This window comes from Falco peregrinus, chromosome Z (genome assembly GCF_023634155.1).
Source record: "Falco peregrinus isolate bFalPer1 chromosome Z, bFalPer1.pri, whole genome shotgun sequence".
Classification (NCBI taxonomy): Eukaryota; Metazoa; Chordata; class Aves; order Falconiformes; family Falconidae; genus Falco; species Falco peregrinus.
Window position 1 is genome coordinate 27299777 of NC_073739.1, and position 141655 is coordinate 27441431.

The following is a 141655-nucleotide window of genomic DNA, read 5'->3' on the forward strand; positions in this document are numbered from 1 at the left end:
GGAATGTAAAACTCAAGGGTTGATATAAGAACAATTTAACAGGTAAAGCAAAAGCCGTGCACGCAAGCAAAGCAAAACAAGGAATTCATTCACCACTCCCCATGGGCAGGCAGGTGCTCAGCCATCCCCAGCAAAGCAGGGCTCTGTCACACATAACAGTTACTCAGGAAGACAAATGCCATAATGCCAAATGTCCCCCCCTTCCTTCTTCTTCCCCCAGTTTATATACTCAGCATGATGTCATATGGTATGGAATACCTCTTTGGCTAGCTTGGGTCACCTGTCCTGGCTGTGTCCCCTCCCAGTTCCCCATGCCCCTCCAGCCCTCTGGCTGGCAGGGCCCAAGGAACTGAAAAGTCCTTGATTTAGTATAAACATCACCCAGCAACAACTAAAACCATCAGTGTCCTATCAACATTGTTCTGACATCAGAGCCAAAGCACAGCACAGCACTAGCTACTAAGAAGAAAATTAACTCCATTCCAGCTGAAACCAGGACACAGGGTTAGACATCTGTGGTTATTACAACTAGTCATATACATAGTGTTTGACATTATTCTCTAACATCAAAATAATTCCTCCCATTAATAATTCTGGGTATTCAGTTTCCAAGCTTCCCAAAAAACTAATTCAAGTAAAATAACAAAGGTTAGTTCCATTTATTTATTGAAGCCATGGGCTGACTAAATATCTCATCCTACAAAATTTACAATGTAATGTTACAGCAAAGTACAGAAAGGAAAAGGATACGCACCTAATAAAGACAAAAAAAAAAATGGCAGTTTGTAAGATTTTATTATGAAGCCTGTGATACTGGGTCTTCTTGTCGAGGTCCTTAGACCTCAAGATCATTTGAACACACCAGAACCTCAAATACTTGCTTGCTCTTACTATTAGCCTTGAAAATACCAATTGCAATGCCTTAAAAAGCTAAAAAGCAAGTGGCACTCCCCCAACCACTACAAATGTCTTTTTTAGGAGACTGATTCATTAGCTTCAGATGCTTGAAGCAGTAGTATTTTAAAGAAAGCTGTTAAACAGTTCAAATGGTTTGCTACAGTGATTTGAGTGATTTAATTAAAAAATAAAATGGTTAGTTAAACAGTGCAAACAATTTTCCGAAAACAGGCTCCCAATCCCGAATATGCTTTGTATAGATCCGTGTTCTGTGGTAAAATGTGTAACTATATTTGAAAACAAGCAGCCATCACAGTCATGTTCTACATTTACTGCTACTAGTTTGAAACTTCTGTGTTCAGAAATTAAATTCACATTTCTGCTACAATATTGAGAACAAGGAATTAAGTAGATATAAATTACTTCTTTTTCCTACTCTTTTCCATATTGGAGAAAATAACACACATAGGCCAAGTACAAATGATGGTGACTTGAGACTAATAACATCTCCTAAAGAACAGATATCCAATTTAGAGTGACAGTTCAGAGCTAAGAAGTAGACAAATAAGCAACAGGTAAAAAAAAATGCAGAAAAAATGGAAGACGACAATTGTGCTTCTCACTGGGGAGGAAAAAAAGAATAACCAACTAACCAAATAACCAAATACTTACATGACCAGAATGGAGTCCATGAGAGGATCAGTCATCCCAGAGGTCCTAGTGGTTCCTTCCATTGTTACTAGCTTACTCAGCACATTTTTCCCTTTAATAAGTGCCATTTGCAGCCATCTTCAGAGAGAATCACATGTTCACCAAATATCTTGGCTTTATAAACTTTGAAGATGCATATGATAAAGACAAAAAAAAACTGAGAGAAATAAAATATTCAGTAACCTCAACAGCAAAGTGCAAACAGAAACAAGCTGCTCAATGTGAGTAAAGGTTACAGAATAGGGTCTTTTCTCTTGTTTTGCTAGCTTTTGGGAATTAGAGTGGGGTTCCCCATAATTGCAACAATTTCCAAAGTATATTAGTGTTACAGTAGCAATCTGTGCTTTATTCAGCCACAAATATGAAAACTTAAAAATTTACATACTTCCACCTATCTAATGCAAGTCAAAAATGTATCAAAAATGCCTCAAGTGTACACCTGTACAAAATAGAACCAAATCTCATTTCTGTTGTAAAACTATGTATTTACACAACAGACTTCTTGGGGCTCTTTGTTTAACTGGGTAGAGTTTGTTGAAATCCTTCTGTTTGATGGACTTGATGATTTTTCTTTCTGTCCTATGATTTTATACTTCCAAAACCAAATAAAACACTAAGGTGTAGTAAACTTACCATTTCTCAAATGACCATTGAAGAAATATGAAATATGTGAACTCTTAAAAAAAAAATATCAGGCTTTGTAATGATCTAGTTTTTAACCCAGGAAAACTGAGGAGGAGCCAAGGGCAAGCTTGCTAGGCTTCTCTGAGCCGAGGCTGGGTCCTTTCTGTACATTTGAGAAGAGATTAGAGTAGCCTATGGGTTGTCTTCATTGTCCTGAGTAGTAGCTATGGTCCCTGAGGGGGCAGGCTGCCATCCAGTTGTTTTTGTGACACAGTTCATCTCTTCCCATTATTAACAGGATCAAAAGCACTTCGAAAAATATACTGGTTTTTTTCTCTGACTGTATTAACGTGAAAACTGTCAGATGAGGAATTAGCAAAATCTCAGTCCTAGTTACCATAGCTGATTTTACTATTATTTTTAACAGATATTCACACCACTTTCTGGGCAATACTTCTGGTATGAGATATAGTTCATCTAGCTTGGCAGGACAAACGTTAGTCATGGTCATAAAGTCAGTCATGCCTTTCAAAAAGAAAATCAAATTGGGATTGTTAGATCTATATCCTTTCCATTACACAGCCAGGTGGTGTTTGTTATAATGAAACAATAATGCCTCTGTTGTCTCTAGGGAATAGCCATTCCTTTAGTCATGCAATAACGTCTCCTGAAGATAGGAGGGAGATTAACAAAAGGGTACCCAGATTGCTCACTTTACCCTTCACTATCCTGAACAGCTAATCCTTTTATACTCAGGAAATGTCGTTGCCATGCACCAAGTGTAGAGAGAAGTGATGAAGAGGATTTGGGTAAGGCTTTTGCAGAACAAAGTGAAAAAAACTGAATTTCTTGGGCAGGAAAAGGGTAAGCCACTGGATAAGGTGATTTGGTGAAGAAACTGCAGTTGTTCAAGAGAAATTAAAAAACCCCTTTCACTTACCCTAGGGCAAATCTGGCACTATAACACATACCAAATTTACTAGGTGGCAGATGTGGTTAAATGTGGAAGTAATTTCTTTTAACAGGTAGGAGTTTTATCATACGAGTAACCTTACAACATGCACTACTTCTGTACCATGGTTTATGTTTATTTATTTGTGATCTTTAAACAGGAATGTTTAAATAAGGCCAAATGAATAAAAACCCAAAATGTCTCTTTTGACAAGGTAGGGTAAAGTGACAAGCAGAACTGTCACACGTATGCTCTGGCTAGGTACCAGTGCACCACAGCAAAAAGCATATTGGAATGTCAGCATCTTATTGAAGAGCTACTTTTCCTCCAGTTTTCTTAACATAATGAATGCAGTCTGAGGGCTGACGTGAAATCTGCAGAATACTCCAAATCCAATCCCACCAGTCAAATAGATGGTTTCATTCTTCTTTCTGTTAAGTTAAACATAAGATTAGAAATGCCCAGAATCATATCTGCAATAGCAGTTTGCATCTTGTTGATTACATTTGTGATGTTGGGGCATAAAATATGCCTTTCAAGCTAGACTACAGCACACTTAATTAGGAGTTGAAAAAAAAGTAGTCGTGGGTTTAAAATGTGTTAGAATTGAATCTGGGGGTGCAAACTAATGAAACAGTTGTCAATATCATTTCGTCTGTAGTTTATAAAAGATATTTAAAGAAAATTTCATGTTTAGCAATTCTTCAGTGTGAGGGTTCTTGGATTTCTCAGATGTATGACAGTTAACCCATAACATATCTTGCAAATCATCTCTATAGCACTAAAAGCATAAACAGAAGTGCTTGGTTATTTAAATAATAATATAACTGAAACATATCTGGTGATACATAGAGCATCAACAGAAAACACATGAACTTATGAAGTTAAGGAGCACCAATGTTAAGTTTATTAAACAAAAATGTCCAAGGACACACCACTCTTGCATCACAATGTTGTAATTTGTTGGTGATGCATATTATCTCCAGTTGCAGCAATAAACTACAAAAACTGTGGCATCTTAGCTGTTTTTACCCCCAGGTTCTTGTTGCCAACCTCAGTTAAGAAATAAAAATGCTACATTTTATAAGCCAGAAGAATCATGCGATAATTCCTCGTTTTCTCTAATGCAAAGTCAGTTGGCATCATTTAAATGACTGCTGACAGCTTTACCTTTATCTTCACATGAAAAAATGTTAGGAGAACAGTGAGAAACAAGGATCACAAGGAAAACCCTACCTCCATCCTGAGAAATGGAAGTCTTTCTTGGCCTTCCCATGAGACTAAGAAAGGCCACTCTTCGCTTGAAAGAAAATGATATAGTAATACTTTTGCCAGTCTTCCAAGTTATTTCAGTAATGTCAACAGAATGCTATTGTTATACCTACAACACTTCAGATGGGAACTCAGTAAAGTAGGTTCAATATATTTCTGAAAAAACATGGTGAGGAAGCCCCCAGAAATAAGACACAAATAGTATATTTACAAAAAACAAACCAACAAACAAACAAAAAAAAAAACCCCAGAGGTACACATTTTGCAATGAAATGGAACAGAATTTTGCGTTCATCTCCATAGAAATAGTGGTCAGCCACGACATCTCCAAATCCAATTTTCTCCAAAGGCTGAGGGAGTTTAGATTTAAAACTTTATTTGGTGTTCCCCTTTGGAATCTAAGTTGTAGTTGTATTTTAGCTTTTGTTGCTATTCTTTCAAAAGAAAACACGGAAGGCAAAACTGTGGTAAGCTGCTTCATTGCTGTCTCATGTCAGCAAGGGATCAGCACAGCTGTGTAATCACTATGGCTCATTTGTTTGCATTGAAGACTTTATTCCTAAATAACCCGCATTCAAGGTTTTCCTTTCACTGCCAGCGAAAAACATCACTATATTGAAACCAGAACACTCCCATTAGCAGAGCATGATATTCCACTGAGAAGAAATCAGGTCATGTACTTGAAGCATGATTTATTCAGATGAGTTGCTGGACTCCAAATGGAGCTCATTTTCTGCCCTGTTCAGCATAAAAGATGTACAAGGTTCTGCAGAGGAAAAGCCACAGAAGGTCACCAAAGCATTTCCAAAAACACCTGAGTTATTCAGCAGGAAACACTCCGAAGCCACAAAAACATTTTTGTGAAATGCATAATTCCCTTTTGCAGCATGTTTCTTGAAGGATAAAGGTGTTGGGGTTAGATTTTCACTTGCTTTCTCCCAGACCCTGGAATCTCATTTACCAGAAGCTGAAAGTCATCTTAGTGGAAAATATTTCTAAATTTTCCAGAGTTAATCCACCTGTCAAATACAAAAATTAAGACATACACATTAGCTAAAGCCAAAACACTGCAGCACGCTAGGCAGAAATCTGACTACCTAATACCCAGACTTTGCTGACACTTGAACACTTATGCCCATTCCCTGCATTGGCGTTGCCCCTGTTCACGAGAAAGCATGCTAATTTTATCTGAGCAGAGGGGAAGGATTTCAGCAGTGTGTAGAATCTGACATCTCTTATTCAAGATGATCTTCCCAAGGGTGATTTATGACAGCCAAGCCAGACAGATACCTCGTAACAAAAAAAATCTCATGCTGACAAAGCTAGGAAATACTTCAGTTTTTCTGGGGAAAAAATGTTGCTTTCACCTAAAGGTTTCATCATTCAGGAGGTCTCCTGCTAATGAAAATAGACAGGAAAAAAGACCCAAAAATAATTTCTTAATACTCTAGGACAGCTAGAGGTTTTGAAAACTATTTGGTGGGGGTTTAATTTGTACATTAGATTAGAGGATGTCATTGTAGCAATGTATAATAGCATATCTATTTTTATAATTTATAATTTAGTGGTTTTTTAATTTTACATTGCTGAGAACAGCTGCTATCTAGCACCAGGTGAAAAGTCTTGTTTTCATTGCGACAAACAGCAGCCACTGTGATTTAGAAAAAATGTTTGAAAACCTGATTTAAAAGAAGATATATTTCAATTAAAAAAAATTGAAAGCCTTTTTACACTTAAAGATAATTAAATATTTCAAGTATAAATTAATTTCTACATTTCTAAATGAAAATTATCTGAAATGAACATTTGAAAGAAGGATATGCTGCAAGAAACTTTGAACATACTTGCCCTCGTCCCTTCTAGGAATGGAAAACAAAATTTGAAATGTGATTACTGACAAGTAAATTAAGGAGTTTTGAGTAAATACTAAGGGATATACAATCAAGTACTGAGTGGTTGTTGTAATAATAATAATAATAATGATGATCATAATCATAATAATCATAATAAAGTTTAGGCTGGGATTTTGCTCTGAATAATGTCATTGCTCCAAATTCTGAAATAGGAAGGCATGTAACTTTTTCAGCAACACTAGAAGTCTTTAGCTAAATATTCTTTCTTTAAAAGCTAACGTCAAATGATAAAATGCAAATCCTGATAAACTGCTATAGTTCCACAGGCACAGAATAGCTGCTGAACTTGTAGCTGCCCTCAGGACTTCAGCAGATGTACTGTGGAGATTCAACAACTTCAGTTCACTGCTTTGATCTTTGTCACAAATAAAAAGTAAGTTTTCCTGACACAGGACAAGAACAACTGTTCACTGCTCTCCAGCTGCCACAGCAATTGATATTCGAAAATAATATGATGAGAGATAATTGTACTCAGAACGAATAATAACCAGTTAATTTAATACTTGTCAGCTGCCATGGGACCATTCTTACAGTTAAGATGTTTTTCTCCACGGGGGGAAAAATAAGAAAATTAGCTTTTGGGAGGAACGAGTTTCCCAGGGCAGCCATTAAAGACTCCACAGGCAACTACTTTCCCCAGGTTGCATGTCCCTGTCAATGAAGTGTGATTCCCCTTTCTGCATACCTGGACTGCTTTTGCAGAAATCCCAGAGGACGCACTGCTCTGGCATCCTCTTCCTCAGACTCCTCACCAGACTAGAAGGCTAGATGAATCAATACTCCATACAGGGAAAACAGCATGCTCAGCCTGTTCTGGACTTTCAGCTGACATGAAACAAATTAATTCTTTTCAGTGGGAAAAAATTGTAATCACTGAGGCTCTGGCCATTTTGGACTAGGACCCATACCAAGACAGAAACTAGGTCTCTGATGCTTCTATACAACTGCATTTTACCTTGAAAATTTGCCAATGATCAGCAAGCACAACTAACGATTTTCTTGTAAGGAAATTTGGCATCATGCATGTGCTGTCAAATCACACACAGCAAAAAGACCACTTGCTGGTGGCCCAGTGAACTGGGCACTGAAAAAATTATCATAAAACAGGTAAAGCTTAATTAAGCAATGCTCTGAAATTGCCTCTTGAAATCAGCAATTGCCATTACTGCTGCAAATATGTTTTTGAAACACAAATGGAACCATTATTTGGAGATGAAGTAGTATGTTCATGAAGTGAAAAGCATGGATCTGGAAGGGTGTATCTCTTAAGTGCATATGTATAGCACACAAGGGAGCATCAGAGCTAGTAGTAACTCACTAGTGGAGTCAGCAGCACAGGCAGTTCAAGGTCCAGTGTGCCTCTGTACAGCATCATGCGAAAGAGCCAGCACACCAGCTCGTACTTTGTGTTTCTGTGTAGGATAGACATACCACAAGTTGTCGTTCACAAAGAAGTTTGAAAAACAGCATAGCTTTTGCCAGTGAAACAGACTTCACTCTACAGAAATAGCAAGGCAATCTGATGAGGGAATGGATCAAAGCAGTAAGAGCCACCAGAAAACAAGTTTTCAAGCTTTTCAAGCTGAGTCTGCACAAACTCAAGAAGTAGCCCCAGCCAAAACTACATTCATTACAGTCCACTGTCAATGAAACAGCATGAAAGCTGGGATAAAAATATACCCTGGCTGAACACTACAGTGCAAAGGCAGAAGGAAGAAAAAAAAAGGCAGTAATTTAAAAAAAATATTTAGTTTATCTCACTAGATAAAAAGCAGCAGTACACACAGTGACTGTAGATACACAAACATCCAATGAGAAAGGTTATAGCAGGGGTACGAAGATCTGCCCGAGTTTGACTTCAGATGTTACCAGCCACAAGACAAGCTGGCATCTACCTCTACACAGGCTGGAAATCAGAACAAATATGCATAATCCCTGAAAAACTGAATTCCGTCCTGCCACATCTTCATGATTGTAAACACCTCTGCTAGCAAAACAAAAGTTTACATATTTATGCAACTGTCACTCTTTCCTATGCCTTCAGAGTACATTCATTGCTGCTAAGGCTGCTTGTTTGCAGTTACTCTGTCAGATCATTAGGTCATTGCCAATTTTATCTGAATAGCAAGCCAAGTACAGCATAATCCCAACATTATCAGTAAGTAGTAATAACAGAATGGAGAAATACGGCCAGATGCTTTTAAAAATCATTCTAGGGGCCATCTGTGGGAAGACATGTAGGCTGTAAATAGGACAGGAAAGCGAAAGAAAACAGTGTCTTTGAACTGATGGCAATGAGTGGATGTGTAGGAGTTCCACCCACAACAGGGCAGAGCGAGTAAGGTAAACCCACAGAATAAATTCAATGTGACAGAAGAGTAAGAACAGTCACCTCTCTCTGTCAAGCAGAAAAATAATTCAGATCAAGGATTTGATTTGAATCAAGGATCCTCATTGAGTGGACAAACTGGAGTCAGCAAGAGAGTCTTCTGTCCTCCTCACAGAAGCACAAACAAATATGCAGGAGCCTGAGAAGAGTCATTGCATGAAGAACCCGTACAGACAGCTTCACAAGGATGGGGTGTGGCAGGTGCTGGCTGGGCTGGGTGAGCAGCCTGCTCCTAGTAAGAACCTAGTGAAGCACAACTACATGCTGACCCAGCATCCTGGAGCAGAGGAGCCATTATCACATTTGAAAACATATTCTGGCATTCAGGTAACAGCACAGTACAGCTGAGTAGCAGCTGTATATCCTTTCTTACAGGATGCTATGCAACTGTTACAGAAAACTTGCTTTGACATCAAGTTTGGACATGAAATTTTAGCACTTGTTATCAGCTACTGGGATCTGTCAGAACCAGAGCTCCACGTTCAGAGAGTTGAGGTCAGAGGTAAAGTAAAAAATATTGAATTAAAACCATAATGTTTCAATTTTTTTAACCTTTCTCTCTTTTCATTTCTTGTTTTTCGGTTGGTAGAATGAAGTAGCTATTGTATAAGGACTGTTATACCCAACAACATCATTTTCAGGTTCACTTACCAATGAATGACACATTTTTTGATTTTTATCTGCCAGTCTTGAGCTGTAAAGGGGTTTTTAATTATAAAGTAGTATGTGTATCATAATAGTAACCACAATACAATAACTCTTTTCTAGCAGCATAATAGCCTATAAATGCTAGTCAGAGTTGCCTCCACAGAGGTAAACTGGCTGCAATCCATGAAGAATAGCCAGGTAACAGCTTTGAAGAAGCCATGATTTGTCAGCTCAAGTGGTAAAATCCATCTACATCTGCCAAAGGACCTGTAGGTCTGCACCACACAGCACGCTGCCATGCTGGCTCCCAAGGCTACTTAAGACAAGCTAGCTCAGATACCTGGAGCAGCACAGCCAGTGTGGTGCAGCAATGTGGGTGGGCTACACTGTGGGTGACAAGCTCGCTTGAGTATATCTCCATAGCTGTGTGCTGGGCGTGCAGGCTGTGCACCAAGTCTGCTAGTGCAAGGCTGTTGTGCCATAGGCAGACTTGTTACCCGATGAACAGCACCAACTCACACACCGAGTTGAGGTGTTTCTGTTCCTCTGTTCTAGTTTGCATGCAGTAGGGAGCTAGATGCCCAGCTCCCCAACTGTCAAAACTTTACACATCTGTACCGCTTAGCATACAACAGCCTTTGTTAGTTACAAGTTACCTCATTCCTTCATCACTTAGTATTCAGTTCCCTATTTTTCAAACAGTTCTCTGGTTTCTCATGTTACTTAGTCCTCATTCTCAGTTTCAACTTCTTTTTGGGTCTGGGGGATTTCTTGAGCTGGTGGTCCACGAGTTGGCAGTTGCAATCTCCCCCTGCCAGAATTACCTTTCCCCTAGTTTTTGCTGAGCTCATTCCTCACGGTGAACTTCCAGTCAGCTCATCTGTCTTGTGGGGGTGCTTCCTTTTGAGGTTACACTTTTGGACAAAGGATTTATTGGCACTCAATAAAGCACTTAGCAAGATATACAAAATATTTATATCTGGAATTAACCATTAACAACTCACTTGTTTCAATTGTCTTAAAATCAAACTTCTAACAAAACATTTGATTTTATTAATCATTCCCTTAATCATTTGATGAGCCTTAAAGGTCTGGGACTTCCAAGCCCTTGTTGATATGAAATGAAAGTTTGCAAAATATGGTTTCCCTGTGCAATGGATTATAGCCCACTATAAACAGACACAAAATATGTTTCCTGTTAACAGAAAGAAAGGTGGTCTCCATGAAAACAGGTTTGAGATGCTGCATTGAGAAATTTAAAAATTAGATTCTTTCATAAGAAAAATTTGACACAGCACAGTTAGTAAACCTATTATGGAGCATTGCAGTGACAACTGAGAGACAAAAAAAAGAAAACTTGTTAGTAAAAACAAATTGTTCAGTAGTCAAGGCACATTAGCATAAAGCCAGTGGGAAAACACAAGAGGAACGGTTGCTTGAGCTGTAGATGTTAATGCACTATAGGCAAAACTCTCCATTATTCAGTTCACAGGAGGAAGGAGAGATGAACAACAACAGGAATTAAGTGCAGGTAAATGTTGATTTTAATCCTGGATACATAAAGCTATGTCATCACATTCATTATGACAACATTATGGAACATCTACATACAAGGAAAGAACAGGTGAAAAGAGTAAATGGTATAAAATCTTGGAAGGACTGATAAAGACATACCCTGACATCTTTGTAACCAGATTTGTTTACAAGTGCAGCTAAAAGTAAACTGCTATCAAAAACATCCTTTATTTCACAGTGTCTTGTAAGTTGTTTTGCTTGAGGTTGGACCAAGGCTATTTAAAATATTCATAGTCAACATTATATATGCACATGTGCACAGACAGTCTGGAAGGATCCTGCTGCTGTCAGTGCCTTTAGTTTTAACATTCAGGTCACCCTAGACCCTGTGGGACTGTGCCATTGTTTACTGTCTAGTACTCGGACATGATTTTCTCTGGAGATAGCTGCCCAGAAAGAGCCTTTTGACAGAACAGAAACTTTCTACCAAGAAACGAGCTAAGAAACAGCTTGAAGACTTCTGTGCTAGCTGCTGAGAGGATGAAAATGTGTAATAAAAGAACACAAGACCTCTCCTAATTGAAAGCATGAATTTGTTTGGTTTCAGTTTATTTGCTCATTTCTTTGGGTGCCAAACTGGCATTCTTACAAAAGCAGTGAACCCAGAAATTCCAGCTCAGAGATGTGCAGCTTGATAAACAGAATTGCAAGGGGAGAGCTTTTCTTCTCCTGCCCCTTTGCAGCTTCAGCCTAATTGCTGTATCGATGGAAGAACAAAGACTCACCAGAAATATTCATGCATATCCATAGTCTGCAGCTGCTTGCTCTTAACATTTTGTAAATGGCACTGCAATGAAAAATAAAGCTCTTGCATTGCAGGAGGTAAGATTGCAGTGTAAAATAAGGAGGGTATTGCGGCTGGTCACCGAAGGAGAGTATTCAGCAGTGACAAGTGATGTAGTGTAATTAGCGAACGTCAGAGGAAAAGCCATTTTAAAGCATTTCACATCAGGAAGGGCCTGTTGGAGATGCTGTAACTTTTTATACATGCTAGTGCTCACCTCCACAAATCATAAAAGGTGTCTTAAAACACTAAAGGGGCTCTCAAACTTACAGGCTGACAGGAGGAGTAATTTCTTTCCTAAACTGATTTATTGTTGTTATTCACGGCCAACGGAATTTATACCAATTTAAGCATTTAAGATTCGAAAGCTTTCAAAAATCTTTCCTGCTAAGCAGATTTAGAGTGGGAGAACACAGTGTGATTTTTACTTACCAGCTGTGAAACAATCTTACTAAAGGTCCATGACTCCAGGGTTGTTTTTTTTTCAGGGACTTTATTCACAATAGTGTTCATACAGTACCTATTCCCATGATATTCACCAAAGTCGTACTTTTTGTCTGCACTAGCAGCTGGGATACTTTTTTTTTGTTTTAACTGTGCAAAGAGACCCACTACTTTTGCTGGTTCTTTTCCCTCCACATGAGTTTCCTTCCTATTACTTACTTTTTCTCAAGCAAGGGAAAATTAGAAAGCATTAAGCACTAAATCACACTTTAAAATCATTTATTCCTATACAAATAAAAGCACTCATGAACTTCTCCACAGGATTTTTTTCCCAGAGGTTTTAACCAGCAGCAATGTAATATTTTTCTCTCAAGCATACAACGATTCACCTCAGAGGTGAAAAGGCTTTCAAGTCAAATGTGGGGCATGTACAATGAATGCCAGAGAGCATGTGGTTCATGAAAATTCTTATGCATTAGTAATGTAAATGCATTCAGACTGTAGGACAGGAACAAATAACTTCATACAGCAAAAGCAGCTAAACTGAGCTATACACTAAAAACAAAAAGCATGATGGTTTCCACAAACTGGACAGTTCTAGGGTGCCAAGGGGATTATATACTGTCTGAACACATATTGTGTACTGAGAACAGAACCTCACCCACAGCTTTGAGAGTGAAATCTAAAGACAGGCTTTATCACAATGAAGGCAAATAACAATAGCTTCAAGGAGTACAAAGGATTTGCTAGGGGGTATGCAAAGAAGCAAAGGTATCTTGCAGATGTAGTAAGAAGTCTTTCAACCAGTCCACTTCAAGTTTTCAGCCTTCTGGTCCCAGCAGCACCTCCACCACCTCTTCCCTTTGGTGTCTATGGGAACAACAAACTGCTCTGGCCCTGTGCACTGAAAAAGCAAGCAAGAAAGTGTGAGAAGGAAGCAATTGCTAGTGGACTTTATGTAACCATTTCATTAGAGCCAGGCTTAGGACCAATACATTCCTCCCTGATCTCTTTTTAATCAAATAGCCACTGGTGACAGTGAAAGGAGTGCTGTACATACATGTGCGGCAGCTGCTGTGCAGGCCAACTGACTGAACTGTCAGAATTAAATGCATGAAGTATTGACAGGAGCAATAATAGCTTTGCATCCTTGATGGATCAAGAGCAGAAAAGGCACCATGACACTGCTACAGCCTTCAGTAACATGCGTATGATTCACAAACCCAGATTAATGTGTTTTGTGCCACATGTTGCCTCAGCATACAACAAATATCTAGAGGACAGACACCCAAGCAAACCAAGTAAACAAGACTACAGGTGAGGCCAATAAACCATAACAGCTCCTTTGAGGAAATTAATTTTAAAGGGTTTTGGTGATTGTTATATATGTTGGCGATAATAACTGGTCAGGGCCAGAGCCAATTGAGCCAAATTAGTTTATTAAAGCAAGCGGCAACAAGCAAAACAGCGCTGGGCAGCCGGGGAGTCTCCTGCTCCACCAACGGCGCACACCCAGTTCCCGAGAGTCACTGGTTTTATACCCTTCGTCTTCCTGTATACGTGTCTCCTTTAGCGGTGTACTCTGCGTCTGCGCCGCTCCTTGCTAGGTTGCTAGGGGGTCGTTCATTGTCTTCTTCAGCCTCCTGGTGGTCGTGGGGATGAAGGCTCCTTGTCTTCCTCACGTCACAAATTCCTCGCCTCGTACTTCTGTACTCCCTTTTTCCTTGCTTCCTTGACCCCCACACAATGTTATCTTGCTTTACCACATTTGGTTAGTTGAGCGCTTGCGGTTAATCTTACACAATGTAGCAATATAGTTAGCCTTGCAGTTAGCCTTACATAGTTTATGTGGCAACCTCCTTCTCCATTGTCTTTTAACTGAAATTGATGAACAAACAGTTTACTATCTATCACAGTGATGATTATGACACATGGCAGATACAGGACCTATCCAGGGCAAAGAGTCTCTGTAAAAGGAAGTTCCAGCCAGAGAATACAGGGACACAAAGATGGGCAGAAAAATGTAAGGAATATCAGGAGCAGAAACAGACCAGGGAAAAGAAGCAAAACAAAAGTAAATGGAGAGTTTGTGGGGTAGGAAACACAGTACAAGTGAAACGACACCAGTAAAGACATACAAGAAAGTGGTGGGGTAGGCCAAGGCTCAGAATGTCAGTCCTTCAGCAAAGCTGCTGCTTCACGGTGGACTGAGGAAGCAAGGCTGACAGGAATCCAAAGTGAGCAAATGACTATTGCATTCACAGAGAGGGCATCTTTAAATATTTCAGGCAGTGATGGGGAGGGGAAAATTCTCTTTTGACAAATTCTCCTTGCTTGAGACGCAGCATTGCCTTTGTGTAACAGTGGATACTGCTAAAAACTGAAGAAACTGGTAACCTAGAAAGCCTCTTTAGACCTGCCTCTGTACAGCAGCTCTGGGAAAATAGCCATTAAAACTGTAACCTATTTAACTTAAATAGGTTAGCTCACTTAAATAGTGTCTCACAGGATAAATGTTTGAACTCTTACTTCAGCTTCTAGATGACCTTGAAGTGTCAGTGTGAATACATGAAGATGACAGCCGGCAGGCTACATGCTGCAGTACAAACAGCTTGTTGCAGCAAGCCATTGTCAGTAAGCCTGGTAAAAGCATATGATCCGCTCTACAGAGCAGCGCTACTGCCAGTCATTCGTATCTTTCAGTCACGGCTGTGTACACCGTTTGCCTTCATTGCCAGCAGTGATCATCAGGAGACACTTTTAACTGTGATTCCTCAAATCTACAGATTATCTCTGGTGCTACTTCATTCCCTTGAAGTTTCTTTCAAACCAAAGAGTTTGTGTTGAGTGACCTTCTCCTTGAGGGTGAAACACAAGATTAATCCCTTTTAAACAAGCAAACAGAAAGGGGTGTAAAATGTTAAAGGGCTTCTACGTCTATCATGTCACCGGAAAGCTTTTCTTGTCCCCTGTAGAATTTTCTACTGAATGCATTTCAACTAAGAGCCAATGCAGTTGCAGTACCTATTGCTATATCTGCATACCTATATAGGTATCTACCTACACAGATACCTATTCTTAAAGGCAGGAGGAAACAGTAGATCTGAGCTTCACCTTGTAGCCAAAACCAAGCTAGCGAAATTCAACAAGAAAGCCATGCTGTGCGCTCTAGTGATTGGCAACATTTCACTTCCCATCTTGTAACATGAAAAACTGGACTGCAATGAGGGAACGCTCCTTAGTCAAACTTCATCAGAAGAAATCTGCTCTAAAATCCCAAATGTCAAAGCACAGAGAACTTTGATGGTGGCTTGCAGGGGTAACATCAGAGGCAGAAGGTGAAACTAAAACTAGGCCAAACCCACCTATTCTTCATGTACAATTCAGCATGCAGACAGCATTCCCTAGCTGCTGAACGTTTCTTGAGCTTCACGATTCACATGGCTGGCCTCATACTACAGGGCTGCGCTGTTCCTGTGTGCTTTCCAGCAGAAAGCCTGAGTGCAGATTTCATGTGCCAGTCTGGCAGTCAGAAAAAAGAATTATGGGAACCATTGGAAAAAAATCTCTGTAATTGCAGCCCAAACATGCACGGCAATGAGCCTCTTCCACAGTGCATTGAAATTATTCCTGTTTTCCATGCCCTTTTGAAAGGTCACCCTCCTTCCCTGCAAATTTAACGAGTTATAACTAGCATATCTGAAGTGTCTCACCTTAGATTTGGATTTATAGCCATTAGCAGAGATATGACAGACTAAAGATTTTCCCCTGTCAGTATTCTTCTAAAAGGAAATCCAAAATTTCATTTCCACTGAAAGAAGGGATAACATAATCTAGTGTAAGGCAGTATGCTTTGTATATGTGACCCAGAAATATGTCATAGATTTTAATGGTCTTCAAATCAGACATAATATATACTGACTTTGATACAATTTTGATACATTCTGATTAAAAGTTTCAGACAGTATTTCCCTTCCAATTTTGCTTTCCTTTCCATGCACACACCATTTAAGTAAGTTTATCTTAATTATGTTTGTTGTTTGGGGTTTTTTTATACAGTTAAGGCAAGCAGCCTGGAAGGAAACAAAATTAAGACTGGGAGAAACTAAACTACTCTTGTTTCAAAAAAGATCTTCAATTTACATAGCTCCTTAGCACACCAAAATCCATTTGTGCAAAAGCATCATCAGTGATAACAGCAGAGGTCTGGAAGGAGTAGTGTTTGTTCATTAACAGCTCCTGCAGAATTATAGGACAATACATAACAGAATGTTTTCTTCGGGGATCTATGAGCTGATGGCCAATACTTTGCTCATATTCATGTTCTTGCCAAACAAGCAATGGCTATTTTAAAGATATCTGTGGAAGCCACTCAAAGCCAGGTTTTCAGGAGTGCTGAATATCCACCCCAGAAGTAATCAACAAGACCTGCAGGCACTTGGCCTATAAAAAACAGAGCTATAAATTTCAGTAGATTTTCTCACTATGCTGTTAAAACAAAGTAAAATAGATCCCAATTTCTACCTACATTGTCAGTGACTTTTTACTGTTACGTGTTATTTTCAGTCTTAGCATAACATATCTGTTTTCCAAAAAGCTAAATTTACTGCTGTTAACATAGAGTATATATATGCATATAGTATGTTTATGTATCTATTGGACATATACAAAAAATCATGAAAAAGAATCATAAATGTTAGCAGCCCTCACTGGAGTACAGATACAATTCAAGAAAAGCTTAATCGTCACGTATGCAAAGCTTTATTTATTCTCAGAGAATATAGGAAACTGATAATGAACTAAACATAGATCCTGACCAAAGCTAAACTGGCTGTTTTCAAATTACAGCAGTTCTTCCTGCGGGTATGAATCCTGAATAGTGACTGAGATATGCTACTGACTGTCAGTATAGCCTGTTTGTCAGAGCACCTGCAGCTGTGAGATGTTGTTCTGTATGAAGAGATATCAGTTAAAATGTCATGAACAGCTTCATTCAAATGCTGCCTCATTCATGACTGAGGGATCAGAGATATTAAAATGCAATGCAAGTTCCTCACAAACATTGCCAAGCCTTAGTGCACTAGATGGGTATCAGCTGTCTGTGTAGACCATAAGCAGCAGAACTGAAGCCAAGGCTTCGAAGGTGGAACAAGATGTTAAATTCAGTGGTAAATCTTCCTTATGTTTTCAACCAACAAGAAAAGACCTCAGTTAGAAAGACAACAATTCTGCACCTAGTAGCACCTGACACTTACCTACCTGTCATGTACTTTGAGACCAAATTTATGCATTGCAGATCAGATAAAGCCTTCCATTCCTCTCTGCAGAACTTCTATTTTGTCCTTTGTTTTCTGCTTATTGTTATGATTAAAGCAGGAAAAATCCTGGTACATGCAAGAGCATATGTTTGTGTGAAATCTATCTAATTAATAGCTTGAATAGCTGTAGGCAGAGTTGATGAGCACTAGCAGAATAAATAGGAATTAAATCTGGGGATGAAGGAATCCTGTTCTGGGGAAATGTTTAACCCCAGCCAGCAACTCAGCACCACACAGCCGCTCGCTGACTCCCCCATCACCCAGAAGGATGGAGAGGAGAATCGGAAAGGAATGTAAAACTCAAGGGTTCAGATAAGAATAATTTAATTATTGAAATAATATAAAACCACAATAACAACAACAACAACAATAATAATAACAACAACAGCTATAATGAAAAGGAGGGAGAAGGGGTGAGGAATTAAATCCAAAAGGAAGAGAAAATACAAAACAAGTGATGCACAGTACAATTGCGCACCACTGGCTGACCAATGCAGAGCCAGTCTCTGCGCAGTGACCCACAGGCCCCGGCCACCTTCCCCCAGTTTGTATACTCGGTGTGATGTTCTACGGTATGGAATATCCCTTTGGGCAGCCTGGGCCAGCTGTCCCGGCTGTGTCCCCTCCCAGCTCCCCGTGCCCCCCCAGCCCTCTCGCTGGCCGGGCCTGAGACACTGAGAAGTCCCTGACTGAGGATAGACACCACCCGGGCACAGCCAAACCCACCCGTGTGCTGTCAGCATTGCTCGCACAGCACAGCCACAGCACAGCTGCACCTGCTATGCTATGGAGAAGAAGGTTAACTCTGTCCCAGCTGGAACCAGGACAGGAAATCAGTGTTTTCTACAGATACACCTTTAGGCTTTGTAGCTATTAATTGTGGAATGTATTTAAAATAGATCATTCACAATGTGCTCACACTTAATTCTTATAAACTTCATGAAAACATTGAATTCAGGAGACTGGACAGGTTATAAGTATCCTTTCTGTGCAGGCTACTGTTGTGTATTAGACACAGATAGACAGTAAGCTTTGCCAAATCATTCACCATTACCAGCTCTACTAAGATCAAAGTGAAGTGAAATCAGTTTTTCATGAATGTTGTTCTTTTCCTTCATGGCTGCTGTTGATAGTGCTCATGGAAAGATGCATGAAGAGACAGGCTGAAAAATTCTAGCCCCAAAGGACTAACTTCTCTAGAATAAGCTGTTTTGAAATGCACTGTGACTTTTCTTGAAGACAGGTGGAAAAGAAAGAGATTATCATAGCATGTTGCTAGCCCATCCCAGCAACAAACTAAACTAGTTACTGCTCAGCTGTACTGGTCAACATGCAAGGAATGGAGCCAGAGTCTTTATGTTGTCAAACCATTGACTGTAGAGGTCACGGTATGCCTGGCAACCTACAAAGACAAATTAAGACAACTTCTCTACCCCATTACTTTGGCAACATAGAGCATACTTACACAAAGACTGTGTAACAAAATAGGAGTTTCACCCAGAGAATGTGACTTTTTCCTGATGAACAGTATTTTTTTTCTAATTCCTTTATCTCACTGGTCTGAACGCAGTCTGTTATAGGCAAATTAAGAAAAATCCTTTGTGATTTTAATTTCCATCTTTTAGAAACGTACTTTTCAGAACACAAAATATTTTCCAAGTCCAAATTCTTGTGTCTTATGTCTTTCTCTGTTGATTTATAGATTTCCCATTACAATTGGCCGCCAAGCATCTCATGTTGCATTCTGAGATAGGGGAAGAATACTGTACAAGTATTTTAGGAAACACTCTGTATTGAGTAACAGATTTTTAGGTATTATGGAGAATATATTAAAATAAAAATCACAACTGCAGTACTCAGTTCTCTAGGAGAAGTCACATCTGCAAATAAGTTCTCAGCCACAGAAACAAAAAATTCTTTACAAATGCCAGTAGTTAACTCTATGTTATTTACAACTAGATTTAGGTTAAATTCTGCAGTGAAACGATGTATAAAACTGCTAAAGCTAAATGGACAATAATTTATTATTTAATGGCAAATCTCCCCACACTAACATCAAGAGTAGCAGTCAAATAAAAAACTCTAAAATGTCAAGGAACATAATAGAAAAGGAAAACTTCCAGTGAAAGAGAAGAAAACAACTCCCAGGGTAAGGAAACCTCTTTCTTCATTTGACCTTTAATTCTAAGGGTTCAATACTGAAGAACGTTAGTTTAATCGATAATCCTCATTCCTCTTAATCATAAAACAAAGAAACCAACCCAAAATCAAGACATTGGATAGAGATGTAACAAGAAGAAAAGAGAAGACTTCTTAAAGAAAAAAACTGCCTGGACTGTTGAGAACTAAATGAGAGCCCTGTAGGCTAGCTTAATCAACTGAGCAACTGAGGATGACTTTTGTCTTAAATTATAACTACATTTCAGTTCTGTAAATAAAGAATTTAACCTTTCTTGCTTTTTATCAGAAGAAACTTGTTGACATCTTAAGCTAGTATTTAGAGTAGATTTAAGGGACTCTAAGAGGCACCAACACAATTTTTAAATTATAAGAACTGCTGTTACAGAAAAACATTGTGAGGAAAAGGGGACAACTCCCATTAATGATCATCATGGGCAGCACCTTACTGAAGGTTAAATACAATTTCTTGTCATCATACATTTGGAGGTTTTTGGACACATCTTCAAAACTATGAAAAAAGGAACTTACCCAAATGGAAAGAACAAATCACTTCATTTCTTCAAAAACATAAAAGAGATCATTTTCTTTTTATATCATTGTTTATAACCTTATTAGAGAATTAAACATCTCCTGATCATATACTTCTTTAAAAGATTAAAGCTGAGCTCTAAGTCTCTAAAAATATAAACCATCAGGATTCTTCAGAGAGTATCTCCAACTTTTGCATGACAGAAATTTCAAATTATATGCTATACCTATGTTGTAAAAGTTAGGGGAGAAAACAAGATACCTCTCTGCTTGTTTTATTTATGCTCTCTTTAGGAAAATGAACACTATAATTTGTCCATCCAACATGAAACCTCAACATTTTAATACACATTGAGAACTTATTAAGTGACAAACCTCCAGAAGCAGTTGCCTCTAGGGAATTGGTATTTCCAACATTGTCAGAATAGGGCCAAAAGCTGTTCAGCAGTTGCATCAGTTACCTGGAAGCAAAAAAATACAAAGGGTGTAGATAGTACAAAGACCGGCAGAGTGATACATGCTGACATACACAAACAACAGAACTTCAAGTAGAGCAAAATCAAGGACAAGCCAGAACAATGACACCAAGATCACAGTTGACAAGAAACTGTGCATATACTCTCAGGTGCAAAACTGATTTCAGGAAAAAAAAGTTGTATATAGACAGAAAAGAACACAAGGGCTTTTCTCTTTTTGTTGTGCTTTGTTGAGAACAACAGCCAAGTAATGCAACCAATCCTTGCTCACTTCTTAAGATGAAATATTACAAATTGAAGAGGCTGCAAAAATTGAGGCAATACTTAGAAAAGTGACATAATAGTAAAAGAGTTCACTTCATAAAAAAAATAGATTATGAACACTTATTGAAGAATTATTTGCTTTCAAATAGCTAGCCTGGAGAATGAAGTGTAGGAGGTCCCCCTTCTGTGCAAGATTTCTCTGTATTCATGTATCTGAATTCTCTGTAGTCAAATGCCATGCTAATGGCAACATAGTCCAGAAGAACTTTGCAAAGGTAAGTGAGGAAAAAGGTGACAGAAGAGTTTCAGCAAAGATAAATTTAAGATTATGCCTATAGAGAAAAATAATCTAGAACTTGCCTTCAAGATGCTGAACTCATATTTGGCAATTACAACTCAGAAACAAGATCCTGGAGTCATCACTGAAAAGTCTCTGAAATCTTTGGCTCTATGTCTAGTGGCAGTTAAGAAACCCATGAACATGTCAGCCATCGTTACAAAAGGCACTGAGCAATGAGACCCATGGCTCTGTCTGTCTTGCTGATATCCAAAACCTTAGCACAGTCACGTCTTGAGTGTGGCCTCTGCAACTTAATAAGGTGTTAGAGGAGGCAAAGGCAAAGTGCCGAGGATGGTGACTAAAGAGATCACAGAAATGAAGCAACTATATCCCCCAGAGTAGTTGCTTTGTCAGGCAAGAAAGTAGAGGAGGAATATGATCAAGACTCACAAAGTATAAAGGCAGCAGACAAGGTGAATGCAGAACTGTTACCAAATCTCACCAACTCCAAATAGGGGACATCAATGGAACTGGGAGATCAGAGGGGTTAATGTTGGTGTTCTCCAGACCTCAGGTACTAGAGTAGGTGACTAAATGGGTGACAATACGTCACCTCAGGGATGACCCAGATCATTAAGCCAGGAAGGCACCAGATCTCCATTTGGCAATAATGCAACAGTAAATTTCACATCCATTGAGGATGAAACAAATGACACTACCTGAAAGGAGGCTGTAGCAAGGTGGGTGTCAGTCTCTTTTCCCAAGTAGCAAGTGATCAGACAAGAAGAAATGGCCTCAAGTTGTGCCAGGGAAGGAAAAATTTCTTCACTGAAAGGGTTATTAAGTATTGGAACAAGCTGCTGAGGGAAGTGGTTGAGTCACCATCCATGGAGATATTTAAAAGATGTGTAGATGTAGCACTTAGGGCCATGGTTTAGTGGTGGGTGTGGCAGTGTTAGGTTTACAGTTGGACTTAATGATCTTAAAGGTCTTTGCCAACCTAAACGATTCTATGATTCCGATTCTAAATCCTGGGCACAAAATAACAGCCCTAGCCCTTAATCACACTGTGTGCGCATAGGATTGATAAAAGGATGGATGCAATCTTCTGTGGGCTCCACACCCTTCCAGGTTCATCATATAGATATATCCCAGCCATATCAACCTGTCCAAAGGGTTTTGAGTACATACCTGCATCAAGAGGAAAACCAAACTTATTTAAGTCCAAAGAAACATATTTAGTTGACTAATTCAGCTTTCCATTTTTTAAATTTATGTTTAGAATATGTAACACAAAGAATACAGGAAACAAAGATAATCTGAACCCAGAAAGATATACGGCATGAAGATCAATTTTCCTACTGTATAGGACTTTTTTCTGTTGACCTGGTTACTTTTTAACCAAATTTCTACTTTCCAAAATATGTAGATTTAACTGTAAAAAAGACTTTTAAAAGTCATGTAGATTTCAGTTATTTTGATTCAAAACTGACATTAAAAAAGAAAAATAGTATTTACATTTTCCATTTTCCATTTTAAAGCTCACTACTCAATTTACAAAACATTTAAATGTTATTTACTTTTTTAAGCAAAATTATCTGATGTTAATGTTTAATTCAATCGAGATTTTTATCTAGTCTGTGAATGGTAAAGAAAAATAAAGAACAGCCCTCTACTTGGATGCTACAGGAAGTGATTTATATCCAGAGTATTCAGTAATCTATGAATCTTACACTCAGCTTTCTGTTTATTACACTCTGAGAATATGCCCTTAAGACTGTATGTCAACTTTTCATGTTGTTAACTTCTTCACTAGACTTTGATTTAAAAAAACCCTCTGTTCTGGATATCCTAATGGAAGTAGGCAATCCCTACCTAAACATTTACAGGCATAAAAGAGTGCCTAGCAAAAAGCTTTGCGTTAGTTTAATACCTTACCCCAAGTCAAAACAAATGTTCAAGATTTTTTGAAACAAACACATAAACTTTCTGAAGATATGATTTCAAGCAGCTCCTGGCTCTCCACCTAAAGCCATTGTGTGTCTCAACCTAGCTATACAAATGGCACTCGTTACTGTTTACCTTGCTGTGGTTCTGCCTGCAGACCCTCACTTGCATGCTCCACTCCTCCACCAGTGATGTGAACAAGGGACTTGAGTGCTCTGTCTGCACTGAAAGCTCAGGTTCACTGCACATCTCCAGGAGGCCTCTGCTTTTCTGTTTTCTTCCTCTCTTCCAGATTCCCTATGAATCCTCCAGACACTTCCTTCTGGCTTTGGAAATCTCCTGCAATTCCCACATAAATAGCTCCCTGCCAGGGTTCAAAGTTGGGGCTCAAAGTGCTCTGTTGTCCCACTTTCAAAACCCACTGTCCCTCACTTGATTCTCACTCCCATGCCATGGCTCTATAGGCTTCCTCTTTCTTTTAAGCATTACTTACTCCTGCCCTGCTTGGTTTTTGTCCTGTTGCCAGGACTGTATTCATCCCTTTCTTTCTGTTTTTATGTGTTGTTCACATACAAGTTCTCTCTATGCTTGCACTATATATTTGGTCCCGTGCCAAAGGTAACATTTTCTCCCGTGCCTCTCCTTTCACTGTTGCCACCAGTTTGGCTCCCACCTGAGCAAGAACTCCTGGGGCACAGGAAAACACACTTCCTTCCCTGTGACAGATTACCCTCTTCCTATTTTATACCTTACCTTTCTACTTGGCTGAAATAAACAAAGCCCTTCGTGGTGCCAATGTTTCAGCATGGCATCAAAATTCTTCTGGGCCACAGAAGACAACTGGAATCAGGAGGAAGTGTGCAGCATGTCCCCCCAGTTCTGTTTTCTGATTCCTGCCAAAATTGACAGAGTCATCCAGTCTGCTGCCTTGTGAGACTCATAAACAGCCAAAAGGCATTAGATTGGCTGCATTGTAGGTTCTCAGCCCTTGACCACAAAGCAGAACATGGCAGCTGATATCATGCATTAGCAGGTATTCTCAGCTAGCAGGGGAACTAATTCAAAGTTAAATAATTGAGTTGAATAATAATAAGGTGCTTTCTTTTTTGACAGTGGCCTGGAGTAAACCATTTTTTCAATGTGACCTTTTCCCTTGTTATCAGGAACAACTACATCCTGGCCAAAATAACCCCAAGTCTCAGGCTCAATCCTGAGGTGTTTATTATCCAGGGAAGATGCAATTATTAAAAATTTAACACGAAACTAAAGTTGCAGAGAATTCTAGTAATTACATCTTTGGAGGCATAATTGGCCTAAAAATAATGGTGGTATTTTAGCTGGAAGAAATGCTAAATTGAAGTAGCCAAATTAGCTTTGGTCTTACAGATGTTGCGAGGGAAGGTGTAAATTCGAGGATACCATTTTATGCAATGTACCCATAAAAGCACTACAACATTGGGAGTGAATAATTACACAGCAGCCTTAAGCAATAACTGGTCAGGGAAACAATCTAAAACTCAGTGTGCTGTGGGAGAGTGACATCTATTACAACATGAAATCATTCCTTCTGGCTATTTTTATTTTAACTCCCTTAATTTTTACCATACCAAGGATTTTAATTCTTTTCATGTATGTATCTTCTGTTCCTCAAAAAAGAAATCAAAAAAGAAGTGCCACAACTGAGATGAGAAATCATTATTAGGAAGCTGTTGAAAACAAAAATTCTCCTTTGTGACATCCAGGCCAAAATACATTAGGCCCTACTGGGGAAACAATTTTTTTTCACATCTGATGGATCAAAATAAGTTTGATCTTACTTGTATGTTTCCTTAATGCTCCTGATTTCTACATTGGACAAGTGGAAGAGAAAGTTGAGCGCTCATCTCCAATATCTGAATGAGAGAGTCAACTTCCTACTGTTCAGCCAGGCCATGGTGTCTGTGTTCCCCATCCCACTGCAGTTTTGAGAACAGAAAAGTGTTTGTATTGGGAGCTCTCCAGCCTTCACTAAATATGCTATACCCAACCCTCTGTTCCCAGGCAAAAAAATTCAGATGGTAACCAGTAGTCCGTTGAACAATCCCTCCACATTTTTTTGTTCCAAGTCCTAACTGAATTTTCACTGCATTTTAGATATTCTCAAGTCACAAGTGATGTGATTTTAAAGTGCCTCTTATTTAAATGATAGAACATTCAAGAAGAGAGAGGAATAACTGCATTCTGTCATGAGTTTCATGCTGGGATAACACAGGCACAACACACTACTGTAACATACCATCAAGTTAAACTGCCTTCAGCTGCATTACCATGCACCTACCAATACTACAGGGCACTGAGCCGTTCAGCTGTGTGCACACACACAGAAATGCAACTAAATCAACACCAGTACAGTTCCAAGCTGTGCAACACCTCCAGAGAGTGTCATTAGACTCTGGAAGTGAAGACATGAAGTGTTGGATTGCAGTATTTGAACTCATTTCACCTGAGAGTGCTTGAAAACTTCTACCATGCAAAAATATATTTCAGCTTCTGGTCCCAAACACAGATAAAAAAAAATATCCAAGGACAGAAATGTTCATCCTTTACCACCTAAACCATCTGTTTATTCCAGTTATTTTTAAAAATGCTTCTTAGCAATCTTGAAATTTATTAGCTATGCATGTGAAAACACAGGCCAGCCACAGAAAGCATGTATTTGATTATTAAAAATCAGTACGTATCCCTGTATCACTTCCTTTCCCCTTGCTTTATTTGTTTTCTCCTCTTACTAATCAGCCCACAATAATACTTAGCATATACTTTATGCTAATGCAGAGATCATATTAAATAACTTATCTGCCTTACAGACTCATTTCCAGTTAACGTCCTTATAAATTAATGGTGTTAATTTTGATGCAGCAAATGATATCTTGTATCAGTTTATTTCATTATATTGAAGTGCCAAAAGAAAGATGTAATACTCATTGCCATTTTATTGGTTTTAGTTGGCATTATAATACCGTGGTTTCCTAAGTCACAGGTTCTTGTACCTTTATGTGGTGTTCTTTAACATTTGTAACAACCTGGTACCAGGTATTTGTTATACATTTTTGTTGATATTATTACCATTGCATTTTGGAGGAGTAGTAATGCATCAGGAATATACTGTTCCTCTCCAGTCATTCCTAAACTAAGCTAAACATACCTTACCTCCATAATCTTTCTTTATAAGTTAACAGTTCAAAAATTCAACACTTTTTTTTTTTTTTTCCCCTTAGAAATCTGTCGTGGTTTAATCAGGCAGGTAGCTAAACACCATACAGCTGCTCAGTCACTCCCTGCGCTCAGTGGGATGGAGGCGAGAACTGGGGGAAAAAAAAAAACCCGTGAAATTCATGGGCTGAGATAAAGACAGCTTACTAGGACAGAAACGGAAGGGGTGTGTGGGGTGTGTGTGCAAATAATAATAACAACAACAGTTAGAATATACAAAACAAAGGATGCACAATGCAATTGCTCACCACCTGCCAATCGATGCCCAGCCAGTTCCTAAACAGCAGCTCCCAGCCAGATTTCCCCCTAGTTTATATACTGAACATGACATTACATGGTAAGGAATATTCGTTTGGTAAGTTGGGGTCAGCTGTCCTGGCTCTGTCCCCTCCCAACTTCTTGTGCCCCTCTAGGCTTCTCGCTGTTGGCATGGGGTGAGAAGCTGAAAAGTCCTTGACTTAGTGTAAACATTGCTTAGCAAGAACTAAAGTATCAGTCTTATCGACATTATTCTCATCCTAAATACAAAACACAGCACTATACCATCTATTAGGAAGGAAACTAACTCTATCCCACCCAAAACCAGGACAAATTCTAGTAATTTTTCATTGTCCTATATATGAAACTTGGATGAATGCTACATCTAAGACAGAGATTGTTTTGGTTTCATGCTTATACCACATTGTTTTAACTAATCTTGATTCAGTTGAGAAATAACTAGATTTTTCTATTAATAGTCATACATTTGAACATATGATTTTGATGTATATCTTCTTTTTCGTTTGAAGCATGAAATTCAAAAATGACCTATGAGGGTCATCCCACATAAAGACCTAACATGGACTCACTACAAGAGATGTTCCTGACTGACCTGTTTTTAAAAATAGATTCCCACCACTGCATTTTATTCTGCCATTTAGATGTTGGCTTTTTAGAGTACAAATGCATAAACTGAAATCCCTTTTATTCAATGAGTGCATATGTGGAATGGTATACCTTACCATACACAATGCCATCTCATTGCTTTTGTAAAGTGCTATCCTGCCTAAATCTGTTTACATTTGACCAGTTAGAAATTCCTAATACTGAAAAAACAGCAAGATTTTATGCTGAAAAAATAAAGTTTACTTTCTAAGGCAAAGGACATTCCATATTAAAGTTCTCCAAATCCTATTAAAAAGGATTGCTACTAGGATTAAACCAATAAAATCTCAGTGTTCTTTTTCCCTTCCCCTGAGCTGGTATCATTCCTTTTAATCTGACTTCACCATTGCACACCTCCTGTCTGTAGTTATTCTGCATTTTATCTTCATAAAAAATCTACTATAGAGTTCAAGAATAAAAAATAATCTTTCCTTATTAGTACTCATAATTTACAAAAGAATGTCATCAAGGTAGAAGACAGCATGCATCTGGAAAAACCTATAACCAGCACTACATTAGAACGGATCCTATGATTTCAGCCAAAGTATAAAGAAAGTAATACAGATTACCTTTTGAGAAAGTGGCCTTGCTGAAACAAGCAAGTTCTGAATAAACTCTCTTGCAGAGGATATATTCTTTTTTTTCCCCTCAACAAAAAGCAAACATTTTATAAGGCCAACTGAGCCTTTTCTAAAGCAAACTAGATTAAGATGTCAAAAGGACTTCCTCCCTTTGAATGATCAAGATTTTTCCTTCTTACAACCCATAGCAATACCATCAGATACCCCAAAACCATATAATTTAAACAATATTAAATAGTTATAAAACAACAATTACAGTCCTTTTTGAGCTGCTTCCAGTTCTCTGCTCTCCAGACAGAAAGCTTATTTTCATCCAAGAAGGCAAAGGAAGAAATTCTTCAATTTTCATTCTGAGTTCAGTTCTGCTAGAAATTCTAAAAAAGAAATTTCCTCAGTCCATGAGGCATGGTTCCCTTTTTCTATGCTAGGCAGATTTCATCTTGTCCTTAGAAGTACCTTCACCATCAAAAATTAGAATCCCATAGTTCTTGCATAGAAAGAATGTGAAAAACCAAATACATAACCCCAGCCCAGGCATAACTTAGAAAAGTTGATTAACTAATTACACCAACTAAGAGGAAAACTACAAAAAACCAAACAAACAAACAAAAAAAAAGCACAAAGGAAATTAAATTAACTAGACTGACTTGTTTGTTTGTTTTTGTTTTACTGCTGTTATTATGATACAATTATAGAATGCTTTGGATTGGAAGGGACCTTAAAGTTCACCTAGTTCCAACCACCCTATCATGGGTAGGGACACCTGTCACTAGACCAGGTTGCTCAAAGCGCCATCCAACCTGGCCTTGGATACTTCCAGGATTTGGGGCATCGACAGCTTCTCTGGGCAGCCTGTGTCAGTGTCTCAACACCTTCACAGTGAAGACTTTTTCCTAATAGCTAATCTAAATCTATCTTCTTTCAGCTTTAAACCAGGACCCCTTGTCCTATCACTACCTGCCCTTGTAAAAAGTCCCTCTCCAGGTTTCTTGTAGGTCCTCTCCTCATGTTGGGTGCCCCAGAGTAGAATGCAGTACTTCAGTAAAAAATAAGAACAGAACAGAGGGGGAGAATCACCTCCTTTGACATGCTAGCCACACCTCTTTTGATGCCACCCTGGGTACGACTGGCTTTTAGGGCTGCAGGTGCACACTGTTGGGCCATGTTGAGCTTCCCATCCACCAGCACTCCCAAGTCCTTTTCCTCTGGGCTGCTTTCAATCCATTCTCTGCCCAGCCTGTATTTGTGCCTGAGATTACTCCATCACAGGTGCAGGACCTTGCACTTGGCCTTGTTGAACTTCATGAAGTTCACATGAGCCCACCTCTCAAGCCTGTCAAGGTCCCTCTGGATGGTGTCCCTTCCCTCCAACGTGTTGACTGCACCACTCAGCTTGGTGCCTTTGGCAAACTTGCTGAGGGTTCATTCAATTCCAGTGTCCATGTCACTGACAAAGATGTTGAACAGTGCCAGCTCAGTATTATCTTTAAGGGTCACAATACCTAGGAACCTCAACAGAAGATACGCTGTACAGACATGTCAAAAGAGACAAGCCCTTTAACCAAAACAGAAGTTATAACTTAAGTGAAGAAGAACAAAAAGCTAAGGAGCAATAAAGCCATGGAGTACACTGGTAGATGACAAGATAAATGCATTGGCTCTGCCCACCCTTGTATGGACTAGATTTCCAATAAACAATTGAAAAAGTGATTTCACTCAAGCCCAGAAAAACAGTCTAGCTGTTACCCAGCTATCTTAGCAGGACTTGTTATTTCAAGCACAGAACTAGAATAGCATTGTTAGGTTGCCCCCACACTTGATGTAGATATCACAGCAATCTCTCCATTACCCTTCTGTTTCACACCTCTCCTGCAAAGAAGTGATATGATTTCTGCAAGACTATACAGGAGACAGGGTCATAGGTAGAAAAGGAACACAACTCTGCAAGTTGCCTCCCAACATCATGGTTACTTAGGTCTAGAAAATCAAACAGTCATATTCACACTCAGATCACATTTTTGGGGAAGTACCAAAAACCCCTTATGGCTACTTTTCTTCATTGTGAACTTCTTTGTCTGTTGTGCTGACACATAATCTCCCTAAGCACTATTTTAAAAATCATCTTGGCTCTTTCTTACTGATTTAGGATACGCATGGAAATATCACCTAGGAGCAACAATTTTATTTTTTTTTTGTGCCTTAGTAAGTCTAACAAAGCTGTTCAATGGTTTGACAAAGCAAAAGGAACTTTCACAACAAGGTATGGTTTGGCCTGTATTATTATAAACAGGGAGGGATGCTATCCCCAAGTGTCATAACATCAAAGCAGGGGAATTATCTAAGAAAACTCCAATTAACAGAAAAAATGCCTGCTTTAGCCTACATTTTTGTAGCTACCTCTAGGCATTACTTGCTCTTAATACCAAATTACAAATTTATTGGAACAACTAAGCACACAGTCTAAAATAGGAAATGTTAACATAACTCTGTCTTCTCATAAATCCTCCTATACAAAAACCCTAAGGTGCATTTTTACATGAATTAATCTTCAGTTCTGCTGGGTACTACATTAAATACAACACTAGTTCTTCAATTTATTTATTTTATAGAATTATCAGTGTGACTTAAATACAGCACTGAGAATCAACTTCCATGGTGAAGAGTTTAAAATTCAGGCTCTGATCCCACGAGATGACTTGTGCATGCAAACCCTGTCACTCTTAAGCAACTTGTTACTGGGTGAAAATGGAGCACTTCCTCCTTCATTTTTGTAAGACATCACTTTCAGAAATGTTTTAATTTAAAACTGTTTGGTAAATTCAGATTGAGCTCTCAAATAGTTTAGAGAATGGCTAAAGGCAATTAGCACTTTGGTTCAGATCCTTCAAGTAATTTTTTCTTGTCTGTAATTTCTCCTCAGAAACATATTCTTTATTTTATAAACATCAACTATGATGTCTAAAAGCAAGAGAAAGAATACCTCTGGTAAGTGGGTCTGGTGTCATCAGTATGGTTCCAAAGCATAAGGAGTTCTCAGGATGGCATCTCTGCTGTGGAAAAAGCAAAGTTTTTCAGCTTAAGTCTGTTTTCAGACATGAATGCCTAAAACCACCTGATCTGCACCCATGATTGTATCTGAACCTGCTGACTTCGGTAGGAGCAGCAGGTATTCATATCTTTTATTCAAATATTACTGACATTCAGGAGTAACGGCTAAATTCATATACTCACATTTAAAATGCTGATACTTAGTTTCAAAGAAAGAGCTTTGTTTTTCATAGGATATAGAAAAAATGAAAGTAAAGCAATTATTTCACTAATTATTTAAAGAAACTGTTGTGACATTTAATTTTCACATTTGTAGAAAAACTGCAACATCCTCTGAAACCAAGTAGGTTGGTTGCTAAGGCTGCAATGAAAATAGTAGGCATTTTCAAGTTCCCCCAAAATTTATTTTTGTAAAAAAAATAAAAAATAAAAAATGCTGGTTTGGCAATAAAATAATGTCAAATAGCACATTTCAACAAGTTTCACAGTAAAAAAGTTTGTAGTTTTTTGTGAAAAATTGTGCTCAGTGAAGAAAATTTTTATGAAAAGGATAAGAAATAGATGTACCATGTTGAAGCAGAAAGATCTTGCAAATGTGCTTTAAAATTAATAGTAACTAGATGTCAAATTGAAGAAAGAAATTGAAAGCAAACTCATTGCATTGATTGTAGTCCTCTCTAATTTTTTTGCTATGAATAGGTGAAATACTGTATTTTTTTCCACATTTGCTAGTGTAAAAATCTATGAAATGGTTATGTTTCATTCTCTTTTTGCAAATGCTATTCTTTTTTCTCTGGATTCCAATGAACTCAGATTGTGAATTATAATAAGAAGCAAGATGACAGAACTCAACATTTTCCAGTTAATTTTATTCTGCTTGAAGCATTTCTGCTGTCAGCAGGGCTAAAATTTACTGCCACAGAAAAGCATGGAAAAGTCAAATATACCATTCTAAAATTCCACATAACTTGCATATAAATGAGGCCACACATGTGAAGGCCTCTCTCTATTTGTTAAAGTAGGGGTCAAACAACCAGCATGCGTTGCCAAAAAAAAAGGGTGGAAATGGAGTGCTGCTTATCATCCCTTTGTTGAGCAAGGAAAAAACAGAGAAGAAAGGAAGAGGGAATGGAAAAAAACTCTGACTTGATAGAGAGAAAATCTTATACTCAGCATTCACAAATAATATTAGTTACCCTAGCAACTGCCACATCACATGGAACTCAGTCTGCCTCCAGGCTTCACAGTGTATTACAGAAACTTACTAGCTTTTGACCTTGGGAAATAGTTTACAATCACACAACACAGACATACATACACACCAGAAGATTAATAACCATGCAAGGAGCATATTTATATTTCTAAGTAATGTTTCATGTACTTTATAATTCTACTGCTCCATTCTGAAACCTGCTTTCAGAGTGTATTGCACAATTTTTAAAGTCTGAATTTCAGATTAAGTTAGCACTGTGTTGATGCAGAGAAAAATAGCACTAATTGAGACCATTAGGGTAATGGGAAAGCAAGAATTACAAATGAACTATAGGGATAACATTTACAGGGCTATTCCAGAGCACAAGTATATGAGCGTGCTACTTTGTCCAAAAGCATTTATCCATAAATCATTTTCCACAGTTAGTTCCATTTAATTACTGTGACTAATAAAGACTTTATGGTATGAAATCTTTTTTCCACTAACTTTTAAAAACCACTCCATTTTATTTACAATTTTGCTGTTATTAAACTTACTGTACAGGATTCTACACTTACATTCCTCCATCCTTGTTCAATGAAGCAAAAATTTTAAGATACCTAATCCCATTAAGCAAGACAACTTTGGAAAATCTGCTTTTACTGATCTTCTTTCATCCATTTCTGCATTTGTCTTAGTTTTTATTTGATACAGATGTACTGAAAGTTCTTTAAAATCATTAACTTACATTAGTTCATGTCCCATAGGTCCATTCAAGAACTTTTTATAGCATATACATTGCTGATAAAAGAGTGTGAAGGATCATCCTCTCCCTTCATCTAGGTATAACCTCATTGCAAAAGCTAATGAAACCAAAAGCAGAGCAACTGAAGAACCTGTAAATGTAATTTACAGTTGGCACTAAACTTGAAACATTTATAAAATCTGCTAAAGGTTTAATGCCGTATATTGCATGTCCAGAATGTATATTGAAATTAAAGGAAATGGTGACAATGGTGAAATCCCCTATAATAAACTCAAAAAACAATGAATACTTAATCTAAATATAGATATGAATAAATACAAAACATATCTCAACTTGATTTGGCTTTTTATTCAGTGCAATTGCATGCTTCAATATTAAAATATTTTCTCCTCTGTGTGTTATGGATAACATAATTATTTCACGGTATGGGAGAAAATCTAGAGCAGATTACATGCACTTGCAGTCCAACACTAACTAACATCCACTAGCATCTTTGCTACAGGCATAACAAGTTTTCCTGACCTTGTCTCATAAGCTGTTTCCAAAGTCTTTCTTCAGTGATTGAACATCAAAGCAAAAGTAGCACTAAACCAGAAGAAAGACCACCTGGTGAAATGTTACTTCATTCTATCATGATTTCTCACTCTAAAAATACATCTCTGTGCATAAACACATGCCTCCATAGAAAGCCCTCTCTTAATACGTTTACTTTTTCACATAATAAATAAACAGGTAATTCCAGCATTTCAACACTGGAGAAAAAAAATCTGAGTGTGCAAACCAAGTAGTGGGGTCACAGCAGCGCTTAGTGGGGGTGGGATGGGGTGAGCCAGGGAAGGAGACCCTTGCTCCCGCAGTGCTGCTAGCTGCTGTCAGAGCCTGGAGTGTGCTGGCTGATGCTCCAAGAGGCATTTGGATGACACAATGAGACACTCGCAGAGTAAGCAGTATAGCATTACATGGCAAAATAAAACAATTTTTGACACCAGGCCAGCTGGATTTCATTCCTCTTTCTCCGATAGTCCCACACAGCAGGGATTAAGTAATGAAAGCAAGATGCATTAAATAAAAAGTTTTTAAGTACATTAAAGCCAAGAATCAAATTGCAAATCAGGCATCAGAACTGCAGCTTGGTCATGCAGCCATCAGATGTAGTATCTGGCCATGTTTTTCGGGAGCTGGGGAACCTGATGGTAACTACTGTTGCAGTGATGTGGACAGCTGGGCTGACCTGACAGCTTGCTGCTGCTGAAAGCCCCCACTTGCCCTTCCCAGCTCCAGTAACCTTTGTCTTTTCACACTAACTCTGGCTCCAGTTGGACTCTAAGGATAGCTAACTTAAGCCACCAAAATAGCAGATGTTCTTTTTTTCCCTGAATCTATTTTGTGACATTCTAACACGATAAAATGCCTCACAAGCGATCAAGCAGTATGACAGCTAAGACAAAGTGAGTAATGGGAACATAATGGAAGGGACAGTGAGTTAAAATATTAATTCATGGACATACTAACCCAAAATAAATAGGAAAACTCTCAATTTTCATGGCTTTGGTAGCACAGAACACAACTTTTGTGTTCTAAGAAACTTGTTTTAAGCAGATCTGTGTTGAAGAAAACTGTTTGAATTATTAGTCAGCAAATCAGATGCTGGCTTTCATTTATAGGTGTTCAGCCCAAATTTAAATTAGTACAGAATACACTATGAAACAATATTTCACACAATAAATGTTCTTTCAAATATAGCTGCCTCCCCACAGTCAGCAGAATGTGAGCCTGGAAGTAATTATTACATGAGAATGCGCCAGAAAAGACTACCTTATATCTCAGACTTCATCCTTAACTCCACATGCTGTAATAGTAGTTCATATAATGGGAACAGGGAGTTTTTGAACTGGTGTGATACGTGGAAGCACGCTTCTAGTCATTTAGTATGCAGACTGCACTACCACATAGCAAACTCTTGGCTATATCCTGCTTTACATAAACATCAGCACAATGATTCAAAGAAAACTATTTAAGTAAACCAGAACATGTGCAGTCCCCTGTTCACTCTGTGGCTGCAGTTTGGGACTTGAAAAAGGGAACTTTTAATGCAGTCCAATATCTTGTTCAGGAAAATCTAAACCCTAATACACTGCACTGCTGTCCAAGGAAGCCCTGGCAAGTCTGGGGTTTAACATTTTTATTATAAAAAGCAAATTCCCGTTTTAATCAACTAAAACAGAGGTTTCAATTGAAAAAAAAGCACTTCAAAATCTAAGCTTTGATATGCCTAGTGACAGTGAAGTGAAATAAAAAGTCATAAGGGCACAATGGATAAAGTTCATGCAGGTCAATCAGAAGTTATGGAACTGATACAAATATTGCTGGATGATTTTTTAAGATCAGACTGGACACTATAGTGGTCTCAGTCTGTGGCGAATGAAGAGACGGGAGGCAACTTGATGCAAGCAAGATGTCAATTTATTGTACACAATCACGAGTTTATATACACTTTCAGAAGCTGCGCGCTTTAAACAGATTGGTTCTTGAAGCTAAGCATTGCATACTAGGCAATCCCCGATTGGTGGTTAACTACCATCAATTAACAGCAAGGTGTTATCTTTCCTTGGCGCTATCTGTGCCTCATTCCTTTATCTCCTCTCGGCATGACTCACCCTGTTGATTGTTATCTATTCACATTCCTTGTCCTCCCAGGGTTTGTGGCCTACAAGCTCGAGCACGTTCCTTTCAGCTAACAGGGTCCTGATTTCCAGGCCCCCTCCTGCATCAGTCTAAAATCTTTCAGCCTGAAAACTGAGAAATGGTAGATATGTTCTTTGGATTGTAGACTTTCTCAGAGCAATGGCACTGGTAATACAAGACTTCAGTCATTTCTCCTATCTTTATAAATGCCTTCTCCTTTTTAGGATCATCTAGCTGATTTCTAGGCTTTTCTTATTCTTTACATATTAGGACAATCCAAAAAAACCCTCAATAGTAACTTTCAAAAACCTAACCATAGAGTTTGCTTTCAATCAGATACGTAAAAAGCCTATGTTTACACTTAGCAGCCAAGTCACATACACCCTTCATGGATAGCTACCAGAAAAAGTATTTGTTTCTAGTAAGTACATGTGAGAATGGACAAATTTAGCTCAAAGTTACCAATCATAATTACTTTTGGACTGGTAACAGAACAAGATGAATTGCAGTACAAGAGAGGAACAATCTAACTGGGAGTAGAGGAAAGAAAAGAATACAGAAATTGATCTTAAAGTTTCAGCAATCCAGGGTTCAAGCCAAGAGAAAAAACATTTTGACTTGCCATCGTATCTTGAAATCCAATCAAGTACATTATAAACTATTATAAACCTTGGACTATAAACTATTAGAAGCTTTGGACTTGTGGAGGGCCGACTTTGGCCTGCTTAAGAGCCTGATTGACAGTCCCTTGGCAGACAGTCCTGGAGGGCCAAAGGGGTGCAGAAAGGCTGGAAATTCTTCAAGAAGGCAGTCTCAAAGGCACAGGAGCAGGCCGTCCCCATGTGCTGAAAGATGAGCCCATGGAGGAGAAGACTGGCCTGGCTGAACAGAGAGCTTTGGCTGGAACTCAGGGGAAAAAGGAGAGTTTCCCACCTTTGGAAGAAGGGGCAGGCAGCTCTGGGGGACCACAAGGATGTTGTCAAAGAGACGAAAGCCCAGCTAGAATTTGGGCTGGCCACTGCCATAAAAGATAATAAAAGTTTTAACAAATACATTAGAAATAAAAGGAGGGCCAAGGATAACCTGCATCCTTTATTGGATGTGGTGGGGAACACTGCCACAAGGGATGAGGAACAGGCTGAGGTACTCAATGCCTTCTTTGCCTCAGTCTTTAATAGCAAGACTGGCTTCCCTCTAGTATTCAGCCCCCTGAGCTGGAAGACAGGGACAAGGAGCAGAATGAAGTCCCCACGGTCCAGGATGAAACAGTTAGTGACCTGCTGCTCCACTTAGATGTACAAAAGTTTATGGGGCTGGATTGGATCCACCTGAGGGTACTGAGGGAGCTGGTGGAGGGGCTCGCCAGACCACCCTCCATTATTTATCAGCTGTCCTGGCTAACTGGAGAGGTCCTAGAAGACTGGGGGTTATCCATTGTGACACCCATCTACAAGAAGGGCGGAAAGGAGGATCTGGGGAACTACAGGCCTGTCAGCCTGACCCTGGTGCCAGGGGAGCTTATGGAGCAGATCATCCTGAGCACCTTCATGCTGCACACACAGGACAACCAGGGAATCAGGCCAGCCAGCATGGAATTATGACAGGCAGGTCCTGCTTGATAAACCCAATCTCCTTCTGTGACAAGATGACCCACCTAGAGGATAGGTGAAAGGCTGTAGATGTTGTCTACCTGGACCTTAGTAAAGCATTTGACACTGTCACCCCCAAGAATTCTCCCAGAGAAATTGGCTGCTCATGGCTTGGACGGGGTGCATTCTTCACTGGGTGTAAAAAACTGACACAGAGGCCAAACCCAAAGAGTGGTAGTGAATGGAGTTAAACCCAGTTGGCAGCCAGCCCAGTGGTGTTCCTCAGGGCTCAGGACTGGGGCCAGTTCTGTTTAATGTCTGCTTATTGACTATCTGGATGAGGGGATCAAGTGCACCCTCAGTGAGTTTGCAGATGACACCAAGTTGCAGGGGGAGTGCTGACCTGCCTGAGGGCAGGAGGCTCTGCAGAGGGACCTGGGCAGGCTGGAGCGATGGGCCCAGGCCAGTTGTATGAGGTTCAGCAGGGCTCAGCGCCGGGTCCTGCCCTTGGGTCACACCAGCCCCACGCAGCGCTACAGGCTGGGGCAGAGCGGCTGGAAAGGGCCTGGTGGGAAAGGGCCTGGGGGTGCTGGGTGACGGCCGGCTGGGCAGGAGCCAGCAGTGTGCCCAGGGGGCCCAGGTGGCCAGCAGCATCCTCGCCTGTGTCAGACACAGTGTGGCCAGCAGGGCTAGAAAAGTGATTGTCCCCCTGTACTTGGCACTGGTGAGGCTGCACCTCAAACAGTGTGTTCTGTTTTGGGCCCCTCCCTACAAGAGGGCTGTAGAGGTGCTGGAGCGTGTTCAGAGATGGGCAAAAAAGCTGGTGAAGGCTCTGGACCACAAGTCTTGTGAGGAGCAGCTGAGGGAACTGGGGTTGTTTAATCTGGAGAGAAGCAGGCTCAAGGGGGGGCCCTTACTGCTCTCTACAACTACCTGAGAGGAAGCTGTAGGCAGGTGGGGGTAGGTCTCTTCTCCCAGGTAACTAGCAAGAGGAAATGGCTTCAAGTTGTACCAGGGGAGGTTTAGGTTGGACATTAGGAAAAATTTCTTCACTGAAGAGGTGGGGAAGCACTGGAACAGTCTGCCCAGGGAGGTAGTGGAATCACCATCCCTAGAGGTTTAAAAAAACATGTAGATGTGGTGCTTAGGGACATGGTTTAGTGGTGGACTTACCAATGTTAGGTTTACATTTGAGCTTGATAATTTTAAAGGTTTTTTCCAACCTAAATGATTCTGTAAGAAATGGCTAAACCAGCCTTCTAAAAACCCCTCTGAAATGCTAAGGTTAACTTTTGTGAAACACTTGACACCTCTGAAAGATGACTGCATCTCACAGAATATACAGATTTGAATAGTTTATATGTAACATCTTGTCCCACCTCTGCTCCCTGGAGTGATGAATAATTTTTTAGCCATGTTTGTAGTTCTACTTCAAAGTTTTAAATTAATAGGACTGTGACCATTTCCACAAAAGTTTGTCTACCATTTTAACTGATACCCCATCAGCATTTCTTCCTCCAATACTGCTTTTTTTTCTATTATCTCTTTACCAAAAGTAACTTTAAAATAGTATCAGCTGAACACTGAAATGCTTTAAAGTATATGGAAAACATTAATATAGACAGGTAGAAATTTTACATGCAGGCAGTTGCTTGCAGCTGTATTTATTCTGGACATCTTTCTAGTTTCCTACATAAAAATTGGAAGATGTTAGCCCCAAATAAAAAAAATCTTAACTCATTGAGCTAAGCAGGAAAAAAGAAATCTTACACTCTCATTAATCTAGCTTAAGATGTTGGTGCTCTGCCACCCGATACTCCAGTGCACTATGACATGTCTCCCTCAGTAGTTTTATCGATTTGCATCTACAGTTCACACTGTGAAGCATAGCTGCAGTATTTCTGGCCTTAAATAGACTTCTAGAAGCATTTCAGTACCTAATGCTTTTCTTCAACATTTCTTAAGTCTCTGAAAAATAGGTTAATGCAAAGCACTACAGCAAAACATGGCCTGCTCCATTTTTCATATGGTTCAAGCTGTTAATGCTGTTCTGAGTTCTTGCATATTTTAGCACTTGTGTCTCTTTCACCTTCACAGGAAGAACAGGTCATCAGGAGCTTCAGCAGGCAAGAGTCTGACAAAACAGCAAAATGAAATAGGGCAATAATCCTACCAGACATAATGATTAGTATTTATACCAAATACATAAAGAAGCTTGAAGCTTTTTTTTTGTAAACTGAAAATAATAATAAAAGGAACATAATAGACAAAAGTTCTTTGTGCACAGGCAGTTTAGACTTTGCTTTGTCAAAGAACTATGAAATTGCACCATCTCCATATTGTCCCTGTGTAGAGCTGCAGAATATCACCAGAACACCACAGGATTTTAATTCAGACCATATTCAAGTGGCAAAAAGTTATTATTTCCTCAGAACTCTGTTCCAAATTTCATCTAAACTTACGAGGAGTATGCAGGTGTACACTCATAGCCTCAAGCTCTTTTCTACCTTCACTGCAGCCCAGCTCCAATCGCATTTTGCTAAACATCTCTCTTCACTTTCATCATCCAGAAATATGGACAATTGGTTTCTAGAGTTTTGAGACTAGCACACCATCTCCTTCCACATCTTTGTTTTGATGCTGAAGCCATACGCTATTCCAGCCTTCCTACTCACACAGCACTGCCCATCTGAGGTTTTCTATTTGTTTCTCCAGCCTTTCACCTGCTATATTCTAAGAGAATTCTTTCTGCCCTCCCACTCTTCACAGAAATAAAAGTATTCTGCAAAACTCTCCTTTGCCCTCCCCCTCGTTTCACTGCAGACCAATTCTTTGATAGGTAAGATGAAGCATATGTGCTTTTAAACAACTGTCTCCTAAAAATGGGTGGAATGTAGTCAGTTACTATCCTTCCCTTCCCTTTTGTTTTCAGTTCAATCAGCTGATTCTGGATTTCCCCACCCCACCCCCCAGACTGACAGTCTTTCCCCAGTGCTTCTAACGTGGCCTAGATAGCTCCTCTGTAGGTTTGCATTGATACCAACCTCTACCACCAAACTACTAAGGCTAACTGTAAGTTAAGGAGGATGTAGGGCAGACTGGGTATCGAAAATGGAGGAGTACGTTCCTCCTCCACCACCACCACTTGAGCCATAGCACAAAAATGCACAAGATTAGATTTAGCACTTAACAGCACTGGAACAGTAGCACTGAATCTGAACTACTGCTATCCAGAAGCAGCCAAATGCAACAACCAAAGGCAGCTTCTGAGGGAGTACCATCATTAAGAACGATCCCTGCACTATAGAGGAGGAAAGTAAAGTAGCTGTTGATTGATGGAATTCACCACTCTGATGCAAGGATAAAAGGCCACAGAATTGCTTGATAATGATTCCTGAGACACAAGAGACATTTTTTAGTGAATCTGTGATACTTTCAGGTCAGTTATCAGCATCTTGTAACAGCCTACACTCTCCCAAGCTGCATCCACAGTTAAGTGTCAGAACACATACAATAGCAGCTCACAGAAAAGATTGTTATGCTTAAGTATCATAACAATACCTAGGTTTTACAAGAAACAAGGACCACAGACAGCTAGGGAACCCCCTTGCTCCTTCCAAAAATGGAAGTTTTCCATATTCTATATAACTGAATACATAAATATCTTCCCTGAGTGCTTTTATGATGGAATAAAGAGGAAAAAAATATTTCACTAGCAAAACCACCACAGTCATCTGAAGGTTCTCACGGACTTGGAATTAACCTCTGGCTAAAAAATGTGGAGTGATACAGACAAAAGAATAATCAATAATCCAAACATTAAGTCTGTTCTTCTGAGGATCCCATTTGCATGTTTTTGCCACTCAGTGTTCAGTGTAATCACACATCATGGAAACTGATGGCCCAATTAACAGATCAAAACACTGAAAACCATTCACGCAAGCAGTAAGGCCCCAGAAAGATCATCAATAAAACTGTATTTGCCAAATCTTCACAGAACATGCAAAGAAATGTGCACTTTTACTGTTGGCTGCCAAGTTTTACCTTGTCTTTGAAGTTATTAGCACTGTAATAAAACCTAATTGTCTTCAGTCTTAAATCTGCATTCTTCCTACAACTTAAAAACTTAGTTACATTTCTGTAATGCAGCCCCACTATAAAATTAGTCTTCCTCAAATATTTTTTTTCTATTTTTTAGGCTTGTATTCTCACTGAAGATAATTTCCCCCATTGTTTCTTTTTAGCATACATTAAGATTAAGTTTATCATTAGTAACTGACTTCAGCCAGGCCACCCCTCCAAACATCCAGAACATCAAAATCTGATTATGTTGGATAATTTCAGTTCCAGATTATTTGGTACCACTGAAAGAGTTAGAAGTAACAGTTATGTTATCCATTAAAAATTCTTTGCTTATTATAAGTAGTATTACCCATATGCTATGACAGCTGGAAATGTGTATGAGTTAAGCAAACATTACCACACGCAAGCATCTTCATAAGCAAATCACCAAACAGATTAAAAAGGTGCGTTAGTACTTTGTTTGAACTTGGCTAGATAGCCATCAACCTATTAGTGTAGCTATAGAATTAAGGCACAGGATGACATTAGAAACCTGCACAAAGTATTAATAATTGAATGGCCCATTTCCTGAAACAAAGTAACAAACCTAAGCATCTATTTTACAGAAGTCCAAGACCCCTGGTTTAACATTGTTCTTAAATGATCCCTGGTCTAAAGCTGTATTTTTCAAATGTCCTCTTTCTCCTACACAGCAAAAGACTCCACAACAATAGACTTTTATACCACCCTTTTTATTTTGCAGCCAGAAATACAGTTTCATAGAGTATTTCAATAAACAGTGGTGTTTATTCCTTAAACAAAATCCCCATCTCTTTGGCATTTGACCATGTTCTGTTTTTCAAACTAAAGACTATATAGGAAGATTTTACTTTCAAGATCATTGTTCAATGCATTAAATTTACACAGGTGTAGTTAACTTTCAGAAAACACATCACTTCGTTGCAGATATTACAATAACTCAAAAAAAAAACACAAAACCAAACCAGCAAAATGCAGGCTACTGGGCTGCCTTCATTTACAACTGTGGAAGCAGTGACAGAATGAGAACTCCTCTTCGTTTTCCACAGTGAATTTCACTATACTAGTGCCTTCTATTAATTCTGAATTATAAACCAACCAACAAACAAAAAATATCTTAATTCTACCAGAAATAGCTGATGAACTAATTTATGTTTCAAAACAATGTGATCTCATTTTTAACTTCTGCAGCAGTCATCAGCAAAACCAAGTTGCACACTGCTCTAGTAAAAGACTGCACCTAAAAAAAGATCTGAAAACTATTTTTCATTTTTAAACATGTTACTATAATGTTTTAAACACATCTAGTAATACAGCTGTCAAAACTGCATTTAATGTCATGTTTGAATAAAAAAAATCTTAACAAAAGTAACCCAATGTATTCAATCTACTCTGTTGTATAATCCAGGATAATCTCTTCAATGCTAATACCGAAATACTTCACCTGCACTCCATCCAAAAAAACCCACCAAACAACTAACTAAAAAAAAAAAATAATCAGCCTTCCAGACCTCAGGTGTTCAGTGCTTCAAATCAAGTGCACTTCCAAATCAATGCTGAAGTTATCTGACACCTTCCATTACTATAAATGATAAAGAAATAATGAATTAGAATTAAAAACATTATTGGCATACCAATGTGGCCATTCCAGTGTATTTACTGGAATCTGCAGTAAATCCTTGTTTGCGTGTCAATACAGTGTAAAAAATAAATCCCACTAACAATGACAAAAAAATTTCAATCCCCAAAAGGTTTGGTTTTAATAAACCAAATACCCTGAACAAGTTTTACAGAACAGAGGAGGTAAAGCAATTACTTCAGTACACAAACTAAAAAATAATTTAACAGGATTCAAGCAGCAGAAGTTTGCTTTATGAGTGAATCTCACCATCACCAGTGACAGCACGGTTTGAAAGTGTTTGAATTGGATTGTTTAACTAGCAAGTGATCCAATTTAGCCAAGCTAATTTTCTTCTCAATTATGTAAAAAAAAAAAATATAGACCAAGCAAAAAACTTCACCTTTTTCTACATTTTCCTGTAGAATACAGGAACATGAACTAAAGCCAAAAACTTCCTAAACTTGAGTACTTATCCAAGAGCGATTTCTAACATCAAGCCAAAATTCGCAACGAGGCAGACATCACCAATTTTTCCAGTGTTAAATTGCTGTAAATACTAGATCTAACTACAAAAAACCCAAACTTCCCAAACCCAAAAATCAAACACTTTTTTTTCTTTATCAAAAGGTGTGTCATGGTTTAACCAAGCCAGCAACTCGGTACCATGCAGCTGCTCGCTCACTCCCCCAGACTCCAAAGGATGGGGAGAGAAATTGAGGGAAAAGGTAAAACTGGAGCGTTGAGGTAAGAACAATTTAATGATTGAAATAAAATAAACTAAACACTAATAATAAAAATAATAATAACAGCTGTAATGAAGAGGAGGGAGAAGGGGAGAGGAATAAAACCCAAAGGGAAAGAGGGGGAAAAAAACTCAAGTAATGCACAGTACAATTGCTCACTACCTGCTGACTGATGCCGAGCCAGTCTCTGCGCAGTGATCCACAGGCCCCAGCCAACTCCCCCCAGTTTATATACTTGGCATGATGTTCTACAGTATGGAATATCCAACTTTGGCTAGTTGTGGTCACTGTCCTGTCTGTGTCCCCTCTCAATTTCCTGTGCCCCTCCAGCTTTCTCACTGGCAGGGCCTGAGAAACTGGAAGTCCTTGATTTAGTAGAGATTACCTAGCAACAGCTAAAAACATTAGTATGTTATCAACATTGTTCTTACACCAAATCAAACCATAGCACTGCATCAGCTAACAAAAAGAAAATTAACTCTATCCCAGTTGAAACCTGGACAAGATGTCCAAAGAAATATTCACCAGCTGCAGTCAAATTTGCATCAGAAGCTGCTTGCTCAGGAAAGATTTCTCTCTCCAAGTAGTTGTAATGCACTGCATTGACAAGATTCTATTAAAATAAGGTTACTTTTTGATAACATTTAGCTGATACAACTGCCTACAGCGTGGACAGTCATGTACACAGTACAACAGTGGATTTTCACAGCAACAGAGAAATAATCAGAAATTGGTTCTAACAGGATGATAGCTCATGTGTTATTTCTTGCAAACATACGGTCCCCTCTAAGCGTAAGGTGTTGGAGCTGGTATTGTAGCACTTCTGTGTCAGCAGGTTCCTTAATACTCATTTTATCTAAATTGAGGTAGTCCAGAGATTTTGAGTGAGTCCTTTTACCTTTTAAAAGGCAAAGAGGCAGGGGACCATGAAGTGCCTTGTAAGGTTCATAAGGCAAAGCCTTAGTGCATTTATCCCCTGAGCTGGGCATCCGTCGTCTCCTCCTTCCATTTACTGCTGGGATCTCATATGGCTGATAGTACCTACTTCTAGTTTTGTACAAACGGGAGGAACGCGTAAGTCCAGAATCAAGCTGTTTGGAATGCCAGTTTGGCCCAGATTCCCCTTTATTCTCTTCACTTCCTGTACACTTCTGGGCTAATTTCAGCAGCTCCTCTCCAGTTGTGAAGCCAACCAGGTAATTAGAATCCATGTGAAGGATCTGATATCCTGCAACTGTCCGCCGCATTGGTGAGCAGGGGGTGCTGGAACAGCGGGGCTTCTCTGCTTCCATTCTGCCCACAGGACTCACCTCAGCAAGAGGCACAGGGAGGGTAGACAGGGTACTTCTGGCCTCTCCATTTACGTCAACTTCCATTTTTATCACAATGCTATCCTCCTAAAAATAAAACACAGCTTGATCAGAAATATGAAGAGGACCGCAGGAAAATTTTCTCTCCCCCAGAAGTCATGACCAGCACTTCCCTGTTCAGCTTCACCTCATGCTTTGCAGGGTATCGCATAACAAAACTATCACTAACATCTACCTTTAAAAATTATATTAAAAAAAATTCCAAGATAAGATACCATAAATATACTCCTGATATTCTTAAACATTAAAAACATTTGAGAAGCATTGTACACAAAAAAGAAGCACCTTTCCAGTCCATTTTTCCATCCTTTCAATCCATGTGACTCTTTATGGTCCCTCACCTCTGAGGCCATCTACATCCACAGCAACCTCTGCCATATTCAGCTGTGTATTTTTTCTATTGCCAATAATCTCAGTAAACAAAGCTTTTAAAAAAAAAAACCAAACTAACAGCTTTTACCTCAGTCAGGTACAACCATGGACTAGGCCTGTCTACCGAGGGTACTACAATGCTTCTGTCTTCCAAATGTGAGGACAGCTTGCTTTAGATTCATAGAATGGCATCCTGGCTGGTCAACAGCTGTCTTTACAGGTCACCAACAATCCCCCACTCCCCCAAAAACCCTATTAACTTATTCACTATCAACCGAACTCACACTATTTTATTCTAATGCATTTCTTACTAGTATATAGTATATATTCCTATACTAGTATAGGAAACTGTATACTAGTGTTTAATGAATATAGCACAAGACTCTTATAAGCATCTTAAGAATAACCAATATCTGAATTCTATGGTAATTTTTTGTTTTTCTATTTCTTTTGGAAACAGATTATTTTGCCTTGACCGTTCCTCCCTCACAACTATTCCAAACACATTGCCTGGTGCCTTTACAGGTATACAACTGCCACAAGCCATTACCATCTCTTAACAGGCAAAGACAAGGTCACTATCACAGCAGGCATACACCAATGGATGCCTGAACACAGAAAAGGCTTAGTTACTTTAATTTCTTTGTTTTCAGCATCATCTGCACCACCTCCATGACACAGCTACTTCACAAAATAGAAAGGTCACATCTGTTTCCAAATCCATGCTTCCTCCACTGTCAGCCTCACCTTTGCTTTGAACAGTAACTAGTGGCTCTCTAGCCAACACAGCTCACAAAAAATTCAGCATAGCTTTGTGTGTGTTTAAGGCAATGACACTCAAAGAAGGGAAGTTAGTATGCAAGTGTCAAGCAGAAACACAATTCAGAATTTAGGTGGCCATAAACCACATTCAAAAGCTCACTAACGCTTCACCAACAAGACTGACTTCAAACATGCCATTATCAGTTTGCAAACTTCTAAAGCTGCTACTTGCTGCCATTCTGAGGCTTAGATGCAACAAACAAAGGAATACTTTATGCAAACTTCTGCAATTAGATACTCCCCCAAATGCCACCACGATCAATCTCTATTCATTTGCCTTAAAATAAGAGGGGAAGCTGTGTGCAAATCTCACTTGCAAATGAAAATAATCCACGCTCATGCAAAATTTAAGCATACTCTGTTTCTGATTAGGGACTGGGAAGGATGCTCCCATCTCTGATTCCCTGCTTAGTCTCAAATAAACCTGCTGCTCCCTATGCTAATAAACTAGGAAAAACAAAATCCCCATAGTTTTGCAGAAGGGGATTTTATTTGCCACTTACAAACTTCTATTATGGAGAAACTATTACTAATGTTCCTTTAGCCTTAAACATCCTTTTTCAGTTCTCACAACTGTGGTCTACTTAGGATTCTTCATCACCAGTCTGTGTACCACTGCTTGTACAGATATACTTCATCCAGTCAGCTTTTAAGCATTTTGAATTCAACAATACAGTAGCACAACAAAACCTAAATAAAGAATCAATCATCAAAATCTTTTTCCACTGAAAAAAACCACCCACATAAAACTCAAGAATGTTGCCCAATATATTTATTTGACTTTGAAATATATACATGGAGTCAGTTAGAACTTTTGGAATAGCAGCAGTTGTTTTTTACTACCTTAGCACAATACCTAGCAGTGAGGCAATAAATATGGTGAGGTTTCAGCCACTGAGTTAGAAATATTCATGACAATTCCTTGAGCAGAAATTACAGTTCCTGCACTGTCAAGAACCATGGTTACTGGAGGCACAGCACAGAAAAATTCTGCATTAAAACTTTCGGCCACCCTGTGGTTTTAGGCAAGAAACCTAAATATTTAGCTGTCCCTGTTCTTTTAATTCCTGATTTTTACCCTGCACTTCAGAAATCTTTCCAGTAATCTCCTAGGAAAACTCAAGCCATTCTGTTAAAAAGCTGAAATGATGCTAGAAAAAGTACAAATAAAAGTCACACAGCAAGGTTAGAAACTGATCATGTTATCTAGTCACATATAAACAGCAACAACAACAAAAAAACCCACCCACAAAACCAACAATCTCTTGCCACAGCTATATCTGCCCTAAAGAAAGGGAGGGGAGAAAGATTTTCTTCATGTGCTTTGAGTTAATAAAGCCTTGTGAACTTGAAAGCAACACAGAGGCTCTTCTCAGAACACAGGGCTTTCTCCGAACACAGCTTATAAAATTAACTCCTGTTTGAAAGATGGGTGTGTGCCCTGGTAACAAAAAGCAATCAACTTTGAAGAGTAACTACAAGCAGGAGGGAAGGAGGCAGGAGTTCACTACCAAACAATTACAACTCGTTGGCCAATAACAGTACAAAAGAAAATTAAGAGGAAAAAAGCCTTCACATCGGCAACCTCGAGCAGGAAACTGCAGAACTTCCATTTCTGTGCTTCAGTGCAAAGAACAGCCCTACAAATAAGTCTGATAGACACTTGAAAGCAACAGTAGCATCAGAAGCTGGTGGCATAAGTATCAGAAGGTCAAGTGAGCAGCACTGCTAGCTGGTGAGAGGAATGACTGGCCAGCTCCACAGGCAAGGGTCCAAAACTCAGAATATACGTTCAACTGTTCTTTCCCCAAGACTTTTAATGGGAGTTACTCAACCTGCCATATGGCTTCAACATGCTTTTAAAAAAAAAAACCACAGAGAAATATTTAGAAGACTTCTATAAAATAAAATAATTCAAGAGATTCACAGTACCTATGAATGTAGATACCATTACCTACAAATACATATTTAATTTTTTTTGATTGCATTTCTAGGACATTTCCATGGTTATAAGGCATTAGATGACTGCTGTGTTCATTGCTGGGTAGTGGTACAAGCCTGTCAGTAATTCTCAGCATCAACTACAACACTAAAAAAAACAGTACTTCAGTTGAAAAAAATTATTTCTTCAGATCATAGCTGTCTTGTCATCCTCCTTCTCAAAAAGAATGACAATGGAGTGACACTAATTCAAGTAAATTTATCATTAAAGATTTACTATGGAATGAAAACAAGGAGAAGATAAAAAGATGGCATATCCTTTTCTTTGCTGCTGCTTTCCGTATTTAAAATGTATAGAAAATAACTGAAAATAAGTTACCAACAGGATTCACTTCACCAGTACACACCAGAAGTGCTTCCAGAATACAATTCACTTCATTAAGAATTTACAATATTTTATCAATTCACTTTATATTATAAAGCAGGCTGTGCACAGAAATTAATCTGACCCAATCCATCTCAATACTGAAAAAATTGTCTAAAACACAGAAGAGGAATAATGAACAGAAGCTTGGTTAGCTAACAGTATGTTAACTACTATAAATCACTGTATTACCCCAAAGAATATATTAATATGATTGGGATATTTCTTTGAGGGTAAAACCATCAAACCCTCCACATTTTGCAAATATAAAGGCTTTCTGATGATTGAATCTTTCACGAAGGTGTCAGATACAACTCAAAAATTAGCATGGGACAACCAAAAAAACAGACCCATGGGGGACACCAATGTCTTAACATGACACCATGCTAAAATACACACTTTAACTCATTTGTTGTTGGAGTCTTTCACTTGTGGTTTTTTCCTGATCATTTTTTATTTTTTCTGTTAAAATATACTACTTAGTGTCTTTCTGAAGAGATGTATGCCTCAAAAAATATCAACTTTAATTACTCAATACTTAAACAGGACAAAGATTTAGAGGGGCTTCCCTTGACACTCCTGTGTTTTGTAGGAAGCCTGCATTATTTTGAAACCACCACAATAAGTTGCTCTCAGCAAAAGAACTGGTACTCTGTAAATCGGTATTTACATTGTTAATTACCTTCTCAACTAGAATCTGAACTGATTTGAGAAGATCCCTTTTTTTTTTGTTTAGGATGAACATTACATTTCTGTCAATCCAACCACCGTTTTTATTTTATCTTTTTGAGAACAGATTCCTTATTGCCAGATGCCAAGCCTGCAGGTAGTACCATTTCTTAAGAACCACAAAGATCTGTCTCATTGATAAAATGCTCATGATTGGAATAAGCAGATGACAGAATGGAAAGATGGCAATGGATTCAGCAATGCCAACTCTGTAGAAGAGTCAAACACACTGGCCAGAGACACCGAGTCAGTTTTGACACTTCCCAGTCTCTGTGCTCCCATTACTTAATACATGCAATGCACTTAAACAACACAGTGTTTGTCTATCAAAGATCAGGCAAGTAATGTCACCCAGACCATACTTTTAATTATTGTTTCTATTTGTGAAGCAGAAGAATAAGGTCTATGTCTTTCCCCTTGCAGTCTGGAAAGGAAAAGTCACATACATACAGTATGTGCTCTTAAAAATCCTACCTTGTTTCTCTGTCACTTAAATATGCTGATGGAAATACGTTCTTGAAGGGCAAAGTTTCCTGGAAATATTTATTTCCAATCTGCAACTAAAACAAGTGAAATGTTTAGTTGAAAGGGAAAAAGCAAGCTAACATTCAGCTACGTAAGAGTACCCACAAAGGTGCCACATTTCTTTTTCTAGACTGGGGCTAGACTTTGAGTTGCACGCAGCTTGTAGGTTCTTCCGGTACAAGCTGGTGATACTGCTGCACATGCTGCCAGAACCAGATGGTTGTTTTTAACCATGCTCTTTACCTTCAGCTGAAGGGACTTTGACTAACGCTGCTTCACCATGCTCTTGAAGGTTCCCAATAGCTGTTTTAGATTGATACCACATTTGTAGAAGGGTGCGTGGCGGGGGGGGGGGGGGGGGGGGGGATGTGTGTAAAAAAAAAACAAAACAAAAAAACCAGAGAACAAGCTCATGAAAGTCATCAATAAACATACACATTCTTCACAACCTTTTGCTGTTCCTTAGGAGAAATTCCAAACTAAGCTAAAAGAAAAAGAGGATGGAGGTAACAATAAATTGTTGCACCACATCAGAGGGCATTCTGATGGAGTAAGAACACAGTATAGCACAAGTTTTTTCACAGAATTACATGCAAGAAAATGAAATTATGCAAAAAGCATGTTATGATCCTGCAGGCCTTAAGAAAACAGATTAATATTACTGAATTAATATAGCAAATGCAATAGCTTCAGGATATGATGCAGACCACAAAAAAGCTAGTAAAGTTACCTACAGATTAGTGGTGGTGGTGGGGTGTTCTTGTCAACAGGTGAAGCCCTTCAGCAATCCAGTATACTGGACAATAAATACCATATGGTATATACAGAGCAAGTAGTTACTAGATGTTTTGCAAAAGAAGGTTAAATCAATTTATAATATGTTCCTACATATTTTATATATTTATATAGTTTCTAGAAGCAAGAACTATTTAACTAGTTTGTTAATTATTCTTATTATTAATGCAGGTTTAAACAGAAAGCAATTATGATCCAGGAAACAACCTTTTAAAAGTGAAGGGGATCCCAAGTGAATTACTGAGGAAGTACAACTGGCAACTCCAGCAACTAGCTCAGGCCAGATCAGCATGACAAGAGCACACAATTTACACAGAAAAAGAGACAGATGGAATTCCAAGAGCCGGCCCAGGCCAATACATTTTGTATGAGCAGACTTAACAAGCAGGGAAAGTAAAAGAAAATGGTGGGAAAGAAGGCCATTTAACTTCTAATATCTCTCTGCCAAGCAACATTACAGGGAAATGTTTAACAGAGGGTAGCTTTTCTGAAATTATGTAGAGTCCTTTAAATGAGCAATATGATTTCCTTACTGGATGGAATCATAGATGAACGCTTCCCTCCAACCTCCTTCAGCACTCTGATGCTCCTGGCCAGCACAAAGTTTACTGTCACTACTCATCAAAAGATGAAACCGTGAGACACATGTAAAGAAGATGATGCATACCATAAACCAAATAATTTTTATTCTTTAGTTGGCTACTAAGATAACAGAATGTTTTCCTTATATTTGCACTTTATTTCTCTGTATTTTTATTTGCATCTTCTCACCAACCAAAATCAAAGTTTCATTTTCAAAGTTCTCTTATCTCCCGTTTTAAGTTAGCTCACTTGGAAAAAAACAACAGAAAGCCACACCACAACCTGACCTGCCAACAAATATTAAACTGCCTTTTAAAAATATAGATGGGGAGGGGGAGCAGATTTTTTAAAAGTATTACAGATTTCACTGAATAAATACTGATTTTATCTTTAAAAACCAAAATGCTAACAGAGTGTCTCCATTATTTTGTCAGACAAGAAATGCATGTTTGGTAGTATCCTATATTGCCATATCTGAAAATACAGCTCTGCAGATATTATTTTTTACATTGTAGTTTCAGAATAACTATTATATTCAGCCTTTGACTAGGAACAGCTATTCAAAGAAAGATAATAGTTAAAAATAAGACCTACTCAAACATATCTGGAAAAATGTTTAATCAATGCAATGCAGGTTTTTTGGCTTTCTTTTTTAACTGAAGCACTTTAAATGATCGGTTCCTTGCCTTAAACTTGATGTAACCTGCAGCAGATATTTAGACGTTTGTTGGAAAGGTGTCTCATTCATTTATATCATCTACTAAATGTGACTAAAGGTCACTTCCTCAAGCTTACTAGAATTACCTATAGAATGGTTTGAAAGTTATCCTTTCCTTCCTCCTCAAATGTTCCTTCCCATACTATCACACTACCTAAAAACAACTGTTTAAGTGTAATGCAAGTATGGAATACAAAAAAATAAAAGCCCAACAGCACATGTAAGTACAGTAAATTTGTATTAAACTTAAAACTAGGGCAAGCAGAGAATACTCAGTTCATCTGACTTTACCATAATATACTGTATTTGCACACGATTATGCATGCCTGGTGGCCAAATCAGCAGCATAAGGCTCATCAAAGAGATTATAAAGAAAGCCATGCTACAATGTTGGCACTGTTACACAAGAACTTAAATTTCAGTGATTGCCCTGCCATTGCCTCACTTCCCTCCATTTCAAAGTCACAGTGAGAGCCACCCTCCTCCATCTTCATTATTCCAACAAGCACTCTTCCTCAAGGGGGGGGCAGAAAAAATGAGTAACAGCAAGTACAGCACTTAAGACAGAATACACCAACAGCAGCAGGGTAGTGGGAGGAGAAGCTTTCAGTAAGGGAGATGATGTGGAAAAAGGAAGGAAGGAGAATCGGTACTGCACAATTCTACTACCCGTCACAGAACAGGGCATTGGTTCTGCAGCCCTCACTACACCCCTCCTGGAAATGCTCCAAGGACTCTTGCTGTATTCAGGACGAGCCGTGTCAGAAGTCTGCCAATCACTGGTACAAGCCGCAAGTCCTTTTCCCTATCACTGACCCTCTCCATCACTCCCACTGAGATCTCTGTAACTGCAGGCTTCTGCCATCCACGATTTCCACATGCAGCTATGCAAGCATGCGTGTATGCCTGTACACTGACGTACTGTCCCACTCCAGAGAGCTCGCTAACAGGCAAAGATATGTTCACAGAAAACATCTACTAATGCATGTAATTTGCTATTTTCTTTGTAATAGGTACATACACACCCACACTGATGCCAGCTAAAACCCCTACGCAAAACAACATATAAATAACTTTTATATGAAGAAATTAAGACTCAATACTATTTTCCTGCATATCTGTAGACCACTCAAAACAGCACCTCAACTGTTCCAGGGACACTCCCTCAATACTTCAACATGCAGAGACAGAATTTGCAAAACACACCTGCCAGTATATCAAAGCAGCTTAGCAAGCTTCCCACTCTGTAAAGTAGTAACACATTAATGCACATCAGATTGCACAAACGCAGTGAGTATCACAGACAGTACAATCAATGTTTAAACAGAGCTTTGAGCCTCTGCCTACTCTTCACCAAGCAAGATTTGTTACAGAGACACACTACGCTACCGACGGAAAGCTGGGCACTACTGCGCTTTGTTAACTGTCACATTCAGGTTGAGCACTTGCCCGAGTGCCGGGAACGGCACGGGTCCTGCGCGCCGTGCGAGGCTGAGACTGGCGAGGCGCCAACAGGTGACCCCGGCCCGGTCACCCCGCGCCCCCGGCGCAGGCGGCGCCCCGGGCCGCCCCCCCGCAGGCCCCGGGCTCTACGCGCCGCCCGCCACGGCCTCCCGCACGCGGGCACCGGCTCCAGCACCCGCGTCCCCCCAGACCCGCCCCGCAGCCCCAGGCGCCCGGCGCGCCTCTCCGCCTGCTCACTTCCACTGCAGCCAGCTGCTGCGGCGGGGCGCCAGGCCGCCGTGGGCTGGGAGCGCGGGGGCCGCCGCTCGGCCAACGGAAGAGGCGGCCGCGGGACGGGCGCCGGGCCCGCCGCGCTGCAGGAGGACAGCCCGCCTTACGCGCCCCCGCCCGCGGCCCCCAGCGGGGCGGGGACCCGCGGCGGCGCTGGGCACCGCGGGGAGGGGGCAGGGGAGGAGCCGAGCGGCTCCCCGCGACGCCCGGCCAGGCCCGCGGGTGACACGGCTACGGCGCCCCGCCGCGGCTCGCTCCCAGCGCCCCCACAACAATCTCGGCCGCCCCACGCCGCGCCTCGGCCCCACCGCACGGCGCCGCTCCCGCCCAAGCTGGCCCTGGCCCTACCGCCCTTCCCGAGCCCACCCGCCGACCCCGGTCCGGTAACCGCTCCGGGAGGCGCAGGCAGGGCCCGAGGCCGCGCCGCCATCCCCGCCTGCTACCTGCAATCCAGGGTGGCAGGGCCTGAAGCGGAAGGCGCAGCGAGGCCGCTGAGTGCGGCGCGACCCGCTTAGCTCGGCTCGGCCCGGCCCGCCCCGCCCCCGCGCCGGGGCGGAGGGCGGAGCCGCAGCGGCGTGCCGGCTGCCAGCTAGTGGCGGGGGCGGCCTCCGGCCTCGGCCAGCTGCGGGCGGCGCGTCCCAGCGGCAGGCGGCAGCCCCGCGCCCTGTGGCGGGGCGGACCTGAGCCGGGCCCGGGTGGCGCCCTGCGGCCGTGTCCCCGTCCTTCCCGCGCGTCCTTCTGTCGGTGAAACCGGGCCCGGTGCTGGTGTCTGTGAGGTGGAGGCCGAGGCCCTGGTGGCGGCTGGGGCGGGAGAGGCCGCGCCGGGCCCCGAGGCGAGCAGCCCCTCGGAGGGCAGCCCTGAGCCGGCCGCGGCGCGCCGGGGCTTCCTGCGGCGGGGGGCCGGGGCTGCGCTGGGGAGACAGTAGGCGCCAAGTCAGCAGGGCCCTGAGAGTTGAAACGTCTTTCTGGATTGCCCTGCAGAGGTGACTCGAGTGCCAGGCAGCGGGTCAGCCTTGTTGGCACAAGCCTTGTCTCTTACCCATTCCACCTATTATGATACTCTCTAGCTTCATAAGCTTCAGTCTTGCATACCTTTTCACTTTGTCCACAGCTATGAGAAGGTACGAAGTAATCACCTCTTAGTGACTCTCTTCACTGAAAGACCACCACCCATCTCTGTAATTTACGTGGTATTTCCACATCTGCTAAGTCTGGGCACTGGTCACTAGGTACAAACCTTTAGTAATCATTTTGCCAACAACCAGTTAGATTATTTCCCAGTTTTATTTTGCTAATCAAAGATTGAGCAAAGCCCCTATTACTGCGCGGAACCTTGCAAACAATGACTTGACTTCCCTCCTGTAAGTAAAAATAAAAAGGAAGGGGAAGAGAAAGTGTAACATCATAGTCCCTCTTTTTACCCTCTGTTTGTTGGGAGCTGAACCACACACCTGGTATTTCTAATTCCCCTGGGGTGCAGCTGAGACAGCTTTTGTTCCTAAAACTGGGTCTTTAAAGACACATTCTTAAATACATAGCTAAATTTATTACCCTCCTTGGGAATGCATACGTGCCCTCTGTAGAAAGGCCATTCTCTGGCCTCTTTCCAGTCTCAATGGTCAAGAAGGCTGCAGCCATCAGGTCTTGAATTGCAGAGAAGGGTGTCAGCATTAGGTATGCACCCAGACTGGCTGGCTACCCACTGTGCACCCAGATGCACTTGGAATGTGCATTTATTGGAAATTCTCAACTAGAACAAACAACAGAGAAACATGGAAGAAGGGTTTTATGTGGAATTATACCTAGCCTCTTTAGCTCCTGCAAGACCTTAAGAGTCATTGGTTTTGCAAGTTCACAGAAGTGTTCTAAGAACTAATTCAGTAGATTTAGTAGAGAACATTGAGAGTATATCTGGTCAAGCAGCAGTGCAAAGGAATCTGGGTTGTAAATCAGTCATGATGCTTTGTGTGGCTTACAGTGCACAAACTCCTTTGGTTCGTGTTGACATCTGCAATACTAGTTTTAGCCGAGTCAGAAGTCTCATGTTCCTGTGTGGTCCTGCAGTATAAATGAGGCTATAAAATCCCGTGAGTCAGTATATCACAACTTTTCCCCAACAATCTTCCCCCCTGCCAACTTCCCCCACTTGCTGTCAACTGAGACAGTCTCTGAGGTGGACCTCCAAGGCTGATGGGGGTTGAGGGTGGGGGGGTTGGCGCAGCAGTGGTGCATGACTTCAGGAGACAACAGATGCTTGGGGGTGATCACAATGTGTTCTAGAGAAGTAACTGTTTAAAATGAAATATGCTTTGCAGATTAGCAGCCCCCATTGTCCCTGTGTCGTGTCTGTTGTCAATGTCACATCCCTGTCGTGTCCCCCCCCCCCCAAGCAGGTATTTTAACATTTAATAAACATAATATTTAATAACATTTATCACATTGACTGAATTGGCATGGTGCAAAATTGTCTTTTAAATTTCTAGGTGCCAAAAGAAATACAGATTCCAAAAACTTCTCCCAAAGATTCTGAACTCCACACCAAATATTTGAAAATAAACATAGATCTTCCTAAAAGTCCAGCATTTTCATAGTTCTGCATTTTCCATGCAAGCAGCAATGTCACTAAGATTTTCCCAAGACTGACTGCCATATTTCACTATTTTTGTAGTGCTCTGAAAGTCGTCGTATGGGATTTTACATGCAGAACAAAGATACTTTGAGGTGCTTGGGGTTGTTTCCCACCCCCCGCTTAATATCTGGTTCACACCTTTTAGCGCTGCTTCAACACAGAGAAGAACACAGACCATTACAGACCATTTTCTCTGCATCACCACCCTGACCAGAACATGTTGGAAACAGCTATGGTGATTTGAACATTAATGAAGCTACTAAATCACAAGGGCTGAAAGCGGAGCAATTTGAAGAATATTTACTCAGTGTGTTTAACTCTGTGTTTTTGTGCACATGGATTTAATAAGCCTAATGAGACAAACATTTTTCATTAAATACTGTTTCTTTTCCCTTATTAAGGATAGTAGCCATCATTCTGAAACCCTAGATTTTTCTGAAAACCCATAACAACATCAGGATAAAATACAAAGTATTTATTTGGGGGTGGGTGGTGGGGGTGGGGTGAGTGACTCTGTGTGTGCGTGTGTGTGTCTGAAATAGTAGAATAACTTTGACACTGGAAAGCATCATTAAAACTGGAATATTTTTATATTAAAAGCCCCAAACCCCCACTATTTTTAACAACAAAATGTCTTAAGTACACCATTTAATAAAGTCCCACCTTTATTTTTTATATAGCAAGTTAAAAAAAAATCAGTGAGTGCAAAAAGTATCCCTTGATGTACTTTTTGGGCCAAATTCACTTTTTGCCTTATTAAACTGATTTCCATAGGAGTTATGGCTACTTAAGCAAGGCTGAATCTGTGTTCGGATGGAGGAGGTAAGCACAGGAAAGAATGTGAAAAAAGTGATGAGTTTAGTGCTTTGTTTTTCAGGTGTTTAGCAAGTACCAAGGCTGATTCAGACCATCTCAAAGCAACAAACAGAGCCAACCAACATGAAAAGGTGCAGTGTCCTACACTATAAGATTTAAAAGTTACTGGGAAAGGGAAGTTTTGGACCAGAAATGATGCATTTAAGTATGCACATATACAGGAAAAGGCAACAGAAAGTACTTGCTAATGTTGCTCTAGGTCTGTTAAGTGAACCTATGTCAGTTTATCAAAATAAAAATGTAAATCTATTAAATAAGCAAGAGAAGTGATGAAGACATGTTCATGATGAGACCAGGTTGCTCACAGAGGTGGTGCAGTCTCCATTCTTCCAGGTTCTCAAGCCTAAACTTGATGAAGTCTTAGGTGACCTGATCTGGTCTCACAGATGACGGTGATCTGAGCAAGAGGTTGAACTAGAGACCTTGTGAGGCCCTTTCCAGCCTGAATTATTCTGTGTTCCTATGATCCTTGGTTAACTTTACTGGTTTTGGATTGAATGCAAAGCATATGTCAAGGTCAAAATGTAGTGTCATTGATAATGGTATACAGTAGGGTAGGGTAGGGTAGGGTAGGCTAGAACAGAACAGAACAGAACAGAACAGAACAGAACAGAATAGAATAGAATAGAATAGAATAGAATAGAATAGAATAGAATAGAATAGAATAGAATAGAATAGAATAGAATAGAATAGAATAGAATAGAATAGAACAGAACAGAACAGAATAGAATAGAACTGAATAGAACAGAACAGAATACTAAATTTCAGTTGGAAGGGACCTACAACAACCATCTAGTCCAACTGCTTGACCAAGTTTGGGCTGACCAAAAGTGAAAGCATGTTACTAAGGGCATTGTTCAAATGCCTTTTAAACACTGACAGGCTTGGGGCATTGACCACACCTCTGGGAAGCCTGTTCCAGTGTTTGACCACCTTCTCAGAGAAGAAATGTTTCCTAATGTCAAGTCTGAACCTCCCCTGGCACAGCTTTGAGCCATTCCCAGGTGACCTGTCACTGGGTCCCAGGGGGAAGAGCTCAGCACCTCCCTCTCCCCAGGCAGCTGTAGAGAGCTCCTCAGCCTCCTCTTCTCTGAACTAGATGAACACTGAGTCCTCAGCTGCTCCTCACAGGACATGCCTTCCAGCCCTTCCACCAGCTCAGCTATTCTCTGGGTGCATCCAAGTACCTTATCATCCTTCTTAAATTGTGGGGCCCAGAACTGGACATGAGATTATATGGTCAAGAACATTGCACAAAAAGTGGATTTATCAAAAACATGTTGGATAAAAGATGCATCCAGGCAAAAATAGCCTAATACACCTCCCTTTCAGGCTAAGCCTGAGATATCCATGTAAAACAGGAGAATCTCTGTTCCTGCAGTTCTCATTTATCACTTCATTGAAGCCAAAGAATTTCTCACTAGAAGCTGTCAACCACATAATCCTGTTTAGATCAGAGTAATTATTACCAATTTAGGCTAACTTTTTGGAAGAGAATACACAACTAGACATCATAATTTCCACATACAAGTTCTCCTTCTCCAGCAAGTTTATGATAGAAAAATATATGCTGATCTTGGTATAGCTTGGAGGAGACAAAAAGTGATTTCTGGTCATGTACACTGTTATTTCAGAACGCTGATCCTTCCCTTAGTAGCAGATCACATGAAATGTTATAATTCTTAGAATCACAGAATGGCAAGATGAAGGGACCTCTGGAGATCATCTAGTCCAACGCCCTGCTAAAGCAGGTTTTTCTACAGCAGGTTGTACCAAGTCACATCCAGGCAGGTTTTGAATGTCTCCAGAGAAGGAGACTCCAAAACCTCTGGGCAGCCTGTTCCAACCCTCAAAGGAGAGTTTTTCCTCATGTTCAGATGGAACTGCCTGTGCTGCAGTTTTTGCCTGTTGCCCCTTGTCCTTTCTCTGGGCATCACCGAAAAGAGCCTGGCCCCATCCTCTTGGCACATGCCTTTAAGATATTTCCATGTTGATAAGATCGCCTCGCAGTCTTCTCTTATCCAGGCCAAACAGCCCCAGCTCTCTCAGCCATTCCTCATCAGGGAGGTGCTCCAGTCCCCTCAACATTTTTGTAGCCCTCCGCTGGGCCCTCTCCAGTAGTTCCCTGTCTCTCCTGAACTGGGGAGCCCAGCACTGGGCACAGCACTCCAGATGTGCCCCACCAGGGCAGAGCAGAGGGGGAGGATCACCTCCCTCGGCCTGCTGGCCACGCTTCTCCTGATGCCCCCCAGGATCCCACCGGCCTTTGTGGCCACCAGGGCACACTGCTGGCCCACGGGCACCTTGCTGCCCACCAGCACTCCCAGGTCCTTCTCCGCAGAGCTGCCTTCCAGCAGGTCACCCCAGCCTGTGCTGGTGCCTGGGGCTGTCCCTCCCCAGGGGCAGGACCCTGCACTTGCCTTTGTTGAGCTCCATGAGGTCCCTCTGCCCCAGCTCTCCTGACCAGGTCTCCCTGAATGGCAGCGCAGCCTCTGGTGCATCAGCCGCTCCTCCCGGTTCTGCACCATCAGCAACGTGCTGAGGGGACACCCTGCCCCTTCACCCAGGTCACTGGTGAACAAGCTGAACAGGACTGGGCCCAGCACTGACCCCTGGGGAGCACCGTGAGCCACAGGCCTCCAGCCAGGCTCTGCAGCGCTGATCACAACCCTCTGAGCTCTGCCACCAGCCAGTTCTCAGTCCACCCCCCATCCACTCACCTGACCCACACTGCCTGAGCTCACCTGTGAGGGAGTTATGGGAGACAGTGTCAACAGCCTTGCTGAGGTCAAGGTAGACACATCCACTGCTCTCCCCTCAGTTACTCCAGCAGTCAGTCCACCATAGAAGGCTATCAGGCTGGTCAGTCATGATTTCCCCTTGATGAATGCATGTTGACTGCTCCTGATAACCTTCTTTTGCTCCACATGCTTAGACATAACATGCAGGATGGGCTATACCATCACCTTTCCAGGGATGGAGGCGAGACTTACTGGCCTATAGTTTCCTGCCTCCTCCTTCTTGCCCTTTTTAGAGACCGGAGTGGCACCAGTTTTCCTCCAGTCCTCAGGCACCTCTCCTGTCCTCCATGACCTTTCAAAGATGAGGCAGAATGGCTTAGCAATAACATCTGCCAGCTCCTTCGGCACTCTGGGGTGCATCCTGTAGGAGCCCATGGACTTGTGTCTATCAAGCTTACTTAAATGATCTCCAACATGATCCTCGTTGACCAAGGAAAGGTCTTCCTTCCTCCAGACCTCCTCTCTTGCCTCCAGGGTCTAGGAGACTGGAGGGCCAGTCTTGGCAGTAAAGATTGAAGCAAAGAAAACATTCAGTAATTCTATCTTCTCTGTGTCCTTTGTCATCAGGGCACCCACCTCATCCAGCAGCAGGTTCACATTTTCCCTAGTCATCCTTTTTCTACTGATACAGTTGAAGAAGCCCTTGTTGTCCTTGACCTCCCTCTCCAGATTTAATTCCCAATGGACCTTAGCTTTCCTCATTGCCTCCCTGAATGTTCTGACAACAATCCTGCATTCCTCCCCAAGCAGCCCATTCCTTTTTCCACATTCCATAAACTTCCTTCTTCTGAGCTTTGCCAGAAGCTCCTTGCTCCATACAGACTTCCTGCCCCCACTGCTTGATTTCTTACTTGTAGGGATGCACCGATCTTGAGCTTGGAGGAAGTGATGCTTGAATATTAGCCAGCTGTCTTGGACCACCCAACCTTCTAGAGTGATAACTCATGGGATTCCTCCAAGTAGGTTCTTGAAGGGGCCATTAGCTCTCCTGAAGTCCAGGGTTGCAGTCCTACTTATTGCCCTGCTTCCTCCTCTGGACTGGAAGTGTATTTCTGTATTTCTGCATACTGCATTCATACATGATGTGCCATGGTGAGAAATGTTTTAATCCATTGTATTTATTTTTTTAAGCAAGTATGTGTTAGAACTGTTTTTGTATCAATGTGAAGACTTTAAGCTTCTTGTAAGGTTTTCTCCACACCAGCTTCTATCTTTTTTATGGTATGTTCTCTATAATTAGTTCATCCTCCTACTCAAAGGCCTACATCTGATGCCACTCACACACACAACTTGCATCTCTCCAAGATTTTTCTACAGTATGAACTGCAAATAGAATTTGTCTCCAAAGTACAGATGATTTGCAGGGCTCTTGCATTGTTTGGTATTTCAGCTTGTTCATTAAAAAAAGGAATCAGACACAGAACTGCACATCCTTTGAAGTCTGAGCCAGACCTCCAACTAGCTATTTTGCAGGGAACTTCAGAGCTGGAATACTGAGTCTTTGCTGATCCTGACGGAACTGTATTTGATTAGACCACAGGACTGTAACATTTAAAAAAGAATAATTAGAAACCTGATGGAGATAATACAGCATATGGTCTAGAGTACGCTGGATTTTATTGCTTTATTTATAGATGTTCGGCTATTTTTTTTCATTCAGAATCTGTTTTCCAAAGTAATACTCTCTCTGGACTGCTTTGTTATTACACCAGTTTTCATACCTCCACAGTCTTGATATGGATTCCTCCAAATCTGAACTGTGAAAGCACATCTGCTTTCTCTTTACAAATTTTACTTGCTCATATAATTATACAGAGAACTCAAATTTATGTCTTTATTATAATAAGGAAACATAAACCAGATAAAACAAGATTTAAAAATAATTTTAGGAGTTTTTACAAAAAGTTTTGGTCTGTTTGGTAATGATGCTTTATTTTTGAAGGAAATGCTAAATGTTTACTTGAAGTATGTTTCAGGGTGGTAGTATTTTGGGAGTTACAGTCATATTCAATTGATTTTCTGTGATTCTCTGACCTCTGTGAAAGCTGGTTGGAGTAGGATGTACAGTTCAAAATGTTTAATGTGAGACAGAGTCCAATTGTGTAAAGAAATTGGACTAAAATTAGGTTCAAATCAGCTCAGTACAGCCCACGTTCTGCCTCATTGCCAGATTAGTAATAGGAAACTGAAAAACACTCACAGTGGTTCTGTATTTAATGTTACCATTCTGCAACAGAAGGAAGCACTGCAGAATGTGTGGCTACCACTTACCTTTTGAGGAGTGATTACAGCATAAAATGATAAAACCTCCTTTCTTTTAAGTCATGTCCTTCACCACCAAGATAAATTTTGGGTTATTTGTATATTCATGGCTTATTTCTAAATTGTTTTCCACTAAGTCTACTGAGTGAACTACCCCATGTACTTCACACACTCTTAAAAGAAAAGAAAATGGATAGAAGTTGCCAGAGACTTTGTTTTTATTTAGGAGCATGTTAAAAAAAAAATTATGCCACAGCTTTGGTTGACTGGAATGATGTGCATACTTAAACAGTATTTTTTTAAAAATAGTAAACAAGTACATTCAATTGTGCGCAAGACCAACAGTGTGAATAACACAATTACACTACAGAAAATGAAATGTTTTAAGTATATAGCTGTGAAACCCTTCATATTTTTGGTATTTAACCAGCATTTTTAGAATTAAGTCTGCTGAAGCCATTTCATGTGTGGTAAACACTGAAAACAGATCCTATGGAGAAATGAATGTAATTATAGTTGCAAGGACTCTGGAGACGAGTAAGAGCCCTACTTAAAAATATTACTTGAAAGTGATGTGTTCTGCAAGTTAAATGTGAAAGGAATTATCCAACTTGTAGTTTGTGAAATCTGTTATTAATAACCAGCCACCTGAACTTACAAAAGGGGACATTATTTTCATTGATTTGGGATAATTATGATTATTCAATAATTTTTCATGCCACAGATAAAAACACAAGAACTGCTGAGACTGGATGATTCTCTGCACAACCCAGTAACTCAGAGTTCCACTGACTTAATAATGCTTTTCACAGCTCTTATAAAAAAACCAACCAAAACCATTAAAGATTTCACATGAGAGTTGTTGCCAACCACCTAGATTGGAAGGAGAGAGGTATGAAAATTCCCAGGCTATGATGAATCCTGAGTATTTTGTAACAGTAAGCACTGAGTTCTGGTAGACCACAGTATCTCTCCACTCTGAAGGGATGATAATAAAGCGTAGATGGAATATTTATTATTTTTAGGATAAACTTACTAGCAGACCAGCTGTAACCATTTCTCTTTTTACAAAACCTGCTTTTTAGTATCACCTTTTTGTAGAAACATATGGCAAGGCAAATAAAACTGTCTTTTTAGTAAACAAAAGAAGGTTATATGTTTTTATCAAAAAGACAGTTTTATCCACTGGATGATATACAGGTACCCGTATACAAGCATGTATACTAAACAACAAAAGAGAAGGTGTATTTGAATGTTACAGGTCTGATGTAAACACAGAATAGAAGTAAGAACAGTCAAAAGTGACAATACATTAACTCACTCCACCATGCCTAATTATTGCAGCATACATGATATAAAATAATTCAAGTGCAGAAAATATCTGCTTATCTTCGAAACCAGGCAAAAGTGATCTCTTTGGAAATGTAGTTAAACTAAAAAAAAAAGCTTCTAGCCAAGATGCATGTTACATTTCAGCCCACGAAAGAAATTCACTGGGAGATTATAAACTCCTGAAAATAGAAGCTTATAATAACAACAGACAATGCCTTTGTTACACTAATATCAACAGACCCACTGTAACACATACCACTGCATTGGTATTTTCTTTTTGTACAGGTTTACAGTAAATATTTGAAGACACTGAAGAGGTTCAGGTGCAGCTTTTCAACTAAAGGTGTGTATTTCAAATTGATATATATATTTCCTGAAATGTTTTAGAAAATAAGATATTTGACCTAAATATGTAGTGTGCACACTAGTTAACCACGTATAAACTTAAGTCTTACATGCACTATGAACTGCAGACATGAATGGCTTTTGAAAGCTCAGTAATTTAGCTGAACACACGCTAATGAACTGTTTAAGAAGTTGCTTCCAGTTTTGTCTTATCAACTTCAATCCTTTTCCGAAAGAGTTTCACCACTAAATTCTACATCTAGTGAGACCTCTTCAAGAGACAGCTTAACATTAGAAACGAAAGACCCAGGGGCAGCTGTAAAGGTAAAGAAAAAAAGTATTAGGTTTTACACTTAAGAATATCCATGCTAAAAAGCATCAAAAGCAAGAAGAATGCAAGTTACCTAGCACAGAAACACACACAAAGTTACACTGCGTCTAATGAAACCAGAAACGCCATGTGATTTTTTTCTAGAGGCCCTCTAAACAGCACAACCATCCAAAAGCAGTGTAGCTGGCCAACAGTTCAGACTGAATATACTGATGATTGACTACATCATCATGTTACTGGCAGCTTTAGACAGAACCTGGTCACAGAACTCTATGGTATATGTTCAGAAAACATCTTGGAAATTCTGCCATTTGAATAAATAAATTTCCTTGGCTTGTCTTATGCGGGACAGAGCTGGAAATACTGTCATACTTCAAAACAAAACCCCATGAATTTTCAGGCCATAGAAATTCTTTCAAACACTTCAGAGCATAAGAGAAAGTAACTAGTAACGCAGTTTTACTGCTAAAACTATTTGTGGAACGCTATTGAGTTCTCGTTGACCCATAAAATGACTTCACTTACATAGACAGGGAACATTAAGAAATAGCTGTGCTAAGAAATTATGTAATATATAAGAAAGGATCCTACTGCTAGAAATAATGTAATCAAGTTAGCCATTCTGCCTCTGACAGAAGTTACTTACATAAGGATGGTTTCTCTATTGCTAGCCTTTCAGGCAAAGTTTCAAGTGGTGTTGGTTGAATTTTTGCAGGGGTATATGTATTTAAAGAAATTTTTCTTCCTGACAGTGGAATCATGTAAGTTGGAGAAGCTGAAATGGGGGTTGGGGGTGGGTGAGAAAAGATACACATCATGAATAACAAAAATACTCTCACCTGAATAAAACGTCAAAAATAGCAGCCAAAGAACTGTGTATCTGTCCAGCAATATGGATGCCACACTCACACAATCTCCAGCTCAGCTGCTGATACTGGACTCTAGTGTCAATACTTCAAAGCGTGAAACACAAATCTAAAAATCTCCCTTTTACCTCAGAAAGTGACACAGTAACTTCATGCTGATTAGGCAGCTGATCCAAATTTCAGTAACAGCTGCCTTGCCAGAAGACCAAAAACATTAGTTCTCATAGGTTATAAAGACTGCACTGGATTAGGCACTTGTCCAAAATGCCTATGGGAAGTGCATGAAATACATTATTCTCTAGATAACTTCCAAACGTAAGAAAGCAGAAGGAGAGTAAAGCACCTATGACCTCAGTTCTATCAGGTCTAATTTCCAACCACTTTTTCGCAGAAAGGCGACAACCAGACCACCACAGAAGTATGAGTTTTTCAGAAGTATTTTTTTGTCTTGTGTACTCTAAATTCTGATTTTGAAAACACATAAACTTCCTACCCAGTGTAACAAATAATTTTAAATAGCTGAGAACTTTAAAATACCTGTAGGCCTCCTTGAGGTTTTTTTCAGTAACATCACTTTTCTTAAATGGTTTATCTTCCTTCTCAGATATAGGAGGCCTATCCTATCAAATTAGCTGCCAATTAAAATCTGAACTGTATAAAACCAAAGTAACAGGGGGAAAAGGGAAAAATCCGATAACAGAAAGAAAAAGGAAAAATCCTAACAGCAAGGTAACCTTTGTATCAGTACTAGAAAGTATAAATTTTCTGATCAAAGCATGATTCTTTAGACATTTCCTCAGAAAGAATGATTTTCAGTCACCTGACACATGAATTATAAGCATCCTACTATGTGGTAAATCTGACCTAACTGAAACCATTTCCAAAGACACAGCAGTAGAATCACAATCTGAAGTCACCTTCCCAGAGACACGCACATGGATAGAATTCAGTTTGCATTTCATTTCAAGATCCCTTAAACATTACACATGCAGCAAAACCTACTAAAAAACTAAGTAACTGCAAGGCATTCCACAGGTTAAAGCCCAAGTAATACTGAAAGAAGCAGGAAATAACCGTTCTAAGATGTAAAAGGCAACACTGCTCTGCTGAGGCTACTGCCAGTACAACAGTATAAAGCTGAAAATACTGCATGCCCACTAAAAAGCATTCCTTGTAATTCAGCTCACAGTGTGGGCAGTATGGATAAATTCTCAATGTGAGGAAATAAACCCATTACGATTTCATTAAAACCTTAATTACTACCCCAGCTGGAGATGTTAATTCCATGAAAGTGTTCACACTGCAAAAGTTAAAATTATGGTTTATATACATCTTTCTTTTTTTTAAAAGCAGTATTCTTAGTTTACGTGTTAGCTGTAAAATACTGGAAAGATTAACGAAACAATATTTAACAATTTAAAGAGAAAATAATTACAAACTAAAATCAGTACATGTCTCCTGTGGATTTTCCCTTGATGGAGCAGCAACAGATGCAAGAAATTCATCCACCTGCTTCAGAGACAAGGAGTTGTGTAGCGTTTCCAAAGGGCAAATAGAAGGCACCATGGAATATAGTTCAAACCCTGAAAGAAAAATAATAAAAGAAAAAAAGATTTCCAAACATAAGACAGGATTTAAGCTATTGTATAGACAAGTATTAAAGCATCATTAGAAGTACTTATTTTAAATCAGCACATGCAGACATAGTACTCTTGAAATCACGGACACCACATATTCCAGGAGTTGGAATAAGATGTGCCAATTTTCAGGGCATACTCAACTAAAGGTACCATGTAACATACCATGGGATACAAATCCCATGTACACATAAAGTGGTCTTCAAACTTTACAGCTGTGCTCTACTACCAAATCAGTTCATGAAAATAACTTTCCTCCAAGACATACTTAGGAAATCACTAAAAAAAACACCCCAAAACAACCAGTCAGGAAATGACAGGATTTCTCCTACTCATTCTGATACCTGCACAGCACTAAATAGGTAACTCATTCATGCAAGTAAAACAGGATAGCTATATTGTCAACTGTTAGCAAACAAGAGCTAAAAATGCTACAAATTCCAAGAAATAAATTGCAGAATCCACATTCTATCATCTTCAGTATTCCGCGAAAACAAACTGTTGCCTTCAATATCAAAAGAAAACCGCTGTTAGCACTTCTGTACCTTAAGGTTACATGTTTTAACTTTGTAAAACAGATTTACACCTACCTTTATGCATTTAAAAACAGTACTTAAAAGACTAGAAATTTAATATATTAGAACAGGTAAGTACAGCAACCCAAAATCTAAAAATTTATTGGACTCTGCTTTTCTGCATTAGTATTGATCATACACCAACCATGCATATCAATTATTACTAACATACTAAAAAGTATTTAAACTTCTTGGAAAAAAATCCCCTGCAGTTCTCTAAGGTGATGCAAGTTTGGTAACTCAATGGAAAGCTCTTCATCCAATTGCATTTCAGTAGAGGAAAGTATATCCATTAGTGTTTTCAACATACAGCTGTAACATTACAACTTTGCAAATCAATATTGTAAATTTACAGTGGCTACAATTTTAAGATTTCTAAATGAAGAAACAATAGTGAATGAAATAATGTTTAGAATTTCAGTTCAAGGTACATTTATTAGAGATAGCATTATGATTGTGAACTGTTCCCTCCCCTAAAATAATAAGCATCAATATTCCTGTGATATCCACTGTTCCCCATTCACTCCCCATTTATTGTTTTGCATAGAGAAGGTAACTGAACAGAATTTCAGCCCTCAAATATCTGTATGTATACTTGGAACCACCTTGGCCATACTCAAATTTGAGGGACAGTTGCTTCAAATATACAGTCAACTGAAGTGTATTTATGTCAGCTTCACTTACATTACGAATAAAATGTTGCATTTCATGGAGACTTGGTCTTTATGTACAAAAGAAACACCACCACATACTTAATTTCTGTTTTCCTATAAAGGCAGTAGCTAAGCTTCAGTGTAAGCACTAAGATGTTTGGCATACATATTAATGTCCTAAATAACTATGCATGCATGCAAAGCGCAAACCCTTTCTTTGCATTACAATAAAATACAAGATTTCTCTTTACTTTAGTAAATAGTAAATAGTGACAGAATAGTCACTATCACTTGAATGAGGATTTATTTTTTTAATTTTGCCAAGAACATAGTGGGACAATGTCAGGTTAACTTTTTTAATAATACTGTTATAGTGCAGTTTTACTGGAGACTAAAAAGGAATTTCAAAATACACCCATACCCTTCAAAAAAAGAAAAGAAAACATTTTTCTTCTTTCAGGAATTTTCCCTCCATAGGCTTTTGTTCAGTTTTGACAATTCTGCCATCAGATAGCCATATCCCAGCATGTTGTTGTAGTATCTTTGCATCTAAGGGGTATGACTAAAAAGATACCCTGGAAATCTATCTGCAGTGTTTTATTTGAATATTTTATGATAAATATTTTATGATGTTATGAGAAATAGATTTGAATATTAATGATGAAGCCTGACAGTATCCCTTTTAAAAAGCTGTTTCTGTAAACTAACAGCCTTTGAGCTTAGGCTATCTTTATTCTTAAAGCACTGTCCTCATCAAAAGGCAAGACAATGAAAGGGTTAACGCAGCACCTCAAAAAGCCACCCTGCTGTCTTACATTTAGAAGCTATAGAGACATACCACTGGAGCCTAGAAATTCCACAGAGGAAATGGACCAGCACCTAAAGAGGTGTGGGTTCTGCAGAGGCCCAGAAAATAAGGTAAAGCACTGTCAGAAGATACTTGTTTCACCATGTTCCTTGAACTAAAGATGGGGGGTAGTCTGAAATGAGTTAAGAGGGTGTGGTAATAACATAAAAACCAAGAAAAAACAGAGTGAGAGGGACAAGGAGAATCAAAATGATAGTCCAGAGGACAGACAAAACAACATCAATGTTCTTATGTTAGTGGAGAACCCTTGGAAACCTGAAATATACTTAGGTTTCATAGGAGCATGCATTAATCTTGTAAAAGATGTGTGGTAAAACTGTATTAAATCAATCAGAACAATCAAGGCATTCATTAAAAGCAATTTAGACTCTTTTTTAAAGAATGCAGTCACAAAAAGGTAGTGCTAAATGGAACATAAAGTAATCATATTAGATGCTGATACTAAAATGCAGCTCTTACTTTCTAACCTTTTATATTTTGGAAATACTTGGTTTGAATCTAAAGATTAAAAAATGGACTCCTAACTTCCCTATTTGGAACAGCACACTAGAATTGGCTGTTTAGATCAAGACTGTGTAGCCTCAATAGTATTAATTCAGCTTTACTATAGCAGTTTCCCTTCAAGAAGCACTGCAGTGCAAAAAGTCACTATGGATTCCAAATTAATGTAATAAAGGACTACTTTGCTTCTCAGCAAAGCCAAACAAAAACTCAGCCCTTTTTTTAACCTTGTTTCTAAGCGAATATATTTCGAATCTAACACAAAAATGCTGATGATTTCCACTGCAGTTTCAGTAATATCACCATCACTGTACTCAGCTAGCAGTCATATACACTTTAAAACTGCAATTAAGGAATCTGGAAAAGCTATGTTAAGATCTGGTGGATACTGAAGACAGTCTACTTTTCATGAACAGGATACATTTTGGGCCTATTTAATCATGTAGAAAGGTATGTACAAAATATTGTGCTAAGGAAGAAAAAGACATACCTCTGCCCTGTGTGTTAAACCAGACTTTTTTGTAACTATGGTAGACAGAAGACAAGTTAACTCTCACTCTTAAAGCTCAAGAGGTCAACGTAACCAACAGGCAGCAATCTTGCTGTGATTTTTAGTGCAATATTTAAGTAATTTGCACATCTGATGAACAGAGAAGTACGATAAGGTAAAATAAATTGTTGTCTGATGATAAATATAGCAATTTAGCAGGAATGGAACCAAAGCTCAGCTTTAGTTTTTTAACTTGGCATCACTTCAAGAAGATAGTCATAAATGCCAGTTGTCAATTCATTGATTTGTTTTAGAATCAGGAGGCTCAGGGAAACTCAGGATTTTAGAACCAGGAGGCTCAGCAGGAGCAAGACAAAGAAGCAGCAGCAGCTATCAAGAAGTGTATGTCCAATAAAGATCAGATTTAATTCTGGTTTTATCTTGTACCATACATTCTGATCATACAAGAAATTGGGGAGAATAATTTATTACAGAGATCACGACTAACAGTAGAACTTCAATTTTTTTAAGGATTTTTCTAAGGAATGAATTTTGATGTTGTATTTATACTAATGAATGGTAAAGAAGGGATTTAGGATATCTAATGATTACAAATATATTTGGAGTTGTGTTTGAAGTTAGGAACGACAGACGGCTGGATGATACTGTACACCCCGTGTTTGAAATAAAAATAAAAGGGATGAAGCAAGGAACCTTCTGTTTTTGTTTTTGTTTTTTAAAATAAAAGCAAAACGTACCATTGGTTGGGTGTCGAGCAAATGAGATAGAAAACCTTTTAACAGCAGAACCGCGTGTGGTGTCTGAGAAAGAGAAAAACAGGTACCTGAAATTTGTAACAGCTACCAAAAGAGGGACATTTTTAAAAAGGAAAGAAAGAACAAAAAAGAAAAGATGAGAAGGTATTAGAACTGAGTGGCATGCAGAGGGGACCAAGGAAAAGGGCTAAAATCTAAATAAGGGTTAAAAAGAAGAAATTTTGGATTGCTGGTAACTACTAGATGTGTAATGAAGTGTATGAAAACAAGCAGAATGAGCTGGTGATTCTGGCATACAAGGTTATATCAGGTTAGAGTAGAACACTGAGTAGTGAACTGGGGGGAAAACAGTATGAATACTGTTTCACCTCAGAGTTATAAAGGTGTGCTTTGGCATCTTTACAGTCTGAAATCGAGTGAGAGAGTTCCTTCTCTACCCTGGATTATCCAAAACTAAAAATCTCCTGCTCCATTGTAATCCAACCCCCACGGAAAAAAGGTCAGGAATCCTAAAATTTTCATTGTCAATACTTAACTTATTAGTTTATAATTTCTTTAATTCCTTGTATATGCTCCAAGTAATTAATTTCATTTCAAGATCAATATGTAATGATAAAACCTGAAGTTTAAAATGAAAAAATAATTTAAAACCTGAAATTTCAGCTTACTTAAAAAAATGCACTTCCTGAAATCTCCTGGCACGCATTACAAGTCTGTGAGCTCTAGTGTTCATTTCAAGACAGAAACACGAATTAACTATGCTATTAAGTTAAATATAAGCAAGCTACGGGCAATAAAGAAGCAACAGAAACTCAATTAATACTAAGGCAAAGGATTGTAGGATTCCATTAAAATCAGTAACCTAGGACTTATCTTTAGAAGTTTAATGTGGCACATGGGTTTGTGCGCGCATGTGCGAGAGTGTGCACATACCATCTATGAAGCCAGAAGAAGTCAGCTTTTTACGATGAGTACGAGCATAATCCTGTAGGTTAGGTGCACTTGAAGAACCCCCGAGCACTGAGGTGCTAAACAGGCCCGCACAGTGAGACCCTGATGGGAGTTAGAGAAAATACATACAACAACCAGGTGTTCGTCCATTCACATTGGGGACGCATGCAGCATGCAAGCACATGGCTCTTACCACACAAAAGGCAGCTTTTGGCAGTGCCTTGGACAGGTTCACAATATGCTTGTAATGTCAGAGTGGTACTTGTAGGCTGAAACTATCATAATTTATTGTGCTTCTACTCATGACACAGCACCCTTTGCTACATGTGCAAAGAGGGGACTGGCTTTAACAAAGTGAGTCCTTATCCTGTTTTCACTTTTGGTAAAGAAAAGTTACCAGTTAGCATCAATGTAAACATAACCAAAACAACAAAATAAAACCAAGATGAAGATGATATGAAAGTTGTGTGTTTTAAAACCAGCGGTTCTGAAACAAATATAAACTGGAAAAATACTGCTCATTGCTTTAATCCAAATCAACTTTTGAAATGTCAGACTGCAATGAAGTACTCATGCATTTCTTGAGCCTTAATATGGAAATCTTCCTCTTCTAACCCCAACAAAATGTTACCCAAATTGGAAATACTATATTCGTATTTCAGCTACCATAATTGACAGTAAGTTGAAAATACCTAAAAGTTCCATCAAATTTAGCTTGACTTCCTTTCCAGAGAAGACTTTTGTATATCTCCATGAAAGTGGGAGTACTTTTGTTACAACTCATACACTCCTGCCACTAGGATGGGAGTTTTAACGAATCACTGAAAGCCACAGACAGAAATATAAACATAATTTTTATAGCCATCTACCACGAATGAAATTTACGTACAACAATGAACAAAATGGAAAAAAATGTTGCATTTTTTTTCCTTTAGTTTTGACTACTAGTTGAAAGGAGAAGTGGTTTTTCACTCAGAACTTATCTTTTACATTTTAGATAAGTAGCAGCAGATTTTTTGTGAAAATCAACTCTCTCTTCAGGGATACTTCCTTTCATCACTTTTAATGACCCAGTGAGGGGAAACATTAGTAGCACATGTGACCAATCACAGGCAAGATAAATTGGTGCCAGGCCTGTGGCAAAAGCCTTTCACGCCAAATGTAATACCTTAACCTACACACAGAAATACAACAACTTCCACAAGCCATATTGTGTCACACATTGGCAAAAGAAAAGTTATTTAACTTTAGCAAGCACACAATATAAACAAGAGCACCTGATGTATGCATTTTACTAAGGGAAAAATATAATAGGGAGAAAAGTATCACAGAAAGATTAGACATACAAAAAATACAATATTTACAAAGAAAGTAAAAGCTACTTCTAAGTCTATGCATGTAGCTTATGCATTTTTTACACTTCATTTTTCCCATGAAAAGACACACTTAAAAGAAAAAAATGCAATGTTGATTTACAGTAGTGCACAATTTCATGTTTTTACATACAAGACATGTATGCCTGTTTCAAAGAAGCAACAGAAAAGCACCACTTGAATTAAAAGAATTTGAAATAATTAATTGAATTATAGCATGATTCATTCCAATGCTGAAAGGAAGAAACTGATTTCAGGAGAGGGAATGTGTACAAAACCCCTGATATTATCAAGAAACTTGAGGTTTGTTCCCCATCCCCCTCCCCCTTGATGAAACAGCTTCAGTTCCATCAACTGCCCACAGTAGGAAAGGTTGATCTTCAAGAAAAGTGTTTTAACAGTTTCCAGTGCAGGCCGTTTCAATTCAAAGACTCTTGCAAAACCCAAAAGCTCAGTCATGAATTACATTATCGTAAAAATATACTTTATGTTAAAAATGATCCTGTGTACCTGTTGCGACCAGTACAGAGTCAGTAGTGTGAACAATGTCAAATAATTTTCTCTATTAAACTTTTGCTGCAGAAAAATTGCCCTGTTCATATGCAGACACTAGGCATATATTACTGGTAACATGTACTACGGGGTCTTGTTAACATAAAAGCTATTCAAAGAACGTACAACTGTACAGAACAACGGGCAGGTGGAAAGCTGCTAACATCAAACAAAGTTTCAATTGTAGGCACATACCTAGACCACTCTGCTTTTGTTCCAGAATAGTTCTCGGCGTTCTTAAGTTACTATTGCTTTCTGATAGGACCTGGATATAAAAAACAGAAAAATAAGGGAAAGTAGAACAGCAGCATGAAACATCCATTTAACTTGATACAGCAGCCTGTTTCAGACATACAAATGTTAATAAGCTGTATGATAAGTGTTAGTAAAAATATGTAAAGGAAACATGAAAGATCATGCAATATCCCCTTCTGAAGGGAGTCCATTTCACATATGAGTTCCTTGCAATGAAGTGGTGCAAAGCAAGCATTCAGAATGAGAAAGGACACAGACGAAGACCAATATGAGAACAGACATTTGAGACATTTTATTTCATTTTACCAAACGCACTCTCCTAAACTGCGCCTGTATTGAAAAAAGGAGGGGAGGGAAGGAAAGACAGACAAGCTATTGAGGACACCATACAATCACTGATCCATGCATGGGCTCAATCAGTGTAATCTTCAGATGCTCACAGCCTTTACTGATATAAACTTTTCCTATGTAAATAGTTTTAGAATTTTCCACAATAAAAAGAAATTATGAAAATTTTCAAAGAAAAAGGATATGGTTAACAGAACACCATCCATTGTTATACATGTAAACAATATTTTGACATACTAAACAATCTTTAGAACTTCACTCGTACTCCAAAAGAAAATTTACTGTTTCTTTTTTTTCCTGCCTTCCCCCCACAACATTTAGGAAAATCTTCAAAATATTGTACAAGTCAATGGATGATGTCCCGTGTTGGGAGTTTCAGATACCTCCAGATACAGAAGGCGAGAATTATTAGTGCTAGAGTTTTTTCCCTGCAATAGTTAATACCAGGCCACTGAAAATATGATATATGCAAAACAAGTTTTGAATAGCAGTATGAAGTACCAAATAATTATTTGAAATGGTATTGGTTGCAATTATTAAAAAAAAAAAAAAAAGTTTTTCAATTTACCTACCACCAAATTAATCAATGCTGTTTTTAAAGTCTTAAAGGACAACTAAACCAAAGCAGAAGTCTGTTTCATTAGGCAGTAGACTAAGTCTTTTTTACTGTGATAACATTTGTAATTCCTATAAAGAAACCAAATTTTTAGGAAAATGTATGGCACATTTAGTGGAAAAACATGCACTTGCTCTTTTTCCCCCCAAACATTCTCGGGAACTGATTTTAACAAGTGGACAATTTCCTTCAAACATAATCCATAACAAGGGATTAGATGTCCTTAAAGACAGTTCGTTGTTGCTTGGAATGCATAATAATGTTTAATGAAGTAAAGTTTAAAAACCTGTTGCCATGAGCCAAAAATACTGGATGTGAAAGCCAATGATTTAGGGGAGACAGGGGAAGAAGTGATTTGTTCCCCTGATCTGCGTCTTCGACGCCCAGTACCCACACCACTGGTGTAATGCAGCCAGGTACCAATACACTCTGGGCTAGACACACTCAGGGGGCTCTCTTCCTGGAAGTGAGAAAGGGGGCAAAAAACAGCAAAGCATGCAAAGTTAGATTCAACAGAGCCAAATGAACAGAAAAGAAAAAAACCCACTCTGCTTGCACCCTTTTATATACTGCTTTTAAAACTATTAAACAGCAAATAGGGAAGATTAATAGTACAATATTAGGAACTTAATAGTTCCACTTCAATCTTTTCATCCAATTATATCTTTTAATATAACACTTTAATCAAATTTCTGGTAGACTAGTTATTAGACATGAGAGATAAGGAATTCTTATCAATAATTGATTTATAATTTTAAGAATTTCTCACATGTTGGAAACAGAACATCTGTTATCCTTGACACACTGTTTAATAGTTTTCCCCCTCTAAGTACATTCAACTTTCCTATTTATTACTTAAAAGTTTTCATTTCTAGCCTATAACCTTATCTGAAAGACTCTTCATTTTTAGAACTGCTTTTCAGACTTTACAGCTGACTCACTGGTAGTAGCACCAACCTGACTGGTAATAGTTTTCCCACCTCAAAAAAGCCCTAAAAATTATCTGATGGTGGACACCTATTAAGACTTCAAGGGAGGACAGTGTCAGGCTAAGAGTCTCCCATTTCCTACATCATTACGTATCATTAGCAATCAAGTTTTTTAGCAATACATAATTTGGTTTTCAACGCCAATGAGCCTTACTTTCACGTTTTACTGTTAGAACTCTGCTTTTTTTTTATTTTCATGACTCAATCAATTGCAATTATTCTGCAAATATTGCTGACTACGCCCCAGATTAAAACTTCCATGTAATCTCACACCTGACAGTGTGCTTTCAAGTAAATGGACACAGGTGAAGAGAGAATTCCCTTATAGGAAAACAAACCAAACCAAAACAAAAAGGTTCAAGGCAGTTGCAGTTTAAGTTGTAATGACTGTCTTTAAACACTTCAAAATACCTTTTGGTTTAAATATTCCAAATACTGGTTTTGCAGATTTCAGTAGGCCAGATGAAACCTCCAATTTTATTTTTTCAAAAACCTTTCATAGTGTATGTTTTCTTTGTATCAGCTATTTTCTTCCAGCAAATAAACAAGCACTGAATGCTAAAACACATCTATCTGAACATAATATAAAGCTATACAGTCAAAATTTAGCTATTCATGTTATTGATACCTTTTGAAAGTAACTTCTATGTAATTTACAACAATGAAAATGATTAAAAGTTTGAAGTAATAGACTATTAAGTTGTGTGTATGTGAACTCATAACTAGGAGGGGAGTTTGCATGATCATAGTGAAAACAGCTTTTAAAAATAAAAAAATACTGATGTTGTGAGCATTTGTTTATGATAAAACTTGGAAATAGAAAATGTAAGACATTGACATTTATTATCTCTGTTAATTTATGGAAGTCATGTGAAGTTATACAGATATCCTTATAGAAGGGAACCATGCATCTTTTTCTCTCCACACTACCAATAACCAAGTTACTTGCAAATCTGTAATACTTTCATTGCACACAAACAGCCCATTCCCAACACAGATATGAAAGGAAAAGCTTTTGGTGTGAATCTTCATTTCTGATGGTTTTAAGCAACTGAAAATGAGGCAATAAGAAGCTGTTAGTCTGCTCCTAGCATTAATATCACAGAAGTGCCACTATGCACCATCTGAAGCTTTGCCACTCAACCACAGAAATGGTATCAGTGATAATGCCGTGCATCCTGCAACCCCCGTGACATTAAAGCTGTGTCTGTGAAGCACACCTACATGTCATGGCCTTCAAGACAGGAGACTAGACTGTTCAAGATGTGATCTAAAGAATTAATGAAGCACAAACCCCACCCACTTTAAAAAAAGCTTCCAGTTTATTCTCTTACCTTCAAATGCTTGACAAGTGGAGTTACTTTCACTCCACGTGAAAGCAAATACAGCAGAAGACATGTCTCTCACCTTCTGTACCTCCCCTACCACCCCCAATCCCAACATTCCCTCTCAGCATGATCACCCTGAAGGTTTAATTCCCAAGAGCAGCTGTCTTGTAAGGGTGAATACAAAATAACGTAAGTTAGTTTGAAGATGTAGGTTTAGATTGAAAAAATCTTCATTTTCAGGTATCAGCTTTTCTAAAATGTCTTAAAAAGAAAAAAGGAAATAAGTCTTATCACAAAATAATAATTCATTTAGGAAAAAAAAATTCCTTCAGACAAAATTACTGCCATGGAGGATTTCCCATAGAATAAGAGCAACCCTTTTGTGAGACATAACATCATACTGGTTCTGTGTAATCAAAAGCAGAATTACATCTGGTTTTGTTTTGTTAAAAGTAAGCAAAAGTCATTTTCTGTGAAAAGACATTATCTGGAACATAAACACTTACTTCAACAGAACCAATCTTCCTGGATCTTGGAAGGGGTGACTTTCTGTGTATGTGAATTGGGTCTGAAACCATTGGCTTGAACATCACTACTGACCGATCTGCTTCATCTCTCTTAGGAGCGTGTGCCTCCTCATCACTATCATTTCTGTGAGAGGTTTTCCTTGAGCCTTCATTCTACAAACAATACATGATTAATTTTTAATTTAGCTGCACACCTTGCAACTTGCAGACAGAAGTGGCTGTTAAATAAATCTTCTGTGAAAACATAAAGCAAGCTGATGTTAAAAATACAAGATGTAAATCAAGTATTACTGAACAAATTGCTCTAGGCTATGTGTATTTGCTCCTAACCAGCCACATTATGATAGTGTGGTTCTAATTAACCACATTGCTCTGGCTGCATAGTAATATAATAAAATGCTGGCCCCACTAGTCAATAGAAGATTTCCAGTCAAGCTCAGCTTTCATTCATTTCTCAAAAAGGAGGTGGTAACTCCACAGACCCCCCCATACCTCTTTGAAAAGTAAGTCTTTCTTCAACAATCAGTGTTCATAAACATGCCAAAATGCCTTACTTTAACTGAGTTGCCAGATATCATTGATGTGATACTGATGTTGGTACCACTTTTCTTACAATGAGTATTTCGTATTTCTAGCAAAAGCTCTGGCAAAGCCATAGGAGGACCAAATTACTTGTGTCCATTACCTCAGTGTCCATTCAAAATGGAACAATGCATCGGGACTGCCCATATTTTACTAAACATTTTTCTACCAAGACAAAAATCACATTTGTATTTTTTACCAAAAAAATTGCCAGTGTTTATTTTAGGTATGTCTGCATCCAGAACTTCTGCTTTAAAGAAAAGGCCTAATTATTACCTCTCTGGAGGCAGGTCTGTATCCATATCCAGCTGGTAAATTTTTATCTTCCTCACAGCCTTTGGCTCCTGGACTAAAGTGCAGCTCTACATGAAAACGTTCTTCTGAAGAAAGTTCCTGAAGGAAAATTATTAAGTAGGTTTATACTTTAATACACAGCTTAGCACGACTTGTTTCTGAAGAGATTTATCCATTTTAAATACCTTGTTTGGATCCTCATAAAGCATGATAACAATCTGTGTCATGTAATTCAGTTCATTGACAACATTTAAATAATCCATAGCTCGTTTCCATTGTTCATCTTTTGATTCCTTATGAAGAGGGGGGGAAGGGGGGAAAAGCAACAAATAAAAACCAGCGATTTTCTTTAAAAAGACTGTTAGTTTCCCTTTTTCCCCATTTACATGGATTTTACATACAGACTAGAAGCACAAAGCTTTTCACAGCTAAGGAAAAAACAGATACAACCAGAAAAAAAAAAGTGACTTATCAAATGAATGAAAAGTTGAGATCAGAACTTTTCATACTTTATTTCAATGTACCTTTCATGTTCTTTCACAAATGATGATATATGTCTTGTAGACAGAGACACTATTTTAAACTCTCCTGATGGCAAATGTTAATCTTGCAATAAACTCAGTTCAGCTAGTATACTGTGGAAAATGTTTCTAGATATTGCTCTGCCAGTCAAACAGAGTAAATGAAAGCTTCTAGTATGTAGATGAAATACAACCATCACATCCCAAACTATTTAAAATGAGTATTCACCTATTTTCATGCTCTAGAAAAAATACTTCAAAGAAAACTTAAAAGTTTATCAGCCTAAACCTAGGAATGTATCTGCTGTAGCATATGTCACAGAGGTCTAGGATTAAAAATGCTTTTTGCCATCAGTGAGTTTAGTCATCTATTACCAGAAGAAAGCACGTCAATACAACCACTTAGAAAGTTAGTATATTAATCCAGCTCTATCTTAGAAGCAGCTGCATAGGCTTTGTAGTGCTGCGTTTAGCCTCTCCAAGAGCTCAGTTACGTCATTTCTGAATCTACAGATCTTGTATTTTTTAGTCCTTTGTTTCAAAGCCAATCAGATGGAGAATAACGCACCTCCTTCAAGGTATTCTATGACAATGTAGGAAAGTAAGAGAACCCACTGAACAGGAGAAACTTCGCATGACATGAGCCTTCTTCAGGTCAGGTAGGCAGGTCTTGACAATATGCCAATGGTCAAAAATAAGCAGCCAGTTCAAAAGTAAATTCAAGAGAACCCCAAATGATAACTTGAAGGAAAGAGAGTTACAAGAATTACAGGTGGCAATGTAAGACAAAAGAATGGGTTATCTGCCCTTTTAAAGCCTCTTTGAGACCATAACATATACAGCTGATAACACCAATGGAAGTCAGCATCACTTCAAAGGGCGTGCTGATTTCCACCAATGTGAACACCAGCAATTTGAAATATGTCTCTGCATATACAATAGGAAATCAATTGTTTAAAAGTGTGATAGTTTTCAAAGTCACTTAAGAAAATTAAGATTCCAATTAATACAGTCTTAGTTAGATTGAGTCCTTTTGGTTCCTTTAAAAATATCACAGCTTTAACGGGAAAAGTGTTCAACTTACATCACATAAGGCACCATAACGAAGGGTGGACAACAGGGAGTGGACATGACTCTCGCTGGTGAAATACAGCCGTGTACGAACATGGCGTTCAGGGGACATAACACCCCTGGAGTAACTTGAAAGAAAAAAAACCCACTTACTATCCCATAAGGAGATGTGTGCCTATTTTAGAGAAAGCTGTCAACAAATAATACTTATAAAATTATTATGAGCTAGTAGGACATTCCAAATATGAAAGCTATGGAATACTTCCATTAAGTATTACAGAAATTAATGTAACCATGTAAAAAAATAAAAGACTTACAGAGGGTGGAGTTTATTTACAGTATCATCATCTTGAGTTCTCTGAAGGTCAGAACGGATTTTTCTAACGAGGGGAGTACAGTAACCTTTGGCAATCTCTAGTTTCTCAGCCTTAGAAATACCATACTCCTGTGTAAGAACAAAGTGACTTTCAAAATTCAGTTAAAAATGAAAATGCCTTCTAATTCAAAGCTTGTATATTGAAGCTGATTAGTCATCTATTAGTTTGCTCTCGTTGCAAACTGTTTCGTTTAATGTTTTTATTACATTTGATTACTGATGTCTCTTCATGTAACAAGTGGTTTGCCTTTTTGCTGTTTGATTTCACACAGAGAAACAGTTTTTAATTCACTAGTCAAACCACAAAAGTGGATCCACCTTCTGGTATGATGAAGCTCTTTTCCTTAAGCAAAACATCTAGGGAACTATTCCTCCTCCCCACCCCACATTTACATATCTATGATGCATTTCATCTCACCTGATTTCATGTAATTATTTTTTTTTTTAAGTCATTAAAGAAACAGACACATTACCTACTTAATATGTCTATCTTAATTTGGGATAAACCACCCCACAGATCTCCTATTCTCCTCAAATAATACTGAAAATGTTCGTTAAATACAACCAGAAAATAATGTATCTGTTACAGTATCTACAGTATTTAAAAATTTGCTCTTCCAGAAGCTTCATGGGTTATGCTGCATGTGATATAAAAGCACTCTCATCATTATGATGGATCTTCTGGTTACCCAAGAAAGCAAAGTGCGCACTTTTCCTTTGCATTATGTAGGCTTATCAAGCTTTCTTTGTTTTTCTTCCTTCACTATATGTTGGAAGTTTCTTCCTTCACTATTTTACCTGCTCTTCTCTAACACTGTAAAAAATTTAAGCTTAACAGGCCCACATAACACTACACATACTTAGTATCATTGCTGGTTTTGCCCTCCTTGCTGTCAGGGACTGTGAGAAATGGGGAGAGAAAGAATTTCCCTCACTGAATACAATATGGAGAACACCTCCCTTACAACAGTGCTCTGTAGCCACAGGGACACCTGGGGAAAGCTTTCATCTGGTTCTGTCCTGTTATCACAAAACAATTTCACGTCCTGCAGCCTGTAACATTTTAGAGCTAACTTGAGTGGTGTATGGAAGTGTAACTTGTACTGTTTTCTGGCCTGAAATTCTACAAAACCTAATGTATACATTTTTATCAGGGAGTGTTAGCAGCCTGAAGCAGGAGAAAGGTCTTTTAAAATTTAAATTGCTTACGACAAGTGAAATTAGATGGGGATTAACAATGTAATTTGCAAAGACCCTGAAAATGAAATTTTTGGAAGCAGAAAGAATGAAATTAAATGCCATTTCAGAATACACAGCTGTGCACAGAGGCACCGCTTAAATCTGTGAAGAATGGCTGAGATGAACCACTTTTAATACGCTGCAGTAAAGGAAGCAGACATGTTACACAGTTCAAGTTGCTACCAAGATTTTCTTTGAACACAGTTTAATGAATCAAATTTTTCATACCAAAAAATGATCAGCTTGCTACTAGAAAATAAGTGACGTTAAAGACTTCTATTACTGCAAAATACAGAAGACTTCAATAGGAAAGACAGAGTACATGTTTTCATTAAATTTGAAAAAGCAGTTATTGTATATAATAACTGAAAATGCTTACCTGAGGGATCACAATGTCAGCTAAAGCCTTTGAAAGCCTGTATAATTCCATTGTGTTTTCTAATTTTAAGGAGCCATTGTGCTGCACATCATATTTTATACAGTCGTAAATATCAGGAATTTTGCTAATATCGTATCTTCCATTTTTTGTTTTAAAGTCTTTTTCCAGCTTGGCCCACCTACGCAGCATCAGTTCAAGGGTTTCACTGTGGTACAGCTGAATATCTGGATAGACACGTATCTCCATAAGTAATCAAGACCATCCAAGTAACAAAAAGGAAATTTTAATTGTATGGTAGTAACAGTTGAATACAGAGGGATAAAAGGGATCAAATAAGTTAACTGCGTTACTTCTTAGAGGGAACAGATGTGCATATGGTAAATTTTACTGCTGAAATCATCACAGCTACATAGCTACATTAAGCTCGTTTAAAGCTTCACTGCAGAAATGCACCACCAGCCCTTTAAACAAAGCTACAGCACCAAGAATAAGGCATCCACAGCACAGATCAAAAAAGCAACAAAAGCAACAACAACAAAAAAAGCTGTAGGAAAATTCTAGGAGGCAGGAAAAGGAGCAGGACATCATCTCTGTTTCAGAACAGACCACACACCTTTCCTGCATGTGTCAACAGCAAGACCCAAGAAACTGGTAGAAAGGATGGATTATCCCCATCCCAGGACATCGGATTAGACTCAATAGACAAAACCCACCAAGACCATGCACAGGTGACACTTGTACTGCTCAATCTTAGGACAGAAGCTGTTTGCATACTATACACTGCAGGCAACACTGAGAGCAAATATTACAGTATTTAGTTAGTATCAAAAAACCACTGTGGTCACTTCATGCTCCAGTCTTCCTGCACCACTGGTTCACCATCATTAATACTGAACATCACTGTATGCATTACTACTGCACATCTTACAGCAAGCAACAGATCTTCACCAAAGATTCTTAAATATAAAGATGTACGTATGTAACTTAGCTTTAGTACCATCTGCTTTTCTTATTACCTTTGTGGACTGCTGAGTTTCAAATAACTAAGACAACAATTTATGCAAACGTTTGAGGACTACCCTGAACTTCGGAACATCAAAAAGCTTTTACCTGTAATACGACCATGAGTTTCTCCTGCTTTTTACTTTAAAATTATGCATGTGGAAACAGACTGTGAAAATCCTTAACTCAATTCAAGTTCTGCTAAAAGCGTATTTAATGAAGTTATGTTACAATTCTCTCTCAGATGTAAACAAGAGGAACTAAATAGAACTACAAAAATGTTTTAAGTACCTGCAGACTTTGGATCTTCCATTCTTTGCCTGATCTGAGAAGTCAAGCTCTGGATCAAGGAATAGACCTTGTCACATGTCTTTACAGGATTTTTAATAACCTGCATTGATTTTATCAATGAGATGCTTCCAGATGGAGTAAGCTGCAATTTGAGATAAACACAACATTATCCAAATAAACTGACTAGATTTGAAAGAACTGGGGAGGTATTGGAGGAAAAACATTCAAGCAGGGTGGTATTAAGTTTTGAAACCACTTCTCAATTATCTACTCTATTTGAGGCATTAAGAAAAGAAAATACATCAAAAGGTAGTAAGATTTACTAGAGGTTCAGAGGTGACAAGAAATTCATAGGGTAACTAATTCTGTACAGTAAAAACGACTAGTATCAGGAGTCCTAAAACTCTCTTTTTGTTCCAAGAAAGGAAAACTGGAAAGACAGTGAAAACTTTGAACATATTTAGCTACTTTCCAGAACTTCCTTTCAAGTAACTACTGTATTCAAAAGCTTACAAAAAATTCTGTAAGAAATGTCATCATTAGGCTACACACATCACAAAAATTTTATTTAGCATAACTGGAAGGAAGAACCAGATTTGCAACAGTAACTGATACCTGAAAAAAAGTTTGTCTCTTCCTGGTTTAGGTTTTTGTTTCTATAGGACTGCAGCACACAAACACAAACAAAAAGAAACCCTTTAAATGCACATATATCAAGAACACACAAGATGTCCTTAAGAGCTGACTTAGAAATTGTAGAAGCTACAAATTGGCACCATCAAGTTGAGTGTCACTAAAACAATACAGTCAATATCCATGTAAGTGAGACTCAGCCTCATTTTTTCAGAGAAGTCTGCACTATCCAAAGGAAGCTCTCCTGCTTTTGGCCAGGATAGACTTAGTTCTCTTTCTAGTAGCTGGTATAGTGCTGTGTTTTGGTTCTGTGCTGAAAACAGTGTTGGTAATACACAGATGTTTTAGTTCTTTTTAAGCAGTGTTTACACTAAGTCAGAGACTTCTCAGCTTCTCACTCTGCCCCACCAGTGAGTAGGCTGGGGGGCACAAGAAACTGGGAGGAGACGCAGCCAGGACAGCTGACCCCAACTGACTAAAGGGATATTCCTTATCACATGACATCATTCTCAGCACATAAACTCTCCTGGAGATGGCTGAATACCTGCCTGACAACAGAAAGCAGTGAATGAACTTGTTTTGCTTTGCTTGCATGCGTGGCTTTTGCTTTACTTATTAAACTGTCTATATCTCAATGCACAAGTTTTCTCACTTTAACTCTTCCAATTCTGTTTCCCATCCCACCCGGGAGAGTGAGTGAGTGGCTGTGTGGTGCTTAGCTGCTGGCTAGGGTTAAAACAACAACATAAGCAAATTACGATATCAAACAACAATTGACATACATTTCACATATCTATTTGCACTTTCCCCAGTTTCCTCAAATGCATAGGATAATTTAGATTTTTTAGCCCAGGGGTCCTCACACTTTTTAACCAGGGGCCGGCGCGGATGCAGTGGCAGGCAGCCATCTGCAGCTGCTTGGTTTCCCCCCCCAACCCCTGGCGGTGGGGGCAGGGGGGGTCTGTAAATACCAGGGGCCAGATTGAGGACCCTGGGGGGCCTATCCAGCCCGCGCGCCGTAGTTTGAGGACCCCTGTTTTAGCCTTTGTCTAAGAGTAAGCAGTTCCTACCTCCCTATTATGACCAAGTAAAGTGATAGGAAAGGTGCTCTGGCACAGAAAAAAACCATACAGATTGTTTTCCCAAGTAGCAAGTAAGTTAAAAAACCCCCGAAAATATCCAAACCAGAAGAGTTATTGTCACTTTACAATCCCAAAGGTTAGTTATTGTCAGTGACTGTCTAGTAAAATGGGGGAAAATGAATAAATCCTTGAGACCTTGTACCGTCTCGCTTTTTCCCCCCAAGTACTGCTGAATCCACTGCTAGCAGTGGTTTGGATGGTACTTTTAATTACTGTTTAAAAAAAAAAATCCACGTGAAGTGGATCATACAGTGTAATAAAATTATTTTTCAATCATTTGCTCTCAATACCTTTTCAAAAATAGCATTTTAGCTTAAACATCATTTGAGGACTTGTATTTAGTTGTTATACCAGACAGAGTAAGTGCAATTGAATGAGAAGTGTCTTAACAGTAACAAACATTACTTACATTTAAAACCAGGAACAATCATGTTATTCTGTACTAAGTCAGCATAAACTATGTTAATGTGTACTAATTTAGCCTGTTAATGAGACATTTTCTTTCACTGATTGGAAACTACTGGTTTTCAGTGTCTTAGCATTCTTAAAATTAAAACAAAAAGCCTTGTAGCAGATTAAACATTAAAACAGCTGCAGTAGGCAGGCAGCACATTTTGTAATACCACCCACTGCCAAAGTAAAGATAACAGAAAGTGTAAACAATACAGTTTCAGTTCATTAATAATTAAATTTTTTTTAATGGAACAGTGAAAAAGACCTACGCATGAGGTCCCTATCCCCTATATACTCCTATTTCGAAGTCTGTAGCTATTCCGAGTACTTAAATTGCAAGATAGTTCAAAATATCTACTATGACATTTAGTGGAGTTTCCTTTGCAGTTCAAACTGTTAGCAAGCACATAAATAGTTTTTCAAAATAGATACATAAAAATCACTGCTCATTACTTCTACACAAGAATGTGTGGGGATATTTATTTCATTTCATAGGAAACCAATCATATGCTAACCTTATCATAGTCATCAGCAGTAAATTCTCTGTCTCGCTGGAGAATTTCATGGAGTCTTGCTTTAACGCGATGCTGACAGCTGCTTAAAGAATCACTGTCACTGTCCAAAAGACCATTCATATTAGCACTTTTCACCATCTGGACAAGAATAGGAGTCAGTTCTCCCTCTAAGGCCAGTAGTCCCTGAAACAAATAATACAATTAATCAGGCAAACAAGGATGAGAATATGAGCATCTTAAAAAACCCCACTCCAAACACTAATTTAAATTCGAGATTTTATCACTTGCCTGTTAGATAAACAGGGACTTGGCAGACAATACAGATATTTACACAGAAATGGCCCCCAAAACATTGACTTGGTGTGCAGCATTGCTACAGTTGCTGCAACAGTGATGGTGACAAGTCATAAAGCATGGTCCCCAGCACCAGCTGAAGTGACCCTAGCATCTCAGTAGTGCCAGCACTGCTCCTTGGAGGCCACAGCTGTTGAGGTCTTGGGTTGCAGGGAGTGCACCATGCCTTCTCCCTGAGGCTGGCAGCAACAGCAGCCTGACTTGTGGGGGACATGCTTTTCTCGGGGCACTGAATCACTAGATAGCAGCTACAGAAAAAATTAGCAAACCAAGGAACATCTGGGAGGACAAATGGGAGATAGACAGGGTCTTTGCAGAGACCCTACTGAGGCAAAAGTCCAAACCCTGTGTAGCACAGAAGGATATTCAAAAGCTACCATTGAACAACAGGTGAACAGACTTCCAAAACAGAGAGGGCCAGAAACTTCTGTGCCTTTCCTGGTAACAGAAGGGCTCTGGGATAAGGAAGGAAAGGGGTGTGTGTGTGTCTCCTTGTTGACCATTATTGCTGAAATAATTCTGCATCAACACATGCAGCATGGAAACAAACACAAGAAATTAAAAGTCTTAACACTTATAGAGCTTTGCATTTATTCAGATTACAGAGATGTGTTGGAATACTTCACATGAACGGAGTTTTCCCATAGCTAGATACAGGGCCTTTTGGAAGCCAGGAAGGCAAGGAGACAGATTTGGGCTCTATATAAAGGAGTAGCTTGAACACTGGGACTTTTGCTTTCAAACCAGTGACAATCAAGTTGAGATCTTATTTTTAAGAATCAGAGGACAAACAAGCACAGGGCAACATCATGGTGGGCCTCTGCTACAGACCACCTGATTTAAAAGAGGAAATAGATGAAGGCTTGTTAACACAACTGGAGAAAGCCTCCTGACTGCAGGCTCTGTTTTTCATAGGTGCCCTTTGCTCTGGGTACCTCATGCATGGGTAACATTGCAGGGGACAAGCAATCCAGATTTCTGGAAAACACCCAGGACAATTCTTTGACACATGTTACTGATGGACAGTTAAGCAGAGGCATTCCTCTGGACCTGTTATTCAGAAGTGTCAGGAATGTGGAGGTCATCGGCAGCCTTGGTAACTGAAACCTGATATTATGACAGATTCTTGGAGCAGTAAACGAGAAATAATTGCATTAGAGCCCTGGACTTCAAATAAGCAGACTTCAGCTTGTTCATGGAATTCTATGGAGGGGTGTCCTGGAGGACAAAGGTGTCTGGGACAGCTGAATGATCTCCAAAGACAACCTCTTCAAAGCACAAGAGCAGTCCACTCTGATGTATGGGAAGTCACACTGAAGGTCAGCATGGATATAAAAGGAATGCACAGAAGGTGGAAGCAGGGATGGGCTACTTCGGAGGAACAGAGAAACAACCTGAAAATGACTGATGGTATTAAAAACCTAGAGAGATTGTGGAATCTCCATTCCTGGAGATACTCAGAACTTGACTTGATGAGGTTCTGAGCAACCTCATCCAAACTGGCCTTGTGATGTGTGGAGTTGGACTGGATGTCATACTGAGTCCCCTTGAAACCTAAACCTCTCTATGATTCTGTATGATTACTGTAACTCATTCACCTAAGAAGTATTTATGGAACACTTGTACTGTGTCCTCTCACACAATTAAAAGATCTGTATCACTGAAATGAGGAAATTAGTTAATTATTAACAAGTGGAAGTACTATGCCTGCAAAGGGCTACTCAGTAGTAGGAGGAGGAGCAAAAGAGGAATCTGCCTAGCATGAAGAGGGGTAAACGAATATTTGGCAAGTTATTATAGGAAGTTCTGAATTCTGTGTTTTATATTAATAGTTGCTATGAATCCACATTTGTAATGAAAAAAATGCATGCTTTTTAAATATCACCACAAAATTTTTGTAATTTCACCTCAAAAAATATGCATAAAAAAATATTTCTATGAAGTGCCAAGATGCAGTACTGCTATCACATCTTACTTATTAGATATTGATTCTGACAGGCCCAAAGTAAAAAGCCTCTTGCAAGAACTTTAAGAAACTACTTCTATGAATTCGAAAAAAAGCATGAACGTATGGTCTGTACAATTTCCCATTAAAATATATGCAAAGCGGTTTATTAATTCCACATTTCTAATAGTGTCAAACCCTCTAATTTCCTCTTTAAAGTTAGAAATTAATGAACCTGGTTTCAGTGATGTGTTGCCTTTTGTACTCAAAATCTTTTGGTCCAAATAAGCAATTTTTGCTCATGTAAAATGATTACATTACCTCAAATCTATTCCAGTATCTGTGCTTTAACCAACACACATACAGAGTCTGCCACAGAAATCTGAAAAAATTTGAGGAGAGTAAGCCCTAAACAAATAAGCAAGGTGCAGAATAAAAACATTGCCAATCTCATCCTGGGCTGCATCAAGTGTGGTCAGCATGTTGAGGGAAGTAATTGTTCCCCTCTTTCCACTCTCATGAGACCCAACCTGGAGCACTGTGTTCAGCTCCAGGGCCCACAGTAAAAGAAAGACATGGACCTTCTCGAGGGGGTCCAGAGGAGAGTCACGAAGATGACCAGGGGCTGGAGCACCTTCCCTATGAGGACAGGCTGAGAATTTGGGGTTTTTAGCCTAGAGAAGACTCTGGACAGACCTTATAGCAGTCTCCCAGTACTTGAAGAGGGCCTACAGGAAAGATAGGGAGGGATACTTTACCAGGGAGTGTAGTGATAGGACAAGGAGTAATGGTTTTAAACTGAAAGAGGGTAGATTTAGATTCATTATTAGGAAGAAATTATTTACTGTGAGGGTGGCAAGACACTGGAACAGGTTGCCCAGAGAAGCTGTGGATGCCCCTTCCCTGAAGTGTTCAAGTCCAGGTTGGATGTGGCTTTGAGCAACCTGGTCCAGTGGAAGGTGTCCTTGCCCATGGCAGTGGGGTTGGAACTAGATGGTCTTTAAGGTCCCTTCCAGCCCAAAGCATTGTACGATTCTGGAGGTTGTTACTGGAAAGGACTAAGGTATATTGCTAGGGCTGGATAATTAAAACCTGTCTGCATCTGCTCAAAGAACTTCAAATACTTGGCATATGAATTGGATACTTTTTGTCACTGAAATAAATACTCTTTGAAAATGCATTTTGGGTAAAACACAGCCTCATTATATAATGGGGACTCTAATAAACCACAAATCTCCCCAGTTTTCAAAAAACAAACTTGAGAACATCAGAATTTTTACAATTGAAAATACAACTTCACATTGTACCTTAGCAAAAGCTGCTGCAGTCATCTGAACTCGTCCTTCATCAGAAGCGTAGATTTTGAGATCGTGTCGGTAAGTGCTATGTAATCTAAGTAAACCACATCCAGGAAATCCAGCATAATCTCCTAGCAAACAAACATTTTGCTCAAACTCTCATTTTATACTTAATTAACTTCAAAAGGGATTTATGCCATTGAACACTTTTTCAATTTTTTTTACCTTGTCCACCTGGATACATACACCTGAAAGCCCTTCCAAGCTCCTCTGCTTGAACCCTGCCTGCAGGAGTCAATTCTCCTCCCCATTTCAGAACCAGAAGCAGGGATGGCTCATTTCTTCTATTATCTAATTGTACACAGAGAAAGGAGTTTAGTAGTGGAGTATATTCTACATTTCTTTTTTTTTTTTGCAAATGAACAAAAATATTTGGATTACGCAGGGCTTCAGTAAAGAATCTCTTCAACATTATGAAACCTTAGTAACATTCTAACATTAAGAAAATACTGAACTGGGGAACTAAACAGATACCTAAACAGAGAAACCTGAAGTAGTTAAACTACAGAGAAAATTTAAGTCAAGAATATGTAGCATGAATTCTGAAGTAAACCGAGACAGAAAAATTAAACCAAATTAGATGCTAAATACCCTACAGTTATTTCAGTTAATAACCAAGGGTCAAAGACCAGAAAAGCTTATGAAAATTCTAAAGACGGCAGTAAATGTTGAGTCCAATTTTCTTATACTGTCCCCAAAACCACTGTTTTTGGTGAATCACTGAAGCTTCTTTTCACCCCACTTTTCTGTTACAAAAAAGCTCTGTTAATACAAATTTACTACATAGCTTTTTACAATTCAGCAGATTAAGAGACTCTGAATATCTGCCAACAATACAAACATTCATTCAAAACAACATATTCCTTCTTCTTAACATCAAGACATGTTATCAAGGCCATGACTATTTAAATACACATATTAAGTGATTAGGTGCAAAAGTAATACAATACCTTCCTCTTCACTGGAAGTCTTTGGGCAACCATGAGGAAGATATGTTAGCTGAACTTTGCGGTTTATGCCTGAAAAATGCCCATACCTGAAGTAAGAACAGGGGAAAGTAAGAGGGGAAGAGGGAGAGGAGTATTTTAAATATTTTCCTCCAAACCTGCTATGCTCCTGTAACAGGATCTAATAAATCTATGCTGGTCACTGATTTGTGTATTTGATCACCATTTATTGAGGCAGTGCTTAGAACAAACCTAATTCAACAAGCACAGAATGTCTATAGAAGTATCAACCATTCTATACTGAAACATTTAGCAATACTGTCTACTACTTTTTTTTACAACATGGAAATAAATCTGGAAAAAACCCACAACATTTGCAGATTGCATGACTAACTTATCTATTCAGTTCCACAACTACAGTGGCTATCAGTATCCAGAATCTGATCTGGCAGTGTAGATGGCTACTATCTGTTACACAACTAAGTTCTCAAGCAGAACTTAGCATTTCAAACAGTTGTCATAAATTTCAGTAAGTGTCTTTGCCCTGATTTTTTTTAAATTAATGTTATCTACTACCATTTAGAGTTCTGAGACCCCAGATGTTTAACAAACCTTAAAGCCATAGGTTTTTCTTTGCTTTTTTTTTTTTGTTATTACATAATTCAGGCTTAATATACAATGCCTTATTTATTTGATATGCTCTAAGTTCACTGTAAGCAGACAGTACACACGGAGAAACTTCTTACTGGCTCTATCAGACTTCATTATGTCACACACTGCAAGGAGCAGACCCTGTACTCAAATACTTCCATTTTAAAAACACACAAAGTATAAAATTTGAGATCAAACCCCCAAGTTTTTCATGTAGAAAGTACACTGAGACACTATATAGTGCAGGAAAAATTCAATTAAAAAGATAAGGAGAAAAAACAGAGAGATGGCCCAGTTCTTTGTATGTCAAAGGTCACATTCTCTGTTGATAACACCTGTGCTTCAATTAATACATCATTACATATTCGACAATCCTTGCAAGCCAAGCAATACCTGGTCAAACAAGTCAAAACAACAGAACAAAACTTCATTGCTATGCAGACTGAAAATTAATCACTTACATTTCTAATACAGTCTTTAGCTGTTCAAGTTTTGCTTTACTTTCTTCAATTTCAGAATCATTGTTTTGCCCAAGTTCTACAAGGAGTTGCCTTGCTATATCAAGCACTTCCTAAAGAAATGAAACATAGGACTTACTTAAATAAATAATCTTCTACTTACAAAATACCACTACAAGAAAATAAAGACAAACTTGCCTGCAACTGTTTTGGTTTTTTCAGTTTTAGTTTTCCAGATTTATATCCATCGCATTTTTCAAAGAGATCAAAAAATCTTTAAGAGAAAGAACATTGATTTAAAAAATGCAGTTAGGAAGTTAAAATATTACTTGCACAAGTGGCTTTTAAGCCTAAAGTGGTCTGAAATTAGCACCCTTACACTATTTGAAAAGCATGTTAAATCTGCACAGCAGGTCAAACCAACCTTTATCCAAATCTCATTTCCTGAGGAAGTCTTCAGCACAGCACATTAGAAAAATAAGAGCACTGAAAAAGTTCTCTTACTGACTTGCTAAGTGTTAGAAAGAAAAAAAGGGAAGATATTCTAATGTCAATTCTTAATCTTCAAGAATAATTCTAAAGAGAAGTAGGGACCAAAAATACCAAATGAGCAGTCCTACACTTTTACACGATGTATCTTTGAATGCAAGAATCCAGTCCCAAAACAAATAATTACTTTTTACTGAAACTGCACCTAATTCCAGGCCAATTATGTAACGCACTTTATGAATGTTAACATAAATATGGTATCTACCTGAAGTTTAGAGTCAACAAACTTTGACAAAAGTAAAAGACAGAAGGGTTCTGCAAGCTGACAGCTCACACGAGAACATTTATGATAAACAGAAAGGCAGAAGTCATGGTCAAATGGTGAACCAGAAATATTCTCTGCTGCATTATTTTGGATAAAGGTGTCTATAGCAATAAATGCATTTTCATTAAGATCAAGCAGGACTATTCACAAGGCATAGCATGTGATGAGAGGAATTCTGCATAAGTAATTTGACAGTCCTGTTAATTAGCTGCAACATCAGTCAGACTTAAGAGAAAACAAAAAAACCCTTGTATGATGCAATTCCTGCTCAATTCATTGCTTGCATATCCCCACGAACTGAACTCTGCTCTAAAGCATATAAACTGATTTTTACCAAGATTTTACTTACCTCTGATGTTTTACTTCCATTTTCATTTTTTGTTTTGGTGTTCGGTCCCCATGGCGTATTACAGCTATAACACATCTAAGCTCCATCCTGAAATTTCAATAGTTATATTTCACAATTCTATGTATGGGGATGTTCTATTTGATATTAAAACCATCACAAATCAAGATAATTGACAAAGTCGTAGTTATCTGACATAACTACAGAAGTGATGGAAGGATATGGAAGAATTTAAGGTTAACTGAAAATGATGTAAGGTTTAAAATACAAATATTGATTTTAAGACTTGAGCAACTACAGAATATCTATTTTAAGTAGTTTTTAAAATGATTTTGAGGTTCATTAAATGAGAGAGCATGTTTATTAGAAGTGCATATTAAGTTGGTGCTGGAACAATAATTAGCAGTGAAGGAAGCTATGCAAAAAAGATGCTACACTTGAAAATCTGCTGTTCTATACTCAGCTTGACTAAGGGTCAGAAACTGATTGCTGGCATAGCAATTGTGATTCCTTCCTTGTTTTCATCACACAAAACAAGCGCTCATAGGCCAAAGTGGGCACACCTTGTGAAGAGAAAAAAAATTCACACAAAAGTTACATTAGAAATTTGCACAGTTCAGGTGTAGCTACTATTTTCTTACATTGTTCCAGAGGTAGTTGGCACAATAGGGATGTCTTCAGCTTCCAGGGGAATCGACCATGGTATCTGAAACTGGGGAGCAAGTTCTCTCATTATGATATTTCTAAAAAGGGGTTAAAAAGAAAAAAACCCACATCATTAAGTTTAAAGCACAGCTTATACAATATATACAAACCCCAAACCAAACAGGTAATAGATACATGCATTTTTATCAATGTGGTTTTAGAGTACTAGTAGTCATGAGATTCTAGATACATATGTTTCTTCTACTTGTATAATAAAACCCGACTTAAGAATTTAAACCTACTACAACTTCTACAGGTACATTATACTAACGGCCCTGGATTTGTAAGAATCCTCAGGTTTTGCACTCCAATTCCTAAAAAAGTTCCTTGAAAATGACTGAGACTTGTTCATACAAATATTTAGACACTGTATTCCATTGCCTAACTGAAAGTCTCTGATAATCAGCAAGCTATTCTCATCAAAGAGTAAAGAGCACTGGAAAGACTCTGGTCATAACTACAAAATGACAACACTGCCTCCCCTACAGAACGTTGTTCACCTTGCTAATGCTCTGTTTACCAGGTATGTCATCAAAACATACTGAACTTCAGATTAATATCTACATAAGAAGCATGTAACATGAAGGAAAAAACCTGTGCATCTTAAAGTAGAATAAGCCAAAATTTAATTTCTGAAAAGCTTGAAAAAAATTTGCTGTTACTTAACACTGCAATATATTACTTTAAGGAATAAAGCATAAGGAAAAAATGGTAACTTTTTTCAGAGAATTCAGCAGCTACAGAAATTTGAAAAAGGAGAAATCAAAACAGATCTGAGAATTGTAACTCTAACTCAAGAAATGGCCGAAAACAACAGGACTACAGTTGTTACCTAGAATTTCAGCTTAGCTCTTCCTCTGTTTAGTAAGATCCCAGACCATTTGATAATGCAGAAAGTCATGTTGTATCTCATCAGTGCAATCTTACTGTAAAGCCAGTTTAACTGGCCAAAATGGGATCAGCCTACTTTGAGGGCAACATTTCATTGGCATAGAGTTCACTATCCAATCCCTTGTTACACTTTTTTTTCCTACCAGCAGTAAAGAAAAGATTATGTGACAGAAAACACCTTGATATTACATCCGTTTGGATTTATCAGTATGAACTCCACAAAATGCACAAGTATACAGCAGCTTCAGATCAAGGACAAGGCACATTAATTTGGGCACATACTAAACAGCAGCAAACATAACCATCCAGTGGCGTTTCTCTACTTGAAAAAAAAATCTCAACTACCTTTAAGAATTTAATCCAGCTTTCAAAATACTTATTCAGTTAGCTTTAAGTGTTCACAAAACACTCAGATTCAGTTGTTTTGCATGATTTCAGGAATAAGTAATTTATTTAGGATGTTTTAAAGTACTTTATTATTTAATTTAATGACTTATTTTATGTGAGACTTCATTTTAAATTCTTACTTTAGGAATAACAAAAATAACTAGTACATAAAATATAGTCACATACAACAGAATGAATAGGCAAAATTCCTGAAAAAGATCAGTGAACCCTTACCCCAGTATCTTAGCACAATCATCATAGTATTTCATGGAATTTTTCACAAAACTGAAGCCATTCACATCACAGACATAGGACTGTCCATTAGCACGCAGCAAATCAAAGCCACAAACTGTTTGCTGTTTTTAAGAATAAAAGTTCAAGTCATTGATCATCTTCCTTAGGACTGCTTGCTCTAAATAAACTTTATATTTTAACATGGTATTCATCTGAAAACATGACAAAAATATGATAGATTTTATATGTAGTGCCTTTGTCAGTTCCATGTTAGGTTCACTCATGCCATGCAAACACCCTCCTATTTTTAATTTTATATCCCCAACTTGATTTTACCCTTCCTACACATCCCTAGCAGTATCAGTATTGAAGGTCAAGTTCACACATGCACGAACTTCACGCTTTACAGCATAAGCAATGGTGGGCCTACAAATTCCCCTTTCTGACAGTGGTTTCCCTCCCTCTACACATAGTTTTTAAACTATGTTGGCAGGCAAGAAATGACAAAATATCGATAAAATAATTTTTGCCTAAATTTAAATTTGACAGTATAGTTTTTGACACTGACGTAACATTGACGTTATTAGTACAGAACACTACATGTTATTTCATCAAATTACTTCTTTAGATCTCAAAAGCCCACTTTGCTGGGTGACATTTCACATCCTACAGGCTCCAGAATGCCATCATAGTTACAGACAGATAATGAGACAGACTGGAAAACAGCCTTTTAAAAAGACAGGTGAAAGGAGGGTAAGAGATCGAATGAAGTTTTGAACATAAGAATCTTAAAACTATAAAACAAATTGAAACTATTGGATACTCCAAATAAGGACCTAGTCAGTACCAAATCAACATTTAATTGGGCCCAACATAGTTATTAGGTAACAAAAGTTACAAACACTTAACTACTGAAATTGTGTTTTGCTAACTCAGAAACCATTAACAAAATGTGGGAACATATGCACAGAACAGATACACTGTGGACTAGCAAAGCACAATAGCATCATGTGAATTCAGGAAACTTACACAACTTAAGCTACCCATTCAGAACTTTTCAATGCACTAAAGGAATAATTCTTCTAGATTAAAAAGATGTGAATATGGAAGTTTAACATTCCACCTTCCTAGGAGTTCTGCAGCACTTATCACTGCTGGCTCTGTGCGTTAAAACCCTACAGAAGTTTCATGTAATAAACAATTATTTAACAGTAAACGTTTGATCAGATAGGAAAGTAATCTGCTTACTTTAAAGGCAAGGCATACTTTCCAAGCAATTAACTTCTCTCTTGCATTCAGGATGACTGGATACCTCACTTCTTTCCCTTCACTGTCTCGTTCTACTTTGCCATCCAATGCTGGAGACTTCCGTGCTTCAGCATGAGCATAGTCTGGACCTACTGTGTACACCTTTATCAAAGAACAGGAACTCTTGATTCAGTGTAATTAAATTACATTCCATATAAGCATACAGTTCGCTAAATTTATCTCAAATGTTATAACAAATTCAAAAGATACTAGCTGCTTTCATCATTGAAAAGATTACTCTGAAGTACCTTCCTCAATGCCATTCTCTGCATTCTCAGAACACTCATCATTTACTGACAACCTAGGATAAAGCAAGACGAGGAATAGCTGGACCACAGGTAAAGAAAAAGAATAATTATAAAACGTGATGAATAAAAATTATGGTGATAAAGAGGTAAAGAATAATGTTTTCCTCTCCAAAACATCTGCAGAACTTGATGAGAAGTTTAATTCAATAATCATTTCAGCTTACCTGATTATGGAAAACTGGCTGCAGGGCTAAGTGGTTCTCTTTACTAAAAAATATTTTCATATTTTAGGCAAGACTAAACAAAGTAAAGATCTGCCCAGTTTTAGCATGACAAGGCCAGGGCTTGAGAGAATGATTGTGCAATCTACTCTGCCACAGTTACTGAAAGGACTGGGGCATATGCTACAGGAGACTTGTCAGCAGCTCACAAAGATGGGCTACTGCCACTTTAATTAAAAAGAAAACTCTTAAGCTGTGATAAAAAGCCATTCAGCTATGCCAATTTAGACAATTCAGGCAATAGGGTGAGTTGGGATAAGCTGCCTAATATAAAGGTCACAATCTTGTTACTTGCAGAAAATCCATTGTTTATTTGAGGTGTTAGAAGTCCACTGCTGCTGCCTGATACGCACTACAAGTAGTCAAAACAGTCCCCACCACGCAAGTAATTTCAATCTCTTCAGTTTGCAAGACACTTCTCTTTTTGCAAACGGGATGTAAAAGTCTTACAGAGACGTCTGTCAACCTATTGCAAAGTATGGCACAGTATAACCATCTGAGGAGTATAGCTCATGAAAACATAGCAACTTAAAGAATGGGGAATTTGTCTAAGAACATAAAATGACCATAGCTCTCACGTATGACCAAGTGGAAGAAACTGATTGCAACTGATAAAAGGGCTCTTTGGCCTAACACTGGATTAGATCTCACATGCTCTAAACCTCTGCTTTTTGTCTAAAAGCAGTGATCCTCAGGCCACTTGTAAAACATTTACTTTACATGTTTTGTGATGGGCTTAAAATAGCCAGAACTAACACAAAGGGAAAGAAAGCAATCTCCATAAGGGGCTGGCTTAATACTTATTTTGTTAATGTTGTTTTAGCATTCTTTTATGACACCTGATCATTACATCTGTTAGGATAATAAATGAACAAGAGTGAAAATAATTACAGATAAAGTCATTGTATTATTTTCTGCAACTTCATATCATTTTAGTAAGTAACTTTTGTATATTAATTAGAATACTAGGATAGTTGGTAAAATCTATTTCAATTACAGATTTCTTTGTAACCTTCAGACAAAGTATCTAGGCAGCATCTGTTTACACAGGAATGTATATGCTGTTCTGGCACTAACACAATACAAAAAGGAAGAAAATGTGTTGAGTAATAATACTTGATTCTAACAACATAAGCAAAGCTGCTCTACAAGTTCTGTATTTCACTAGAATAAGAATTATGTTCTTTACTTATGAACTATATCAAAACTTCATTTGACACAAAGATATACTTTCATCTTTAAAACTGACAAGTTCTTGGAGCACTTGATAGTTCTAAATATAAATAAGCATGTGCTATTGTCATACCTTCACATCAGTGCCATCTGTAGGCATGAATTCCTCATAAATATAGGAGCCTGTTTTTCTCACACTGCTTTCAGGAGAATAAACACTGCTTCTGCTGCCAATCTGAAATGAATATTTTTCTATTAATAAATTCATAGGCTACTGCCTGAGAAACTTTAAAACTCCTTAAAACAATGCACCTACTGAGAAAACACTTCCTGTACAAAATGAAGCAAGCAGGTTTTGATGATTCCCAAAAGTTTAAGATTCTAAAAGTGCTATGATAGTGTATGCTTCTTTTACCTGTAAGAATCTGCAGTGGGCTGACAACCCACTGCAAAGAACAAGGGTCTTCATCCAATCTACATGTTTTCCTGAAATTACTTTCTCTGATCTGCCACTACTCCTACACAAGGAGGACATGACAAAAAAGGTCCCTGCTAACATATGGATAGGACAGAATTGCTCCACAGTTCTGTTAGACATCTACAATTGCTTCAACAGCTTTAGTATGATACCCTCACCTTTCGAAAGAGCCTCTGGCTTCCACCCCCAGCAGATGTTGGATAATAAATGTAAACATTGTGGTCCTCAGCACTAACTGGCTTTTCTACAAAAGGCTTTTGGAAGATTTCTCCATTCACTTCCACATGATCTTCTCCTTCAATCAAGTTGCATTCTGAAGAAACAGTGTGAACAACAGAAATGTAATAATTTATTCATGGAATGAAATTATTAGAAATTTGAGGCAATTTTATAGGATGAAGTAAAAAATTATATCACAGTTTTGGTTCAGTGATTTGTTACTGACTGCCTGAAGAATCGATGGTCATGTGCTAAACATGTCTGCTGTAGCAAGTCTGTATTATGTTAATTTTAATCTTATGTTCCAAGATTTCTGTTGATTCCCTCAGTGTCAGACAGCACACCATCTCCTACAGAAGCATAAACTTGCATGGGTGTATTCTTTTTGAAATGTTTTGAAGATGGGGCTAGAGCTGTTTGACTCACTCTTCAGTGCCATTCATGGAGAGCAAACATGGTGTGGTCTCAGATGCACTAATACTCTGCAACGACAGCAGGCTGAGAACTGTCTCATACTGTGTCATTGATGGACTGGGCACAGGTCCTCTGGAATTTGGAATCTCTTCACAACTGGTTGGCAGCATGCGGCTGCTTTAATTTGACTTTTTTAGCATAAATGAGTCCTTTTCCCCCTACCTATATGGTACTTAGTTGCCAGCTGGGGTTAAATCACACCAGTCATCTAGGGCTGTGGCTTTAGCTGTAGACATACTAATCTAAAATTCCCTACCTCCCTACACCACAGTAATACTTCAGTTTTCTTTCTCTCTTACTCTTGTGTCTTGACCTGTCCTGTGTCATTGCAATCTCCCACTGTTGCTCTAAGTTTCCACTTCAGTAGAAAAAGCTGTTAAGTTTGTTATGAGATATAGGAAAAATTAATTCCAGTTTATATTCAGAGTATATCATCTGCAGATCTGTCCAAACTAGATTTCCCTTACCTGGTTGCTTGTATTTAGAAAGGAAAGTATTCAATAGCCTGACTTGTTTCTGTCAATATTACTTTCCTAAGCAAAATTACTAATCATTGTTGGTAATGTAACATCATCAATGCTGCTCTCCTCAGCGACATATTAGAATCACAGTTTGAGTTTGGAGGCCCTTATACTCTAGTTGGTCTGTGATGGTGGTAAGATAATTGTGACCCCAGGCTTCAGAATCATGCTTTTCAGATGCATACTGTACTGCCAATGGCTGGGATGGAATTAAGTTTTCTTCACAGCAGCTGGTATGCCGTTATGTTTTGAGTTTGTGACCAAACCAGTCTTTATGTTTTAGTTGTTGCTCAGCAGTGCTTACAAGCCTCAACAGTCTTTTCTGTTTCACATACTGTCCCCACAGCCAGTAGGGGTTAACCCACAACAATAATTTAAATACTGGAGGAGAAATCAACCTCTGCAGAAAAGAATTAATTGTCTAGCAAGTGAAAATTAGCTTTCCACTATGTATGTAGTATTCTCCATTGGAGAACAAAGCAATGGTAATGGTTGATATTTTAGTTAACAGTTTTTACCCTGGGGATTGTTTGGATCACGGTTCAGAACTGCATAGCGAGGAAGTAAAATGCCTTCAGCTTTAAGAATGCCATATACTTCTCTCCTAGAAGAAGAGAACAGAAGTTGCACAGTAAGACCGCAAATCCTGCCAATATTTGTATTTTACAGTCCATGAGTAAGGGAGAAGAAAAATACATACAAATGTTGCTCCCCCACCCCCCCAATTACACAGGATAAGACTACACATATAATACTCTATAAATACCGTGCTTTTAAGGTCACTGACACAGCTGTACCTTTACAGTGATCTCATCAAGATCAATAAAAACGTAATTTGCTATGCCACTCCTGTCCTTACCACTCTGGCAGTGCAACAGCAATTTACATAGAACAATACTCTTGTTAAAGGAGATTATTAACATGAAGAGTTGAAAAAGTGAAGGCATCTAAAAGAGCAAGTCTGCTCACTGTTCAGAAGGCTCCAATGCTTATTTTTGCTCATTACTGTTTTTTTAATTTGTTATGCATGATTGCAGCTCCAAAAGAAAATTCACTTTGAATAACCACATGATCTTTGAATACCAATTTCTGTTAAGTATCCACTTGACAGAAAAAAGACCTTTAATAAGTCATATGAATTCACAATTATAGGATGTTGTACAGTTGCTATACATACCTATGCTATACCTCTTTTCAGAGTTCAAACTCTTTTATTTGTTATGCTTTAGACAAATGTATCACCAAATTTCTACCTTGGTAAATGTTCAGATGTATCGATATAAAAGCAGTAAAAGAAAAAAACACACAGGCACATCCCACAAAACTATGCATACATTAATAAAACACAGCATTCACTGCAATTTTATTTATACTACTGTACAATACACTGGAACTATTGATATGCAATAACAACAGATTCTCATGTCACCGACTTGAAAGTAATTTGCTGTTTGCAGGTAATTTGTGTTACTTACCTATCTTGTATGTGATACTGCATATTCAAGTCATTGATTATGAATGGATTCCTGAGTTTTGCATAGGCAACTGCTTTGTCCAGTGGAAATCCTAAAATATTTAAGGCAAGTAAATTAAAACTACAAGACACACCACCAGTAAATAGCCTGGAACCCTCATATTCAAGCTTTAGAGTATAACCGGAGATGTGACTTAAGTGGGAAGATGCTCTGTCAACTATAGACACATAACATCAACTTAAGACCACCATGAAAGTGCAGCCTAATTTCAGTATGGGCTGCCAAAAACAGTGGTCCTGTCTCCAGTTCTCTTCTCCTCACTCCACATGCCCTCCATTTCCGTAGGGCTAGAATTAAGGCTTTTATTGCCTCTGTCCCAAAACACGATTTTTAACTTCAGCCTACTCCTCTTTGGTTCGCTGCCCAACCCCACAAAGAAACCTAGATGTTAGCAGAGATACACGACAGTGGCCAGGGACCCAACACTCCCACTGAGAAAGTAGCATGCCTTCACAGTTATTGGACCAAAAGTGTTAGTCACCATTTTCCCTAGCTCCACAAATATTTACCAATGGAATAGCTATTTTAAACACTATGTCAGACAGGACTTTCTCAGGCAATAAAAACAGTATCATTTAAAAATTTTATTTTAAAAGTTAGTTGTATTATATTAAACAAGACAAATGAACCTCTTCCTAGGAAAATCTAATAAAACTACAAGACAAAAAAATAAAAAGATCCTCGAACTGGTTAAAGTATTCAGATGTCAAAAATACTTATGTTATTATTGGAAGATGTACCTTTAGAATGAAAAGAAATGAGACAGTCACATAAAGGCCAGTTTTCTACTGGCTCATTCAAAATAACATCCTCTTCAAATATTACCACAGTGATGTACTTAAACATGGAGAGGCGTTCAAGAATTTCTTTCATTGGTTTGGACTTAGATTTCTTCGCCATTGAACAAATCCCAACTGCGATTTGTCTTTCTGGTGGCTGAAGAGGGTGAGAAAAAAACAATTATTATTTTTACATTTTCTCAGAACACAACAGGGTTTTAGCAGCCCAATAGTAGAGCAGACTGTTTTCTGGTAAAACTCACATGCTACCTTTAATTTAGTAAATTGCTAGGAGGTAACAAAATGCAGCGTGACAGCACACCACACTGCATCCTGATAAAAATGCCTCAAAAAATTAAACTATTTAATAGCTCTACACTAATTTTTATGAGTATTGCATCAGGAATAATACACAGGATCAAAACCTAAATCAGAAATGTGAAATCTGAATGAAATCATTCTTGCAGCTTACTCTGAAATTAACCAGCAATTAATTTTTAATCTATTTAATTTTCCTACATCTACTCAGTAGTCACAAGGCTTCTCATCTTATTACCTAATATTACAACTGTGTAGAAGAATGGCTGCAGAAGCGTGGCCTTAGAATCTCTGAAGATCTGCACAATCCAGGCCTGGTATTAGAACAGGCCTGTAATCAGAATTGTACTGAAGTTGCTGTGCTGAAGTTAACAAGAAAGGCAGCCTTGAGCTATTCTTGAATCCTGAGACCAAGTAATTACGTTGTGCCAACAGGCCGTGGCTGTAGCAAGCTACAGCTGCTGGGACAGCAGGTGCAGGGCCAAGAAAGATAGGGACTGGTATAGGAAAATAGGGAGTAACAAACTACAAGGCTGAAGCACAGCAACACAATTAGCTACATGGATAGAATGCTTATTTTAGTCATGATAATTAGGGGTGTGAGAACCGTGCGCGTTTAGAGACTACTAACCAATTATATTTCTGCTTTACGAATATGCATGTGTATCGGTTCTATATAAGTAGTGTTAGAAACTAATAAAGTGGAGCAAGATGCATAACTCATATTGAGCATCTTCTTGACTCCGTCGAACCCTTCTTCCAACACAACTGAATTATGAAAAGGCGAACTAATTAACCAGAAAACACTATTCTAGATTTCTGAGTTATTTTGTGCATAGACAGTTTCATTTTTCTTCTGTATACTCTGTATTGCCTTCCATGTTATAAGCCTTTAAAAACTCTTTCCCCCAATGGTATTCCTAAGTGCCACAGCCAACCTCCTACTCCATTTAAAAAGAAACAAACAAAAAAACCCCAGAACAATCCTTTATTTCAACTTGCTGTTCTTTTAAAACTGAGCCAATTACCTTCCTTTGCTAAAACACACTGACTGAATTGAGCTGAGCTGCTGATTTTGCACCACTACTCTGCATTTCCAAGTTGCATTTAATGGTAAAATGCTCTATTAACACTTCCTTGCATTACCATTTTTTAGACATGCTTGCAATCAGTGAATATCTAATTTATTCCCTGAAGTTAAATGTCACAGACTAAGAGAACAGCAAAACACAGCTAAAAAGATAACATGACTAATTATGCATATTAAAATCAAGAGTTTGTCTAAAATTCTAAATTAAATTTTAGTTTTAAAAAAATTAATTTTTTAAAATTTATTTTAAATTTAATTTTTTTAAAAAACCAAAAATGTCTAAAACTAAAAATTTGTTAAGCACAGTGCTAAAATACCATTCAGAACACTCTGCAAGGATAATAAACCAAGGCATAACAGATTAATTTAGCATGCACTGTGTATACACGAAGAGAAGAATGAAAACATGTCAGATCTTAATGAAAGCAACATTAAGATGAAAAAAAGAAATGTTGAGTCTGTTCAAACTGAAAAAGTAAAAGACAACACACAAAAAAGAAAACCTCATTTTTTGGTACTAGTTATCCAAATAAATAAAATTAAGACTTAATGCATCAGGTTCATTCCAGAATCCACGTCAAGTCTGCAAAGCTGGCACATGAATCTCGGCTGCTCTGAAACTCTCTATTAAGGTCTAGCACATCTACTTCAAAGATCTAGGTATACTTACTTTTCAAGTGTGCTGCATTTCCAAACATAACTGACAGATCATTATCTGAATATGACCGACTTCCCAACTCAGAACACCATTTCAGTATTACAGTTGTGTGATTTAATATGATTTTAAAGTAAAACAATGCTACAGAACATACAGAATAGTACACACATGTCCCTACAGTACATACAGAATCATACTCTTCCTCTTCTTCTTCCCCATGGTCATAGAAGTGCTCATAATCTGCTGATCTGGCCGAGTCCAACAACCCTTCTCCATCTTCTCCTCCCACGAAGAATCTAGGAGGATCGTTCTCTGTTGCACTAACAGACATGGTTACAAGATCTACAGAGATCTATGTAGAAACTGCAGCCACTTTGGCAGCTGAGATACTGGGCATGTTTCCCACTGACTCGGGAACACAAAAGTCCCCTGCTCTTTGATGTTGCTTGTGCGGTGTTGCCACTGTGACCACGTTGTCTGCCAGGCACTGTTTAACTGTTATCATCTGTTCATTATTGGTTTGAATTGCTGCTCCAAGAAATCCACAATAGGCTTCCTGAGATGATACACTTTTTAACCTAAAAGAAATATCCAAACAAACAACAAAGAAAAAATACAGTTGATAAAGGCCCATAAAAAAAACACCTTCTCATTTAGACAGTGTCTGGACATTTACATACCTCTGGACAAGCATCGGAAATAAAACCATGCACACTACATACAGTCTACATTTTACATGTATGTTTACGAGCAGGGGGAATAATTTCAAGATATTTTCAAACTTCTGCGTCTACTGACGCAGACATTTTACAAACAGACAATATGACCCCCAAAAGTAAAAACTGTTAAATGCACTTCTTTCCTATAAATTAAGAAGGCAACGTTCGGAGCATATCTTTTATATAAAAATAAATCAACATAAATCTTCTCCAATATTTGCAATAATTAACTCACCATCCCTGTCATCAGGGATTTTCCCAAAAAGCTTCCTGATCAAATGGCAACAGCAAAGAGACAAAACACTGCTGGAAACTACAAAGCCTCCATTAGGATCAATCTTAAACAGAAACATATTCTTTCAAAAACTGAGCGAATCTTCAGTGTGAAAGCAAAATGTACGTGCCAGCTTGATGTTTGCTTGTTTATTTCCAAGAAAGCACTGCTTTATTTTCACACTGAAAAATTAGTATTTAGAGATGTACACTAGCACTGGCTTCTGTCAAAAGTACTTCTATGCACTAATGTACCAGTGAAGTGAACACATACTGTACCCTTTTAACCAGTCACGTGAAAATAGAATCTTGGCCAAACAACTTGAATATGGAAACAGAGACTGAGTGTTCTGTTGTTTTAAGTAGATAACTGTTCTTGCTCTGAAGTTGTACATGGCTTTTTACCATTAATTATAATCTATTACTACTACTTAGAAAATGAATAAGCAGTTGTTATAGAAGTTCATCTGATCAAACAGTTTAGGTTCGGTTGTTTATTAGTCAGATCATTACGTAAATGCCATTCAACAATGATGTCTCAGCAGAACTTAAATTTGTTTTTAAGTATCTGTGAAAATTACTTTGGTTGCTCTATGAACAAAGTGAAGCAATAATAAATTCCCAATTGTGATCAACCATTCAGCTTCCTGTGAAAGAGGATGGTAAACAGAGCAAAAGTTACCCAGAAAGAATCTGCCGTCAGAGAGCAATAGGTTAAGTGTGTGTAAATAATACAGCTGTTCAGATCCAGAAGCTGAAGCTGATGTCTGAACAACAGACACATATGGATCCTGGAGTGACAGCAGAAGATTAAAAAGGTTATTTTCTTAAACTTACTTGTTATGTATGCATTCATCTTCAATTCCAATAGAAAATTACTTTCCTTTAGAATGTGAAACTGTAGCCATTTATTCTTCAAGCAACAAGAACAAAATGAAATTCAAACACCTGATTTATCTTGCTCTCGTGAGAGTTAGAAATGAGGCATTAAGATAAATCAATCCTGTTTATTACAGGGTTAAGAAAGTGAGCTTTTCAAATCCTATTTCTACCAAGTTCCAGAAAGGCAGGTTATTGCCCACATATACTGGCAACTAATAAAGAATTTTGAAATGGTATCAAAACCAAAAAAAGAGCCCAAAAACCATGTAAAGCATGAAAATGAAGTTTTAACAGTTCCTCTTGCATCAGCTTCCCCTCCTACCACCCAAATTCTGTAAACTGGAAACAAGTGTCTTAACAGCTTTTTAAAACCTAAGGTTTTCCCATAAAGAAGGAAAAGCAATCGCTTGAAGCAGATAAGCTGGAAGTCATCCAAAGCGTTTTTTTGAGCTTGCTTTCCCGTATCTATTCCCGTAGTGAACTTTGTGACAGCAGCAGCAGTTGTGAAGTTTGTGTGCAATTACCGACTAGTTATTTCATGATTTCATGAGGTCTCTCTAATCCAGAGTGGTTTCTTCTCAAAGCAAGTAGAAACCATACAAATAAAGGCTGAATGAAAAGCACAACATATTTTATCTACAAATGACACAAAGATACAACCTGACAAGGTTTGATTCCCTAACAAGCCTACCTCAGTGTTTTTCTACATTTCTAACTCAAGAATCTGGACAGCATTGACAATACTGGTGGCAACCTGACCTGTCAAGTGGAGCTTCGCTTGTGGAAAACAGACTCAACAGTCACATAGTCTGCTTCAAGTTAACATATTATTTTCTGCAAGATTTATTACTTTGTTCACCCATCTGATGATGGATGAATTATTAAGATTGTGACACCATGCTACTGGCGTCATTTCATGAGCCACATGAAAACATGAGCCCCAGTTTTCAGATAGTTTGTTAAAGTAACACCAAAGACACAGGATCAAGAGAAGACACTGGCAGTTTTCAGGCTTGTAAACTACTGCATAGACTCACTGAATTGCATATAAATTGGCATTTTGACTGCTGATGATTACCACCAGCTTATCTTCCAGACCGCAGATGCTCTTAACTACTGTCATTAGCACAAATTTGAGTCAGGATATAATGAATAAATTATGTATTTTTTAGAATAAATGCTTTCAGAGGTGGGAATTAAAATTCCTTCCCCTTCAAATGGTTTGGCTACTGTAAAAATTGAGGAATCCCTTTCTTGTGGTGAGTGAAATAAAAAGAGTCCAAGAGACATGGAAAGAGAAATACAAGAGTAAGTGACTGCAACTACAGTGAACAACTTACAGAAGTCTCCTAGAACACCCAGCAAGTTCATGCTTGCATAAAAATGGTTCTCAAGCTGCACACCAAGGAGAAATAATAACTGGCAGAGACAGAAGATAGAGCCGCCTTTCTGTCCCAGAAGTACTGTCAAAACTAAGGGAGGAAACCTCTAACACATGGTGCCCTGTGCACAATTCCATCTTGCTGCCCCTGAAGCAGGCAGGAGTTTTCCCAGTGCCATTCTTTTGTATTAAGAAGTGAGCAGCAGCAGCAATACAGGGCCCAAAATGCTCTACGTGTGATCCTCTTGTACTTAGTGCATAAGCATAAGCCTCATCAGACAGTGAAGATTAGAAGATTACGTGCATGCCTCAACCATGCAAGACCGCAGTGTAAGCAAGCCAAACCCCAAAGTTCCATGTTGGAGTACACACTGACCCATTTCCAAAAAGAACATCCAGGCAACAATCCCCTTCCGTGCAATGACCTTTCCAGGTAAAACTAATTAGACTATGTTCCCTTCCAGCCTCAGCTGTTACACAAGGCTTCTGTTTTACAGCATACAGATAAAAAACCCTCCACTGATTTTGAAAAACACAATTTAACTAACTATGTTTCTTAAAAGGACTTCCAACCAAATGTTTCTATTACCAGTTCCATCTGTCCCAAAACTTCCTATTCATGACCACGACATGACAATTCTTGGCCAAAAAAGAGGAAAAAAAAATGTTTAAAGAAAACAGTAAATCTGCTAATTTTACATTCTCAACTTAAAATAAACTCATCTCAGTTTTTCCTTAACAAGTTAGATGGCACTAAAATCGCATACTGTAAAGAAGTAAAAATCCTTAAGTTTAACTGGTATTATCACTTACTAGTGGAAGGTATACAAAATAACATTCTAAATACTTAAAATAACACACAGACTAACTTAACATTAACGTACCAATAGGGCTGTATTTGAATCACAGATTTTGGTAGCATGCTAAGCACGACAATTCCAGTGTTTACTCCAGCAGTGCACTACAGACTTTTCTCCTAACAGAACATTTCTCTACTTCCACAAGTATACTCCAAAAGAGTAAGTAAAAACATAGTCTTCAGTAAGTGTTAACAGATACCCCACAAAGTATTCCTGTCCCCATTGCACGTGTTTCAGCAGCTCAGCAATCCAGCCCTGGTGTTTCCCATATTCACTCAGACCATAAAGATTAGTATTCCAGTAACTGTCAGCAACTTATCAGCTCAAGAGTGGTGATCTGTTCATCAGCAGTGGTCTGAACAGTCATGTGAAAGGGGCTCGAAGTTCTAACAGCCACGTTCCAAATACTAATAAAACCATATACAACTCCTATATATGAACAAGCATTTCACCAGCTTTTCTTCTGTGTTGCTACAGCTATCAGAAATACACACTGCCTCTACTGCACTCTGATGGAAATGAATGGAACAAAACTAGAGTAAAAAATGCTTCTCATCTATTATCTCAAGAAAAAACCCCAACACATCATACATTAAATAGCTATAAAACATCTCTGAACCACAAATCACTAAGGAAAACACCTTTTGGAAATGCCATTATAATAAAACAACTGCAAAATACTTTGTGACATTTACATTGTGAAATTTAACAAACATGTAACTGTACATGAAGCATAAGTGGTCCTCATCTGTTACATGATTCTGTAAATATATATATACACAACAGCAATAAAACAGCCCATTCCCCTGCACCCTCCCCCTGTATGGCTCCTTTTAAAGCTTCCACTCTTACTGGTGTAGGCATATTCAAACTATGTCCATTACCAGCTTCCTCCAATTCAAATTAAGTATTTAAAACTCACATGACTTCAACAGCAGTTTTTCAGGTAGTCTCAGTGAGATGACAGAAAGCTTTCAACATCTTCCTGCTAGAACTGCTATACCTAACATTTCGTTAACACTACACTGAACAAATGTTTGCTTCAATCTTCCCGAGGCATTTTGCCAGTTTTTAAAATTCCAGTTCTGCAGTATGATGTATGGTGTAACAAATCACTAAAGAGTCAATTTGTTGGGTTGCTGGTGGAGCAGAAAGTATGGTGAGGGGGCAAGGGGGAGGCAGAGGGGAGACGAGAAGAAAAAATCAGCAGAGTTTGAACTCTGCGAGAGGTGACAGCAGTGACTGCAATGCTGAGTACTTCTATGGATGTGTGACATATTTCTACAAATGATTCAAAGAAACCTGGTAATACTTCAGATTTAAATGTGAGGCTCCAGAACGACTAACAAAACCTATGCTCAAGAACAGCATCTCCTCAGGTGTGACAGATGACCAGGAAGAGAAAGGAAACAGGACAGGCACAAGAGAAAAAAAGATGGAAAGGATGTCAAGACCAGAAGCTGCGGAGTACACCACCATGAGCAAATCATACGTGTCTTGTTTATTACTGTACCTTACACAGCAAAAGATACATATCTTCTCCAATTTACTTAAATATTCGATGTCTGCTGTGTCACACAGTAATAGAAAACATAAATGTTTACACACATTGTTCTGTTCTACCACACATGCTGTGAGGTGGCGAGTAGCAGCTGTCAGCCCATTACTGAGATATGTTACATCTAAAGAAAAGATGTAAAGCAGCTCTACCCCAGTACCCCCGAACCACAAAGGATGTTACAGTTTTAGCCTGATACTACTTTGTGCAAAGTAACAAAAAGAAAAACCAAACCCAACCAATCACAGAAAATGCAAAGGGATATAAAGGTTTCCAATAATTACTGGAATTTACAAGGTCTAGTGGTGTAATAGGCTGATTAAGAAACATGAAACTGAGAAAAGCCTTTGGCTCTCATCACTTGAATACACACTTCAACAGCCTTAAGAAGTTTATTGCCATCTTCTACAACTCGTATCTGCCGAGTAACACAACACAAGGAATTGTGCTGATGTACAACAGACAAGAAACAGGTTAAAAGGTAGCAAAGGAAAAAGATGCAATTATAAAGGTTACATTACACTGAACTAAGTCACTTGCTACAATCTTGCACTAAACTAACATCAAGCTCTACATTTCACAATACACTAACATATTCCCCCGTCATATGTAATCCACACATCAAGACAAGCTTTTCCAAAATTTCTTTTTCATTCTGTTAGTACTTTCACAGATTAGCCTGCTTTCCCCCACCTAAATCAACAGGCAATCTGCAAAGTATTAGAAGGGAGGGCAGACCATTGTACATTCCCCTCTCCACTGGCAGGCAGCATGGCATGGACAAAACGTGGTAGGCACCCACACAGGTATTCATTAAATATAAACAATCCTATTATCTCCCTCTATTCTATTCAAAAGCAGCTGACTTTATGCACTCCAACCAGGACGCTGCACCCTGCCTGCAACCCACTTTTTTAATAGTCCTTGCAGACTCTCCCAGGACTCCACCGTAACTTGCTCCACTGCACCCCAGCACAGGGGTGGTCACACCTTGACTACTTTCCTTGCTCCATACCAAGAATCCTGCACCTTCTCATCCTGTCTAGACTCCCCGTCCAATGTGTCACCACTACTACCTCTACCTGCTAGTCCCAATCTCCTCCATTACAGGCAATGGGGCAGGAGTCTCCAAAATCTGTCAAAAACCTCCCAAAAGAGAAGATGAACAGCCTTTATTTGAGGCTTTTAGCCAGCCACTTGGTTGTGCATACAAGCCAAACACAGCTCTCAGACTGTCAAATGAAGGCCATAATCTATGACAAATAACAAATGGGAACATGCAAAGTTCTTTCTGTTTGCAAGAACACTGCAAATATTTTGTACAGTGTTCTAAAAGCAATACGATGTAGTACTTTATGCATTACTCCACCAGAAAAATTGTACCACCTCCCATTCCAAAACAGACTACTCACCTTTCAGTTTCACTACTAAGACCTGAAGAAACATTCTGAAGAATGAAGGGGAGCTGTGAGTCTTCCTTGCCAGGCAACTGCTTGTATTGAGTTTACATGGCAAGGTTTTGGTAGCAGGGGAGACTGCAAGGGTGGCTTCTATGAGAAGACACCAGAAGCTGCCCCCAGGTTGGACAGAGCCAGTTTCAGCTGGCTCAAAGATGAAACTGCTGCTGCCCAGAACTGAGCCCATCAGTGATGTGGGTGGTGCCTTTGTGATAACGTATTTAATAAAGAATAAAAAACACTGCACAGCAGCTGAGAAAAAGATGTGAGAAAATGTTACGAGAAACAAACCTGCAGATGCCAAGCTCAGTGAAGAAGGGGGAGGAAGCGCTCCAAGCACTAGATTCCCAAGCAGCCTGCGGAGATCATGGTGAAGCAGGTTGTCCCCCTGCAGCCCATGGAGGTCCAGTGCAGCAGACAGCCACCCTGCAGCCCAGATGACTCCATGCCAGAGCAGGTGAATGTGGCCTGAAGGAAGCTGCAGCCTGTGGAAAGCTCACACTGGAGTTCCCAGCAGGAGCTGTGGCCTGTGCTGAGGACCCCATGCAGGAGCAAGTTTTCTGGCAGGACCTGTGACCCCACAGAGGACCCACACTGGAGCAGTCTCTTCCTGAAGGACTGCACCCCGTGGAAGGGACCCTATGCTGGAGCAGTTTGCGAAGAACTGCTTGTAGTGGTATTGTGCGAGATTCCCATTCTTGTGACCTGGGTAGTGCAGAGGGAGGTGCTGGTGCTATCTCTTCTCCCTGGGACCCAGTGAAAAGACACCAGGGAATTGTTTAAAGCCACATCATTGGAGGTTCAGGCTTGACATTAGGAAGCATTTCCTTACTAAGAGGGTGGCCTGGAACAGGCTTCCTGAAGAGGTGGTCAATGCCCCAAGCCTGTCAGCGTTTAAGAGGCATATAGACAAAGCCCTTAATAACATGCTGTCACTTTTGGTCAGCCCTGAATTGGTCAATCAGTTGGACTAGATGATTGTTGTAGGTCCTCTCCAATTGAAATACTCTATTTCATTCTAAAGAACTGCAGTCTGTAGAAAGGCCTCACACTGGAGCAGTTCATGAAGGACTGTCTCCCATGGAAGGGACCCCATGCTGGAGCAGGGGAAGAGCATGAAGAAGAAGGAGTAGCAGAAACAGAAGAATTATGAACTGACCATAGTCCTCGTTCTCCATCTCCCTGCACTGCTTGGCAGGGGAGAGAAAGAAGGGTTGGGAGTAAAGTTGAGCCTGGAAATAAAGAAGGGTGAGGGAAAGGTGGTTTTAGATTTTTTCTTATTTCTCATTATCCTACCCTATTTAATTTGAAATAAATTAATTTCCCCAAATTGGGTTCTGTTTTGCCCATGACAGTAGCTGGTGAGTGAGCTCCTTGTCTTCATCTCAGCCGACAAACTTTCGTCATTTTTCCCTCACCCTATTGACGGAAGAGCAGTAATACCATGGCTTAGTAGGCACCTGGTTGGTAGCCAATGTCAACCCAGCACAGTGCTCCAAATGCATTTCATGGGCAAAACACTATTGCACTGTTACCTGCACTCCAGCAGTAAAGGATACATACAGGTGCTTTTACCCACACTTTCTTCAGCTTGGTGGTTAGAACATTTTTCTGATAAACAGAAAACAGGAACTTGAAACCACTGAGACAGGAAGGAACAGAAACAGTATTTGTCCTATTCCATTCAATGGTTCAAACAGTTACACTACTGCAATCCAATTTCACTTTCCTTATATACCACTAATTTTCCTTAAAGGTGGCCACTAGGTTTCTTTTTAGGGAAGAGAGTATGCTGCTCTGGATTCCAAGCACAGGCCTGGTGCCTAATGTGTAAAATCAAACCACTCAAACAACAGGAATCCAGAAATACCCACCTTACTAGCATTTCCTACTGGAAACAATTCCTGTCAGTGTTATTCACAGAGGCACTTACATTTCTTGAAATGCTGTACACCTAGGCTAGCTAACTAACTGCAGTTGCCTAACCAGGCACCTGAATTATTTTCCACTGCACCACTGAATTATTTCTGCCTGAAATAAGATTTCAGTCTGACCATTCACACTACAGTAGCTTAGCCCAGTGGCCTAAAAACTTCAGAGTTGTACTGGGCCATGTGAACCAGAATTCTGTTAAGAAGCCAGCTTTGCAGCAAGGAAAGACATGCCTTTTAGGTTGCTGACGAATGAGATTTCTAGTAAACACAACTGTTACAGCTTTCAAACAGTAATTACTTGGCTGATTTCCCCATGTTTGCTTTCTTTCCTAGTAATTATACAGCAAAGTATTTCCAGTCATTTAGAATTACCAAACTTAAAGTGAAGTAACTTTTCAGTGCATCTTACTTACCCTTACAAAATTCTTTCCTTGCACAACTTATTTCCCCCCAATACCTCACCAGTAAAAATGTGACTTTTTCAGCACATGCAATGACACCTGCTAAAACTCTTGAGTTTTAGCCCCAAACACTGCACTATCACAGGGCATCATTCAACTTTTCAGCAGTTATAAACTGCAAAATAAACCATTACAGTCTTTCAACAGGAGTGTCAGAAGAGCCTTGAAGCTGTCTGGTAAATATCACTATTCTCCCTTCAAGACAGAAAGGCAGTATTTTTTTTTAACTGGCAAACACTACTACAAACTGACATGTGGCATGTTGCAAGTGTCTCCTGCACAGCCACAGAATAGATAACCTTCACATCAATTAACCTCCAAGTTCCTTTCTAAATCAAACCTTGTCAAAAACATCACATAAAGACATTTATGTTTGGGGCAAGCTTGAATGTTTCAAGAAAGGCTGGCCTCCAAACTTTTAGAGATCCCCCTCAGAGATGTCAAAACAGCTTTTCCATATTCTCCCAAAGAATTGTTACTTCAGCTTTGTAGAGATGAGAACCTTTCTGCAAAATAATTCTGAACTAAAGTTCATTTGGCTCAGCCTCTGGAGGCCTGATCTGTTCTAACCACAAATGCCAGAAGGATGAAAATCTATTTCGCAGAACAATCAGACAACCAAGACAAGCCAACCAATACAAAAATTTGTATTTCTCACATACTGAACCATAAAAGAGGCACACTACATCAGTCAAATCCTTATGCCAAAACCAGTTCTACATAAGCAGTAGTTTTGTTATTGGTTGAATCAAAACTTGTTCACCAAAACAAGATTCTATTTGAAATTTGATACCCCAGGTGAAGAAAAAAAAAGTTTGGCTTGCCACTAGAGTAGAAAAATGAAGCAGAAGGGATGCAGAAATGATGGAAATGGCACAGCTTAGATTAAGGGAAAGAACACTTAGAAAGATGCAACATAATGCAAAATTACTATAACAAACAACTGCAAAGAGTAGCTTTTCAGCTTAGGGCACCAGATAGAAGTGGTTTGGATGAGAAAGGAAACCACATATTTCACTGTGGTTGTGATACCGATCTCCCCTAGTCTTCTTTCTTCTGAGGAGAGCAGGTAACTACAAAATCAACTACTACAAGGCAACAATAAAAGCGCCAAAAAACCAGAAGGCTGCTCTATCTATACACCTCTCCTACCTAAGCACCTGACTGGTTATTATCTGAGTACTGTATGTAAGTTACTTTCTTTCCCAGCTTGATTACAATGCAGACAGCAACCTCCCTTGCCCCAAGGAATTTTGCACCGAATTTATCATCGGTTTGGGGGATATTAACAGTGCCCCAAATCCAGCGGTTTAAGAGACATCACACTACCAGCACCCCACCCCGTTTAGGAATGCTGCCTTTCACCCCATGTACTTCTTTATACCAAAAAGCTTCGCCTGCCTTCCGACAGCACACCGCGCTGCAAACTCACATTCCTGCCTTTTCAGCAAAGCTGCTACTAAAACCAGAACAGACCACAAAACCAGACAAAACACTCGATACGCTTATTGGCCATAGCCACCACGTTTTACTGATGATCGCAGCTTACCGAACAGCACGACTTAGGTCTGCGCGGAAGACAAAGAGCACAGGAGGGTGCTGCCCGTGCTGCGCTCAGGTAAGGGGGGCGGACCCGGCCAGCTGCCCACCACAGCAGTAAGCTGCCCGCTGACCCGGCTCCGCTCCTCACGGCACCTCCCGCTACCGCCGGAGCCGCCGAGCCCCGAGGCGAGGCCGATACAGCCCCGGGGAGCCCGGGCAACAACCCTCAGCGCGGCTGGCCCCGGGCACCGCCCCTCCGGCCCGCTACCGGGGCAGCCGCCGCGCCAGGGCGGGACCGGGCGCCGGCTCCTCACGGCGGGAGGGGGGGGCGGGGCAGCGGCCACCACTGCCGGCCCCCAGGCCGCAGCCCGAGGGGACGACCTGCCCCACTGCCGCCCGCCACCGCCCCCCGTCGTCGATCCAGCTGACGCTCCCCGCATCCCCGGGGTGGCGGGGAATGGCGGAGGGGAAGGAGGGAGCGCCGCGAGCAGCACCGAGGAGAAGCCGCCTCACCTGCGCCTGGTGCCGCCCGCGCCCCCCCGGACCATTAAGGTGCCGCCACCGCCGCCCGCCACCGCGCGAGCCGCCCCGCCCCTCGCGGCGGCCCGCCCCCACCCGCACCCCCCCGCGCCTGCCTCCACTTCCGGGGGCGCCACATAAGTCTCGGGGCGCAAGGGCTGCCGTTCTGGTTGCCGGGCCGGGGAGAGGTGGTGTTAAGCGGGCCGCGCCCCTTGAGACAGGCCGCGCCGATACCTCTGCTGGAGTAGGTGCGTGCCCAGGGCCTCGGCAGCTCGCCGCGGCGCCCGACGTGCCCACGACCTCGCCGCGGAGCCGAGAGCAGGTGGTGGGGATCGGCGGCGGGGAGGGGAGAAGGAAAAAGATCGCGTCGACGTCGCTCCTCGCATGCGTGAGGCCTGCGCGCTGGGCAGCGGCGACTCGGGACTACCGCTCCCAGCGTGCCCTGCGCGGGCCGGGGGTGGCGGGCTTGGCGTCGGGCGGGAGCGGGACTGGGGGCCTTGGCGCGGTGGCGGCGCCGCGCCGGTGCATGCTGAGGGCGGGCGGGACTCCTACCCTGGAGGAGACGCTTCTGGGAGGTACGGCCGTCGCTGCCTAGGGCGATAAACCCTTGGCTCAGCGTACCTGCCCTCTGGGCCCTGCTGCCCCCGCCCCGCCGCCCCGGTGGAGGCTGCGCCTGCTCCCGCTCCTGGCCCCGTGTGGCGGCCGCAGCAAACGATAAAGGAGTGTTTGCGCCGTGGTGGGCTGGGGCCGTGGGTCGATTTACTTGCCCGTGCCTCTAAGGCAGCACTTGGCTGCGGCACAGCTGCTGTCCCGACCCAGGCCTGTGCCTGGCGCCGTGGTGCCCGCGGCCCGTCCGGGGGTGTCGGGCGCGGAGGCACCTCAGAAGTGAGGGTGTTCTGGTGTGGCGGGGGGCGCTGTCAAACGTGGCTCAGGCTTGCGAAAGCCAGGGAAGGATGTAGGTAAACGTGTCAGTCTTACTTACAGGCTGCTGGAAGCACTTTGGTTAGGCTTCAGGGCTCCACGGGGAATTCCCGTTCCTGATAGGGATTGCAGATGGAGGCAAGGGAAGTACTCGAAAGCTGGACTGAAAAAGCAGTTTTGCAGTGAGCTTTGTGTGGGAAAAACAGGCACTGGAGAGTAAAATGTTTAAGGTTTAGCAGGTGCAACTGTTTTGGCCAAGACACGAGAGCAGAAGGAGCCCTGGTTATATGGAAGTTTCATTCTCTTTGCTGAAATACTTTCCTTGACTGTAAAGCAGTGTATTTTTTTCCAGCTTCAAAGGTATTTATTACTGATTGTAAAAGTCTTTGGGTTTTATGGACTACCAGATGTATTATGACTATTGATAAAGATAGCATATGAATTATCCAAAGTAATATGATTTATTCTAACTAACAGAACCAGAAGATCTTATAATTTATTATTTTCAGGTGCTTTTTTTTTTTTAAGATTAGGCCAAATGAAGTAAATTAGATACTGGGGGGGAAAGTGAGTAGGGACACAGGAAACTAAATATCAAGGAAGGAAACTTAGGTACTGCTGTCCTCTTATGCAGTCATCCAGCAGACTATTGAGAGCACTTAACTTAGTTTGTTGGATCAGGATCCTACTAAATACATTAAATATGTGTGGATACTATGCAATGCATTATTTCTTCATTGGCGTATGTATGATAGAATTTCTGTTTAGCTGACATGTAAGCTGTGGTCCTGCTCAGATGCATCTTACTGCTGTGCAGCTTAATTTTGTTAGAGTCGATAACAGTGTACTGCATGGAGAATATTCACTGTCTTGGGCAAGAATTTCATAAACAAAAAGTACTGGAAGAATAGATATTGTTCTGGAACATATTTTCTTGCCATGTGTGAAAGTCTGCATCAAGCCAAAATGGTCCGTCATCCTGGCAGTTAAATAATAAATCATACCTGGCTAGTTCTGACTTAGTGATGCTTAGCTAACTGCAGGACTGGCTTTCAGGAGAACCCTGAATGAAGCTTGAATGCATGCCTCTGGCAGATAGGATATTTTAGTTGCTCTTCATGAGTATTCTTTTACTGTCAGAAATGCTAATGACTTATTTAAAACAACAGAAACACAAATTTTATCATGGTAGCCTCACCTTCTTTGTGGCTGTTAGTTATCCAATTTACCAGCTCAGTGAGTTGCTGTGGCTTGTATTGTCAGATGTAAATTTACATGAAACTGCTGCGCCAGCCAAGATCACTAAAACAGTACTCTGTTCTGGCCGTACTCCTTTCCTGTTCTAAAACACCATGTTTCCTCACAGGCAGGATTGCAGCAGTGAAAAGCTTTATCTCTGCTAGTTCTCTGAGGTGTGAGAATTTTGCTTTGAAACATTAACGCTGATGACAAAGAGACTTGGCTGTTACTGAAAGCTGGCTCTAGGTTGTGCAAAATGAAGTATTCAGTGGAGTGGTGGTCTTAGCACTGTTTGAATGGGAAATTCCTGGCATGCGTTTGACGTTGATAACACCGCAATGTTTAGCCCAGTTGTATGATGTAGAATATCATATATATATATAGATATTCTATAAATCATGTAGAGTATTTTATTTTCTGGCAGGAATGGAGTGGATAAAAGCAGACATAGTTATTCTTTAGAGCTCTTTACCTCTTTTCCACCCCTGGTATATTAAAGGTAGGTGAGAATCTGTAAATTGACAAAATAAACATCCTGACTTACACATTTGGCTTTCAAATAATATCACCATATAATGATATAGTATGGATTCCAGAGTGACTGGATACTGTCGCTTTCCCATAATTATATGCTGCTTAGCAAATATGGCAGACAAACTGATTACTCTTTCTAGCAGGCTATGCGTTATCACAGTGTCTAGTCTTGGGAACTGTCAGGATGAGGAAGAAATTTGCTTAATACTGTGGGTAACCAGCGTAAATTAAGAAATTATGACATGGCAGGCCCCAAGCCTGATCCTGCTTTTGTAGACATCAATTAAAGCAGGATCAACTGCTGTTCCATACAAATCTTCATTGCTACTGGAACAGATTGGGGGTGGGGGGTGGAAGTGACTGAAATCACATAGTGCCTGCATGAATATTTCTGTCTGTGAGTGTATTTGCTTGTCATTATTTGTGAATTATTTTGATGCTGTTTTTCCTAGACCCAATTTCTTCTTGTACCAATGACACATTTTACTAATGCCACTTTAGTGTATTAATAAGATCAGGGAAGTAGCCAGTGTGAGGGAAAGAAATGTTACCTTTTATGCAGAGTCTGGTTTGGGAGGTCAGAATCTAGTTGTCAGATGAAGTAATGAACAAAATAAATTTCTGTCAGTTTCCTTGAGGGAGTTGTTTTTTCCTATTTACCTATGTGCTTTTTTCCAACTAGGGTGGCTCTTTGGACACATCTAGTTTCCAGCGCACCTGCACTGAAGAGCTGTCAAAATGTTTAAGAATGAGAATTGCAACTTCTTTTTCTTTGCTCTCATTTTCCCCTCTTGTCCAGTGAATATAGTTGAAGTATCCGCTGTTTGGAAGAATAAAATAGAGGTTGGAAAAAAACAACCAAAACTTTGCATAGAACAAAATTAGTGTCTTATGCAGTATTTCTTACTGCTAAAGTTGGTAACAAGGGCATAGCAAGAGCAGTGCACTGGGTGGTGTAACATCTTAGAAGCTACATTATCAGGGTACCTCTGAACTACAAAGGAATCAGTAACAACTGAAGATGTGCTCATGTGACAGTTGCTCCATCTAATGAATCTGTGCATTTTGTTCAGTGTAGCAATGGTCCGTAGTGGAAAAAATGGTGGGCTCCACCTGAAGCAGATTGCCTACTACAAGCAAACAGGGGAGTATCATCCCACAACATTATCAAGTGAAAGAAGTGGAATCAGGAGAGCAGCCAAAAAATTTGTTTTCAAAGGTAAAAATGTTATTTCAAACTACTCTGAAAATAGTTTTTTAGGTGAACATTTGCTGATGAAATAAAAAAAAGGAAGTAGGATCTTGCTTTGCAGCATACTGTGATTTTAATATACATTCTCTATGACACAGACACTCTACTTAACCCTTGTTAATGTGTAATAGGATGTTTACAGAAATTCAGTCTGCCTTAGTCCATTCCAGGAGGGATTTATATATCTAACTAAAACCCAGAACTTGTTCTAGATACTGTGGAAGTACGTAGCCATTGCAATCCATAATTCAAAGGACTAAAGAAAGGGAAATCCAGATCTGCAGCTGTAGACAAGGAATGGTTGGTCTGGTCTGGAGGGTGCTGTGTGTGACTGGGCAGAAGTGCAAGCCATCTGTCACCCTAGAGCCTCCCAGCCCTTCCCAGCTTTATTTCATCCCTATGAGGAGGTGTATGAGCCTTTTTAGGGTGCTGTGCTGTCTCAATCCTATCTGCCAAGTTTGTGTAGAGAGAAGGCAAGGAGGAGTTAAAGCTGCAAATCACAGTGTCAGGTTGCTGGCAGACAGACTGGAAGTCTCATAAACAGGTCCTGCTTCCCCTTCCCACCCTCTGCATTAGCTTGTGTTTCAGTCAAACTTGCTGTGGAAATGTTTGCATTCTGACTTGCCCTTGTAATGCCTCATGTCCAGATTAACAAACACAGGTAAACAATTGGCTTTTTGGAAGAAGAAATTACTTGTAAACAAAAAGCCACATTTACACAGAAGTGAATTGAAGTTGATTTAAAAATTCTGTACTAAATTATGCCCAGTAGTTTGGTAAACTAAGCAAAAGACAGAGCACTTGCATGTAATTTGCTGGTACTTTTCTTCTTTCAGAAAATGAATTGTTCTATGTTGGAAAAGACGGGAAACAAATGCGCCTGGTAATTGTTTCAGATGAAGAGAAGAAAAAGGTACTTGAGAAGTGCCACAAGAATGCTGCTGGCAGTCATCATGGCATATCAAGAACGCTGACTTTAGTGGAATCTAATTACTACTGGACCTCTGTAACAAATGATGTCAAGCAGTGGGTATGGTCTCATAGCTACAGGATACTTTTTTAATGTAGTCTTACAAGCGTTTTGTGATAATATGGCTTTGATACAGCAAGCACCTGTACTGCTTCATGATGAGGACGCATAAGTTTACAATTAAACAGTAAATGGTCATATTGGCAAAGCACAGTGTTTCTTTTTTTTTTTTTTCTACTGCTGACCACATGGCTTGCATATTGCTGGATGTTACCCAGTGTTGAGGAGCCATACTGCCTTTAAATACGCAGGGCACATACAGTCTTTGAGAAGAGGTTTCTTTTGCAAGGGCTCTTATGTATCTTTGTTAGAATGCATTGTGCCATCCTAAGGTGATGTAGCCAGAGTGGCTGCTGGCAGATAAGATTATGAAAAATGGTGCCTCTGCCATGCAATTAGGCATATAGTTAAAACAAATCACTGCTTAGGAAAGTTCCTTCTCCTCCTTCACCCAAAGATACTTGGACGGGATCCCTGAAGAAACTGTATGTAAATGTCCCTTACAGCCGAATTACTGTTGTTATTGGCTTGCTGCATCACCTGAATATTTATGTGCAACTGTAACATGAACTGAAAGTGCATCTTTGCTTTCAGTTCAGACTTGGACAAAGAGGCCTGTGACTTGTATTATGCATGTAATGTTACATATGTTACCAGTGTTTTTCAGCAACAGCCTACACAGTAGAACCAAAAGGGGAGTGATTAAGACTGGCTGCTTCATACTTCCTTTAGTATTTATAGGTGGAAGTGGGTATTAAAATTTGTACTGTGGACTTGAAAGAGCACACTGTGCTTTCAGGATGGGAGAGTTCAGCTATGAATTTCTGCACAAGTTCTTCTCCCGGCCTTCACTGCTGTTTGGTTTTGGTTTGGTTTTGTGCTGAGGCTGAAAAATCTAAGGGCAAAAAATAAGTAAGATGATAAAATGAATTTGTTTTGCATTGCCTAGTCTGACCTAACTTAGAGGAATAGTGGAGATTTATGTTCCTGCTGATTGTCTTAAACCTTCACCATCGCTTTTTATTGATAGCATCCTCCCTGATTTTTGCACTAGGTGTATGCTTGCCAGCATTGCCAAGTGACAAAGAATACAACCACCACACCATCCAAAATAGACCCTATCAAAGCAGAGGACCCATGGACAGCTGTCACTATAGATCTAATGGGACCTTTTAATGTTACCAACAGAAGCCACAACTACATCATAATTATGACAGACTTGTTTACAAGATGGACTGTTATCTTGCCGCTGCACGACACTTCAGCAGCTGAAATTGCAAAGGCAATCATAAATGTGTTTTACTTATATGGGCCACCTCAAAAAATGCCTATTGATCAAGGGAAGGAGCTTGTTTATCAGGTATGTATTTACATGACTGGCTTCTTTTATTGCCACACTCCCCCCCGCCCCGCCCCCCAAGAAAAAAAATAAATTTCCTCTGTATTAAATTTGAATTTCAGACCATTCTTGGAAAAGACTGTAAATATTTTAATTAAAAAAATATAGAAGTTAGCACATACAGAAAATTATAAACCAGTTACTTGCAGTTATAACATTATGCAATATTTACCAGGGTTTTATTCTTTGGCTAAAGAACAAAGCAAAATGATTTTCTGGCAGTCATAGTGCAGGTTTTGTCAGTCAGTTGAACTGACACACTTTCACACTCCAGAATGCCATATTTCATTCATCCATATTGTCCAGTATAGCAGATAATGAAGGGTAGTTTTGACATTGGCCTATAGTGATTATGAAGAGCTCTTCACACTTTGATCCTCTCAGAGATGATGGAATCATAAAACTGATATGGAGGAAATGACAGATTGAATTAGTGGGAGAAATGTGGTTAGAAACCATCAGTTACTGGCTCCTAAGCTCTACTGGTTCCTTTAGCTCTCACTCTCAACCCTCGAATGTTTGGTGGAAATATGTATGTAAGACTTCTGTCACCATCATAGCAACAAAAAGGATAGAAAACTGAGTTTGTTTACTTAAACTGTGTGTACAGAAGAAGGGAACCTTTAGTAATTGTGTTCTTTTTATTTTGAAGATAAATGAAGAGCTGTTTGCACTGTTTGGAATGAAACAAATTGTGTTGTCTTATCCTCAGACAGATGATGCAAATGAAAGAACGTGTAAGACAATCAAAGCTTTTATTAACAAATACTGCACCAACCATCCAAATGACTGGGATGAACATTTGTCTGCTATTGCCTATGCTTTCAATTTGACAAATTTGGTATGTGAAGGTTCTTCCTGTTCTGACTGAAGTTCCCCGAAATATCTGCAAAGCTGTATGCTAAATTCCTTGCTTTTTGCTCCACATTTAAACAGGAGCCACATCAAAACACCCCATATTTCCAAATGTTTAATCGCAACCCATATGTTGTTGAGCCAATGAATATATGTGTGGAAGGAGAATACAGTATGTTTGCCAAAATATTTGAAGCAACTAAAAAAGCTAGTCAAGCACTGGAAGAACAAAAAACCTCAGATTGCCAGGTAAATGTTACGTATTCAGATTTTACTAGTAAGAAGACTGAAGATAGAAAATGATGGAAAGGCTTGAAATGTAAAGTATAACTAGCCTTTTAAAGCAATGTAGGGGTTTGTGGGGATCTTGGGGTTTCAGTTGCTTTTTTTTTTTTTCTTTGCCTATGATCCCTGGATTCCAGTGTAACAATTCCTGTATGTATTTGGAGGGAGTAACCTTAAGAGACCTATTGCCAAAGATTCATATCTGACTTAGAGGGCTGCGTATCTACAGAAGCTGAAATCCATTGCCTATGGACTATTGATTTACGAAGACAAAATAAATTCCTTTAGAACTCTCCAGCCCTACATATTACGAATTACACACATCTGAAACCACTTTGTTATGCTTCTGCATTATTAAGCAGTGTTACAAAAATATATAATCACTTTTGGAAAAGGAAAATGTAATTTATGTGTATCTTTCTGCAGGTGGAGAAAAACACTTCAGGTGAGCAAAATATTAGAAACAAAATCACTGTCAAAAGGAAGCCAAAGCAATTAAGTACCCTTCGACTTAAAGTTGGTCATGAAGTCCTCAGGCGAAGAAAAAACTGGTGGAAAGATGGTCGTTTCCAGTCAGAATGGGTTGGTCCTTGTGTTATAGAATATATCACAGATAATGGCTGTGCAATATTAAGAGATGTCACAGGATCCAGGTTGAAAAGACCCATCAAGATGTCTCACCTTAAGCCATATGTAAGAGGGTCCAGTGAAAAAGGTATGTGTGTGTATTTTTAATATATATATATATAAAAACCTAATATATATACTCTACAAAGTTTGTGGTTTTTTTTTTACTTTTTGGTATGTCTTGGTGTTAGGTTAGGTTATCAGAGTGAAAGAATACTGATTTACCAGCATGAAATAAATTAACACTGAGTTGTAATAACTGCAGTTTTCAGTGAGGAGAACAGTGCGTGTGAGTGGCTTCATACCTATGTGGAGCATGGAACACAGCTAATGAATCATGCTTTAAGTCTGTTTTAAAATTGCTTCTAATCTGTGGTTTGGCCCTGTTCGTGCTGGCTGGTGAAAACATGCTAGAAGTATGATCAGGCTGAACTTCAAAGAGCACTTTCTGACTGTTTCTGTTTTGATGTAGACAGGATTCACATTTATTTTGCTTGTGCAGTGGAAACCTGACTTTTTTTTTTACTTAGTCTGACTGGTGCAGATGGTACAACGGCAAAAGTGCCCTCTAAGCCTTAAAACAGAAAAAATGACTTTCCAAACAGATTTGTTTGGAGAGCTTATTTTAAAATAAAACTGCTATTGAAGTAGTAAATGTGTTTCTCTTACCAGAGCAAATAAATTGTCATGCTCTGCCGTAGGACTAGAAATTCCCAAAGACTTGGGTAATCAACCACCAGTCTTGCTCTTAAACACTCAGTGTGTCCTTTTGCAGTGCTGCTGGGTTAATCGAACAGTGGCAGCTGTTTCTTTTCTGTTGCTGCTGACTTTGAGTCACCACAGACATTTTGAGGGAAATGAATACTCTGTTTTTAGAAGACTTCTGTTACAAAACAGGCTGCTTTTTGGTTCAGGGTTCTTGAAAAGTAAAATGATTCCCACCCTATTTGCATGTGTGGTTAAGATTTGGTTCTTGAAACTGCATTAACTGCATTGAGGTGGTAATTCCTTCCATCACCCCTTAAAACTAAGGGATTTGCAAAGCTGAAACTAAGTCTGGAATTCTGTGTGAGAAGCTGATATTTATGCCAGTTGTTAGTTACAGATTTTATAACCAACATACTGATTCCATGTCACATCTCTCTTTCTGTCAATCACTGTGTGGCTTCCAGTTCCTCTTTAAATTGCTGATCCATAAGCAGCAAGTCACATGCATGTCAAGCATGCAGAGAATCTCCAGCTATTAGAATGACTTTGGTAAATTATGTTACAATACAAGAAGTTAAGTGTAGTTGTGTTTGCTGCAGAAGCAGTACATAAACAGTTTCTTCCCTTTCCCAGGAAGCGACTGATACAGGCAAAAAAATCAATGGATTATGAGTGCTTATGAATCTTAAAATTACAGGCTGATATTAATACATATTTACATTGCTTAGAGAAGTAGACCAGGCTTTGCCAAAATAATTACCAGCCTTTATCAAACAGCCTAATAGCAATCAAGAAAGCATATTTTTTCAATTGGGTAAGAGCAGTGAAACCGGGCAGTGAATGACATCTTTTTCATCCATAAACGTATGGATGAAATCCTTGTAGCAAAGGACTTCTCTTTATTAGCAGGGGTGGACTTTTTTTATTGGCAGCTGCTGTGGTGTTAAGTCTGGTGGCTCTCCCACCAGACTGGTGCCATAACCTTGGGTGGGAGCAAAGCATTTTCAGTGTTCTCTGTGGAATAAATGTGGAAAAAGTACATCTTAGGTGAGGATATTTGTGGCCTTGCCTACCAACTTTGTATTACTAAGTGTTTTGCTTACCTTACTCTGAAAATCTGAGGTGTTATCTTGTCTGTATCGCACTTCAGATGTGTGAGTTTGGGAGTTTTAAAGTGGAAAGTCTGAAAATGCAGTACTCACTCTTTCTTTTGTGAGGGTAAAATCTTCTACAGGTAAGAATGGGCAATCAGAAGCAACGTATTTTTCCATAACCTTGGTCACTCTTGGTCTAAAGATAAATCCTGAGTCAGTGCACTGACAGAGCCCTAGGTACAGGCATCACATATTTGCAGTCTGGGTGTACCTGGATTGCTTGCTTCCTGGCTGTCTTTACAGCCAGCCAGAGTTTCCAGGACACTCGTTGGTTCAGACAGGTAAGTGTATGTATGCACTGTTCTGTTTTCCTTGTTTGAGTGTAGTCTGGTTTAAATATTAAACTCAAGGGAATGCCTTTGGGCCCAGTGCAGAAAGGATGCATGAGTGTAAATAGGTGATTTAGGACAGATCTCTTCAGAAACACGACAAGAAAAGTAGTTTCACCTCCGCAGTAACTCCCACAAAGATCCCACTTTGAACCTATGTCTTGCAAAGGAATTTGTAGCCCCCCATGCAGAGATACGTAATTGTTGAATGGCTCTTCTGATTTAACAGAACGCTTAATTTCACACTAGTGTCTTTGTGTGAGCAAGAAGATGGGCCCTAACCTGATCATCAAATATTAATGCCATGTTGACAAGTACACTTCTAACTTGTCTGGTCAGACTGTTTTCATTTTACTTGAATTCATTTGTAAAATACAAACACTGTAACCATATATTGGATCGAAGAAAAGCTCAATAGTACTATACAGTAGCAATCACCATTACTGTCTTTAAATTCTATAAACTTTTTTTATTTCTTTTTTCTACTACTTAATGCAACACAACAGGCATTTGTAAGACTTCCCAGCAAAAGCTTGGAGTAGCCACACTTCTCTTGGAGTGTACAAAATGCAAGAATCTGTGTGTCCATTCAGTTAAGGTGGTACTAGTTCAGTAGGTGGCTATGACAGATGTAAAGCTAGTCATTGACCTAGCAAAGAAAAACTCTGAATGTGGAGTATCGCAGGCATTATTTTGTGGATATAACGAGATGCAGCCAAACATTTGGTACTCAGTGAAATTAGGAAATTCACATTATCACACTGATGGCACTCAAACATTCTTGTTCTCATATGGAAAATGTTTTCAAAAGTAAGTTAATACCTCACACAGTATGGCTTGAAGGATCTGGTTTAATGGCTGCTTTTCTTTTACAGACAATCGGTACTTTTTACAAGGTGCAGTAGTTGTTGACCATGACTATATTGGCTTATCTGAAAGATCCTATAATCCAAGTCAACAAGAGACCGTTGCTGAAGGCGAAATAAATGCCTACACAAGAGATGTCATGCCTGCTATACAAATGCTACCTGCAGCCTGCAAAGACCAAGAATCAACAGATGGTAAACATCATTCTGAGCTGACAGAGGATCATTGCATTGAATCGGACACTGCAAAGTCAGAGCAATGGTCTTCACCTTGCTGGACACTTCAGACCAAGATGGAGGATACTTAAGTGTAGCCCTATGTCACACTGCATTGCTAAACAGTGGGGAACTTCTGTGGCAGACTGAAAAAAATATGTAATTAGCTCCAACTTCCTTAGCCAAATCCACTTTACTACTTTATGAATGTAAGAGTAGGTTTCCACTGGTTAATTTGTATGGGCTTTAAGAAAGAATTGCTCTGTTACCAAAAACTTAGGCAAAACCTAGTAAATGCACATGTTCTACTATTGTATGACTTGCAAGGATGTTGTAGGTGTCTGCCGATTAATTTATGTGGGCCTTGAGAAGCGCTCACTTGGTGACCAAAAGTATGAGTACAACCTAGTAAAAGCACATTTTCACATTGTACACTGGAATTTCAGATTTTGTTGATAGAATGGCAGTGTGGCCGCACCTTACTGTTATCCTCTCAGGACACAATGCATTACTTCACTGTAATGATCTTTTCATTAATCGTTAGATGACTCCTTCATGTGCAGAAGTACTGTGGAATGAATATAATCTAAGCAATTTGACGTGGATTTTGCGTCTGCTGTAGGGAACCTCATGTCCTTTTCCTGTTGTATAACAGTTTCCTATTCTTTCTGAGAAGTTGCAGACTCAGACTTTTACAGCTTTTAATTTATATCTAACCCACAGCTCTAAGATCTCACAAAACAGTAATGCTGCCAAAATTGAGTACGTCTAGTGTTCTGCACATGAAACAATGAGGCCTTCAGCTACTCCCCGCTCACCAAAACTCTGCTAGGGTGAGCAGTGTCGATTTCTCAGGCATGTCAAAATCTTAAGAGTATTCATTTGTGTTTTCTTGACAAATATATGGTTTCCCTTATGGTTACATCTTTCCAGAATCAGTACAGGTTTGGAGATTTCCACTGGCAGTGGTGTAGGAAAGGTGAAGCACTGGTATTACTTACTTTCTGAATTCCTGAGTGATTTATTACTGGTCTGGACTTCCTGGTGAGAAGACTGTATTTCAAAGTCACCTGAACAGGAATTACTTCATGTGGAGAACTGATGAGTGCAAGTCAGTTCTTTTTATGGGGGACTGACACAAAGAGGAAGAAAACTAGCAGAAAACTGAATTTAGTAATTCAGCAACTTCCGTCTGATACTTTGGAAGAGTTGCTTGTCTCACTCTCTGAACATGTGCATTCCCCCTCTGCTTCTGACTTGTAACACGGGTGGAGGAAAGTACTATTTATTAAGAGTTTTCAGTTAACCTGAGGTAATAAGATGTGGTCCTCAAGGTTTATGAGGTAACTCATACAGAAATTCATACCTCGTGTATAGTATGTCAGCTGTGCAAGAAGAGAGCTCAGCACCATGACAGGATTCTATGTTAAAATTCAAATGAGAAATGCTCACAGAATCATGTAGGTTGGAAAAGACTAACCTCAAGATCATAAAGTTCAACTGTTAACCCAGGACTGCCAAGTCCACCAGTAAACCGTGTACTTGGATACTGCATCCACGTGTTCTTCAAATACCTCCAGGGATGGTGATTCTACCACCTCCCAGGGCAGCCTCTTCCAATGATTGACACCCTTCAGTGAAAAAATTTTTTCTAATACCAATCTAAACCTCCCCTGATACAGCTTGAGGCAGTTTCCTCTTGTCCTATCACTTCTTGTCTGGGAGAAGAGACTGACGCCTGCCTGCCTACAGCCTCCTTTCAGGTTGCTGTAGAAAGTATTAAGCCCACTTCCCACCCCACCCTGCGCCCAGTCTCCTTTTCTCCAGGGTAAACAACCCCATTCCCTCAGCTGCTCCTCATAAGACTTGTGCTCCAGACACTTCACCACCTTCTTTTCTTTGCCTGTCTCTGGACACCCTCCAGCACCTCCAGGTCCCTCTTGAAGTGAGGGGCCCAAAACTGAACACAGAATTTCAGGTACAGCCTCACCAGTGCTGCGTATGGGGGGGGGTGTGGTGTGGTGTGGTGTGATCACTCCTAGCCCTGCTGAGGACGCTATTTCTGACACAGGCCAGGGTGCTGCTGGCCGCCTGGGCCCCCTGGGCACACTGCTGGCTCCTGCCCAGCCGGCCGTCACCCAGCACCCCCAGGCCCTTTCCCACCAGGCCCTTTCCAGCCGCTCTGCCCCAGCCTGTAGCGCTGCGTGGGGCTGGTGTGACCCAAGGGCAGGACCCGGCACTGAGCCCTGCTGAACCTCATACAACTGGCCTGGGCCCATCGCTCCAGCCTGCCCAGGTCCCTCTGCAGAGCCTCCTCCCCTCAGGCAGATCAACACTCTTGCCTCACTTGCCTGCAAATTTACTGAGGGTGCACTTGATCCCCTCACCCAGATTGGTGATAAGGATGTGCAACTAGTTAATATTGACTGAGAAAGTATTTTATGTCTTCTGAAAATCCAGTCCTGTGTATCTACTTTTTCTGTAACAACACTTCCAGAAAGAGGGCACAGGGAGGCAGTTGGGAGTGCTGGCTTAACAGGATCCTCCTCTATACCAGCTGCGTGGAGCACTTGGAGATTAACAAGCTTTGTGTTGGCATTGACAAACAGCCCATCTTTCTGTTGGCTGCTCTTACCCCCAAGCTGTGCTGTCTCCTGAGGACACCTGACTCTTTAGTCATCAGTCTGATGCTGTCAAGGAAGTAAAGAAAGTGGGCTTGGTGAAAGACATTGGTCTTGTTAAAAAAAAAAAAAAGCTAGGAAATCCTGTCACAGTAGTGACAGCAGAAAAAAACCCCACATGTAAATACGACAATCAGTATCATGAACAGTGGTTTTATTTTTAATTTTTGTATTTAGCAAACTGGTCATACAGCATTTTTTCCCCAGAAGTAGTAGTTTCAAGACAGTAATGTTGTTTGGGTGCTTTGTGCTGAGGGCACTGGAGATTTATGTCATGATAATGATGTGGCAGCCTAAATTGTTCCTATGCTAATCCTTAACAGAGGCCCAGGCTCTTTAAGCCAGCCCCTCCTCTGTATATACCTTTGTTTCTTCAACTGATTATTGACTGTAAAGTGACATAAGGGACACCTTCTGCTAGGATGGATTTGTCATATTGTTAGATACACTGTGTGTGTGCACGCATGCAATATGTTATGTATATATATAGCGTGTGCAAAACCAAAAACTGGTGTCAGAGATACAATCGGAAGGTAAAGGCACTGTCTGCAAGTTTTCTTTCTGCTTTTTTTGGTACAAAAGAAAACCAGAGACCCCCCATCCCCCCACCCCCCTTTTATTTATTTTTTTTTTTCACTTCAACTGGTCAGTTCCTTATTTGCAGACAGTACAGCAGGGCTGTTTTCTGGGGGAGCTCTGGGGCAACACAAGTGCTGTGTACTTGTAACAGCTACACTAGAAAGGGGATGCTACAGTGACGGGAATGGGAAGGCTAGGAAACATTTAACATACTAGGTGATGCTGATCATTCAGGTTTCCTGGTAATTTTGATCTACTCTATTAACAAGCAAGCGTTACTGCCTCTTCAGTGCACCTAAATGGGGCCTCATCTGCATGTGGGAGGTTCACTGAAATAAAATACAGGTGTTTCAAACTAATGACATGGAAAACAATAATGGAAACTGAAAAAACCCCAACAGGAAACCTGAGACAGTGCAAGCAGTATGCTGTGCTTGGGGAGGAACCACTTGCACCCTTGGCATAGCAAAATGTGACCACAGTGAGTTGTGACCTGCCTACTTTTGGTTTGTATCTTAACCATCTTGGACAAATACACGAATGTCCATCTGTACATTTCTTCCCTGGTGCACAGGTTTGATTTATAACAGGAAAATAGTAAAAGACTATTTCATAACAAAATTCTTAGAAATTGTTTGTAATAGAGTTTGTGACCCCTTGTGGCAAGTTGTTTAGAGAGGAGGAATAGAAGGGAGTCCAGCATGACAAAAAGTGTACATTTCCTCATACCTCCCAGCACACAATTGTGAACATTTATCCATTAATTTTGCTAACAGTGCTAACTACCAGCTCAGTTTGATGAAAAACACCATAAAAAACTTGTTAGTGGAAAGACTGGGTACAAACAGAGTGTTTTATAGTGGAATGAAAACCTTTAATCTCTTGTTTGAATACTTCCTGAACTTTGGTATGGCATTTGCCCATTCTGTGTTAAGGTGTTCTTGCTTTCTCTACTTTTGAGAACAAGATAAGTTTCTTTTACTCACCTGCTTGGGTGCAGCATCTGTATGGGTGACCTTTTACAGCAGACAATCCATACGGTAATGACCTAGCATCAAAATCTTTGCATAGTAACCTTCTTGGTATTTCCAAAATATGTAATGGAATATTTTTTTGGGTTGGAATGGAGTGGATGCTTTCAGTTAATTTAGTGGACTAGCTACAGATTAAACACATGAGCTGTAGAGTCTCATCAAGTGGCGAACACTCAGCAAGGCTCATCAGCAGTGTCGTTGTCTGTTGGCCTGGAAGTATACAGCCCAGCCCATCTGTGAATTCAACAGAAGGAAATGCCATGTTAGAAATCATCAAGACCAGGCACAGTTTTAGATCAGAAAGCTAAAATTAACACAAATAAACAGGATTTGGCAGTGTCTTCAGGAAATGGGTATTGCACTCTTTCTACACATACTAGAAGACCTGTTGGCCTACTGTTTAAACATTGGTAATCAAACTGTATATTCATTTGGGATGAAAAGCAGTACACAAAAAGCTTTACTTTGCAAAGGAAGGCTCTTCCAGATAGAAGTAACCAGACTAACTTGATTTTAAAACATTTGATTCAGGAACTGTTAATCCTGAGAGATGCATTCTCCAGTCAGTTCTTTCTTCCTCCCTATTGGCACACAAAAGACAACGTTTGCAAATACAGGTGCAGTCAGGCTGCCTGAGCTGTCTGCTTGTTTGTCCCATTGTAGCAGGCATTGCTGCAGATTCTGAGGACACTTTATCTTCCCACGGGGCTCCTGGCTGCAGCTGTGTGCAGTCCATCTTACCATGGCACTGTGCAAAGCGTTACCGTGACGAGGCATCTGCAGGAACCCTGCTGCACTGGTAAACAAGGCAGGTCGTAGGAAATAACAGCGTTCCCAGCCTGCCAGGCAGTGCTGCCCAGCTGCAGGTTGCTAGTGCAATGGTCCACAGGTCACTCGGATACAATTTTCTGTCACTGAACAGTTGTTACTTCCATATTTTACATCCAGCTTTTCTGGATGCTTGACAAGCATCTCCGCTTTCATCAGCAGAGCTGGGGTATTCAGAGCAGCACCTGGTGGCAAGCAGCAGTGCCTTGAATAAAGTGTTACGTAAGAAGTGGGTTAAAAGGGAATAAATCAGATTTCACAAACTCGGTGCTTAAAATTAGTTGATGTTTTTTCAAAATTTATGCCTTTAATCTCTTTATGCCTCACTTCCCCCTTCTGTACAAAGCAAATAGCACCATGTCAGTTCCCAGACATCCTGAAAAAAATATTCATGCCTCTTCACAAAGCTGGCAGGCATAGTGATGAAAGCCCCAACAGAAAAGACTAAAAACACCCGAGTTCTATGTTTGGTGCAGAATTTCCGTGATACACAGTAAATAATACATGGGGTTCCCACCCGGACTGAATTTGAATGTTTGTCTGGCCAGAGGCATCATCTATCGCTCCCAGCGATTACAGACCGAGGAGAAGCTGAGCAGGCCAGGCAGGAGCTGGGCTGGGCGCAGGGCACGGATACGCTGTTGCACCGGCAAAGGCGGTTTGTTAGAGCCTCAGCTCCCTGCGCTTGGCTCCGCGGACGCTGGGGACTGGTACCGCGTGCGCTCGCGCCGTGGCTCCCTGCCTCGCTGCGGGCAAGGCCGCACGGTGGCAGCCTGTCCCTGTCCCTGTCCCTGTCCCTGTCCCTGTCCCTGTGCCTGTGCCTGTGCCTGTGCCTGTCCCTGTGCCTGTCCCTGTGCCTGTCCCTGTCCCTGTGCCTGTGCCTGTCCCTGTGCCTGTCCCTGTCCCTGTCCCTGTCCCTGTCCCTGTCCCTGTGCCTGTCCCTGTGCCTGTGCCTGTGCCTGTGCCTGTCCCTGTGCCTGTCCCTGTCCCTGTGCCTGTGCCTGTGCCTGTCCCTGTGCCTGTCCCTGTCCCTGTCCCTGTCCCTGTCCCTGTGCCTGTGCCTGTGCCTGTCCCTGTCCCTGTGCCTGTCCCTGTCCCTGTCCCTGTCCCTGTGCCTGTGCCTGTCCCTGTGCCTGTGCCTGTCCCTGTCCCTGTCCCTGTCCCTGTCCCTGTCCGTGTCCCTGTCCCTGTCCCTGTGCCTGTCCCTGTCCCTGTCCCTGTCCCTGTCCCTGTCCCTGTGCCTGTGCCTGTGCCTGTCCCTGTCCCTGTCCCTGTGCCTGTCCCTGTGCCTGTGCCTGTCCCTGTCCCTGTACCTGTGCCTGTGCCTGTCCCTGTGCCTGTCCCTGTCCCTGTGCCTGTGCCTGTGCCTGTGCCTGTCCCTGTGCCTGTCCCTGTCCCTGTCCCTGTGCCTGTCCCTGTGCCTGTCTCTGTCCGTGTCCCTGTCCGTGTCCCTGTCCCTGTCCCTGTGCCTGTGCCTGTGCCTGTGCCTGTGCCTGTCCCTGTCCCTGTGCCTGTCCCTGTGCCTGTGCCTGTCCCTGTCCCTGTCCCTGTACCTGTCCCTGTGCCTGTCCCTGTCCCTGTCCCTGTCCCTATCCCTGTCCCTGTGCCTGTCCCTGTGCCTGTGCCTGTGCCTGTGCCTGTCCCTGTGCCTGTCCCTGTCCCTGTCCCTGTCCCTGTGCCTGTGCCTGTGCCTGTCCCTGTGCCTGTCCCTGTGCCTGTCCCTGTCCCTGTCCCTGTCCCTGTCCGTGTCCCTGTCCCTGTCCCTGTGCCTGTCCCTGTCCCTGTCCCTGTCCCTGTCCCTGTGCCTGTGCCTGTGCCTGTCCCTGTCCCTGTCCCTGTGCCTGTCCCTGTGCCTGTGCCTGTCCCTGTCCCTGTACCTGTGCCTGTGCCTGTCCCTGTGCCTGTCCCTGTCCCTGTCCCTGTGCCTGTCTCTGTCCGTGTCCCTGTCCGTGTCCCTGTCCCTGTCCCTGTCCCTGTGCCTGTCCCTGTGCCTGTCCCTGTCCCTGTCCCTGTCCCTGTGCCTGTGCCTGTCCCTGTGCCTGTGCCTGTCGCTGTCCCTGTCCCTCTGCCTGTCCCTGTGCCTGTGCCTGTGCCTGTGCCTGTGCCTGTGCCTGTCCCTGTCCCTGTCCCTGTGCCTGTCCCTGTCCCTGTCCCTGTCCCTGTGCCTGTGCCTGTGCCTGTGCCTGTGCCTGTCCCTGTCCCTGTGCCTGTCCCTGTGCCTGTCCCTGTCCCTGTCCCTGTGCCTGTGCCTGTGCCTGTGCCTGTCCCTGTCCCTGTCCCTGTGCCTGTCCCTGTCCCTGTACCTGTCCCTGTCCCTGTGCCTGTGCCTGTCCCTGTGCCTGTCCCTGTCCATGTCCCTGTGCCTGTGCTTGTGCCTGTCCCTGTCCCTGTCCCTGTCCCTGTCCCTGTCCCTGTCCCTGTCCCTGTGCCTGTGCCTGTCCCTGTGCCTGTCCCTGTCCCTGTCCCTGTGCCTGTCCCTGTCCCTGTGCCTGTCCCTGTGCCTGTGCCTGTGCCTGTCCCTGTCCCTGTGCCTGTGCCTGTCCCTGTCCCTGTCCCTGTGCCTGTCCCTGTCCCTGTGCCTGTGCCTGTCCCTGTCCCTGTCCCTGTGCCTGTCCCTGTGCCTGTCCCTGTCCCTGTCCCTGTGCCTGTGCCTGTCCCTGTGCCTGTGCCTGTCCCTGTCCCTGTGCCTGTCCCTGTCCCTGTCCCTGTGCCTGTCCCTGTGCCTGTCCCTGTCCATGTCCCTGTCCCTGTGCTTGTGCCTGTCCCTGTCCCTGTCTCTGTCCCTGTCCCTGTCCCTGTCCCTGTGCCTGTGCCTGTGCCTGTCCCTGTCCCTGTGCCTGTGCCTGTGCCTGTGCCTGTCCCTGTGCCTGTCCCTGTCCCTGTGCCTGTGCCTGTGCCTGTGCCTGTCCCTGTCCCTGTCCCTGTGCCTGTCCCTGTCCCTGTCCCTGTCCCTGTGCCTGTGCCTGTGCCTGTGCCTGTCCCTGTCCCTGTCCCTGTGCCTGTGCCTGTCCCTGTGCCTGTGCCTGTGCCTGTGCCTGTCCCTGTCCCTGTCCCTGTCCCTGTGCCTGTGCCTGTCCCTGTGCCTGTGCCTGTGCCTGTCCCTGTCCCTGTCCCTGTCCCTGTGCCTGTCCCTGTCCGTGTCATTGTCCCTGTCCCTGTGCCTGTCCCTGTCCCTGTCCCTGTCCCTGTCCCTGTGCCTGTGCCTGTGCCTGTGCCTGTCCCTGTCCCTGTGCCTGTGCCTGTGCCTGTGCCTGTGCCTGTCCCTGTCCCTGTCCCTGTGCCTGTCCCTGTGCCTGTCTCTGTCCGTGTCCCTGTCCGTGTCCCTGTCCCTGTCCCTGTGCCTGTGCCTGTGCCTGTGCCTGTGCCTGTCCCTGTCCCTGTGCCTGTCCCTGTGCCTGTCCCTGTCCCTGTCCCTGTCCCTGTACCTGTCCCTGTGCCTGTCCCTGTCCCTGTCCCTGTCCCTATCCCTGTCCCTGTGCCTGTCCCTGTGCCTGTGCCTGTGCCTGTGCCTGTCCCTGTGCCTGTCCCTGTCCCTGTCCCTGTCCCTGTGCCTGTGCCTGTGCCTGTCCCTGTGCCTGTCCCTGTCCCTGTCCCTGTCCCTGTCCCTGTCCCTGTGCCTGTGCCTGTCCCTGTCCCTGTGCCTGTCCCTGTGCCTGTCCCTGTCCCTGTGCCTGTGCCTGTGCCTGTGCCTGTGCCTGTCCCTGTGCCTGTCCCTGTCCCTGTCCCTGTCCCTGTCCGTGTCCCTGTCCCTGTCCCTGTGCCTGTCCCTGTCCCTGTCCCTGTCCCTGTCCCTGTGCCTGTGCCTGTGCCTGTCCCTGTCCCTGTCCCTGTGCCTGTCCCTGTGCCTGTGCCTGTCCCTGTCCCTGTACCTGTGCCTGTGCCTGTCCCTGTGCCTGTCCCTGTCCCTGTCCCTGTGCCTGTCCCTGTGCCTGTCTCTGTCCGTGTCCCTGTCCGTGTCCCTGTCCCTGTCCCTGTCCCTGTGCCTGTCCCTGTGCCTGTCCCTGTCCCTGTCCCTGTCCCTGTCCCTGTGCCTGTGCCTGTCCCTGTGCCTGTGCCTGTCGCTGTCCCTGTCCCTGTCCCTGTCCCTGTGCCTGTGCCTGTGCCTGTGCCTGTGCCTGTGCCTGTCCCTGTCCCTGTCCCTGTGCCTGTCCCTGTCCCTGTCCCTGTCCCTGTGCCTGTGCCTGTGCCTGTGCCTGTGCCTGTCCCTGTCCCTGTGCCTGTCCCTGTGCCTGTCCCTGTCCCTGTCCCTGTGCCTGTGCCTGTGCCTGTGCCTGTCCCTGTCCCTGTCCCTGTGCCTGTCCCTGTCCCTGTACCTGTCCCTGTCCCTGTGCCTGTGCCTGTCCCTGTGCCTGTCCCTGTCCATGTCCCTGTGCCTGTGCTTGTGCCTGTCCCTGTCCCTGTCTCTGTCCCTGTCCCTGTCCCTGTCCCTGTCCCTGTCCCTGTGCCTGTGCCTGTCCCTGTGCCTGTCCCTGTCCCTGTCCCTGTGCCTGTCCCTGTCCCTGTGCCTGTCCCTGTGCCTGTGCCTGTGCCTGTCCCTGTCCCTGTCCCTGTGCCTGTCCCTGTCCCTGTGCCTGTGCCTGTCCCTGTCCCTGTCCCTGTCCCTGTCCCTGTGCCTGTCCCTGTCCCTGTCCCTGTGCCTGTGCCTGTCCCTGTGCCTGTCCCTGTCCCTGTCCCTGTGCCTGTCCCTGTCCCTGTCCCTGTGCCTGTCCCTGTGCCTGTCCCTGTCCATGTCCCTGTCCCTGTGCTTGTGCCTGTCCCTGTCCCTGTCTCTGTCCCTGTCCCTGTCCCTGTCCCTGTGCCTGTGCCTGTCCCTGTGCCTGTGCCTGTCCCTGTGCCTGTCCCTGTCCCTGTGCCTGTGCCTGTGCCTGTCCCTGTCCCTGTGCCTGTGCCTGTGCCTGTGCCTGTCCCTGTGCCTGTCCCTGTCCCTGTGCCTGTGCCTGTCCCTGTGCCTGTCCCTGTCCCTGACCCTGTGCCTGTCCCTGTCCCTGTCCCTGTCCCTGTGCCTGTGCCTGTGCCTGTGCCTGTCCCTGTCCCTGTCCCTGTGCCTGTCCCTGTGCCTGTGCCTGTGCCTGTGCCTGTGCCTGTCCCTGTCCGTGTCCCTGTCCCTGTGCCTGTCCCTGTGCCTGTGCCTGTGCCTGTCCCTGTCCCTGTCCCTGTCCCTGTGCCTGTCCCTGTCCGTGTCATTGTCCCTGTCCCTGTGCCTGTCCCTGTCCCTGTCCCTGTCCCTGTCCCTGTGCCTGTGCCTGTGCCTGTGCCTGTCCCTGTCCCTGTGCCTGTGCCTGTGCCTGTGCCTGTGCCTGTGCCTGTCCCTGTCCCTGTACCTGTGCCTGTCCCTGTGCCGGTGCCTGTCCCTGTCCCTGTGCCTGTGCCTGTCCCTGTGCCTGTCCCTGTGCCTGTCCCGGTCCCTGTCCCTGTGCCTGTCCCTGTGCCTGTCTCTGTCCGTGTCCCTGTCCGTGTCCCTGTCCCTGTGCCTGTGCCTGTGCCTGTGCCTGTGCCTGTCCCTGTGCCTGTCCCTGTCCCTGTGCCTGTGCCTGTGCCTGTGCCTGTGCCTGTGCCTGTGCCTGTGCCTGTGCCTGTCCCTGTCCCTGTCCCTGTGCCTGTGCCTGTCCCTGTCCCTGTCCCTGTCCCTGTGCCTGTCCCTGTGCCTGTGCCTGTCCCTGTGCCTGTGCCTGTGCCTGTCCCAGTCCCTGTGCCTGTGCCTGTCCCTGTCCCTGTCCGTGTCCCTGTGCCTGTCCCTGTCCCTGTGCCTGTCCCTGTGCCTGTGCCTGTCCCTGTCCCTGTGCCTGTCCCTGTCCCTGTCCCTGTCCCTGTGCCTGTGCCTGTGCCTGTGCCTGTCCCTGTCCCTGTCCCTGTGCCTGTGCCTGTCCCTGTGCCTGTGCCTGTGCCTGTGCCTGTCCCTGTCCCTGTCCCTGTGCCTGTCCCTGTCCCAGTCCCTGTGCCTGTGCCTGTCCCTGTCCCTGTCCGTGTCCCTGTGCCTGTGCCTGTCCCTGTGCCTGTCCCTGTCCCTGTCCCTGTGCCTGTCCCTGTGCCTGTCCCTGTCCCTGTGCCTGTCCCTGTGCCTGTCCCTGTGCCTGTGCCTGTCCCTGTGCCTGTGCCTGTGCCTGTCCCTGTGCCTGTCCCTGTGCCTGTGCCTGTCCCTGTGCCTGTGCCTGTCCCTGTGCCTGTCCCTGTCCGTGTCCCTGTCCCTGTCCCTGTCCCTGTCCCTGTCCCTGTGCCTGTCCCTGTCCCTGTGCCTGTCCCTGTCCCTGTCCCTGTGCCTGTGCCTGTGCCTGTGCCTGTCCCTGTGCCTGTCCCTGTCCCTGTGCCTGTCCCTGTCCCTGTCCCTGTGCCTGTGCCTGTCCCTGTCCGTGTCCCTGTCCCTGTCCCTGTCCCTGTGCCTGTCCCTGTCCCTGTCCCTGTCCCTGTGCCTGTGCCTGTGCCTGTGCCTGTGCCTGTCCCTGTGCCTGTCCCTGTGCCTGTGCCTGTCCCTGTCCCTGTCCCTGTGCCTGTCCCTGTCCCTGTCCCTGTCCCTGTGCCTGTGCCTGTGCCTGTCCCTGTGCCTGTCCCTGTCCCTGTCCCTGTCCCTGTCCCTGTCCCTGTCCCTGTGCCTGTGCCTGTCCCTGTGCCTGTCCCTGTCCCTGTCCCTGTCCCTGTCCCTGTCCCTGTGCCTGTGCCTGTCCCTGTGCCTGTGCCTGTGCCTGTGCCTGTGCCTGTGCCTGTGCCTGTCCGTGTCCCTGTCCCTGTCCCTGTGCCTGTGCCTGTCCCTGTCCCTGTCCCTGTGCCTGTCCCTGTCCCTGTGCCTGTCCCTGTGCCTGTCCCTGTCCCTGTGCCTGTGCCTGTCCCTGTCCCTGTGCCTGTGCCTGTGCCTGCGCCTGTCCCTGTCCCTGTCCCTGTCCCTGTGCCTGTGCCTGTCCCTGTGCCTGTGCCTGTGCCTGTGCCTGTCCCTGTCCCTGTCCCTGTGCCTGTCCCTGTGCCTGTCCCTGTCCCTGTCCCTGTCCCTGTGCCTGTGCCTGTGCCTGTGCCTGTCCCTGTCCCTGTCCCTGTCCCTGTCCCTGTGCCTGTCCCTGTCCCTGTCCCTGTGCCTGTCCCTGTCCCTGTCCCTGTCCCTGTGCCTGTGCCTGTGCCTGTCCCTGTGCCTGTCCCTGTGCCTGTGCCTGTGCCTGTGCCTGTCCCTGTCCCTGTCCCTGTCCCTGTCCCTGTGCCTGTGCCTGTGCCTGTGCCTGTCCCTGTCCCTGTCCCTGTCCCTGTGCCTGTCCCTGTCCCTGTCCCTGTGCCTGTGCCTGTCCCTGTGCCTGTCCCTGTCCCTGTTCCTGTCCCTGTCCCTGTCCCTGTGCCTGTCCCTGTGCCTGTGCCTGTCCCTGTCCCTGTCCCTGTGCCTGTGCCTGCGCCTGTCCCTGTCCCTGTCCCTGTCCCTGTGCCTGTGCCTGTCCCTGTGCCTGTGCCTGTGCCTGTCCCTGTCCCTGTGCCTGTCCCTGTGCCTGTCCCTGTCCCTGTCCCTGTGCCTGTGCCTGTCCCTGTCCCTGTGCCTGTCCCTGTCCCTGTCCCTGTCCCTGTCCCTGTGCCTGTCCCTGTGCATGTCCCTGTCCCTGTCCCTGTCCCTGTGCCTGTGCCTGTCCCTGTCCCTGTCCCTGTCCCTGTCCCTGTCCCTGTGTCTGTCCCTGTGCCTGTGCCTGTCCCTGTGCCTGTGCCTGTCGCTGTACCTGTCCCTCTGCCTGTCCCTGTGCCTGTGCCTGTGCCTGTGCCTGTGCCTGTGCCTGTGCCTGTGCCTGTGCCTGTCCCTGTCCCTGTCCCTGAGCCTGTCCCTGTCCCTGTCCCTGTCCCTGTGCCTGTGCCTGTGCCTGTGCCTGTGCCTGTCCCTGTGCCTGTGCCTGTGCCTGTGCCTGTCCCTGTCCCTGTCCCTGTCCCTGTCCCTGTCCCTGTCCCTGTGCCTGTGCCTGTGCCTGTGCCTGTCCCTGTCCGTGTCCCTGTCCCTGTGCCTGTCCCTGTCCCTGTCCCTGTGCCTGTGCCTGTCCCTGTGCCTGTGCCTGTCCCTGTTCCTGTCCCTGTCCCTGTCCCTGTGCCTGTCCCTGTGCCTGTGCCTGTCCCTGTCCCTGTGCCTGTGCCTGTCCCTGTGCCTGTCCCTGTCCCTGTGCCTGTGCCTGTGCCTGTCCCTGTCCCTGTCCCTGTCCCTGTGCCTGTCCCTGTCCCTGTGCCTGTCCCTGTGCCTGTGCCTGTGCCTGTGCCTGTGCCTGTGCCTGTCCCTGTCCCTGTGCCTGTCCCTGTCCCTGTCCCTGTCCCTGTGCCTGTGCCTGTGCCTGTCCCTGTCCCTGTCCCTGTGCCTGTGCCTGTGCCTGTGCCTGTGCCTGTGCCTGTGCCTGTGCCTGTCCCTGTGCCTGTCCCTGTGCCTGTGCCTGTGCCTGTGCCTGTGCCTGTACCTGTGCCTGTGCCTGTCCCTGTGCCTGTGCCTGTCCCTGTGCCTGTCCCTGTCCCTGTGCCTGTGCCTGTGCCTGTGCCTGTGCCTGTCCCTGTGCCTGTCCCTGTGCCTGTCCCTGTCCCGGTCCCTGTGCCTGTCCCTGTGCCTGTCTCTGTCCGTGTCCCTGTCCGTGTCCCTGTGCCTGTGCCTGTGCCTGTGCCTGTGCCTGTGCCTGTCCCTGTGCCTGTCCCTGTCCCTGTGCCTGTCCCTGTGCCTCTGCCTGTGCCTGTGCCTGTCCCTGTCCCTGTCCCTGTCCCTGTGCCTGTGCCTGTCCCTGTCCCTGTGCCTGTCCCTGTCCCTGTCCCTGTGCCTGTCCCTGTGCTTGTGCCTGTGCCTGTGCCTGTCCCTGTCCCTGTCCCTGTGCCTGTCCCTGTCCCTGTCCCTGTCCCTGTCCCTGTGCCTGTCTCTGTGCCTGTGCCTGTCCCTGTGCCTGTCCCTGTGCCTGTGCCTGTCCCTGTGCCTGTGCCTGTCCCTGTCCGTGTCCCTGTCCCTGTCCCTGTGCCTGTCCTTGTGCCTGTGCCTGTCCCTGTCCCTGTGCCTGTCCCTGTCCCTGTCCCTGTCCCTGTGCCTGTGCCTGTGCCTGTGCCTGTGCCTGTCCCTGTCCCTGTGCCTGTCCCTGTGCCTGTGCCTGTGCCTGTGCCTGTCCCTGTGCCTGTCCCTGTCCCTGTGCCTGTGCCTGTCCCTGTCCCTGTGCCTGTCCCTGTTCCTGTCCCTGTGCCTGTCCCTGTGCCTGTGCCTGTGCCTGTGCCTGTGCCTGTCCCTGTCCCTGTGCCTGTCCCTGTGCCTGTGCCTGTGCCTGTCCCTGCCCTGTGCCTGTGCCTGTGCCTGTGCCT

At 41.1% G+C, this 141655-nt stretch overlaps 3 protein-coding genes and 1 long non-coding RNA gene across 33 annotated transcripts; 1 reads left to right on the plus strand and 3 right to left on the minus strand.

The window, feature by feature from the left end:
- Positions 1-12471: 12471 nt before the first annotated feature.
- LOC114013010 (uncharacterized) lies at positions 12472-19774 on the minus strand. Its single transcript, XR_003555836.2, has 2 exons — positions 13751-19774; positions 12472-13113 (listed from the first exon to the last, which is right to left on the minus strand). It is a non-coding gene; the product is annotated as an uncharacterized LOC114013010 (long non-coding RNA).
- A 22261-nt stretch (positions 19775-42035) lies between these two features.
- On the minus strand, positions 42036-54316 carry MACIR (macrophage immunometabolism regulator). Of its 6 annotated transcripts, none has more exons than XM_055791229.1 (3): positions 54161-54290; positions 49838-49923; positions 42036-45102 (listed from the first exon to the last, which is right to left on the minus strand). In XM_055791229.1, the coding sequence occupies exon 3, from the start codon at positions 45079-45081 to the stop codon at positions 44458-44460; it is 624 nt and encodes a 207-aa protein (XP_055647204.1). In that variant the 5' UTR covers positions 45082-45102; positions 49838-49923; positions 54161-54290; the 3' UTR covers positions 42036-44457. The 6 variants fall into 6 exon arrangements, with proteins under 6 accessions (XP_055647204.1, XP_055647207.1, XP_055647208.1 ...); XM_055791232.1 differs by lacking the exon at positions 54161-54290 and adding an exon at positions 53685-53762; XM_055791233.1 differs by lacking the exon at positions 54161-54290 and adding an exon at positions 53190-53476.
- Positions 54317-62485: 8169 nt separating this feature from the next.
- On the minus strand, positions 62486-104846 carry PPIP5K2 (diphosphoinositol pentakisphosphate kinase 2). Of its 10 annotated transcripts, none has more exons than XM_055791204.1 (30): positions 104456-104846; positions 102164-102359; positions 101364-101454; positions 100407-100492; positions 98833-98987; positions 98330-98431; positions 96435-96596; positions 95187-95308; positions 93611-93712; positions 92973-93059; positions 92008-92083; positions 91813-91922; positions 90704-90789; positions 89919-90044; positions 89703-89824; positions 86097-86279; positions 83354-83495; positions 82061-82284; positions 80384-80511; positions 80080-80194; positions 78660-78767; positions 78457-78573; positions 77578-77751; positions 75041-75214; positions 73731-73800; positions 71593-71712; positions 70642-70704; positions 66611-66742; positions 64940-65068; positions 62486-64278 (listed from the first exon to the last, which is right to left on the minus strand). In XM_055791204.1, the coding sequence occupies exons 1-30, from the start codon at positions 104597-104599 to the stop codon at positions 64181-64183; spliced, it is 3744 nt and encodes a 1247-aa protein (XP_055647179.1). In that variant the 5' UTR covers positions 104600-104846; the 3' UTR covers positions 62486-64180. The 10 variants fall into 10 exon arrangements, with proteins under 10 accessions (XP_055647179.1, XP_055647182.1, XP_055647184.1 ...); XM_055791207.1 differs by having other exon boundaries at positions 66595-66742; XM_055791209.1 differs by lacking the exon at positions 75041-75214.
- A 10812-nt stretch (positions 104847-115658) lies between these two features.
- GIN1 (gypsy retrotransposon integrase 1) lies at positions 115659-128816 on the plus strand. 16 transcript variants are annotated; one of them, XM_055791219.1, is made up of 9 exons: positions 115974-116176; positions 118439-118513; positions 119622-119767; positions 120637-120830; positions 121885-122190; positions 122882-123070; positions 123166-123333; positions 123796-124084; positions 127063-128816. In XM_055791219.1, the coding sequence occupies exons 3-9, from the start codon at positions 119629-119631 to the stop codon at positions 127359-127361; spliced, it is 1584 nt and encodes a 527-aa protein (XP_055647194.1). In that variant the 5' UTR covers positions 115974-116176; positions 118439-118513; positions 119622-119628; the 3' UTR covers positions 127362-128816. The 16 variants fall into 16 exon arrangements, with proteins under 16 accessions (XP_055647190.1, XP_055647200.1, XP_055647193.1 ...); XM_055791221.1 differs by having other exon boundaries at positions 119627-119767; XM_055791223.1 differs by having other exon boundaries at positions 115978-116102.
- Positions 128817-141655: the final 12839 nt, after the last annotated feature.

What these genes read in the sequence shown, in the direction of transcription:
- MACIR (XM_055791230.1), bottom strand. Translation starts at nt 45,081, where the DNA reads ATGGAAGTTGACGTAAATGGAGAGGCCAGAAGTACCCTGTCTACCCTC.
- PPIP5K2 (XM_055791204.1), bottom strand. Translation starts at nt 104,599, where the DNA reads ATGTCTGTTAGTGCAACAGAGAACGATCCTCCTAGATTCTTCGTGGGA. An exon ending in GGAAGATTGGTTCTGTTGAA is followed by an intron (nt 75,215 to 77,577) that starts GTAAGTGTTTAT and finishes TCTCACTTCCAG; the next exon opens with GAAGAGAGCCCCCTGAGTGT. An exon ending in TGCTCGACACCCAACCAATG is followed by an intron (nt 66,743 to 70,641) that starts GTACGTTTTGCT and finishes TTTTTCTTTCAG; the next exon opens with GGTTTGAACTATATTCCATG.
- GIN1 (XM_013301716.3), top strand. Translation starts at nt 116,239, where the DNA reads ATGCGTGAGGCCTGCGCGCTGGGCAGCGGCGACTCGGGACTACCGCTC. An exon ending in GGAGGAGACGCTTCTGGGAG is followed by an intron (nt 116,430 to 119,621) that starts GTACGGCCGTCG and finishes CATTTTGTTCAG; the next exon opens with TGTAGCAATGGTCCGTAGTG. An exon ending in AAGAGGGTCCAGTGAAAAAG is followed by an intron (nt 124,085 to 127,062) that starts GTATGTGTGTGT and finishes TTTCTTTTACAG; the next exon opens with ACAATCGGTACTTTTTACAA.